General features: G+C 46.9%; 1 protein-coding gene across 13 annotated transcripts; it reads right to left on the minus strand.

The window, feature by feature from the left end:
• Nucleotides 1-15,776: 15,776 nt before the first annotated feature.
• LOC140718645 (transducin-like enhancer protein 3) lies at nt 15,777-98,066 on the minus strand. Of its 13 annotated transcripts, none has more exons than XM_073032654.1 (21): nt 97,159-98,066; nt 96,873-96,970; nt 96,470-96,533; nt 95,918-95,962; nt 77,364-77,426; nt 74,914-74,988; nt 57,387-57,413; nt 52,601-52,802; nt 50,481-50,497; nt 40,764-40,883; nt 39,879-39,929; nt 38,511-38,663; nt 36,027-36,159; nt 32,751-32,923; nt 32,557-32,633; nt 26,893-27,142; nt 24,055-24,302; nt 20,191-20,338; nt 19,471-19,621; nt 18,424-18,500; nt 15,777-16,925 (listed from the first exon to the last, which is right to left on the minus strand). In XM_073032654.1, the coding sequence occupies exons 1-21, from the start codon at nt 97,180-97,182 to the stop codon at nt 16,818-16,820; spliced, it is 2,304 nt and encodes a 767-aa protein (XP_072888755.1). In that variant the 5' UTR covers nt 97,183-98,066; the 3' UTR covers nt 15,777-16,817. The 13 variants fall into 13 exon arrangements, with proteins under 13 accessions (XP_072888755.1, XP_072888753.1, XP_072888749.1 ...); XM_073032652.1 differs by having other exon boundaries at nt 57,387-57,416; XM_073032648.1 differs by having other exon boundaries at nt 74,884-74,988.
• Between the last annotated feature and the right edge of the window lie 46,113 nt (nt 98,067-144,179).

Below are 144,179 nucleotides of genomic sequence, written 5' to 3' on the forward strand. Positions count from 1 at the left end.
CACAAGTGTCACCAAACTTCAGGTGCCAACAAAACACGCCCGCAACTTAATAATCCTCCTCCTTTGGGAGGAGGCGTGAAAGCCGAGCTGCCAGGGGAACATGCAAACTCCACACAGACAGCAATGGAGATCAGGTCTGAGGCTCTGCTAACTGCACCACTAAGCTGGTCAACAAGCTGAAGAGATATTCAGTCTTTAGAGGGAAAACGATCAACAGCTTAACAGCGTAGGGAAACTCCTCTCCATCTCAGCCCTCAGTAGCTGACCAAACAATTAAAGATTAGCTTCATTTGTCACATGTTCATTGAAATATACAGTGTCCTTTGCTTCAACGACCAAGGGTGTGCCGCGGGCAGCCAGCAAGTGTCCACTGATAACACAGCACGCCTACAATTTACTAACCATAACCCACAGGTCTTTGGAACCCAGAGCTCCCAGAGGAAACCCACTTTGTTACAGAGAGAACCTGCAAACTCCACATGGACAGTGTCAGAGGAAATTGAATTACACCCGTATGATTAATTCTATTAACCTCATACATCTTCCGACTGTGGGAGGAAACTCACGCAGACACAAAGATAACACGTACAAACTCCTTACAGACAGTGGCGGGAATTGAACGCCGGTTGTCGGCACACTAAAGCGTTATGCTAGCCGCTGCACCACCATGGCCCATTAAACAGCAATGGAGACCCCCCCCCCCCGACTCGATCCCTCCCTGTTCCTCATGAGCCATGCCTTTAAGAATTTTGCGCATTGCAGTGCGATGTTTGGAAGCCCAGATGAGGGGGTTGCTGCCACTGGAACAGGCTGCCGGCCCTCCCCGTGCTGTCATTGTGAAGCGGGACGTGGAGAGGCAGCAGCTGCAGGCACTTGACGGCAGTATTACCCGCAGCCGACACGCTCCCAGGACAACCAGCCCAGCCTGAAAGGTTGCCAAACAGCCAAGGTTTCGTTAGATCGAAGAAGGAAAACAGAACAAGGGAGCGCTTCCAACCGACACTTGGGGTGGGAATAGCAACACAGTCACATTGTAGTTGCAGCAGGGACGAGGATGTTGGCTTCAGCATGGAAGCTTCCTGTTATCCTGTGCTCAATCCAAACAGGCAACCTCTCATTCATTATAACTTAATTATGGTAATTAAAACTGGTGGGACATAGTAAAAGAACAGATGAACAGGACCCGCGCCAAGGTAATTTACACAGGGAGTCTTCAGACTCTGAAAACAGCAGCTGATGATGCCGCGTTACTCCCACAGCCATCTGCTCCTCGAGGCCATTCTGGAATAACAGGAGAGGGTGCCACAGTCGCTGTGTGGCTGGGAGATGAAGAGGGGAGGCTGCAAACCTCGCTGAGCTGTTGGTGATGAATTAGTAATGTGCAGTACCTTCTGAGGAAAGCCTCACAAAGTGAGAGACTGCAGGATGTGGAAAATATCGTTCCCAGCTACGCGCGGCGAATCTTTCAGAGAGTTTCTCACTTAAGGATCCTGGGTTGTGAAGAAGCTCGCTTTGATCTGGAGACAGCGTGTGCGGTGAAGCGCTTTGAAAGCGGGTCTTCCTGGATTGGTCATGTGACGTCTGGGGGCTGCCAAAGCAACGCTGGCTGCTACCCAAAGCAAAACCCCGTGGACACTGGAAATCTAAAGTCAACCGACACAAGGCTCAGTGTGACCAGACTACCACTTCTCGGCCTTGTGAGGCCTCCTGCGTGGTTGGATCTCAGAGTCTGTGTAGCCTGCAGCCTCCTAATTCCTTTACACTGAGTACAAATCAGGAACTTGATGAAGCAAGATGGTGCCCAGCTGCCGTCTCCACCCAGACAAAGGTCACAGCGCAGAATTAATTTTTATTTTGGTTCGTAGGGATAGTTTTGGGGATAGAAGGGAGAGTTAAGGGTCAGGCTAGGGTTCAGGGACAGGGAGGTGGGGCAATTACAGGTCAGGCCAAAGACAACTCCGCCATTTAGCTTTCGAAGGCCAGTGACGCAGATCTTTTACCTACATCATAGGTTTAAGGTAAAAGATGAAATATTCAAACGTGGATCTTCAGACTTCATTACTCCATAGTGAGGAGTGGATGGCACCTGTAATGAGAAGAGTGCATATCCTGGGTGGTGAGGGTCCTTACTGATGAATGCAACTTCTTCTGACTCCACCTTTTGAAGATGGCAGGGAAGCTGCTCATCCACTTCAAGGTTCAATGTGTTGTGCATTCAGAAATCCTCTTTTGCACACCACTGTTGTAACGTCATTATTTGAGTTAGTCTCCTTCCTGTCAGCCTGAACCAGTCTGACCTTTCTCCTCTGACCTCTCTCATTAACAAGTCACTTTCACCCACAGACCTGCTGCTCACTAGATTTTTGTTTTTGTTTTTCACACTATTCTTTGTAAACTCTAGAGACTGTTGTGCATGAAAATTGCAGGAGATCAGCAGTTTCTGAGATACTCAAACCACCCTGTCTGGCACCAACAGCTGTTCCAGAGTCAAGGTCACTTCGATCACATTTCTTCCCCATTTGATGTTTGGTCTGAACAATAACTGAACATCTTGATCATGTCTGCATGCTTTCACGCACTGAGTTGCTGCCACACGATTGTCTGATTAGATATTTGCAGGTGTATCTAATAAAGTTCCCACTTTTTAGTGCCAATTTCAAAGTTTTTAGTTTTTAATTTTTGTTGCCACTTTAATCAGAATCAAATTTAATATCACTGGCATATGTTGTGAAATTTGTTGTTTTGCAGCAGTAGTACATAATGATAAAAACAGTATATTATAGATACTGTATATATTTAACAAGTTAAATTAAGTAAGTGGTTCAAAAAGGGAAAAATAAAGTGGTGAGGTAGTGTTCATGGGTTCAATGACCATTCAGAAATCTGATACAGGGATGAAGAAGCTGTTCCTGAATCACTGAGTGTGAGCCTTCAGGCTTCTGTACCTCCTCCCTGGTGGTAGCAATGAGAAGAGGGCATGTCCAGGGTGATGGGGGTCCTTGATGATGGATGCTGCCTTTTTGAAGCTGTCCTGGACGCTGGGGAGGTGAGTGCCCATGATGGAGCTGGCTGGGCTCGCAGCCTCCTGCAGCTTATTTCGATCCTGTTCAGTGACCCACCCCCTCCCACATCGGCTGGTGATGCAGCCAGTTAGAAAGCTCTCTCTGCACAGTGCATCTGTAGACATTTGTGAGTGTCTTTGGTGAGATACTTAATCTGCTCAAACTCCTAACAAAATATAGCTGCTGCCCTGCTTTCTTTGTAACTGCATCGATGTGTTGGGACCAGGATAGATCCTCAGAGGTTGTTCACACTTTCCACTTCTGATCCCTCGATGAGGACTGGTGTGTGTTCCCTCATCCTACCCTTTCTGAAGCCCACAGTCAAGTCTTTATTGTCATTTCAACCATATACATATACACCAACAAACAAAACTACATTCTTCTGGACCAAGGAGCTCAACACAGTACATATAACTCATGCCTAATGCATAATGTACATGGACGGGAAAAGGAACAAAGGAACATGCAGGGACCTAGGATTGGCATAGATAGGTGTTGTGGTCAACGTGAACAAATCTGGCTAAAGACCCTATATCCACGCTACAGACGGTATTATAACGTGAATTGTGCAGAAGTTTGTCTACTGTTCAGGGCACCCCACTATAGGGAGGATGTCAAGCCTTTGAAGAGGTTTACCAGGATGCAGCCTAATTAGAGAGCAAGTGCCTTAACGAGAGTTTGGATAAACTTGGGTTGTTTTCTCTGGAGCAGCCAAGGCTGAGGGGAGATCTCTTAGAGTTGATACGATTATGAGAGGAGTAGGTAGACAGTATCTTTTTTCCCAGGGTTAAAATTCCCAATAGCAGAGTGCATGTATTTAAGGTTACAGGGTTAAGTCAAAGGAGATATGAGGGGCAATTATTTTTTTCACAGGGACTGATGGGGGTCTGGAATGCGCTGCCTGGGGTAGAGGCAGATACATCAGGGAATTTTAAGAGATGTTTGGAAAGGCACATGAACATGAGGAAAATGGAAGGACATGGACATTGTGCAGGCAGAGAGATTAGTTAGTTGCCCACTTGATTACTAATTTACCTGGATCAGCACAACATTGTAGGTCTGTTCCTGTGCTGTTCTGTTGTGTGTTCCATGCTGACAGTCCACTGGTCTCGTGGGGATTTTGATAATGATTACAGCAGGCTGGTGCCATTGTCAAACTGAGCAAAGTCTTGCTGGAGACTTGGCACAGACTGTGGAGGGAAAATGTGTGCTGAACTACAGCCTTGGATCTCTGCCTCCTGCTCAGTTAGAGTGTGGGTTGGGGCAGAGACCTGGCTGGTCTGCCTGGTGCTGGCACTGAAGGAATGGTGCACTGCCACAGATGTCTCGAAGGTGTGGCATTAACCGCAGATCCTGCCTCCTCTCCCTGGTAAACAAAAAAAAAATCATGGCACTGGATGGTGGAGTCAATGACCAGCCTCAGAATGGAAGGACATTCCTTTAGAACAGAGATGAGGATGAATTTCTTTGGCCGAGGGTGGTGTATCTGTGGAATTCACTGCCGTGGTCTTTGGGTATATTTAAAGTGGCGGTTGATTGGTTCTTGATTAGAAAGAGTGTCAGAGGTTATGGGGAGAAGGGAGGAGAATGGAATTGAGAGGGATAACAAACCAGAGCAGACTCAATGGGCTGAATGGTCTAATTCTGCTCCTGTGTCTTATGGCCTTTGGATGTTATTGGCAATTTCCTGTGTCCATCTGTGAAACTCGCTTCCCAGGCTCAGAGAAAAAGAACAGCTGAGGTTAAGAATTTGCTTGGCTCTGACTTGAGGGGAAGTGTCCGTACCTCCAGCTGAACTTTGTCTTTTTGCCGTCAGTCTGTGGTTTTGTGTTGTCATGTGCTCTTGTTTGTTTTCATGCCCCATGTGCTCCTGTCCCCGCTCCTGCTCTACTCCGGCCCCTGTATCACTGAGTACTCCGTCTCTCATCTGTTTCTCATTATTACCTGTTTTGCTGCCACCTGTGTCTCATTGTGCTCCACCTATCATCTGCCTCTCTGTTTATTGCTCAGTGTATTTCAGTCCTGTGTTTTCACCTGTTTGTTGCCAGATTGTGCCAGTGAATTTTCCTGAGCCTTTCCAGCATTTGTATCTGTACTCTGTCCATCTGAATATCGACTCTGCCCATTTCCTGATTCTGGTTTTTGGATTTCTCTGGATGTTTTGATCTCTGCCTGAACTTTGACGCTGACTTTGTTTGCACCTCGAGATTTGTTACTCAATATCACTGTGTGCACAGTACTGGGTCTGCAGTTGGATCTCTGCTCCAGTGCCCTGACTGGGAAGCAAGAGGAGATTTAACTTTTATTGACACAAACATAAGCCAAAGTATGCCCTGCCATTCAATTATGGCTGATTTTTTTCTCTCAATCCCTTAACCCCCTGACCAATCAAGAACTTATCAATCATGACCTGGTATACACCAAAGAGTTGGCCTTCACAGACATCTATGGCAATGAATTCCGCAGATTCACCACCCTCTGACTAAAGAAATTCCTCATCTCTAGTCTAGAGGGATGTCCTATTCTGAGGCAGAGTGCTCTGGTCTCAGACTCTCCCACCATAGGAAGAATCTTCTCCAAATCCACTCTGTCAAGGCCTTTCAATATTTGAAAAGTCTCAATGATATTCCACCTAATCTTTTTGATTTCCATTGATGCTGGGATCTGGAGCAACAACAAGCATTCAGAGGGTAAATGGGGTTAGTAGAGATGGCTGGGGCAGTTAGCATGGGCTAAATAAGCAGAATGGCCTGTGCCTCTGACTGTACTCTATCATTCTATAATTCAGTGATAACTGCCAGATTTATCAAGCCTGAGGCAAAGCCAGTGACCTGTCAGAGGATGTTATCGAGCAATATTCCTTTCTTAACCACACCAGCTGGATATTCAGAGGTTTAAGACTGAGGTTAACCAGCCCTCATTTCCCAACCCTTCCCCACACTGGACTGGCAAGCTGTTCACACAGAGTGAGTCACATTTGTAGACCATAATACACAGGAGCAGAATTAGGCCATTTGGCCCATCAAGTCTACTCCACACAAGGGTCAGCAGATACTGGAAACTTGGAGGAACACACGATCTGCTGGATGAACCCAGCAGATCGAATGGCACTTGTAGGAGGTTCAGAATTATCAACATTTTGGGTTAAGACACTGAATCCCAACTAATATGCCTTCACCACCCTGTTCGCCTGTGTCTCCACTTTCAGGGAAATATCTCCCAAGATCTCTGTTCTACAGCACTCCCCAGAGCCCTGCCATTTACTGTATAAGCCCTGCCCTGGTTTTCATTACCAGAACGGAACACCTGGTAATCTCATAGAAACATAGAAAACCTACAGCACAATACAGGCCATTCGGCCCACAAAGTTGTGCCAAATATGTCCCTACCCTAGAAATTACTAGGCTTACCCATAGCCCTCTATTTTACTAAGCTCCATGTACCTATCCAAAAGTCTCTTAAAAGACCCTATCGTATCCGCCTCCACCACCGCCGGCAGCCCATTCCACACACTCACCACTCTCTGTATAAAAAACTTACCCCTGACATCTCCTCTGTACCTACTCCCCAGCACCTTAAACCTGTGCCCTCTTGTGGCAAACACTTCAGCCCTGAGAAAAAGCCTCTGACTATCCACCCGATCAATGCCTCTCATCATCTTATACACCTCTATCAGATCACCTCTCATCCTCCTTCGCTCCAAGGAGAAAAGGCCGAGTTCACTCAACCTATTCTCATAAGCAAGCTCCCCAATCCAGGCAACATCCTTGTAAATCTCCTCTACACCCTTTCTATGGCTTCCACATCCTTCCTGTAGTGAGGCGACCAAAACTGAGCACAGTACTCCAAGTGGGGTCTGACCAAAGTCCTATATAGCTGCAACATTACCTCGCAACTCCTAAATTCAATTCCACAATTGACGAAGGCCAATACACTATATGCCTTCTTAACCAGAGTCAACCTGTGCAGCTGCTTTGAGTGTCCTATGGACTCAGACCCCAAGATCCCTTTGATCCTCCACACTGCCAAGATTCTTACCATTAATACTACATTAATACTATATTAATATCTCATTTAAACTGTATTGGCCATTCCTTGGCCCACTGGCCCAGTTGCTCAAGATCCTGTTGAAATCTTTGATAATTTTCTCTGCTGTCCTTTACCACAAATTTTAGTGTCATCTACAACCTTGCCGATCATCCCATCTACATTCTCATCCAAATCATTAATATCAACAACGTTGGTCGCTGTCACGCACACAACTGGTCACAAACTTCCAGCCTGAGAAATAAACCTTCCATCCTCACCCTTTGTCTCCTACTGTCAAGTCAGTTCTAGATCTCACATGATCTAAACTTCAGGACCAGCTAAGGTGCACGTTCCTCCTGTGACCACATAGGTTTCCTGCAGATGCTCCAGTTTTCCCCACATTCCAAAGAATTACAAACAAGGCTTTAGTGAGTTATGTGCATGCTATGTTGACACTAGAAGCATGGCCGCACTTGCAGGGTGCCAAGCACATCCCCTGATGCAACAACATATTTCACTCTATCATTTGACGTACACATGACAAATAGAACTAATCTTCACTTTACTTTGTAGTACCTTGTCAAAAGCCTTCATAAAGTCCATGTGGACAACATCTACTGCAATGGCCTCATCTATCCTCTCAGTCACAACTTCAAAAAACTCAATCAGTTTTAACTCAGTAGGCCCTGATGAAGGACCTTAGCCTGAAATTTCATCTGTTCATTCATTTCCATAGATACTTCCCGACCTACTGAGTTCCTCTAGCATTTTGTGTCTGTTGCTCTGGATTTCCAGCATCTGCAAAATCTCTTGTGTTACAATCCACTTTAACTAATGTTTCAAAAAGAGAGAAGCAACGCTGAGGAGAGATTCGGGACAGGAAATCTACAGGTAGCGATATCTATCTTTGGGGCAGCAGGCAACTACAAGAGGTCTACAATGGAAGTATAGAGGTTCTAGAGGAGATGACGGAGATAGAGAAGAGTGAATGGAGTTAACAAGGAGGACAACATTATTCTGGGTGCAGATGTGTAAGTACATGTATGTTCATAATTTCTAATGTGTACATGTTGGTAAACTTCCACCTTCCCCATTTGGTAAAATACCATGTTCCCCAGGACATACTGGTGCAATTCTGCACTGCCATCACAGAGAGCATCCTCACATCAGCCATCACTGTCTGGTTTGGTGCAGCATGCTCTCGCAATGTACAAAAACTACAGTCAACTGTCAGGTCAGCAGAAAATATCAATGGCAACAGTCGACCATCACTAAAGGACTTGTATGTGTCCAGAATGAAGGAGTGGGTAGTAAAAGTCATTTCAGACACTATCTACCCTGAAAACTTCCTTTTCCAAAAGCTCCTTTCTAGAAAGCACTATAGGGCTTTTAAAACAAAAACTTCACACCATCTGAAAACTTTCATCCCCCAGGCAGTTCATCTGATTAAACATTCTAGTTAGTCCCCCACCCACCTCCTGTTTATTACCCCTGTCTCACCTTGACCAACACACCACAGCAAATTCCTAATACATGTAAATACATATATCAAATAAAGCTGATTCTTGTTGTCTTTGTGACAACACCCAGCATCCAGGACACCTTCTAAGGGTGATGCCTCAAAAGGGCAGCATCATTCGTTAAAGACCCCCATCACCCAGGACATGCCCTCTTCTCGTTGCTTAAGGAAGTGGTACAGGATCTACAAGGGGCGCACTCAACAGCTTCTTCCCCTTCACCATCAGATTTCTGAATGGACAATGAACTCATGAACACTACCTCAGTATTTTTCCTCTTTTTTGCATAACTTATTTTTTTCATATATATTTATTGTAATTTATAGAGATGCATTGTACTGCTGCCACATAACAACATATGCCAGTGATATTAAACCTGGTACTGATTCTAAATGTTTTCCATTCATTGATCCATAATCCTCATTATGGTTTACTCATTATGTTGGCCACAGCTTGTTGATTCAAAGTTTTGTCTGTCAGCCAGAGTATCTCAAGAACATCTTCAATAAGCGGTGCCTCAAGGATGCAGTTTCTTCACTGAAGATATGCCCCTCTTCTCGTTACCACCGAAGGGGAGGAGGTAAAGGAGACTGTAACATACATTCAATATATTAGGAACAGTTGTTTCCTCTCTCCACGAACACTACCTTGCTATTCACCTTTTGCATTATTTATTTATTATTATTATTATTATTATTATTATTATTATTATTAAGGGATAGAATGCAGTAACAGGCCCAATAAGCCCACACCACCCAATTGCACCAATATGACCAATTAACCTGCCAACTGGTACATATTTGAAGCATATGAGGAAACTGGAGCATCTGGAAGAAACCCACACGGTCACAGGGAGAACATCCAAACTCCTTACAGACAGCGGCAGAATTGAACCCAGGCCCCTGCCACTGTAATAGCATTACGCTGACCGCTAATGCCAGCTTGCCACCCCAGAAATTACCTACAGCAATTTTTGTCTTGCATTGAACTGCTCCGGGGTCCTCCCATATTCCAAAGACATCTGGGTTAGAGTCAGCAAGCTAGAGGCATGTGCTATGCTGGTGCCAGAAGCACAGAGACACTTGTACCCCTCCAACACATCCTTGGGGGACTGGGGCGGTCGTTGAGGCAAAACAACGCATTTCACTGTCTGTTTCAATGCTCCAACACGCATGCGACAAATAAAGATAATCTTTGGTAAAGGTAATCCTTAGATACATTTCCCAAGTGCTCCGGTCTGCAGACTGTATGTGATGGGAAGTTAGGGAGCCTTAACCTGTCATACTCCACTCTGTTAAAGAATCCTGCCATTAACCCTGTACTCTGCCTTCACATTTGACCTTCCAAAGTGAATCACTTCACACTTTTCTAGGCTGAACCCCCTCCGGCACTTCTCAGCATCCTGTCCATGTCCTGTTGTAACCTACGGCAACCGTCCCCACGTCGCTCTGGGTTTCAACTGTGTAGCTTCTTCTCCCCCGCCATCAGATTTCTGAATGGTCCATGAACACTGTCTGTTATTGCTTTCTTAAATCTATTTGTTTTGTAATTTGTAGTAATTTTATGCCTTGCATCATACGCCTGCCTCAAAAGAATAATTCACATTATACCATGCCCAGGAAAGTTCTGGATACAGCCCTTTCGTAGGTAAAGCCCTTCCCACCTTTGAGGATATTTATAAGGAGTGCTGCCACAAGAAAGCAGCATCTATCAAGGACCACCCTCCCCCCCAGCCCCTACCGAGGCTATGCTCTCTTCTCGCTACTACCGTGGGGCAGGAGGTACAGGAACCTTAGGCCCCACACCACCAGGTTCAGGAACAGTTACTACCCCAGAGTTAGGCTCCTGAACCAGTGTGGAAAACTTGACTCGACTCGTGAAATATGTGCAGGAATGCTGGAAGAACTCTGCAGGTCAGGCGGCATCGAAGGAGTCGATGTTTCAGGCCGAGACACTTCATCGGGACTGGAAAGGAAGGGGTCAGAAGCCAGTGTGATGTTCATGAACATCGCTACCATCATTGGGAAGGAGGTACAGGATCCTTAGGCCCCCCCTGTCACCAGGTCTGGAAGTTATTACCCTTCAACCATCAGGCTCCTGAACCAGTGAGGATAACTGCACTCACCTCAACACTGAACTGATTCCACAACCTACACACTCACTTTCAAGGCTCTACAACTCATGTTCTCAGTACTATTTATTCAATTTCCACAATTTGTCTTCTTTTGCACATTGGTTGTTTGTCAATCTTAATGTATAGTTTTCCTAAATTCTATTGCAATTATTTATTTTCCAGGAAATGCCTGAAAGAAAATGAATCTCAGGGTAATATATGGTGACATATATGCACTTTGATAATAGATTGACTTTGTGATAACCAACTGGTTTCTGACGTTCCATTGACTTTGGGCTCGGCGGAGGGCATTTTAGATATTTTCCTATGGCAGACTACACACTGATTCAGAAAGTACAGGCAGAAGTTAGCCAACAATTCAAAACAGGGGTTAGTCATACCACGGATCATGCTGACATTTCAGTGCCTGCGACTTGCAGTGATATCAGCCATTGGCCACATTTGCTGAGAACTGTTTAAAAATATTTGAGTGAATAATTTCCTGAAAACAGGCTCGCAGCGCTCCAGAGTTCTCGCCAGGAAAATGCTCAGTTACATTCATTTTATCACAAGTAAAAGCTTCTAGATATTACATATGTCTTTACTGGGGAAAAGCCTCAAATATGCCAGCTCCCTGCTGCTTCAGGCTCATTACACGCGCTCACATTCCACGAAGACAGCGTAGACGATATAAGCCACAAAGTCTTCCTACAGAAGGAACACGTATATTGGAGCAAGTTTAAATCCATCAGGACTGAACATTATCCATCATAATTCCTCACACTTTTGTGTCCAAAAGATATAGGAGCAGAGTCAGGCCATTTGGCCCATTGAGTCTGCTCCACCGTTTCATCATGATCCATTTCCCTCTTGGCCCCAGTCTCCTGCCTTCTCCCTGTATGCCTTCATGCCCTGACTACTCAAGAATCTATCAACCTCTGCCTCAAATATACCCAATGACTTGGCCTCCACAGCCACCTGTGGCAACGTGTTCCACAGATTCACCATAGAAACTCCTCCAACTTTTACATCGTTGCACATGCGGGCTTCTCCCAGCATCCTCAGACTGCGTTGGTCGCTGACACAGCTGGTGCATTTCCCTGTCTGATTCAATGTACGGACGGCAATTAAGGCTAATCTTTAGTAATGAAACCTGTCAGAATTGAACGCTGAGAGTGGTGGGTGCTCTGAGTTAGCGGGAGAGGCAGATGCATCAGGTACATTAAGAGACTCTTACATAGGCATATGGATGAATGAAAAATGGAGGGCTATGTAGGAGGGAGGGGTAAGGTTAATCTTAGAGGTTAAAACGTTCGCACAACAACGTGGGCCAAATGGTCTGTACTGTTCTATGCCTATATACAAAGTAAGAAACTTTTTCCCCCCACTCTGGCCCCTTACTTCTTTCATTTGTCTATCACCTTCCCCTGTGTCCTCTCCTTCCCTTTCTCCCATGGTCCACTCTCCTCTGCTATCAGATTCCTTCTTCTCCAGCCCTTTACCTTTCCCACCCAGCTGGCTTCACCCATTATATTCTAGCTATCCTCCTTCCCCATGCCGCTCCACTTGTTATTCTGGCACCTTCCTCCTTCCCTTCCAGTCCTGAAGAAGGGTCTAAGCCCGAGACATTGGCTGTTTATTCATTTCTTCAGACGTTGCCCGACTTACTGAGTTCCTCCAGCATTTTGCACGTGTTGCTTTGGATTCCAGCATTTGCAGACCCCTTCCCATCTTTAAAAATTAAACTCTCAGAACAGTTTCTCAGGACCATCTTGGACACTACCTCATCCTGACAGGGAGTGGTGTCATCAAGTGATAAAGGCGCCTATAAACCGAGCTGGGGAACCCTCAGGGCTACGTGGTTCCCAAAAGCAAGGCCCTTTTAACCAGGAGGGGGCCATCGGCAAGAATGGACTTCAAATCTGGCATTCTGCTTACGTACACATTTTACTACAGGGACACAACATTTTTAAATTTCCGCTCTGGACGTGAGAGGCACTGGGCCGAATTTTCGTCTGTCCCCAGTTGTCCACTCAGCTGAAGGATTTCCTGAGGAAATTCAGAGTCAGCTGTTGGCGGTCTGGAGTCGCATACATTCTACCTGGTTAGGACCGCAGATATCCTTCACCTCTGCATTACTTCCTTGCTTTTCCAGTCCAGTCCCGTCAAAATGACCGGTAACGTTGCATTTGCCTTCCTGAAACATAAACTGACCGCTCCCCTCCACAGATGCTGTCTGACCTGCAGAGTTTCTCCAGCTTTTGTACATTTCTCTGGCTTTCAGTATCTGCAGTCGTTTGTGTCTGAGAAAACATCAACCTGGTCAACTTCTCGCAGGCCTCAACCCGAGTGTCTCTTAGTCTTCAAGAAGGGGTCCATCACCAACTGCGGGGAAGCAGCAACACATACTAAATGCTGGAGGAACTCAGCAAATTCCTCCAGCGTTGTGTGTTGCTCAAGATTTCCAGTGCCTGCAGAATCTCTTGCATTTGGAAAAAATGAGTTGTGTTCTATAGAATCCATTTAAGTCCTTTAAACCTAGCCACCCCCCCCCCCCCCCCCCCGATGCAAGGGGTTGAATGAATAGCATGACCGGTACTGTTATGTCTTTCCTAATCTGGATTGTTATTTTATTTCTAATTACTAGATTTCACTGCTTACTTGTGGGTTCGCAGCTGTTGTTGACTGCTCATTATCACATTCTTCAGCAATTAGCCTTCGGCATCAGGTTGGCCATTTTATATTTTTGTACATTTCATTTAGTGTAGTTAAAAGCACTTGTTAGAAGTTGAAGGAATTTCAAACAATATCTGAATCTGCCTTTCATTAGAACCTTGAGAATTTTGGTCTTTTTACATCAGCTCCTTGCGTATGTAAGGTGTTGGGGAATATTAAAACTACCTTCAACTACAGCTACGTCAGGACAGGAGTTATCTGTCTGTCTAAGCTTGAGAAAATGCTGAAAACGCAAGTGAGGGCAGAACACATATTAATCTGAATGCCACAAATCACTGATCCACCTTGTTCACTTCATATAGGCAAATCCTACAAAATCCACAGTGGCCCTCTTCCTCTAAGATAACAATTCTTTTTAAAAAAAAACTTTTATTGAATTATTAACAACTGTACATCATTGTGTGTGATTGCAGTTAAGTTGCTACATGTTTATCTGGTGTCAGGAACCACAAGAACGGATACCTCATGACCCAACGAGTCATTTCAGTACAACTATGATGACCGAGCGATGTTCACCTCTGCTTTGCTGAGAATGCATTTTTCATTAAGGAATGGTTAGCACGACACTATTACAGCTGGGGGTGAAGTTCAGGGTTCAATCCCAATGTCATTGTAAGGGGCCTGTACACGCTCCCCGTGGAATGTGGTGGGTTGATCGGGTGTTCAAGGTGTAGCGGGTAGTAGGTTAGTTAGTCATTGTAAACTGTCCCAAGATTAGGCTAGGGTTAAATCCGGGGTTTCTGGGTGGTGCTGCTTGAAGGGTTTGTTCTATGCTAAATAAAAAAAAGAAAAGAAAATCCAAACCAAATGCCGCCTTTTTTTGAGGGCGAGATGATCTGTGGGTGGAATTTAATCATCAAATCAAGTTGTTAATGCACAGAGAAAATTCAAACCAGAGTGTGGTTAGCCCACAGAATTGGAGAGGGGACAGACTGGGAACGAGATTGATGAAGTGAGAAACAAAACTTGAAAGCAGAGAATTTGTTGCCTAATTATTGGTCTTCTCTGCACACTTGGCCTGAACGTTGCAGACACGTGTTGGGGACTGTGCACACTGCGAGTAGTTTGGTGTCCGTTATACTGACAGAGCGAGGAGTCTGCCTTTACAAGTATCATCTGTGATTCAGTGGGGAGCACTTTGTAGATCAGTTGGGTCCCAATGCCAAATATCTAGTGTGGTATCAAACTTATGCTACTCTCTCTGAGTTGCTACCTTACATAGCAGAGGTGCGGGCTTAATGGCCTATAGTCATGATGCATTACAGCACAGAAACAGGCCCTTTGGCCCATCTAGTCCATGCAAAACCATTATTCTGCTTAGTCCCATTGACCCACACCTTGACCACAGCCCTCCCATCCCTGTAATTACCCAAAATTCTCTCGAATGTTGAGGTCGAACCTGCGTCCACCACGTCTGCTGGCAGCTCGTTCCACTCTCACACCACCCTCTGAGCAAAGAAGTTTCACCTTTCACCCTTAACAAGGGCAGTGAATCTCTGGAATTCGGTGCTGCAGACAGCTTAGGAGGCCAAGTTATTGGTTATTTAAAGCGGAGGTTGATAGGTTCTTGACTAGACAGGGGTTAGGGGAAGAATGGGGATGAAGGGAATTATAAATCAGCCAAGGTGGAATGGCGAAACAGACTCGATGAGCTAATTCTGCTCCTGTGTCTTGTCCAAATAGTGGTATAATCGGGAGGGCAATATGGATACTGGTTGCTCAGTTCTGATAGGCACATAGACTCATAACAACATCACCACCTCAAACCTGACTGCAATATACTGCGTGTCCCCGTTTCATCCGATTCCACAGAACTCCAAAAGTGGCCTCATCTCATTCTGTGGCGAGCTAGTGCTTTTCCTTTGGAGTGGATGACAGATGACTGGATAGAGGTGCACAAGAGACGAGTGGACAGCCAGAGACTTCTGCCCAGGGTGGAAATGGTTAACACTAGGGGTGTAATTTTAAGGTGATTGGAGGAAAGGATAGGGGGGTTTGTCAGAGGTAAGTCCTTTACAGAAATGCCCTGCCAAGGGTGTTGGTAGAGACAGACACATTAGGGGCATTAGGAACTCTTGATGGGCACATGGATGATAGAAAAATGAAGGACTATGTAGGAGGGAAGTTAGATTGATCTTGGAGTAGGTTAAAACGTTGGCACAACATAGTGGGTCAAAGAGCCTGTACTGTGTTGTAATGTTCCATGTAGTTTGTACACGTACGGACAAGCTGGGCCGAAGGGCCTTTCCCTGTGCAGTATAGCTCTCGGATTCAATGAACGCCACTCGTAACCGAACATAGAAAGACACACGGCAATACTTTGTGAGACACTATTGTTATGTACTTTACTCTTACAGCTGAAGTGTTAAAAAGTAAAAATAAATCAAGACTTTTTTTTGCAGGAACTGCAACCACTAGCTATCTGGAATTTGAACATATATACACACATAGAACAGGTCAGACTAAAGCTGACCTGAGAACAATTCAATCACGAAGCAGAGAAACTCGTGTGGGCAGAGGGAATTCTTAAAAAATAAATCTATTCTGAAAAGTCCACATCCTCCATCACCACCTCCAACGAACTTCCCCGTCAATGGTTCGACGCACACAATGGAGGAACAATGAGAAACACTCAAGCCTGTTCTACAGCTTCCCTGAGCAGTGTCTTCAACATCACATCAACGTATCGTCCGGTTCTGTTCCCTCGTGAGAATGTTGGCCTTGAAGCAAGAGTGAAGACCTGAAATCCATAGGTCGGAAGGTATACTCACAATAAGGCCAACTTTTCCACTTTCCACATCCCTTGGGCCATTCCCTCTCAATCTAGAACAACTCTCTTCTAAATTTAAGAACCTTGTTTTTTTTATTTTCCTGGGACACAGTTCAATTCCCCACAGGCTGCACCCCAGAACTTGGTGCCATGTCTCAGGGCACAATGCGGAAGTACCCCCAAAGAGCTGGGCAGAACCCCAACTCCACCCAATATTTACAGCACAGTTCACCAGCGAAGCACCGCTCCACATCGGAGTCCAAAACATCTGTGTGCGCTGTACCGCTCAGTGGTGCTTCCCAAGGTTCGTCGTGGAAAAAGTTCAGAGAAAGGAAGTTCTGGTTGGGCTGCCGGTAAATCTCAAGCATCTCCCATTCAAACAGGGTGCACTCCAAGCCTCCCTCGGCCACAAGGAGAGTCATCAACTCTGACGTAAAGCAAGCCTCGAATACCCCAAAAGCGAGCTTCGTAAACCAGTTCTCTCGTTAGGTTGACTGCAACATACAATAGATTCCTTCTCTGTATGAAAGGTGTATTTCCAGCCAATCCTGAATGCCGCAATCTAAAGTGCTAACGTGGTTTGTCCTCCTTCAGTAGATGACCTCATAGACCGTTGCTTTTTTGTCGCCAGATCCAGTGACGATGTACTTGTCATCAGCCGAGATATCACAACTTAACACAGATGAGGATTCCTTTGACTGGAGGGGGAAGGGCAATAAAAAAAGCAGAATTTTAGATAAAGTTAGACAAATACCCTACAAGCTTGATTGTTTGGGCAAGGAGTACCTTCCCCTTCACTGTTAAACAGAAGCAAATTGTCCCTTCAACCAACCGCCAAGACCTTAATCACTAACGGTTTAGCAACTTCAGTCACCTTGCACTAAAATGGACTTCGTTTTTTTTGGTTCCAATTGTGTCCTTTCTATCAACAGTGGCATGGTACTTAGAGTAACGCCATTACAACGCTAGTGACTAGGGTTCAATTCCCGCTGCCATCTGTAAGAAGTTCGCACCTTCGCCCGGTGACTGTGTGGGTTTCCTCCGGGTGCTCCAGTTTCCTCCCACAGTCCAAAGACGTACAGGTTAGGGTTAGTGAGCAGTGGGCATGCTAGGTTGGTGCTGGAAGCCTGCCCACACTTGCACGCTGCTCCCAGCACATCCTTGGACTGTGCTGGTTGTTGACCCAAATGAAGCATTTCAGTGCATGTTTCGATCTACGGTACTGTGCAAGAGTCTTGGGCACACGTATATCGCTAGGGTGCCTAAGACTTTTGCACAGTACTGTATTTGTCAACATGGAGCAGAGAACAAGTTTGTAAATCTGGCAGGAGTGAAGGGTATTGGGAATGGCGAGGGTGGTGCGCTGTGGAAGAGGGGGCAGAGACAGTACTGGGGTGGGGTGGTGTGGACACACTTGATTCCAAAAAGTTGATTTATTGATCATTACAGGTGCTTCCTGCTCCCTCCCCTTTTCCCAACCATGATTCCCCTCTCCCTGCCCCCTTCCCACTCTCAGTCCACAACAGAGACCCAGATCAGAATCAGATTTATCATCACTCACATGTAAGGATTTTTTTGTGGCAGCAGTACATTAAATCACCACAGTACAAGTCTGGCTATATGTACGTGTGGCCTAAGAATTTTGCACCATATATTAAACTTAAATTCACACAATTTTTGGATAATAAAACAAAAGTCCATTTTAGTGAAGTGCTCAAATTGTTCATAGTTCTGAATGCTGTTGCTTGTTTTTATTGTTTGCACGATTCGTGTTTTTCTCTCTCTGCTCATGGTCTTTTTTTTAAAGAGTTCTTTCAGGATTCATGTTTTGAGGCTGCCTGTAAGGAGACGAATCTCAAGGTTGTACAATTTTTACATATTTGCATAATAACTGTACTTTCAACTTTACTTACAATGTAAACATTATGAAAAGTGGTTTAAAGTGTTTACAGTACGGTGACTGAGGTAATAATAGAGGGGGGTGGGGGATAACTAGAATGGTTGATCAGATTAACTATCCCGGGGGGGAAGAAGCTTTTAACATGGTGTGAAGTTTTTGTTTTAGTAGCCCTATAGTGCTTTCCTGAAGGGAGCTTTTGGAAACTGTAAATATTAATTCAAACTAGAACTTGGAGACCTTTAGATGGCAGAGGAGGAAAGTGACGATCAGAAAAGTTTTGGCAAACTGTCCTTTACCTGAAATATACTGGCACCGTACGGTGTCCTCCAGGCGTTCAGTAGGTTGTCCTTCCCAGTGCTGACAAACCACTTCCCTAGGAAAAAAAAACATACACCTATTCAAAACATTTCCTTTGAAACAAGCAAATGGGCAGATTAGTGATCAATTCACAAAGCTCACAATAGTATTTTCTGTATCTGGTCACATGGCTTCCAACCCCATTTAGAGACCAGGCCTCAGGATGTGGAACCCCAGCTATGGGCCCAGAGTGTGGCCTATCAATATCTCTTTCCAACATTTCTAAATGTCTTTTAATTATGCATAATTGATGAACAACTTTAAAAAATTAAAACAGATTCATTCAACTTAGGTAAATTTTATTTGGCATCAGCGGGTAGGGAGCAAAACCATCAAACAAATTCAAGGTATCCAGCTCCTTAGCTCAGTATGTGTGCAAGAGGCATAGCCAGGGCGGAAATAGCTATGATAATTTTAAATGATTGGAGGGAAGCATGAAGTATGGGGAGAGGGGATGTCAGAGGTAGGTTTTGTACACAGAAACGGTGGGTGCGTGGTACACGCTCCCAGGGTTGGTGGTAGAGGCTGATACAGAGTTATTTAAGGGCATCTTAAATGGATGATAGAAAAATGGAGGGCTATGTAGGAGGAAAGGGTTAAATAGATCTTGGAGATCATGGCTGAAGGGCCTGGGTTGTGCTGTAATGCTCGATGATGTTTCCCCATGGTTTCAGCCATTCACCTATTCTGATCCCCACCGGCAGTGACAATAGAGGCATCTGTCATCAAGTTCCAAAGTTCCTCGAGAACCAGAACCTTACGTGGTGCACCAGATTCTAGCACCTCCGGTTTCCTGATCTCAACTACTAAGGCCTTTGGAAATTGCCAGTGGAGGACAAGTTACTCAATTATGAAGAATGTGTACACGATCTATTGAATCGTGTGATCTATTGAAGGTCACACAGTGTCCTTCATGAACGGGATCAATCGGAGAGGAGGGAGAGCTTGAGGCTTTGCGGAACAAAAGCACCTGCAGATCCACTCACCACAGTAGGCAAACTTGAGCGACAGGACGCAGCTCTCATGCAGGTGAAGCTGATACTTGTCTGGTTTAGTGTGATGCAACACTTCCACATTGCTGCTCTCCATTCCCACTGCTAACCACTCACCCGTGGGGCAGTAACCCAGAGAGAAGATCTGGACAGGAGCAGAAGGCAGTGTTAATTATCAGCTCTCACCCGCTCCTCCCCCACTCCACTTCTCTCTATCCCTCCCCACTTGTCCCTTCCTCTCCCTGTCCCACCCACTCCTCCTCCTCTCTCACTCTCCCCATCTCTCGCTCGCTCTCTCTGCCACTCCCCATCTCTCCCTCTCCCTTCCCGTCTCCCACTCCTAAATCTCTCCTCACTCTCTCCTCTTCCCTTTCTCCTTTATTCCTCTCTCCCTCTCTTCCCCCCCCCCCCCAACCCCTGCTCTCCCTCTCTCCCATCAGGAGAACACATTGGAGAAGGTAGAACGTACATGGGTTCATAACAACATCAATACCAAGTTAATCATTGGGACTCGTTTCTAAAGTGATAGAATTGAAGGGTAAAATGTATAAAATACTAACATGTAAGGCAACATTCTTAGGGGGTGGGTGTTGAAACATTAACTTCAACTGAAACAGAATTAGAGAGGAAGGGTCAGGCCAAAAGAAACCGAAGTCCTGACCTAACCTAGATTTCTGGCTGTGAGGTAAAGACCTGAGCAGGTTAGCCACTCACCTGTGAGGTAAAGTCATGTTGCTGAAGTTGCCGTCCTTCCCTTAAATCCCAGGACCTCACGGTGTTATCCAAACCTCCTGTCCACAGTTTAGTGCCATCATGAGAGATATCTATACAACTGGCACCATCTGTGTGCCCTTGGAACTGCCTGTACAAAACCACAAAGCATTTCTTGTTAATGAGACCCATCAGGACTGGTACCTTCCCCTCCACCCCACGCAATGTCTACACACCATTCAATCTGCCTTAGTTATTGCTCCCCCTTGATTCTCTGACCACACACACAAGACGTGGACTGGGTGTTAACACTCTGAAAGCCTGGAGTCAGGTTACCCAGCGTCAGGCCTAACCATGGTGGGTTCCGGTACTACTGACGTACTGGGAAATGAGATCACACCCAGGGCACGACTGGACAAGCAGAGTTCTGCTGGACGTTAAGCAGGTTCAGTTTTATTTCTCACGCGCACGTCGTTTGCGTTAACGACCGATGCAACGCAAGGCAGTGCTGGGGGTACCCTTTGTGTGCCGCCACACATACCGTGCCCTCAGTGCCCAGCAGAACAACGCAAGCACCAACAGAACAAGCTCCTTAGCAAGGAAGGTCTAAATCAGGGGTTCCCAACCTGGGGTCCACGAACCCCTCGGTTAATGCTGTGGCTCCATGGCGTAACAAAGGTTGTGGAACGCCTGATGTAGACAGAAAGGCCACACTATCTAGGCCTTTCAGTCCTCGACGAGCTTTGATGAGATCTCCTCCCTCATTCCTCTAAACGTTTCTGGTCATCACACTAAAGGAAGAACGTGGTTAAACTAGAGGAGTGCAGAAAAGGTTAACAAGAGGCTCCCTGTACTGGGGGCCTCGAGTTATAAGGAAAGATGGGATAGGCTGGGACTGTTTTAAATTAAACCATTCAACCCATCGAGTCTGTTCTGCCATTTCCTCCTGGCTAATTTATTATCCCTCTCAGTTCCATTTTCCCGCCTTCTCCCCATAACGTTTGTACCCCTGACTAATCAAGAACCTACCAACCTCTGCTTTAAATATACCCAATGCACAGCCACCTGCGGCAATGAATTCCCCAGATTCACCACCCTCTGGCTAACGAAATTCCTCATGTACGTTCCAAATAGAACATCTCTCCTGGCTGAGTCATAAGACTCCCCCAATACAAGAAACATCCTTTCCACATCCACTCTATCCAGGCTTTTGAATATTAGATAGGTTTCAGTAAGATACCCTACATTCTTCTAAACTCCAGTGAATGCAAGCCCAGAACCATCAAATGCTCCTCAAACGTTAACCCTTGCATTTCTGAAATCATTCTCGTGTATCCCCTTCTGGACCTTCTCCAATGCCAGCACATCTTCTCTTAGATAACTGGCCCAAAACTGCTCACAACACTCCGAGTGCAGTCTGACCAATGCTTTTTAAAGCCTCAGCATTACATCCTTGCTTTTATATCCTCGTCTGCTCGAAATGAACATATTTGCCTTCCTTACTAATGAGTTAACCCGCAAATGAACCTACACAAAGACTCCCAAGCCCCTTTGCAGCTCGGATGTTTGCATTCTGTCCCCACGCCTTTATTCCTTCTATCAAACTGCATGACCACACCACACCCTTCCCTGTACTATATTCCATCTCCATTTCCTTGCCCATTCTCCCAATCTGTCGAAGTCCTTCTGCAGACTCATTGCTTCCTCAACACTACCTCACCCTCCACCTATCTTCATATTGGCCACAAAGCCCTCAATTCCATCATCTAAGTCATTGACATTTCGTGAAAAGAAGCAGTCCCAGCAATGACCCCCGCAGAACACCACTAGTCACCAGCAGCCAACCAGAAATGGTCCCCTTTATTCATACTCTTTGCCTCCTGCCAATCAGCCAATCTTCTATCCATGCTAATCTTTCCTGTACTACCACAGGCTTCTATCTTGTTAATAGAAGAGTACAGCACAGGAACAGGTCCTTCAGACCTCAACGTTGTGCCGAGCCAGCAAAAACGCAAACCAAAAACCCCCAAACACTAATCCCTCCTACCAACAACATGTCCATATCCCTCCACCTTCTTCACATCCAAATGTATCCTCCAATGTACTTCCTCAACCACCATACCAGGCAGCACATTCCAGACATCCACCACTCTGAGTACAAAACTTACCCCTCACATCCCCTTTCAACCTACCCTCTCTCACCTTCATTGTATGTCCTCTAGCATTATATATTTCTATCCTGGGAAACAGATGCTCCCTGTCTACTCTACCTGTGCCTCTCGTAATCTTATAAACCTCTATCAGATCTCCCATCAGCCCTCAAGTTTATCCAGCCTCTCATGACAGCACATGCCCTCTAAACCAGACAGCATCCTGGGAACCTCTTCTGCACCCTCAACATCCTTCCTTCTCCCCATAACGTTTGTACACCGTGCGATGGTGCGACCAGAAATGTATACAATACTCCAGATGTGAACTAACAAGAGTTTTATGAAGTTGCTACATAACCTTTCGACTCTGAACTCAATGCCTCGACAAATAACAGCAGGCATTTCATAAGAGTCCTCGTGTCCAGCATCTCGTCAAAGGCTTTCTGAAAATCCAGATAAACAACACCCACTGACTCTCCTTTGTTTATCCAGCCTGTTATTTCCTCAAATAATTCCAACAGATTTGTCAGGCAAATATTTCCCCTCAAGGAAACCATGCTGACTTTGGACTATTTTATCATTTGCTTGCAAATGCCTCGAACTTAATAACAAACTCCAACATCTTCCCAACTACTGAAGTCAGACTAACTGGCCCGTAATTTCCTTTCTCATAATACGGGACTTTTCCCCCAGAACAATGCAGGCTGAGATGACGATCTCATACAGATTTATAAAACTATGAGGAGGCACAGATATGGCAAATAGAACAGCTTTTCTCAGAGTAAGGAAGTCTAGGCGAGAAGGGAAAGATTTAAAGTGGGCCTGTAGAGCAAGTTTATCCATGGGGGGGGGGGGTAGTGTGGGGGTAGTGGATCGAGGTACAATTACACCAGGGTGAAGGGTAACGTAGCAGTCAAACTTTCATTTCTGCTGCTGTTTCTAAGGAGTTTCTATGTTCAACCCATGACCACATGGGCTTCCTCCAGGGGCTCTGGTCCCCTCTCACATTCTCATGAGCTGTGGGCATGCCACGTTGGCACTGGAAGCATGGCAACATTTGCAGGCTGCCCCCAGCACATCCTCAGACTGTGTTGGTCACTGACGCAAAATGATACACTTCACTGTACGTTTTAACGTACATGTGGCACGGGAGTGCGGCTGCTAGTGTAACGCTATTTCAGCAGCAGCTCGATTCCCGCCACTGTCTGTAAGGAGGTTCGGTGCTCTCCCCGTGTCTGTACGGGTTTCCTCTGCGTGCTCCAGTTCCTTCCCAAAGTCCAAAGACGTATGAGTTGGTATTTGTTCACATGGGTGTAATGGGGTTTGTTGGGCTGGAAGGGCCTGTTACAATGCTGCTTCTCTAAATAAATTTATATTGCAAATAAATGTGTTTGGACAAGTCCTCGGATAGAGAAGTATTAGAGGGATATGGGCCAAACACTGGCAAATGGGATTAGTTTACATTGAAAGGCCTGTTGGGCGGAAGGACTATTTCTGTTCAGCTGAAAGGCCTGTTTCTGCTCTATATAGCCCTATGAATCTACGAATTATTTACAAGACAAATAGCCGTCCACTTTTGTTATCTATGATGATGCTGAAGAAACACAGACCCTGAGATCCATTAGAACATGGGTGGAGGACAAAGTTCTCAGCAACAGGCCCTGGCTTCGCAGGATAATGAAGAGATGGCTCAGCACACGTCAGCGAGCAGCCTCACCTGACCAGCGTCTGATTGTGCAGATCCCACACGGCTATGTTCCCGTCACTACAGCAGGAGAAACAGACTTTAGCGTCAGGGCTGATAGCCAGCGCGTAGCAGGCTGGCGCAGAGGACGTGAGCTCGGCCTTGATCCGCGGTGTGGGCGAGGCCAGGTCCCATATCGTCAGCGTGCTCGCCTCCCCTCCAACGATCAGCGTACGTCCATCGGGGAGAAGCTTGCAGGAACGAATGTAGTTATCCCGGTTCTGTTAAGCAAGGAGAAGGGAAAATGGTGGTAAATGTGACATTAATGCAAAGTATAAACTTCTACAGATGCACCGTGGGAAGTACCCTAACTGGTTGCACCAATGGCCTGGCATGGAAACACCAATGCCCAGGAATGGAAAAGGCTATAGAGGAAGATGGACGCAGCCCAGTCCATCACAGGAAAACCCTTCCCCACCATTGAGCACAGCTACAAGGACGCTGCCGCAAGAAAGCGGCCTCCATCATCGAGGACCCTCACCTTCCAGTCTATGCTCTCTTCTCACTGTTGCCATCGGGATGGAGGTACGGGAGCCTTAGGTCAAACACCACCAGGTTCAGGAAGTTATTACCCTACAACCATCTAGTTCCTGAACCAGAGTGGATAATTTCACTCACCCCCAACAACCTATATACTCACTTTCAGGGACTCCGCAACTCACTTTCTCAGTATTAATTAATTAGCAGAATTTGTGTTCTTTTGCACATTGGCTGTTTGCAAGAAAATTAATCTTAAGGTAGTATACGGTGACATGCAGATTTGAGAATAAATTTACTGGTTTTTTAAAAAACTTTTTTTGGAAAACTTTAGCATAATTAGATGGGGTCTGACAGGATCATGGGGGGCATTCATATTCTTGACCTTTCAAGGTGTAAGTCCCCCTCCAATGACTGGCTGCATCATGGCATGATATGGAAACACCAAGCTCCAGGTGGACACTATCCAGAAAATACATCTCTTTCACCGAGATATCTAGCTCAAAAGAGGATTAGCACCAGGCGTTTTCTTCCCAGTTGTCAAAATCACCGAGCAGCAGCAAATTGCCAGGTTCCACTGAGGGTCTGCCCCCAAACGCCGATCATTCCTTTCCCTCCGCAGACGCTGCCTGACCCGCTGAGTTCTTCTACAGAGTACCTTGATTGTTGCTGCAGGCAAATTACTGGCTGTTTCCCAGTTACATCAGTGGGCACCCTTCAGTGAGTACAAAACTCCGTGGGGATGTGGAAGAAACTACAAACATTAACTCCCAAAGACATGTAACTTATAATTGAACAAATATTCAATGGCCAATTATTGTGTCCAATGGGCACAGCCTCCGAATACAAGAACATCCCTTTAGAACAGAGATGAGGAGGAATTTCTTTAGTGAGATAGATACATAGAAAATAGGTGCAGGAGTAGGCCATTCGGCCCTTCGAGCCTGCACCGCCATTCAGTATGATCATGGCTGATCATCCAACTCAGAACCCTGTACCTGCTTTCTCTCCATACCCCCGATCCCTTTAACCACAAGGGCCATATCTAACTTCCTCTTAAATACAGCCAATGAACCGGCCTCAACTGTTTCCTGTGGCAGAGAATTCCACAGATTCACCACTCTCTGTGTGAAGAAGTTTTTCCTCATCTCGATCCCAAAAGGCTTCCCCTTTATCCTTAAACTGTGACCCCTCGTTCTGGACTTCCCCAACATTGGAAACAATCTTCCTGCATCTAGCCTGTCCAATCCCTTTAGAATTTTATACGTTTCAATAAGATCCCCCCTCAATCTTCTAAATTCCAGTGAGTATAAGCCTAGTCAATCCAGTCTTTCTTCATATGAAAGTCCTGCCATCCCAGGAATCAATCTGGTGAACCTTCTCTGCACGCCCTCTATGGCAAGAATGTCTTTCTGCAGATTAGGGGACCAAAACTGCACACAATATTCTAGGTGCAGTCTCACCAAGGCCTTGTACAACTGCAGTAGAACCTCCCTGCTCCTGTACTCAAATCCCCTTGCTATGAATGCCAACATACCATTTGCCTTTTTCACCGCCTGCTGTACCTGTGGATTCCATTGCACAGACTGCTGTGCAGGCCAAGTCACTGGGTATATTTCAGGCAGAGGCTGATAGGTCCTTGATTAGTCAGGGTGTCAAAGGTTACCTGGGTGTCAGGGTGGAGTTACATCTCTACTAAAGGAGGCTCCTTCCCTCCACTAGCCTGCAGGTCACCCTTAGGCAAGGTGTAGCTCCTGCTGAGCCCCCCACCCCAGTCAGGATCACGTGAAGCCATGGGAGCAGGCAATGGATGGTCATGGGAAGCAGCCGGTGCATATCACAAGTCCTGGTAAAGCGACAGACAATCTCTGAAGAGTACTGGTTATGGCTGGGGGTCACCCGTCTCGTATAGACACTGCCCATTTAGCGCACTGTAAACTCTAGTGACTGGTGCGAGTGAAAAATCACAGGAGATCAGCAGTTTCTGAGATACTCAAACCACCCCATCTGGAACCAACAATCATTCCATGGTCAAAGTCACTTTGATCACATTTCTTCCCCATTCTGATGTTTGGTCTGAACAACAACTGAACCTCCTGACCATGTCTGTGTGCTTTTATGCACTGAGTTGCTGCCACATGATTGGCTGATTAGATATTTGCATTAACAAGGTGCCCAGATAGACCCAATAAGGAGGCCACTGAGTATAATTTCACCTTAAATTGTGGGGAAATCAATATCAATGTGATATTTTAAGCAAAGACATGTACCCCCCTTCACCCCGCCCACGTTCAGATCACAGCGTTCTGCTAGCACAGGGCTGGCCACACTTACTAGGCAGTCTAACTGGGAGACGGGGCTCTTGCTGCCGGGCTGGCTGATGTCCCAGATCTTCACGCAGCCCTTGCCTCCGGTGTAGACGTGCCTGGTGGGGTTGCTGATGGTGACGGCGCACACCACCTCGCCGTGATTCAAGGTGTTGATCTGCCGAGCGTGCCGGGGGATTCCGGAGCCGATCAGCGCATCCGGCGGGAAGGGCACCGGCTGCATCTGTCCGTCCGCGCTGACGTGGAAGGAATACGCACTGGCGGGGGGAAGAGAGACAGGGAGAGAAGAGTCAAATAGACTGTGAGAAGATTCTGGAAGGAGGGCAGTTCCCTCACACAGCAATCTCATTAAGTAAACAGGTAAGCTGCAGATACTGGAACCTGGAGCCACACACAGCCTTCCGGCAGAACTCAGTGGGTCAGGCAGCACCTACTGATGGGGAGGGTTGTGCTTGTGAGGTATTTGGCAGAGTGCACTACTCTCCACTGCTCCTTGCATTCCCACACATTCGAATCGCAGTACCGACCACGGCACCAGTCAGGACATCGTGTAATAATCACAAGCACAAGGAAGTTGCAGATGCCAAAAACCCAGAGCAACACACACACACAGAATGCTGGAGGAACTCAGCAGGTCAGACAGCGAGGAATAAGCAATCGATGTTTCAGGCCAAGACACTTCTTCAGGACGAAGATGAAGATCTGAAGAAGGATCTTGACACAAAAAGTTGACTATTTACTCTTTTGCACAGATGCGACCGAGCCTGCTGAGTTCCTCCAGTGTTTCGTGTGTGTTGCATATCATGTCATAATGTACACCTCCCTCCTCCCCTACGCCCAGGACCTCCCCAGCAGAAGGTGTACTTTAATATCCAAAACAACTTGTGGGGAAGATTCAAACAACACACACAAAATGCTGGTGGAACACAGCAGGCGAAGGGTCTCGGCCCGAAACGCCGACTGTGCTTCTCCTTATAGATGCTGCCTGGCCTTCTGTGTTCCACCAGCATTTTGTGTGTGTTGTCTGTATTTCCAGCATCTGCAGATTTCCTTGTGGGGAAGATTATTCAGGCCCATTTTACCAGCTCCATTCATCCTCAGTAAAGACACGATATTAATCCCATCACCAGCTCTGCCACAGCCATGTTGCTATGTGGTCACTAGACAGGGTGTGTAGGTGTGGAGTCCTACTGCCCACACAGGTCCCCTGCAGTTTAGCTGTCTACCTGCACTGAACTTTCTCTGTAAGCGCAACACTATTCTGCATGCTGTGTTCTACTCAAAGTTTCAGGAAAAGCTTCCTTGTTTGAACTGTCTGCCTGTCTATCTATCTAGCTCGCTCTTTATCTATTTATTAAAAGCCTACAGAATGTGTTGGATACAGCCTAGTTCTTGAAGGCAAAGCCCACTGAGCACATCTACAAGGAGCATCCATCATCAAAGACCACAACTACCTAGGCCACGCTCTCCTATTGGGCAGGAGATACAGAATCCTTAGATCCCACACCCACTAGGTTCAGGAACAGTTATTACCTCACAACCATCAGGCTCCTGAACCAACGTGGCTAACTTCACTCAACTAATTTGATTGTAAGACCCACAAAATCACTTTCAAGGACACTTTACAGCTTAGTTCTCAGCAGTATTTTTTATATTTGCACAATGTGTCTTCATCTGCACATTGGATATTTGCCTGTCTTTGAGTTTTTTAAATTTTAAAGTTTTTTGTAAATTCTATTATATTTCATTTTTATTACCCCAAGTGTCTACAAGACAAAGAATCTCAGGGGAGTAAATGATGACAAATACATGGAAATTTACAGCACATTACAGGCCCTTCGGCCCACAATGTTGTGCCGACCATGTAACCTACTCTAGAGACTGCCTAGAATTACCCTAACACATAGCCCTTGATTTGCCTAAGCTCCAGTACCCAGGAGTCTCTTAAAAGACCCTATTGTATCTGCCTCTACCACCATCGCTGGCAGTGCATTCCACGCACCCACCACTCCCTGTATGAAAATCTTACCTCTGATATTCCCCCGGTACCTACTTCCAAGCACCTTAAAACTGTGCCCCCTCATGTTACCATTTCAGCCCTGGGAAAAAGCCTCTGACTATGCACACGATCAATGTGTCATCATCTTATACCCCTCTATCAGGTCACCTCTCATCCTCTGTCGCACCAAGGAGAAAAGGCCAAGTTTACTCAGCCTATTCTCATAAGGCATGCTCTCCAATCCAAGCAACAACTTTAATATACTTATTTTGAACATTTTTATTATTTTCTTTCTTGCATGAATATCATTATGTTTATTTTATTGTTTATTATAGATCATAGAACTTATAACAAATTAAGGTTTTTGTAAATTCTAATGCATTTCTTTTTTATTACCCCAAGTGTTGCAAGACAATGAATCTCAGGGTAGTATGTTGTGCCAAACCTTTAACCTACTCTAAATCAGTTGGTAATTTAGCATCAGGCCCAGCACAGATATGATGGGCTGAATGGCATTCTCCTGCCCGGTTCTAAGTTCTGTGATCTGAAGCAACCCACACAAAATGCTGGAGGAACTCAGCAGGTCAGGCAGCATCTATGGAAATGAACAAGCAGCTGATGTTTCGAGCTGAGACCATTCTTCAAGTACATTTCATAGCTAGCACCAGCAACTGAGGGTAAACAGCCCTTACCCCGGTCTGGCAACTGACCTAAAGAAACTCCGGAGCAGCTCAGCACATCACAGGAACCAGCCTTCCTCTATGGACTCTGTCTATAATTCTCACTGCCTCAGTAAAGCCACCAGCATTATCAAAGACCCCTCTTCTTCACACCCCCCCTCCCACTGGGCAGAAGATATGAAAGCCTAAAATCATGAACGAACAGGCTTAAAGACAGCTTCTACCCCGCGCAATAAGATTATTAAGTAGTTCCCTAGTACCACAGCATGGACTGTTGGCCTCACAATCTACCTCATTATGATCTTGCACTTTACTGATTACCTGCTCGGCCCTTGCTCTGTAGCTGTTACACTTTATCCTGCATCGTCATTGTTTTCCCTTGTTCTACCTCAGTGCACCGTGTAATGATCTGATCTGTAATAACTATTTATACAACACCTTTCATCCTAATGATGTACAGTAGTTCAAGTGCCTTACAACGGGATAAAAGTACAAATATGAAAGATAAAAATAAAAAACAAAAATGTAAATTAAAAAGACAAAGATTTACAAGGACGTTTCCCGGCCTGGAGGATCTGAGTTATAAGGAAAGATTGAATAGGCCAGGACTTTTATTACTTGGAATGTAGAAGGTTGAGAGGAGATTTGATAGAGGTGTAAGTAGGGTAAATGCAAGTAAGCTTTTTCCACCAAGGTTGGGTGGGACTACAACCAGAGGTCATGGGTTAAGGGTGAAAGGTGAAAAGGGGAACATGAAAGGGAAACTTCTTCACTCAGAGGGTTAAGAGAATGTGGAACAGGCTACCAGTGCAAGTGGTGCATGTGAGCTCGATTACAACGTTTAAGCAAGATTTGGACAGGTGCATGATGACAGGGGTATGGAGGGCTGTGGTCCTGGTGCAGGCTGATGGGAGTAGGCAGTTTAAATTGTTTAGCACAGACAAGATGGGCCGAAGGGCCTGCTTCTGTGCTGTACTTTTCTATTTCTCTGTGTTAGTTAAAGGCGAGGCTACATAAATTGATTTTAAACTGGTGTTTAAAAGTGTCAACTGAGTATAGTTTTAGGTATTGAATTCCACAGTTTAGAAGCGTAGCTCAAAAAAGCTGACCTGCCAATTCTCTTTTGAGGGAGATTGTTAAGAGATTGATGGAAGAAGACCTGACAACTTGAGCAAGAGTATAAAGCTTGCACCGGTCCCAGAGCATTGAGAAAGTAACAGAACGTTAAGATCAATTCTCAAGGATACAGGAAGCCAATGCAAAGTAGCTAGTACCAGAGTGATGTGTTCCCTCAGCCTGGCTTTGGTTAAAAGCCTAGTGGTGGGGTTCTGAAGGAGTTAAAGTTTGTCAGTAGACTGTTTAGGAAGGTCAATAAAAACCACATTGCAGTAATCAACACAATTAGTTTTTCCGCATCATGACATGCCAGAAACAAATGTACTATTGCAATATTTCTTAAGTGCAGAAATGCTAATCTGGTCACTTGCTTTACGGGGGATTTGAAATTCAAATCTGAATCGAGAATAACACCCAAGCTAGTTGCTGCTCATCTTACGAGGAGAGACAAGTTCCCAAGTTTATCCAGAAGTTTATCTCTTTTGGCTTTGGGACCAAAAAATTATTTCAGTTTTATCTTTATTTAGTTTTAGGAAATTATTGCTCAACCATCTGTTCATTGCAGCCAGACCAGAAGTCAGAGAAGATAGGGTGTTATCATCATCAGGCTCAACCGAGATGTACAATTGTGTGTCATCTGTACAGCTGTGGAATTCAAGTTTACGCTCTCTAATGTGTCTCCTAAGGGGAGCATGTATAAGGAGAAGAGTAGGGGACCAAGACCAAAACGTACATTGTATCTCTTAGTGATGCACCATCAATAACTCTCGGAGACGTGAGGCGAGATATAGGCTTTTATTGGCTGGAAGAAAGAAGCAGCAATTGACCATCACACAACATCCTGGAGACTGAGACCGGGGCGGTGTCTCTAATCGCCTTTATACCGGGGTCTGTGGGAGGAGCCACAGGAGCAGTCAGCGGGGGGGCGTGCCCAGACAGGTATATGTAGTTCACCACACTTAGAAAACTGGTCTCCAAGACAGACGAAAAATTCTCTCCAAGATACATGAACAAAACCAATCTACCAGAGAGCCAACCCAGTTCTCAAGGCAATCTAGAAGAACACTTTGGCCAATTGTGTTGAAGGCAGCACTTAGTTCAAGAAGAATTCGAACTGAGACTCTGTTGACATCAGTGCTGAGACCAAGCTCGCTGACAATTTTGATAAGGGTAGTCACTGTGTTAAAACCTGAGAAACTTTTCCAGACTACTGTTCTGACTCAAAGTTGTTGAGTTGGTTGAAAATGAATCTAAGGGAAGATTTGATCTGGGCCTGTAGTTAGCTAGTACCGCACGATCAAGGTTTGGCTTTGTAAGTCGGGGCTTTACAGCTGTAGCTTTGAAGGCATCTGGAAAGAGTCCAGTATGAAGGGAAGTGTTAATAATTTTCCGAACGGAATGGAAAACAATCCTTATAAAGTGTGGTAGGGACTGGGCCGAGACGGCGAGTAGACGGTTTACTTTTTGTTACAATCAGAAATACTTGTAAATTTTGACATGGCTGCTTGTCTTTTTACAAGCTTGACTGAGGACGTTATAGGCTGGAGCAGGCTGAACAGTCAGCTCATGGCTCCGAAGGATATTCTTGAATCGCCACTATTCTCCGTAATGGAAAAATGGGCTCTTCTTGCAGAGTGTATAGCAGCATTAAGGAGACTAGTTTTTCCTGGAAAATATTACAATGGACTTCTACTCCAGTTTTCCTGTATGAACAGTATGCGAGACAAGCTTTTCCCTAACTCGGTACATGTGACAATAATAAAACAATTCCAATTACCTCCCCACCCTCCTCCCAGAGTCTGACAGACAGATCTCCAGCTGTTCAGTGTATGGTTGAGGAATTAGCAGATGGTAGAGAGCATGGATTGGAACTTACGGCTTTCCTCCTGGGATCGAGGCCATGCTAGCGGAGAGTCCAGGTGCCCGCATGTGGGAGTGGGGGTCGAAGCCAACCTGGTTGAGGGGAAGGGAGAGAAGGGTTGAGTTTACAGCTCGTGGCAAGAACAGAGCCAGAAGTCGCGCGTTAATTCAAACAATAAATTGGTAAGAAGGAAGGTATAGGTTACGTACACCGCCAAAGCTCACCATGGGGGATCGATAGGCGGCTGCGTTAATCTGCGGTGAGATGTGCAGGCTGGAGTAAGGGCCTGGACTGGTCAGTGCGCCGTTCATGTCGTGGTGGGGCATCATCGCGAAAGGCGCATACGAGCCAGCCAGCGAGATTGGTGCACGAAGGGCTGGTGCTGGAAACAAAGACACAGAACTAGTTGGTTAAAGTGGAATGACAGAGATCATTACAGCTCAAATGCCACTTTCAATGCAGGTATCTCTACCCCACTGTTAGACGACTATGGAACGCTGTCCTTGTATTATAAGGCCTCACAATCCACTTTGCTGTCTGCTTGCTCTGCATGTAGAGGGAAGGGTCCCGCTCACTTGGCACTCCATGCCACTGGACCCTGACCCCAATCTGTCAAGGACCGCGTGGTGACCATCAGCCTTCCCATGTTAAACAAAGCCACGAACAGGCATACCCCATTAAGGGAATAACCTCTAAGGACAGGGGTTCCCAACCTTTTATATGCCATGGACCCCTACCATTAACCAAGGAGTCTGTGGACCCCAGGTTGGAAACCCCTGCCTTAGGAGGACATCAAATTCGACTCGAGTGATCGCACTACTACTGTCACTGCGGGAATGTCGAGGTCACCAGCTCACCGAACTAGTTCCTTTACCCCAAACGCCAAGGAGAGCAGGGATCATAAAAACAAATTAAAGGCCATCGGAGGAAGAAACTTCAATCAAAGTGTTACCTGATCCTCTCTCCGCAGATGCCGCCTGACCTGCAGGGTGTTTCCAGCATTTTCAGCTTTTATTTTAGATTTCCAGCTTCGTTTTATGTTTACTTACTCGGAGAACAGGTCGGTTGGGCCAAACTACCACTATCATTGAAAATCGAGTATTTAAAAGAAAATGCAGTGCTCTCCGTGCTAAAAAACCCTAACCACTTTCCATCCACTTGCAGGGAAGACAAAGTCTCGGCTTAATGTTCAAAGGCTGCCAACAGTGCAACTTCCCCACAATGTGCAGATGGGTAGAACTTGTGTGCTGCCAACAGTACAATATTCCTGGAGGGGCAAACATGCCACCTCCCCAAGCCATAGACAACTCTTGAGAACAGACAGAAGGAGCAGAGTCAGTAAGTCATACCTGCCCTGCCATTTAGTGAGTTGTCAGGTCTCTTATCACAGTGCCATTTCCCATGTCCCCAGTTCCATGAATACTGAGAAATTTATTAAACGTTTCCCCATTAAACACATGACAAAGCCTCCATGACCATTCTGGGTAAAGAAACTGAATCTGATACTGTAACAAGGCCATTTGGCCCATCCGGTCCATGTTGGCCCAAGAGGCGCAATCGCATCAGTTCTATTGTCCCCTCTCCCAGTTTCCCTGTACCCTCTGCAAAGTATTCCCCACTCTCGCATCCGTCAACACCTCTTTGATTGCTCTAAATTTCAAGTTCAAAGTTCACAAACTATAACCGTACAAGAACCTTGAGATTCATCATCTTGCAGACAGCCACAAAACAAGGAAACATCATAGAATCCACACGAGAACCCCCAACGTGCGGGAAAAAAAGAACAAATCATGCAAGCAGCAAAAACACACAAAACGTTAAACCGCGGAGTCCCAAAAAGTGAGTCCACGGCGACAAGGTGAGTAAAGCCAGTCCAGGAGCCACACCCACTGGGTCAGTCAGTTCAGCACAGCCGCAGATCCAGTTCCACGCTGAAGCACCACGATCAAACCACGCAAACAGTAAGGCACGTTCAGCACCGAGAACATTAAACATCCAACGCAGCTGCAAGTGAATCCGAGGTGACTGAACCTTCCGGTGAGGGAGCCTTGCAACTTCCGCTCGCGACCAACCAAACGCAGGCCGACGGCACCGAACACACATTCATTTTCCAAGCTCGTCCTCGTCACGTTCCACCATCAGGAGTCGACGCAGTCTACACTCCCAGCGACGGACATAGCTGCACTCCACACGAACCCCCTCAGGAGTTCACAGAAATGCCAGTTCATTCAGTCAGCCCAACGAAAACATCCTTCAGAAGGAAAATACAAGCTGCAATTGATCCCAGTTCAGAAGGAGTATACTTAGAAGATGTAGAAGAGTATCCAGCAGTTTTGTAGGCTGTCTGCAAGATGTCATCGTTGGTCGCTGGGGCCATCTTGCCGAAAGTTATCTCAAGACCCGGTATTGTACGGGAGAGTAACGGTTCCCGGAATGCTGATACACAGCCAGCAAACCAGGTTCAACCCCCATCACTGTCTGTAAGGAGTTTGTACGTTCTTCCTGCGAGGGCGTGCGTTTCGTTTGGGTGTTCCGGCTTCCTCCTGCAGTCCAAAGGCCAACAGGTGAGGGTTAGTGAGTTGTGGACACGTTATGCTGGTGCTGGAAACGAAACACTTGAGGGCTTTCTCCGCTGGTCGTTGATGCAAACAATACATTTCACTGTGTTTTGATGTACACGTGACAAAGTTAATGTTTATCTTTAAAGGCAAAAATGAATGGATTAAACTACCACCTCCTCGCTCCTGGGTGTGGGAGAAACCAGAGCTACTGCAGGGGACACACAGCAAGAACAGAGGGACTGAACAAGCAGTACCCATGATCGGGTCTGAACCCCGGGGTCACTGGAACTGTGGGACAGCAACACGAACTATCACATTTCAGTCGTTTATTCATCATTAGGAAATTCAGAATGTCACCAAAGACTCTCCCAAATTTCTACCGATGTACCGTGGAAAGCATTCTAACTGGCTGTATCACCGAATGGTATGGGAGGTGCCAGTGCACAAGACTGGAAGAGGCAACAGAAAGCTGTAAACTCAGCCAGCACTAGCCTCCCCACCACCGAGAACATCTTCAACAGGCGATGCCTCAAAAAGGCGGCGTCCATCATTAAGGACCCCCACCACCCAGGACATGCCCTCTCTTCATTGCTACCATCAGGGACGAGGCACAGGAGCCTGAAGACACACTCTCAATGCTTTAGGAACAACTTCTTCCCCCTGCCATCAGATTTCTGAATAGTCCATGAACACAACCTCACCATTTTGCTCTTTTTGCACTGCTTATTTAGTTTTTCTATATAATCCTTACTGTAATTAAAATAATTGTTTTATGTATTGCACTGTACTGCTGTTGCAAAACAGCAAACTTCACAATAACTGTCAGCGATAATAAACCTGATTCTGAACATTCCCACATTGAATACAGTTCCCGGTTGCTGGTCGGGGGTTCCGCAAATGAACGGAAAGGTGTGGCACAGTTACCTAACGAGTCGATGCCAGGGGGCTTTCCCGTGATAGTCCGCAGGCCCGGGGTGGAGCTGGTGCCCGGAGTGGGAGCCTCGTTGCGTGGAGTTGGAGTATTCGACTTCAGGCCAGGGGTCAACGACTTGTCGTTCTGCAAAGCAACGGAGAAATGAGGGAGGCATGGAAGAACCCAAATATTCAGCGAAACACAGAGACCTTTCCACAAGACCATAAGATACAGGAGCAGAGTTAGGCCATTTGGCCCATCAAGTCCGTTCTGCCATTTCATCATGGCTGATCCATTTGTCTCTCGGCCCCAATCTCCTGCTTTCTCCCCGTACCCCTTCATGCCCTGAATCAAGAATCCATCAACCTCTGCCTTAAATATACATAAAGACTTGGCCTCCACAGCTGCCTGTCTGTGAAAACAAATTCCACAGATTCATCACTCTCTGGCTAAAGAACTTCCTCCTCATCTCTGCTCTAAAAGGACGTCCCTCTGTTCTGAGGCTGTGTCCTCTGGTCATAGACTCGCCCACCATAGGAATCATCCTCTCCACAACCAATTTATCAAGGCTTTTCACCATTCGAAAGGTTTCAATGAGGTTACTCCTCATTCTTCTAAATTCCAGTGAATGCAAGCCTGGAGCCATCAAGCTCTCTCCATATGACAAGCCATTCAATCCTGAGCAAACACGAGGAAATCTGCAGATGCTGGAAATTCAAACAACAACACACACACAATGCTGGTGGAACACAGCAGGCCAGGCAGCATCTATAGGGAGAAGCGATGTCGACATTTCCTGATGAAGGGTCTCGGCCCGAAATGTCGACATCGCTTCTCCCTATAGATGCTGCCTAGCCTGCTGTGTTCCACCAGCATTTTATGTGTGTCATTCAATCCTGAAATCATTTTCATGAACCTCCTTTGAACCCTACCCATTTTCAGCACATCCTTTCTAAGATAAGGGGCTCAAGACTGCTCACAATACTCCAAGTGAGGCCTCACCAGAGCTTTAGAAAGTCTCAACATTACATCCTTGCTTTTATATTCTAGTCCTCTCGAAATGAATGCCAACATCGCATTTGGCTTCCTCACCAGACTCAACCTGCAAATTAACATTTAGGGAATCCCGCACAAGGACTCAAGTCTATTTGCACCTCAGTTTTTTGTGTTTTCTCTCCACTCTGAAAACAGTAAACACTTTCCAGTCCTGGTGAAGGGTCTCGGCCAGAAACGTTGACTGCTTACTCCTCTCCATAAATGCTGCCCAACCTGCTGTTGCAATATATTTATTTACGTTGTCATTTATAGCAATTTTATGCCTTAAACTGTGCCTCTGCTGCAAAACAATTTTCAGAATATAGACCACTAATAACAAAGCTCATAATTATCACCTGTTACTCAGTTAAACTCCAGAGATTAACACTCAACTTTGCTGACCTCACCCTCGACAATAGTTCCTTTCTTCCTGGGATCTACTTAGCAAAGCCTCTCTGAGCTGCTTCTAATGCAAGAAAACCCTTCTTAGTAAGACTAATTCTTTACACAGCTCCAGGTGTGGGCTTAACAGTTGCATTAACACTGACGCTCGCTCCTCTTTGCAATGAAGCCTCCGTTTGCCTTTCCCACTGTTTGTTCCGCGTTACCCTTTGGTGTTTGGGGTGGGCAGAGAAGCAGGGCAACTCCTCCATGGCGACTCCGCAGCCCAGGTGTGAAAAGGATAAAGCTTGGGTGTGGGACTGGCAAAGCCATCCCCTAAAAACCAAGGGCTACATAAGCTCCAAACGCCTCCTCCCTGGGAGAGGAAGGACCTTTGACGAAGAGCTACACCTAGGGGCAACTTGAAAGACTGGCCCAGGAAACAGGACTTTGGTGAGCGGCTATCAGCAGCCTATGCTGCAGAATTTTTTTTTTTTTTAATTATTTTGCGATACAACGCGGAGTAGGCCCTTCAAGCCACACTGTCTCAGCAACCCCCGCCCGGCCTACCTGATTAATCCACAGGACAGTTTACAATGACAAATTCACCTACCCTGTACGTCTTTGGACTGTGGGAGGAAACCAGAGGACCCAGAGAAAACCCATGGATTCGACGGGAAGGGCGTACAGAGACTCCTTACAGAGATGCCGGCTTTGAACCCTGGACTCCAGAACATCTTGCGCTGTACTAGCCTCGTGCCAACCACTACACTGCCATGCTGCCCATAGAGGTGATGGGCTTAAAAAAAGCAGATCATGAAGTCATAGAAAGTTCAGCGTAGAAACAGGCCCTTCAGCCCATCTAGTCTGTTCTGAACCATTTAAACTCCCATTGACCTGCACTGGGACCACAGCCCTCCATATCTCTACCATCCATGTACCTACCCAAACTTCTCAAATGCTGAAATCGAGCTCACATGCACCACTTGTACTGGCAGCTGGTTCCACACTCTCACCATCCCCTGAATGAAATTTCCCCTCAATCTTCCGCAGTTCCTCTGACGCAGACCGTTACTCACGTGGCCCATCTCCTTTGTCTTCGACGACGGCGTGCTGCTGGATGAAGCCACAGAGGCGGGACTGTTGGGCGCGTCCTTCTTCATGCCGCGAGCCTTGTCCAGGCCGTTCTCGCGGGGAGAGTGGACAGGGCTGACCCGAGGCGTGGCCGGATCCTGAACATGGCAGAGGGAGGGTATAACTCAGGCCTTTTCTGGTCAACTGGTAGCCCCTGGCCAGTGTTCAACATTACAGAAACTCGTCCTTGTTCCCATTCACAACGGGCCTCCAGTACAAACCAGTTGGTGGCCAGTTGCAGGTGCCCATGAACCCCAACCCCCACCAACCCCACTTCCCATGGCAGACAGACAGACCCCCACCCCAGAGAGAGCGAGTGGGGGGGGGGGGGTTCACATGCATCACAAGCCCTCCCCACACTTCACCGGCTGGGTCTGCTCAGGACTATAGAAGTCACAGTGATGACCACCACTCCCGTCTCTCCCTGCAGGGTGGTAAGCAAGGTACAGACACAGGGTGGTGCAACTCACTTCCCAGGGAACCCGGCCATAGTTGGTCATCTGTCAAGGAGAGGGGGTAAATTCGTGGATGAGGGAGGGAGGGGCAAACAGAAAAGTGAAATTTGCAGGGTTGCAAATTGTGAATTGCTGATAAAATCTCTCTGGTTTCCCCAGTGGATCAGAAAACAGGAATTTTATTTATTTTTCCCCCCACGGATGGAGTGTGGGCTCTGGCTGGCATAGCTAAGCTTTAAAGTTTGCCACTAGTAACCCTCATGATCTTTTAAAAATTTATTGGTATTCACAAGGAGTAGACCCTACGGCCCTTTGAAGTGCACCACCCAGCAACCCCACCCTCCCAGTTAAAATGACCAATTAACAAATGACCAAATGGTATGAGTTTGGACTGTGGGAGGAAACTGGAACACTCACGGGAAACCCACGCGGTCACAAGAACATACAAACTGAACCTGGCACCGTAATGGCGTTACGCTATCCGCTACACAACTACGCCACCCTTCTTTGGGTTTAATCCGAGGCTCCGGTTTAACAAATTCCCCTCTGACAATGACCGACTCCCTTCAACACAGCACTTGCCTGACAGCCTCGTTCCTGAATTGTGGGAGCCTTTTCCACATCCGGAGTAGGTCTTGGGGCTGGGGAAGGTGGCAGCGACTTGGGATGGATGGGAAAGGTAGGCTCCAGAGATCGGAGGTCAGCAAAGACCGGGATCAGTCACTGATCTCAACTGAAACCTCCTTCTCAAGGTGGGTCTCAACGCCAACAGCTGCCAACCCCTCGCCCCCCCCCCCCACCCCCCACAGAAATTATAACCCAGAACTCTGGGTGGAGTGGCAAAGTACCCCATCTCACCTCGTTGGAAACATCCACAACCAAATCATCGCTCTTATCGCCATCGCTGTCCTACAAAGGAGAGGAGTAAGTCAGAGGCCTTTTCAACCAACAGAGCAAACTGTCTCGTGACGGGGCAAGGGCTTAACAAACGTATCACTGCAGAAAGGGGCTGCTGGCCAGACAGTACATTAGCCAACTCAGGCACACTGTCCCAAAACACTGACCCGCTGAGGTGCTACTGGTTTAAAGACAGACACAGGAAAACCAGGGTAACTCCCCTCCACTTCGAAGCGTGATTCTGCCATATTGTCGTGCAGAGAGCACCCAGGCTTAATGTCTTAAAGATTGGCTTTACTTGTCACGTTTACATCCAAACGTACAGTGAAACGCGTCTACAACCCATGCATTAGAGTCGCTGTACTCCTGGTGCCAACATAGCATGTCCACAACTTACCCTAATCCATACATTTTGGGAACGTGGGAGGGAACAGGGGCACTCGGAGCCCATGGGGCCACGGGGAGAACGTACAAACTCCTTACACGCAGCGGCGGGAATCAAACTCCGATCGGTGATCGCTGGCGCTGTACAGCGATTGCGCTAACCGCTACACTAGCACGCCACCCTTTAACCTGAAGAGTAGCACTTCTGACAGCTCGGAACTCCGAGGTTTGGAGTGAGAGCACGCGTCTGGAATATTGGGTTCAATCGGTTAAAGGGCTCAGAACTCTGCGCCTTTGACTGCCAACCCACCTAGCCGAGAGGCCGGTCGGTACCCACCAAGACCACGACTGGTGACTGAAGAATTTCAAGTAGGCTTTTAAATTAGTTCATAGCACGTTACACCAGATAGTCTCCCTTCCAAGACACAACCAGCCAAAGCAATACAAGGGAACAGGGCTTACATATCTGTTCATTGAGTCCTTCTCCTCAACCTTTCGCTTCTTTGCGTCCAGATAGTCAGAGGAACTCCTGTTGTTTCTTTCATTTGGCCGTAGGCTGTCTGAAGGCGAGACTGAGTTATTCTGCAAGAAAAGAGAGGAAGGTGCTCATGGGACAGTCACTGGGAGCAGCTGCTTCACCGCGCCGGGCACCCTAAGTGACACTTTATAAACCCCAAAAGATTCTGCAGAAGCTGGAAATTCACAGCAACGCATACAACCTTTTGGAGGAACTCAGCAGGTCAGGCAGCTTCTATGGAGCAGGATAAACAGTCAACATTTCATCTGGACCAGAAAGAAAGGGGGTAGAAGAGAGGAGAAGGGGAAGGAAGACAAGCCAGTTCTTTACCTCTTCCACCTATCCCCTTCCAGCTTCTCATTGTCCCCCTCCATCACCCACCCACCTTGTCTCACCTATCCCATTCCAGCTTCTCATTTTGTCCCCCTCACCTACCACCTGCCAGGTTGTACTTCCCCTTCCCCCCCCCAACCTTATTCTGGTTTCATTCCCCTTCCTTTCCAGCCCTGAGGAAGGGTCTCAATCGAAATATTGATTGTTTATTCCCTTCCGTGGATGCTGCCTGACCTGCTGAGCTCCTCCAGCATTTTGTCAGAGTTGCCAAGAAACACCTTATTCTACATTCTGTTATTGTTTTCCCTGGTACGACCTCAACACAACAGACCATACAGAAATTATCTGTACGGACAGCGCGCAGAACCTTGCTTTTCACTGTACGACAATAAGCCAACTTATTATTTATTTAGAGATGCAGCACGGTCACGGGCCCTTCCAGCCCAATGAACCCACACCGCCCAGTTACACCCATGTGACCCATACACGTTTGCAGGTAGGAGGAAGCCAGAATACCTGGAGGAAACCCACATGGTCATGGAGAGATCATAAAAACATGTGAACATGGTCTTCAGCCAGAGAGTGGTGAAACTGTGGAATTCCTTTCAGGCAGCTGTGGACGCCAAGTCTTTATGTATATTTGAGGCAGAGGTTGATAGATTCTTGATTAGTCAGGGCACGAAGGGATACGGGGAGAAGACAGATTGGGGCCGAGGGGGAAAATGGATCAGCCATGATGAAATGGGGAGCAGACTCGATGGGCCAAATGGCCTAATTCTGCTCTTGTGTCTTATGTTCTTATAGTCAAGTTATGGTTCAGACCAAATATCAGAATGGGGCAGAAACCTGATCCAAGTGCCTTTGTTCATGGGATTAAAGACAATGGCGGGATACGGACCTGGGTTGCTGGCGCTGGAATAGCGTTATGCTAGCCACTACTGCGCCGCCCGGCAATTCACCCACAGTTCAACCCCGAGCTTCGGCTGTACCAACTCAGATTCCAAGTGCCACTGGAATCTGTCAACCAGAGGCGAGGTGCAGGGGAGAAATGAGTGCACGAGAGGCCGTGAACTGCAGGTCATGTTGGAATGAGGTTGGTATTCTACGCTGCCGTCAGAGAGAGCATCCTCACACAATATACAAAAATTACAGTGAGCTGTCAAGGTCAGCCGAATAGGTCACTGGCTGCAGTCCACCATCACTGCAGAACTTGAGCCTGTCCAGGACAAAGAAGCAGGCAGGAAAAATTACCGGGGGCACTACCCACCCTGTACACTGCCTCTTCCAAAAACTCCCTTCTGGAAAGCACCATAGGGCTATTAAAACAAAAAAAAACTTCACACCACCTTAAAAGGTTATTCCTCTAGGTGGCTAATCTGATCAATCATTCCAGTTAGCCCCCACCCCCTTCTATCTATTACCCCCATCACTGCTGTGTAAACACTTTAAACTGTTTTTATAATACTGTTTACGTTGTAAATGCATGCTGAAATTTCAGCTTTATACACATTTTATTCCATATCTGCCCTTTAAAATCCTTTTAATGCAATTCTTTTATACTTGTTGAATGGTGTTGCATCTCACTCCAACACACCACAGTAAGACCCCAATACATGTACATATACACTCTGTGGCCACTTTATTAGGTACACCTGCTCGTTAATGCAAACATCTAATCAGCCAATCATGTGGCAGCAACTCAATGTACAAAAGCATGCAGACATGGTCAAAAGGTTCAGTTGTTTTTCATCAGAGTGGGGATGCAATGTGATCTAAGTGACCTTGACCGTGGAATGATTGCTGGTGCCAGACGGGGTGGTTTGAGTATCTCAGAAACTGCTGATTTCCTGGTATTTTCCATGCACAACAGTCTCCCGAGCTTACAGAGAGTGGTGCGAGAAGCAAAAAACATCCAGCGAGCAGCAGTTCTGTGGGCAAAATCGTCTTGTTTATGAGAGAGGTCGGAGGAGAATGGCCAGACTGGTTCAAGCTGACAGTGACTCAAATAACCACACGTTACAACAGTGGCGTGCAGAAGAGTGTCTCTGAACGGACAACACGCCAAACCTTGAAGTTCTGGGCTACAGCAGAGAAGACTCAGCGGCCACTTTGTGCATTTAAACAGGCTCCTGAGAAAGTGGTCAGAAGCTGGTGAATTGGACAGCAGTGAACCTCAAGTACAATATTCTCTTGCTGAAATGAGAAAGTACTGCTCCACCCCCGCTCCCCCACCCCCATTGTAAACGGCCAGCGAGCCAGAGATGAAAAGAAAACATCAAACTGCTAACCACGTCCAACACAAGAGCCCTTCTCAAAGCAATTCAGCTCTTTGCCGAGAGTCAGGCCAAGATGTGACGGCCCTTCAGAGCTGAACTCTTCAATTAAAACCAGAGGGGAGAGGGCGAAGGTGGGAGAGGGGAGGAGACGCAGAGAGCAACATGACACGGACTCCATTCATGCCTTCTCTGAAAGCAGCTCCGGCAACTCCACAAAGGAAGAGACTCTAGCCTGGGGCTGAACGCAGGCCAACAGCGTGCAAATCAGTCAGTGCTTTACAGGGAACACGAGCCTGTTTCTTCCCAAGCCGCCGCAGGCACAGAATCAGAGGCTTGGAGGGAAGCTGATGAAAGATTCTCCCAACAGGAACTACTGCTGAAGGTAGAAAAGCGTGCAAAGAATTTGGCAGTGGTGTGAGGGAGTTAAAGAGGTGGGAGTAAGAAAGGTAAAGGGAGGGGGGAAGTGAGACAGAAAGATAAAGGCAGGGGAAGAGGAACAAAAGATATAGTTGTGGGGGGGCAAGGGAGGTAAAGGGGAGGAGTGAGAGAGAAAATGGCGTGGGTGTGAGAAAGATGGGGGAACAAGAGAGGTTAAAGTAGGAGAGGAGAAGCAAAGGATATAGGTGGGAAGCGAGGGGGGAGATAAAGATGTACAGAATGAGGGAGTTAAAGATAGAGGGAGTGAGGGAGAGAACGAGAGGGATAAAGATCAGCGGCAGCGAGAAGGGTAAAGGGGTGGAGTGAGAGGGGTAAAGGAGGAGTGAGAGAGTGATATAAATGTGAGGGAGATAAGGGGGTAAAGGGAGAGTGTGAGAGAGATAAAGGTGGTGGAGAGAGTGGGGGGGAAATCGTCTTCGCCTGCAGGCCCCAGAAAGTCACATCCTGACGTACCAAGCAGAAATAACAGTGGTGTTCTCTAGACAATTTAAACCTGGCGTGGAAGGGCTCAATGGGGGCTGTCCTCTCTTTTTTGTGCCAACTGAGCCAAATGGAACCTTTCTTCCCAGTCAGTGAAGCTGAGAATACCAGAGTGTTATGTCAAGCATCGAGGGGAATCGACCATTCAGCCTTTCCCCCGGGCACACGGCCAACTCACTAAATATTACTGATGGACTCAAGAAATTTCTTTTTCATTTTTATGAATGAATTAAATCGTGCATGGCCTTTTACCGAGGTTTTCCCTTAAACTCTCTTTTAGAAAACTGCCTGAAAGGAATCTTGCTTTCTGAGCAGCCTCGCGACTAAAACAGACTTTGCTTTCAAGTAGCGTGCAGTCGCCGTTCCGAAGGGTTGCTTGTTTCGTTCTGCCCTTCCTAGAGCCTCCCACCCCCACCCCCCCTTCCCCATGTCCCCTCGCTCGGGGCTTTGTCCACAGTGACATGAGGAAATCAATATGAAGCCGGGACACAGCTGACTGGAATGCGAACCTCCCGCCAACAACCCTCAGAAAAACCACACAAAGGCACAGCCCCCAGCAGACAATAGCCAAAATCCTCTCACGCTGACACAACCTTTGTACCAGAGAAAGAGGGAGGGAGAAATGGAAAGATAAGAGCCCTAAAGCATATACATTAACAACTTCTTTCCAGAAAGCAGTTTCCAATTCCCATAAGCAAGTGGGGAATAAAAAGATACCTCAAGATGTTTACCTATCAGATATTGAAAGGCCTAGCTAGAGTAGGTGTAGAGAGGAATGGGAGAGTCGAAGACCAGAGGGGGCACAGCCTCAGGACGTCCCTTTAGAACAGAGATGAGGAGGAATTTCTTGCCACAGACGGCTGTGGAGGCCAAGTTATTGGATATACTTAAAGCAGTTGATAGGTTCTTAATTAGTCAGGAAGTCAAAGGTCACAGGGAGAAGGCACAACAATTTCAGGATGTATATTGTATACGTTTCTCTGACATTAAATGTATCTTTGAAACCTTTGAATGGGGTTGAGAAGGATAATAAATAAGCCATGATGATTCATCATGGAGCAGACTTGATGGGCTGAGTGGCCTAATTCTGGTCCTATTTTTTATGGTCTTAAATCTGGACTCTACTCTAAGGTAAAACTATTCCCACAGCAGACAGATTCCCAGACCCTTTCCTCACAGAGTGTTAAAATGGCTGCAGATCTGGTAGCTGTTCCATTCCACTGATTCATTCAATACTCCACTTCAGTAGCTAGAGGTGACCTCCATTATCACCAGCCCTTTGTCACGTCCACATCCACCCACCACCTCCATGTTGTGTACAATGTTCTCCGAAGTGGCTGGCTATTTGGAGGGACCTCAGGTGGCTGTGGAAACCTATCTGGGGTCCACGTAACGGGAGAACGCCTGTGCGGGACTTTGTTAAATGTGGGGAGGCTGATGTACGGGCAGCCACCACACGGTCCTCGATAATCGGGGTCAGGGTCCAGTGACATGGAATGCAAGATGACTCCTTCCTCTGTCTTCACTGCAGTTTTGATGTGTCATCATCTTCTGCCAGGTCTTGTTGAGAACCTCAGCCTTGTGTCAGATGACTAGACTCCAAGACGGCATCACTCTTGGTACCTCAGAAGCTCACAAGCCTCTCCACTATGAAAAGATAATGATCCTCACAGTAGTCATCACATGTACATCAAAGCATACGGTGAAAAGTATCTTTTGCATTAAGATCAGGGTGGCTTGATAGACCACCTCAAGGGCAATGACGATCACACGTCTGGAGTCACAGGCAGACTGCAACAGGCGGGGTGTCTCCCTGTTTGAACGGACTGGAGCCTCAGAATAACCCAGAAACGGTTCATACTGAGGTTTGACAGGAGCAACACACACAGTACTGGAGGAACTCGCATCCTTCAAACACCTCCGTGCCTTCACAACCACCCCTGCCCCGGATCTGTAACTGACACCACAGCTTGCTCCCATGGATGGAAAGAAAATGGAGGACAATGTGGGAGGGAGGGGGGTTAGATTGATCTTAGAATAGGTGAAAAAGGTCAGCACATCATTGTGGGCTGAAGGGCTGGCATCGTTCTCTTGCAGTCGTCCATTTCTGGCCTCCGTCATCCCCGATTTACATTGACAGCCATACCCCAAGACCTGAAGTTCCCCGGTGATACTGCTCCCCCTTGATGCTAAACTGCATCAAACCCTAACCCTCTAACCAAGCTGCTGAGCCAAATCCAGTTGGCCAGCTGTCAAGTCTCAGGGTTACATGGCACAGACGTCTCCTTCAGCCTAGTAACCCATGACAACCGGCCATACACATCAAACCCATTATTCTTCCCACATTCCCATTAACTCTACCTCTAGGGGGCAATTTAGGGCAGCCAATTAACCTACCATTTGGAAGGGGGAACAGCCCCACTCAAGAGAGCAGTGTGGATGTGGAACGAAATGCCAGAGCAAGTGTGAAATCAGGTTTGTTTGTAACATTTTTAAGAAGTTTGGATAAGTACACGGAGGGGAGGGGTATGGAGAGCTATGGTCCACGTGCAGGTTGATGGGACTAGGCAGAATGACAGTTCGGCATGGACTAGATGGGCCAAAGGGCCTGTTTCTGAGCAGTAGTGTCATAAGACTCTGAAGACCCCAAGGCTCAACGATGCACATCTTTGGGAATTGGAAAGAAGTCAGAACCTGGAGAAAGACAAGGTGAGCTTGCAAACTCCACACAGACAGCAGAGATCAGGACTAAGGCCTCTGCACTCGAGCAATCGCTCTCTCTCTCTCTCTCGATGGTGAGACTGTACATTTCTTGAGTCAGGGGAACTCGAATAAACAACACTCCAGATTGCATCATCGAGACAGCAAGCTGGTGGCCACCCCTCTTGCTACTGCAGGAGTGATATCGAGAGAGAGAGAGAGAGAGATTGTCTGAGACAATAACTTTACTCTTGATCATGGCCTCTGGGGCTTTTGCCAGGGCTTGTGCATGGGGGGGGGGGGGGTGTTGGTGGGTGGGAGTGAATCTTTAAGTTCCAATATTTTCTGACATTCATTCTTTGACTTTTTATTCCTGTTTCGTGGATGTCTGTGAAGAGTAAGGATTTCAGGCTGCACACTGTATACATTCCCTGATATCAAACTGAACCACTGAAACCAGGTTATTAACATTGCTGGCTATAACACGGTGTTTTGTATGTAAAAAATACACTTTATATTATTAAAGATGAAACGTAATTGCGAAGTGTTGGTGAGGCAGTCAGGCCAAGGGGAAAAAAAAAGCATCAACAATCATCGAAAGAAAATATCTCCCCAGGAGTTAAATGTCCACATCACACAGCAATAACGTGGGCCAAAAGCACAGTGTGAACTGCCTCTGGATAATAGCAATGTCTGATCAAGGATAAAATGGCCTCTTAATCACAGGGGGGATTTTCACTCCTTCAGACTTGACTGCATGCATTCACAGAACTCAGTCACTCGAAACACAAACTCACACAGGCTGTACGAGCCAGCTGAATGCTTTAAACCTCTCTAATAAATGGCCTAGGCAGCCAGCAAATGAGCAGGCGAGTATAATTCACCACTTGTATTCATGGGTTAGGCTGAAGACAAGGAATAAGCAAATCTTTGGCCGGTGCTGTCAGGGGGTGGATGGGTTGTGGGGGGGGGGGGGGGGTATTTTCTCTGAGGGAATGAAGGAAGAACTTATCTCCGTATCTGTCACTTCCAATAAGGCAGCTTTAGAGGGCACAAAGGGGTGAGGTAATTGGGAGTCAATGTGGTGAGGAAAGGAAGGAGAATGTAAAAGCACCAACAGTTGAGATAAGAAAGCCAGAGCCATTTCATTTGATTCAAGGCTCCTCCACACATTAGACACTGGAATCTCATTGGCTGGCTTACACACGTTCTCAAAAAGAAGCTTCAAAGCCCTAGAGAGAGTTGACAGCCTCAGAATAGAAGGAAGTCCTTTTAGAAAAGAGATGGGGAGGAATTTCTTTAGCCAGTGGATGGTGTATCTGTGGAATTCATTGCCACAGACGGCCGTGGAGGCCAAGTCCTTGGGTATATTTAAAGTGGAGGCTGCTAGGTTATTGATTACAGGGAGAATGGGTTTGAGAGGGGTAATAAATCAGCCATGACTGAATGGCCCAATTCTGTTCTTGGGTCTTATGGTTTCAATCCAGGAGAAAAGCCCTCAAGGAAACTGTGCCAAAACCTTCTCCGAACAATGGATTCTGCCCAATACTTCACAGGCACATCCCTCCCCGCCATCAGTAGTACCTAAAGAAGGCTTTGAAGGCAACATCCGAAGATCCCCACCACATGGGCCATGCTGTCTTCTCACAGCTCCCACTGGGCAGGAGGTACAGAAGCCTGAAGTCCCATCCCACTAGGTTCAACAATAGCTACTTCCCTTCAACCAGCACCACCGTAATCACTAGTTTTAGCCGCACTAGGACCACTCCAATAATGCAATAAAATGGGCTTTTTTTTTCTGGCTCTATTTGTGCTTTCCTATAAAAGTTGTGAATAATTTATGTTTTTCTTGTGAAAGCTGCTGATCCGATATGCCCATGATGTCGCCGTAAGTAAGCTTTTATTGGTAGCCGTGCATACGTGGCCTTGTGTATACGATAATAATATTAGCTTAGCAATAAAAGCATTTCGGGCAACTCCGCTATGAACAGAGGTGATGTGAAATGAATGGGAGATGGAACACAGAAGAGTATAGCACAGGATTAGGCCATTCAGCCCACAATGTTGTGCTGAACCAGCAAATCAAAAACACCCGAACACTAATCCCTCCGTTTTCCTTAAATCCATGTGCCTGTCCAAATGTCTCTTAAAAGCCTCTAATGTATTTGCCTCTACCACCGTACCAGGCAACAAATTACCACTCTGAGTGAAAAAAAATCTTACCGCTCACATGTGGGAAAGGTCAGCTCACCTTAGGTGGCCCTTAAGGCTGATTTATACTTCTGGGTCAAATGAATGCCGTAGGTACGACACAGCCGTGCAACCTACGCTGTACCCTACGCCATAGCCTGACACGCACCTCTCCAAAGATGTAACTGCGCCTCGCGATGCCCTAGACCGCAACAACTGTGATTGGTTCGCTTGGTAGTATCGCATTTCCTCCTGTCTATAGGCATACTGTCCGTACACTGATGTGAAATAAATGGTTGGAGACGATGAACCAAGTCGTCAAATCTACCTGCCGACATCCGAAAATATTTGAAATGAACTTCCTCGTCCGTGTCTCTCAGTGGCCGGACAAGCACAGAAAATTCACCCTCCTTCTGCCTCAATCTGTTCAATGGTCGTACACACCATCTCCTCCGACGTCTTCTCTCTTTTCTGTGTTGCAGTAATTTCAGTAAAAGTAACCCTTGTTCAACATTTATTAGCTCCAACTCCAACGTGATGTGCTCAGTTGCCATTGTTTGAAGTACACAAAGAAACTCAGTGGCAGAGAAACTCCACCGTCAACTAGCGTTTTGGCGGTGAATTGCAGGGCGACACAGACACACCAACGCACAGGTATAAATACCCACAGCAGTGCAGGCCACCTACAAAGGCTACGACAAAGGCTACGGCATAGGCTACCACACAGAATCATAAATCAGCCTTTACTGCAGACAGGTTTGACCAAAAGAGATAACTCCATCCACTGCTTCCCCCAATAGTAGCCTGACCTCCTGAACGCGAGCTCATTCATTCCCTCTGACTTTTGCCTTTTCGCTCAGTTAAAGGCCTGTGTTGGCCTTAGCCCAGACAGGTCCACAGTAAAATGCAGAGATCCCAGACAAACTCAAAACTCCCAACGAGCCACAGTATTCCCTGCTACACACAAGCCTGCACGTTCCATCTCCACGGGCAGGACGCTACTTCCATGAAAGAGCATCTGTCGCAGTTCATGAAGGCACTCATCAATGTATGACTTGCTCTGGTAAAACCTCCCAAAAGTTGCTGAGTTAGAAATGAAAGCATTTGATAAGTATGTGCGGTGCTTTTCTGGCGACAAGGGCTTTACAGGAACCGGATAGGTATAAGGAGAACCAGGAAAGGGAGTTCTGGGAACACTAAAGGCCGTGCCGACGATGACAGGACTGGAAGTGATTCAACACTTACCACACCGGAGTCCCTCTCTACGAGATCAATTCCACAAGGCAGGATTCGCAGCGTAGCAGTCAGACATTGGCAGGAGAGAAGAGGGGGACAAAAATTCACAGTTAGAATTGTCAAGGAAAATAAAATGTTCAGGGCAACTTCTGCCAGGGGGTTAAAGTTGCCGATTCCAATCGATGTTCACAATCTGCACCACATGACCCGTCAACCCTGTCATTGGCTCCTCTTTCAAATGAACTGGCATCTCTCAGCCAATCAGATAATGAAGGCTGCTATCCAATCAGATGATTATTCATGGGCAGGGAGAATGGCCTTGCATCCTTCTACAACTTCTATGAAAATGAACTGAATGCAAAGATTTCTTTCCTATGTTTTCCTTCTCAAAGTTTTTTCCAGAGTAATTTACAATTCCTAGAAACATCATGGCTGTGGAAACCCTCAACAACAACAGAAAATGTTGGAGGAGCTCAGCTAGCCAGGCAGCGTCTACAGAGAGGAATAAATATCATCTATCTCGTTACGGTCTTTTACTTTTTCAGGGCTGGAAAGAAAGCAGGAAGAAGACAGAATAAGGTGGGGGAGGGGAAGGAAGACAAGCTGGCAGGTGACAGGTGAGACCAGGTGAGGGGGAAGGTGGGCGAAAAGTGGAAGAGGTAAAGGGCTGAAGGAGGGATCTAACAGGAGAGGAGAGTGGGCCATGGGAGAAAGGGGAGGAGGAGGGGCACCAGAGGGAGGTGATGGGCAGGTGAGGAGAAGGGAAAGGGTGAGAGTGAATGGGAATGGAAAAAGAGTGAAAGGGGAGGGGGATCCTCCAGCCTTTTGTGTGTGTTACTCTGTAACTGCAGCATCCCTTCTGCTTATGGAAACCCACAATCTAGCTGAAGGTTAACTAGTCCCAACTATCTCCCTGTAATGCTTCAATTGATTTGCCCACACTACCAGCTCACGGATAGCTTCTACCCCACTGTTATCAGACCCTTGAACAGACCTCCTCTTCAATAAGATAGACTCTCGTTACGATCTTGCACTTCATCCTTGGCCTGCAATGCACTTTTTCAGCAGCTTTGACACATTATTCTGCAATAGTTTACCTCAATGCACTGTGTAATTATCTGACCTGTAGGAACAGTATGCAAGTCAAGCTTTTTACTGTGTTCTGGTATATCTGCCAATAATAAACCCATACCATGGGGGCGATAAGGTAACGTAGTGGTTCAACACAGCAGCAGCGATCCAGATTCAAATCCCGTTGCTGCCTGTAAGGAGTTTGGATGTTCTCCCTGTGACTGCATGGGTTTCCTCTGACAGTCCAAAGACCTGCTGGTTGGTAGGTTAATTGGTCATTATAAACTGTCCTGTGATCAGGCTAGGGTTAAGTCGGGGGTTGCCAACGGCACGGTTCAAAGAGCCAGAAGGACCTGTTCTCAATAAATTAAATAAAACTCGGAATTATTCCCACTGCCCGGCTCCTCCAGAATAACCAGGAAACCAAAACCTCCTCTAGTTCAAGTTCAGCTGTCTTGTCTCTGTTGCTCCCCCACAGCAGCCACTGTGATTGCCGATAGCCAGCAAGCTCAGTTAAATGCTAGGGCTCCACACTTAAAGGCTAACAATTAGCCCTGTCATACATTCATCAAAATGCACAATGACATGCGTCAACAACCAACGGAGTCTGAGGACGTGTTGGGGGCAGCCACACGCGACACTGTGCTTCCGGTGCTAACACGGCATGCCCATACCTCACTAACCCCAATGTGTACGTCTTGTGGAACATGGGAGGAAACCAGAGCACCCGGAGGAAACTCACGTAGGCACGGGGAGAACGTACAAACTCCTGACAGACGGCAAGTCTGGCTGCATCTATGAAGAGGAATGCTTCAGGCCAAGATTCTTCATCGGGACATTGGCTCTTTATTCCTCTCCGTCAATAGTGCCTGACCTGCTCAGTTCCTCCAGCGCCATCTGCAAGATCTCGTGTTTATCCTCACAGGAAATGGACTTCGATTGCTGGCGCTGTAATACGCTACCCGAACCGTAACGCTACCGCCCGACATCCAAGTCCCTTGCCCTCGTCAGCCAGACCGCGCACACCCCCTCGCCCTCTGGCCCGAGGGTCTCCTCACCTCGATGGTCCAGCTCGTGGTGATTCTTCTCGTCCTTCACCGACAGCTGGGCCTGGCTGCCCAGGGCGCTGGAGAGCGCCAGGAGTCCGGAGGTGCTCCCGGTGACGGGGGGGATTCCAGGAGGCTGAAGTCCGGAGGGGTGGGGAGGCATTTGGACGGGAGCATGAGTGTGGGAGAGGTGCTGAGCCTGGAGCTGCTGCTGCTGCGGAGAGACCAATGTGACATGTGATGGAATGAAAATAAAAGGAGAAAGAAAAATTGGGAAAGAAAATCATGGTGAAGGCAAAGCAATAAGAGCGATGGAGGTGAGGGGGGGAGGGAGAGAGAGAACAGGAAAACTGTGAGAAACTTGCAGTGGGCCATTAATGCAGACAGAAACTCGCAGTGGTGCCCTGCTAGAGAAGAGCAAAAATTCCAGAAGGAAAGGTTAATTATTCTGATCAGAATCAAAGATCAACCTTAGAGCTATATTGCAACAGAAATAGTTCACACCAGCACACGATGCTGAAGGTTTAGGCTCCATCCCACCCTCCGGCCGAGGGGGGGCAGTTCCCCTTGTGTTGAGATACCATCTTTCCAAAGGGGAAGGGGCAGGGCAGTGGAGAGGGGGGAAATGGGCAGAAGTCCAGCTAGCTCTGCCCACTGCACAGTGACCAGGACAGAGTAACATTGGCCTTCCCCGCACCCTACTGCCCACCAACCCCCAAAGGCCTTTGGGGTGCAGTGTGTCACCCCTCCCAGCAGCACCTTTCTTCCAAGGAACAGGGCAAACTGACCCTCAACCCAAAGGTCATGAGAAACTTCATAGTTCCTACCCCAGACCCACTATCAGCAGCTTGGCGCAGTACTGATCCTAAACTAAGTTCAGGCATGCACACGGCAGAGAGATGTCTCGGGGGAGAAAGAAAGGCTTGCCGAGTGGACAGTTCAATGATAGAGGTTCGAATGAAACACAGGTTCAGCCCACTCTTCCCGATTTAACCCTGGCGGGTTTGTGCCCGTGTGCCAGCAGGAATATCATGGATGGCAAGGCATCCCACTGGGATTACTGTGGATATCCAAGTGGTTACATCGATTTGGAAACATATTTTGCAAACTTCAGCTTGGTCAATGTAGGTGGCAGTGAACACTGAGAATTCAGAGCCTAGTAGGGGATTCACTTGCAAATCAGCAGGCATGAACTACATCAGAGAGCGGAGAGTGATGGAATACAGAGTCCTTTCTCGTCAATAACTGTGTGTTGGATTAATTTATTATGCAATCAGCAGTCGTTCGTGAGAATGTTCCCGGGAATAAAAGGGTTAACATGTGACGTGTGTATGATGGTCCTGGGCCTGCACTCACCGGAGTTTAGAAGAATGAGGGGGCATCTCATTAAAGTGTATCAAATATTGCAAAGCTTCAATAGAACTGACCTGGAGAGGACTCCTTTCGTGAGGAGTCTAAAAGCAGAGGGCACAGCCTCAGAATACAAGAGGACAGAGACGAGAGGGGAATTTCTTTAGCCGGGGGTGGTGAATGCATTGCCACAGACGGCTGTGGAGGCCAAGTCATTGGGCATATGTAAAGCAGAGATTGACAGGATCTTCTTTAGTCAGGAGATCAAAGGTTATGGGGAGAAGGCAGTAGAATGGTGTTTCATAGGGATAATAAATTGGTCATGATCAAATTGATGGGTAAAATGGCCTCAATCTGCTCCTGTGTTTTATGGCCTAATTACTGAGCACTGGATTCAGCCCATACTGCTTGTAATGAAGGACCCACCTTTCTGCACTGCCCTGGCAACATCACCTCCTTCAGTATTCTCCAACTCACTTTACGAAGATCCTGCTCAACCTGCCCTCTCACGAGGTGGGCCCAGATACTAGAAATCGGTTGCCTGAAACGGCTTTCTTCTGCCAGTCACCTCCAGTCTGTGTTCTCTACAAATTCCTGGCTGAGGGGACCTGCCCGTATGGACCTGGAGAGGTGGTGGCGATCACTGGAGTTCCATCGTGCCCTCGGGGAAAGGATGGCACTGCCCCCACTGGCATCAGGTTCTCAGACCAACCTGAAAAGCCCAACATTACCTCAGACTGGTTATTCTCATCTCCCAAAACTTTCACTAGGGTCACTGTTTTTTTTGTCATGAAAGTGATGTACACGCTAATTTTATTTGTCCTCATATAGTACTGCAGTGCTGTTTCGAAAAGCTAACTTTCACGGCCTGTGTTCGTGTGCCTCGGTCAATGAACTTGGGCTTGGGGAAGACTCACAGGAGCTGCTTTTGCCTTTGGGATTCAGAATTCCTGGTGAAGCGCCATCGTCCCTTCCCAAAGGAGAACGAGCCCGTGCTCCGTGTCTTGAAGGTCAGAGGTGAACTTTAGAAGAGACAGAGCCTTAACCAGAACATCTCATCGTGGGGTGGAGGGAGTTGGATGTCAGTTAATTGAGGCACAGCACAAAACAGGCCCTTTGACTCACGCCACTCAGTGACCCCGATTTAATCCTAGCCTAATCAAGGGACAATTTACAGTGACCAATCTACCTACCAATCAGTTCACCTTTGGGTCGTGAGAGGAATCCGTAGAACGTACAAATTTGTGGGAATGAAACTCGGGTCGTCTGTACTGTAAAATGTTGTGCTTACTGTTACGCTACCGTGACCCCCAAGAGTATAGGATGAATGGCAGGATTCTTAGTGGGGTGGAGGAACAGAGGGAATTTGGGTTCCACGTCCATAGGTTCCTCAAAGATGCTACGCTGGCCCTCACTAGTTGGGGGATTGAGTTCCAAAGCCAGAAGATAATATTGCTGCTCTATAAAACCCTGGTTAGACTGCACTTAGAGAACTGTGCTCAGTTCTGGTCACCTCATTACAGGGAGGATATAGAAGGTTTAGAGAGGGTGCAGAGGAGATTTACCAGGCTGCTGCCTGGATGAAGGCCTGAGTGAACTTGAACATTTTTCTTTGGAGACAAGGATTATGGGTGCATAGATTCATAAGAGGCATCGATAGAGTTGACAGCCAGTGCGGCAATGACTAATACAAGGGGGCATAATTTTAAGGTGATTGGGGGAATGTCAGAGTTAGCGTTTTTTTTAAAACACAGGAAGGTAGGTGTATGGAGTGCCCTGCCAGTGGTGGTGGTAGAAGCAAACACATTTGTGACATTTAAGAGAGTTTTCAGACAGGCACAAGGATGACAGAAAAATGGACGGCTACATGGGAAGGAAGTGCGAGTTTGATCTTGGACTAGGTTAAAAGGTCAGCACAACATAGTGGGCCAAGGGCATGTACTGTTGTGTTATTCCTGGTGTTAGGGACAGTGAATTAGATGTACCGATCACACCAATGATCTCCTGCGTGAAGTGTGTGTGCACCCGACCATTAGTACTAACAATCTTCGAGCTATCGAAGAATCAAAGATTGACAGCCAGATCATCAGCACACAGGTCAAAAACTTAAAGAAAAGTGAGGGGTTTGAACTAAAATGCACTTGTTTTATGTACAAAAGCACACTTGATGGTCAGCTGTTGACCTAGAATATAGCGTGGGTGTTCGGAATGGAGAAGGTCACTCTATGGTCAGGAACGGATCAGGTTTGTTCTTAAAAGCAGCAATTCCCAATAGGAAGTATTCCCACTGCCATGGTGGAGTCAGTCCAGGGACAGTGGGGGATAGAGGCTTGTCAGCACTAAAGGCTCGATTTCATAGCAACAATCTACCAGGACCGCACTTCCAATGTTTGGTGTCAGTGGAGGTGGACTGAAACACATCATCACGACCCACTTACGTCGTGTAGTTAAACCTCCAGAAACCTGGTGGGAATTAGCTAGCTCCATTGGGAACTTGGCTAATGTCTTTGGGAAAGGGGGTAGTATCGGAATGCAGTCAGGTGCAGTCCCATTAGCTGCCAAGCCAACAATGTTTCTTGGACAATGAGATCACATATTGAAGCCCCTCTCCCCAACCCAGTTCAAGGTGAGAGAGCCTACATAAAACACTGCCGATGGAAAGGGACACAAGATGCAGAGGCACGTGAGAGGAGGCAAATCTAGAATCTGACAGGGCCGAGACATCTGAGTTAATGCGACAGGCACCATTGGATCTCTCTCACACACACACAGACTGAAAGTCCCTCAGACACGAGCATGAAAAGCCGAGGAGGCCATCCTGGGTTGAGGACAACTGACGGAGCAGATTCCAGGCCAAGAATTGGAACAGGTGTGGAGAGGGGGAGCCCATGGAAACGTAGCGGTCAGTGCCGCACTACTGCGACTCAGAGCATCAGAGCTCAGAGTTGAGTTCCACTGTTATCTACAAGCTGTTCACACATCCTCCCCATGGAATGCACGGGTTTTCTCTGCGTGTTCCAGTTTCCTCCCATGGTCCATTGGTCACTGTAGATTGTCCCATGATTAGGGTTAAATTGGGGATTGCTGGGCTCGAAAGGATTCCTTCAGAACTCCTCTTTGCTTGTTGGAAACATTGGATCAGTCTAAACCCAACAGGGGTAACTAAGGCAGCCCTCGGGGGCTGGTACTGGGAGGGGCGTGGGCAGGGACTTTCACACGGAGCAGGGCAGGAGCGTTTGCTGAGGGATTCCCCCCCCCGGAAGCCTGTCCTCAGCGGTGAGTGGCGTTCGGACTCTGCTGGCTTCAGCGTAAGCGGTGAAACCTGCGCACATGCACATCTGGCGCACAGAAGCAGTGAATCACATGGGTGGCATGCTGGAGAGACGGCAGAGAAGGAGGATGGGAGACAGAGAGAGAGAGAGAGAGAGATCAGGAGGGAGGGACTAACCATGAGAGGTGGGTAGAAAGCGTGGTGCTGCTGGGAATGAAAAGAGAAAAGATTTCAGACATTACATTATTAGACTTAACTCCCATCTCCATCCCTCTGCCCTCCCAATTAAATAAAATATCGACCCTTTAAACAAAGATAAGCCAGACTCTTACAAAGCCACTGAGAAATCAAACTGTCTAATTTGATTCCTGTGTCTGCCGGAGAGGGGCTTCATCACTCAGTGCTGCAACATGAAAGGAGACACACACAGCTCCCGAGTGTTTTATTCATCAGCCTGCTTCGCCCTCACCTCTGTACCTCCAGCTCCCCCACCCACCCCACTGTCCTCACAGACCTGTTGTTCTGCGTCCAGTGGCCACAAGATGGTCAGTGCAAGCTGAACTCGGGACTGCAACCAGTGGAAACCCTCCCCCCCCAAAGCACCCCCTACAGTCACTCAACTAGCAACCATCTTCAGAGTAGAGACACCGCGTGTCCCCACCACACCCACCCAAAGCACCCCCTACAGTCACTCCTCAACTAGCAACCGTCTTCAGAGTAGAGAAACCGCGTGTCCCCACCACACCCACCCAAAGCACCCCCTACAGTCACTCCTCAACTAGCAACCGTCTTCAGAGTAGAGAAACCGCGTGTCCCCACCACACCCAAAGCACCCCCTACAGTCACTCCTCAACTAGCAACCGTCTTCAGAGTAGAGACACCGCGTGTCCCCACCACACCCACCCAAAGCACCCCCTACAGTCACTCCTCAACTAGCAACCGTCTTCAGAGTAGAGACACCGCGTGTCCCCACCACACCCACCCAAAGCACCCCCTACAGTCACTCCTCAACTAGCAACCGTCTTCAGAGTAGAGAAACCGCGTGTCCCCACCACACCCACCCAAAGCACCCCCTACAGTCACTCCTCAACTAGCAACCGTCTTCAGAGTAGAGACACCGCGTGTCCCCCCCCACACCCACCCAAAGCACCCCCTACAGTCACTCCTCAACTAGCAACCGTCTTCAGAGTAGAGACACCGCGTGCCCCCCCCCCCCCCACCGTCGATGAGGGAGCAACGCACAGGGATATGAATCCATTCTCTAAACACCCAGAGAATCCTTCATGGCTCGGTACGACAACTGCATTGCATGTGACCAGAAGAAATTACAGAGAGTTGCAGGCACAACTCAGCCCTCCCTCCAAAGACTCTACTGCCTCAGTAAAGCAGCCAACATAATCAAAGACCCCAATGACCCCAGACATTCTCTCTTCTCCCCTACTCCCATTGGGTAGAAGATAAAAGCCAGAAAGCACGTACCACCAGGCTGTAGGACTTGAATAACCCTGCAGTTATCAGACTCTTCTACCATGAGATGGGCTCAGTCTATCTAGTCATGATATTGCACTTTGGTTACCTGCTCTACATTTTTTCCAATAGCTTTATTCTGCATTATTGTTTAACCTTGTTCTTCTTTAATACACTGTGTAACAATCAGATCTACAGCAGCAGCAAGCAAGACAGATTTTCTTTGTATCTTGATACATGCCACAATAACAAAGGGAAAAGCAGAGAGCCAGCTGCCTGCGTTTGACCAGTGTCTCTCTCTTGCTGTCCAATGCTGCCAGTCTTGGCCAAGGCTCATTCAGCACAGTATGTAGACTGGACTCTGCAGTTCATGTTATGTGTGGTTTTGTTTATTGCTATTTTGATTAAGGCAGACTAGCTCTGTGGCCTGCAGTCAACGAATGCCGCAGTGCCCAATTGAACTGAACCTTCCTAGACAGCCAATGACACCGCGGTTTGATATCGTGCTTTCCGCTCGCTCTGCGCCGTTTGCGTGATTCGTTCTTTTTTGTGCATTTGGGCATTTGATGCTTTTCTTTGAATGAGCTCCATGGTGCCTCTTTGTTTCATGGCTGTCTACGGAAAGACAAATCCCAGGATAAGGGACGAGAGACACACACCTGACATCTCAGTGTGGGAGAGAACATGGGGAGGTATCACCACAGCTTCACCGCAAAATTTGTTCTTATTTAGAGGTACAGCACAGTAAAAAGGCCCTTCTGGCCCAACGAGCCTGCACTGTGAATTACACCCAACATGACCAATTAATCTACTAAGCCGTATATCTTTGGAATGTGGTATAACCCATAGCACCCAGAAGAAGCCCCCGCAATCAAGGGGAGAACCTTAAAGCAGTGGACTTGAATTCCAGTTGCTGGTGCTGTGGTAGCGTTACACAACTGTACTGGCCTTGGCCTAATTTCTCTGATGCAAAACAACTGTTTACATCCTACTTGAAAAGACACCTGCCTGCAGTGCCCAGTCCTTTCTATCCAACGTTTCCTCGGGACCATCAATACCAATTGCACGAATCACCTTGTCCATTCACATGAACATTTGGATGCCGCCTAGCTTGCCGAGTTCCGCCAGCAGTTTGTGTGCACCGCTACTGGATTTTAGTGACTGCTGTCCGGGCACTTTCAGGTGTACCGAACGGAGAGGCCACTGAGTGTACCCATAGCTCCCTCAATGGAGCCCAGCCTCCGGTGTCGCCAATCTATGCACTACACCCAGATCTGTGTCAGCACAAGGAACTGAGCAAAACAAAGATCCAGCACCTGTGAAATAGAGAGGATCATTGTCCATTCTGCCACGAGTAGTACGTGGCTCACGGCAGCTTCTGCTTCCCATCCACAAATAAAGTCAGATAGACAGCAGAAGGCTGTGACCATCGTTAACCATTTTATTTAGAAGTACAGCGAGGAACTGGCCCTTCCAGCCCAACGAGTGTGTCACACCCCTGCAACCCCCCCCCACTTAACCCTAGCATAACCACAGGACAATTTACAATAAAAAATTAACCAAGTCCTTTGAATGTGGGAGGAAATCAAAGTACGTGGAGGAAACCCGCACGCTCACCAGAAGGCGCACAGACTTCTTACAAAGAACGGTGGAATTGAACTTCGATGCCCCGTGCTGTAATGGCACTGCACTAACCGCTACTCTATGTCCACCTTGTTTTAATCCTCCCCACGCTCTCAGCAACCCTCCAATTCTGCCACACACCTGCAAACCACCAACCCACTCATTTGGGGAGGGAGAGGAAAACCACACAGAGCCAGGAATGAACCTCACAGATGTAGGCATTTTCCACGTGGCCAGACGTGGCTCATGAGAATAATCCCAGGAAACAAAGGGTTAACACGAGGCCTGCACTCGCTGGAGTTTAGAAGAATGGGGTGGGGGAGACCTCACTGAAGCCTACTGAATATTGAAAAACCAAGATGGTGGGGATGAGGAGAGAATGTTTCCAATAGTGGGGAAGTCCAGGACCAGAGGGGAAGCTTCAGGATGTCCCTTTAGAAGGTAGACAAGGATCAGAGGCTGAGAATCTGTGGACTTCATTGCCACTGGTGACTATGGAGGCCCAATCGTCGAGTATAATTATAACGGAGGTTGACAGCTTCCTCATTAGTAACTGTATCAAAGGTTACAGGGATAAGAACGGAGAATGGGGTTGAGGGGTGGGAAGGGTCTGCAGCTTTATATTCTTTGGTGTTATCTCTTCACAGGACCTCTCTGGGCCCAGCACGCGTGCCATTACAAAGAAAGCGTGGCAGTGCCTCTACTTTCTTAGAAGTGTTATGAATGTACCACAGCTCTGAGGGGCCGAAGGGTGCGGGACCAACCCCCTCCTTCCGGAGAATCGCAAGATCTCTATTAATTCGGGTCTTGGACCCAGGAAATGAGAGACAATGCAATGGATTTGACCATTGTTCTTAGAGGCACCTGTGTGAATTGCAACTCTATAGTACGTGCCAGCTATCAGGGACATGGACACCCTCGGGCAATGTGGGGTGGGGATTGTATCACCCTACCTTGATTGACATTTACAAATCTGCCAGTCATGATAAAAAGGAGACTGCAGGAGGCAGTACTCTAGCGACGCACCAGACGGAGACACCATCGCTCATCGCTCCTGTAAGGACGGGAAGCTGTTCGGGAGCCACGTGTGATTCGGTTCCCCTAGCTAGGGAATCGAGTGGCTGATAACCCCGAAAAGGATTCCGAACTGACAACGGGGAACTCACGTTCCCGATTCCACGATTTGAGTCCAACAGGCTGGCAAGTTTATTTTCTCTCTCCAACACGTGAGCCCCAGCGGTCTCCGAAAGGCTAAAAGCCTGCATGAACTTCAGAGACTTTGATATTTCCATCGGACAATAGTTTTACCCCTGGACAAACGATAGAGCTACTTCGTATTGTTGATTATTACTATACCCGCGGTTTAGATTGAGTATTGACGAAGTATATTATCTGAATGTTTGTATTAACCTTACTTTTGTGCCCCTTTATAAATAAAAACGTTTAAAAATGGTACCATCAGACTTCAGCGGACCTTTCTATCTTTGCTGGTAAGTGATCCAGTTATGGGGTTCATAACAGAAGTTTGCAAGATTTGGCATGATGTCTAAAATACTGACGAACTTCTATAGTTATGTGGAGGAGAGTAGATTGACTGGCTGAATCACAGCCTGGTATGGAAACACCAATGCCCTCGAACAGAAAATCCTATAAAATGTACTCTACACAGCCCAGTCCATTACAGGTAAAGACCTCCTCACCACTGACACATCTACACAAAGCACCTGGATCATCAGCTCAAGGCAAAGGGTCAGGGATCAACTGCATTCACTATATACCTGTGCGCGTACTAGGGATTTGCTATCGCGTGTTGGGCACGATATGAAACAATTAATAAAGAGGTTAAAGGACAGATATGGAATAAAATGTGCACAAATCCCAGCCTGTATCTACAATGTAAACAGCAGTAATCCACTTTAAGTGTTTTAACTGCTGTGACAGGGCTAATAGCAAGGGAGGGGCAACTAGAATGCTTGATTAGATTAACTGCCTTAGGGCGAAAACTTTTAGGACAGTGTGAAGTCGTTGTTTCCAGAAGGAAAGTTTCAAGAAGCTGTTCTGAGCCATGAAATGGCAGCTCAAGAGAGACAATGAAGGAGGGAGGAAGAGTCAAAGCTCATGCAGCACGTAACGGGCTTTTCAACTCAACGGGTTCTTGCCAAGCAAGGCTCCCATTTTCCTGCATTTGGCCCATGTTCCTAAAGGCAGTAGGCTAATGTAACGTAACTAGATCACCAGCTAGATCAATTCCCACCAGTCAAAGGTCAAAGAAAGTGTATTATCCAAGGATGTACATTTCACCATACATTATCCTGAGATTCATTTTCAAGAAAATGAGTTAACTGTCACAGGTGTAATTAGGGGGCTCAGGCGCTTTGGACTGGAAAACCTGCCAACGAGCTGCATCCCCAAATAAAAATAAACCCGGAAGCTGACTGCAGGGAGAGTGGGAAATGTCATTGTAAACAAGTCAGAGCCTCTGCTGAACTTTGGCACACAATCATTGAGTAAACTAGCCCACTTGACTCAATGGTAACACATTAGTGAGTGTTGTCATGTGAATTTACCCAAACAATTGGCTCCCTGCAATACATAGTAATAGATTGGGTGGTGGGGTGGAGATACGTCACTACCAAAGGAGGTGTAGCACCTGCTCAGCCCCCCACTCCCTTCCCGATCAGGGTCACGTGAAGCCATGGGAGCAGGTAGTGGATGGTCGTATGAGCAGCTGGTACATATCACAAGTCCTGGTTATGCCACAACTGATGCCAGGCAGACAATCTCTGAGGAGTATTGATAATGGCTGGGGTCACCCGTCCTGTAAAGACACTGCCCAGAAGGCGGCAATGGCAAACCAGTTCTGTAGAAACATTTGCCAAGAACAGTCATGGTCATGACCATGATCATCCATGTCATACGACACAAAATGATGATTAATATAAAAACTATAAATTACAAAATCTCATTCATTTAGTGCAGAGAGCAAAGAACAAAGTGAGGTAGTGTACATGGGTTCAACAAACCTTTTAGAAATGGGAAGCAGCTGTTCCTAAACATTGAGTGTGGGTCTTCGGACTCCTGTACCTCCTCATTGATAAAACAGGAGATTCTGCAGACGCTGGAAATGGGAAGCTGCCACATGATACACAAGACAGGTGAAGGGGAAGGCAAGTGGGTTGGGTGGGTGGGAGAAGCTGTGAGGTGATAGGTGGAGATGGCAGAGGGCTGAAAGAGGAATATGATAGGGGACTATGGAGGAAGGGAAGGAGGGTATACCAGAAGGAGGTGATCCACTGGCAAGAGGGGAACTAGAATGGGAATACCCATCACCAACCCAGTTACTCAGCCATTTGACATCTCTTGCCCTCTGAGGAGCAGGACCTCCATGGGTTCTGGGGCCTTTTAGGGAAGAGTTTTATCAAGGATCAACTGTTTGTTGTGGTGTGTTGCCATGACATACAAGTAATTATTCAGAATAAATTACATAAAAATAATGTTACAGGTCATTACCCTGGTCCCAACCCTTTTCCCTGGATGGTACCCACTAGTTCCAGAATCTGCAGGCAGACGCTGGAGACAGAAGCAACAAACACAATATGCTGGAGGAACTCAACGGGTCAAGCAGCATCTTTGGGAGGAGAGAAAATGGACAATGTTGTGGGTGAAGACATCTGGCTGTTTCAACCTGAAGCATTGACAATTCCCATCCTCCCAGATGCACTTCCATTCCTCCCAGAGTGGGGGTGGAGAGGAGGTTTCCCCATAATGGGGAGTCTAGGACCAGAGCACAGCCTCAGAATAGGAGGACAACCATTTATCTTTCTTTCTTTTATATAACAGATATGGCGTAGATAGGGTCACAGGAAACTTCGAACCCTACTGTCCAGCCATTGCTGACAACCCCAATTTAACCTTAATCACGGGACATCTTTGGGTTTTCTCCAAGTCATCTGCTTTCCTGCCAAAGTGCAAATATTCCACAGGGAGGATGGAGAAATTCCTTACAGAGGACACCAGGATTGAACTCTGACACCCAAAGCTGTAACAGCACTGTACTGAAGTTGTGCTGTCACAGTGCCCAAAAGAACAGATGAGGGGTTTCTAGCGAATCTGGAGGCGAAGCCATTGGGTATATTTAAGGTAAAGGTTGATAGGTTCCTGATTAGTAAGGGCATCAAATGCTACAGGGTGAAGGCAGAAGAACAGGGTTGAACAGGGATAATAAGTCAGCGATGATGGAACAGACTCAAAGGGCCAAATGGCCTACTTCTCCTGTGTCAAGTGGTCTTATGCTGTTTGCCTGGCTAAGCTCCTCCAGCAGACTGAGAGTACTGTGCAGGCATTACGCTCCCAATGGTTGGCTAGTTGAGGTCCACCTATAGCAGAAACCAGTGGAACACAAACACTGACTGGGTCCTGTGCACAACCCAGGAGGAAAGCAATCAGGGACGGATACGAAAGGAGTGTGGCTGTAACGATAATCCCTGCTCAAATCATACCAGCAGCAGAATTCCAAATGGAATAAATAGTTGTTCCTTTCCACGCCTTGCGGTGCATCGGGCGCCGTTTCTTTAGCCTTTGTCTTTTTTTTAAAAAAATACAAGGCCTAGTTGCTAGCTCAACACTCAACCCAGTACAGATGGAAGACATTCAAGGAGCTGACTGGATTCAAACCCAGGACCATTTGCTTCGAAGTCCAGTGCTGATGTCACTAGACCAGCGGCCAGCACAGAGTAAATTACTCAAACACAACTACTGTTCCACACAAGACGAGCTCTCCGCATACATGAATAGTTTAACCTGCTGAGCTGGTTATATGCAGCAACTGTCCCAGGAACCTGCACTAGGGAAGGGGCTGCTCTGGACAAGTATTCCAGAGTGCCATGACAGCATCACAGTTAGCATGACACTACAACTCAGAGTCTGGAGCTCATTTCTGGCATCATCTGTAGGGTGTCTCTGCACGTCCTCCCTGTGGGAGGAGATGCATTTTCCCAAGAGCTCCAGTTTCCTCTCAGTCCAAAGATGCACTGAGTACATCAATTGGTCACTGCAAGTAGTCCCTCGATTAGGTAAAGATTCAAAAAGACATCAATGGATACAACTCCCACAAGCAGCCATGAAACAAAAATGTCATGGAACCCATTCAAGAAAACATCAAACACCCAACGCTCAAAAGAAAACTGTCCGCTTGCTTTTTGCCATTTGCGCAGGGTATCGACATCAAACCAGGAGCATTCAGTTCATTTGCAGAGCCAGTCTTCACAGGGTGCCCCGATCAAATGGTTCAAAAACATCAATAAGAGAAACAAGTGATATGAACCTCAGTCCCTCAAAAATCTGTTCAGAGCCACGAGCCTCACCAATCAATCCTTGCAGCATGGATCCCATAATACTCCACTCTGTTTCACCAAGTCAATAAATAAAGTTATCTAACCCAAATGACAAACGTCTGTGTTTACCCAAGATTTGCAAGCAGGTCTCTACAAATCCAGAGTCTCTGATATTTTGCCTCCCACTTTAACTCTGTACCATTGAATAGCAACTAGTGGGCTCTCAGAAACGTTCAGATGGGAAATGCGCTCTAGGTATCCGACTGCACCCCCGGACAGGGTGTCCAAGCTGACTTGGCCAATTGTGAAGTTGTACAATATATTGGCGAGGCTTTAACTTTAGAATATTGTGTGCAGTTCTGACCAACCTACAGGTAACATGAGTGCAGAGAAAATTTACGAGGATGTTGCCAGGACTTGAGGACCTGAGTTGTAGGGAAAGGTTAAACAGGTTAGGACTTTATCCCCTGGATCACAGGAGAATGAGAGGAGATTTGATAGAGGGGTAATTATTATGAGGGGTATAGATAAGGTGAATGCAGGCAGACCTTTTCCACTGAGTTTGGGAGGAACTAATAGGTCATGGGTTTAGGGTGAAAGGTGAAATATTGAAGTGTAATCTGACTGATTTCTTCACTCGGGTGAGTGGTGCAGGTGTGGAACTGCCAGTGGGAGGGGCATATGCAAGTTCAGTTAAGAGAAGCGCGAATAGGTGCGGAATGGAGGACAATGGTCTGGGTGCAGGTAGATGGGACAAGGCTGAAGGTCAGGACCAAATAGCTCAAAGGGTGCAGTGTTGCGTGACTACGCAGGGAGCAAACTGGCCCAGCAGGAAGCTAGAGTCAAAGGTTAACCCTATGGCCCTGCTTTAAGAACGACGGACAGCATTTCAGTCAGTGTGCCAGAGGCCAAGTCTACCACAAGACCTGGAAATCCAAATCTGCCTCATTAACTCACCAGGGAACAGAAAACTATCGTCAGCTATAAGGATCGCGGAACTTGAGAATCCGACTTATCACTGACGCAAGTAATGAAATTTGTTTTGCGGCAGCAGTACGATAGCTAAAAGTCGGAATAAAATGTCTGAAAAAAAATAAGCAGTGCAGTAAGAGCAAAATGTTGAAGAGGCGTTCACCAACTGCTCAGAAATCTGATGAGGGGAAAAACTGGGCCATAGATTTAAAAAAAACATCCACTTTGCTTCGGGGAGAGAATTTGCCCTCACTGAACGCGTGAGCCCAGGACCAGCAACATACTTGACTTCTCTGTTCAGAGCTTGGAACACAACCTCACTATTCCTCTCTTGCATTTTTTTAATTGTAATATTATAAATTTGTTATGCCTGTCTTGTACTGTTGCCACAAAATAAATTTCACATCTACTCAGTGGCCACTTTATAGGTACACCTGCTCATTGATGCAAATATCAAAATCAGCCAATCATGTGGCAGCAACTCAATGCATAAAAGCATGCAGACATGGTCAAGAGGTCCATTTGTTGTTCAGATCAAACATTAGAACAGGGAAGCAATGTGATCTAAGTGACTTTGACTGGGGAATGATCGTTGGTGCCAGATGGGGTGGTTTGAGTATCTCAAGAAACTGCAGATTTCCTGGGATTTTCATGCATCAGTGTCTCCAGAGAACGGTTTGAAAAGTAAAAAAAAAAAAATACAGTGAGCTGCAAATCTGTGCGCAAAAATGCCTTGTTAACGAGAAAGATCAGAGAATGGCCAGACTGGTTCAAGCTGGTAGGAAGGTGACAGTAACTCAAATTACCACGCGTTACAACAGTGGTGTGCAGAAGAGTATCTCTGAGCACACGCGTCAAGCCTCGAAATGGTATCTGCAGCAATGTTCCCTTTAGTGTATTTGCCGCACACATATCTTTTGCCACTAGTACACAAAGGAACTACACAAAGGATTGCATTATGAGGGTGGGGACTTTAGGACCTGAGGGGAGGGAACTCAGACCACCACATGCAGCTGCTGCTGAATCTTCAGTAATTCTGTTTCATTGACGGATGCTATTAACACATTAACATTAATTTATTAACAATTCTCAAATTGTGTTTATTTTGCTATCAGCAAATTTATGTTTACTCCGACTTACTCCCGACTCCGGACTCGACAGCAGCAGATGCCAGTTCCTGATCCCTCTGGGTCCTAAAGTCCATCACACCTCAGATTCTTTGTGCAATTCCCTTGCGCACAAGTAGCAAAAGGCGTGAGCACATGCACACTTCAGAGAGAACACTGGGCAGATGACCACACTGGGTTCCACGCCTGTACCTAATAAAATGGCCCTTAAATGTAGACCAGATAAAGGGACTCATTCCAAACCCAACAGCAAGGATCCTGAGCTCTGGTACCCTCAAAGGACAGAAGGCCCAATTATAACATGGGACGTGAGGCCACAATGCACAAATGGCAGATAAGACTAGACTCAGAGCCACAGTAGCAAATCCCATCAGCAACACCATTTAAAATACCTCTAGTTTATACTAGAACCACTATTATCAACTATCACATGATAGCCCTACTACAGGGCTATATCTGTGGCATTCAAGACCAGTGACCCAGAACTGTAAAAGAAATCCAGGTACGACCTACAGAAGGCTATTTTAAGAGCAAAAATACAACTCCAACTGAAGCTAGAGACTGAATGGAAAGCACGTCAGCTCGAGATAGGCTTGCAGGCCATTACTTCCTACAAGGTGAAACCCAATATCACATATGGTAGTGATGCTTCACTCGAGAATGAGCTCAACACCTTTGAAAGGGAGAATAAAACTACACCTGTGAGAATCCCTGCTGCATCTGGTGACTCTGATCACTGTCTCAGAGGCGGATGCCAGCACAGCTTTCACGAGGGAGAATTCCCACAAGGCACGAGGTCTTGGTGGGGTACCTGGTAGGGCACTGAAAACCAACCGGCCAGAAATTCAAGATATCTTCAATCTCGCACTGCAGTAGTCAGAGGTTCCCAACTGCTTCAAAAGGGCAATGACTTTACCAGCTTCCAAGAGCAGGACAAGCTGCCTCAATAGCTATCAACCTGTGACACTCACTTAAAGCAATAGACAAGTATTGGCTAGAATCAACTCCCTGTACCCACTGCAATTTGCCTATCGCCGCAACAGGTTTACAGCTGATGCAATCTCACCGGCTCTCCACTCAGCTTTGGATCACCTGGACAATAGTAATACCCACATCAGGCTGTTGTTTATTGACTACAGCTCAGCTTTCAATGCAGTCATACCCTCAGTTCTAATAAACAAGCTCCGAAACCTGGGCCTCGGCAACTGAATCCTCAACTTCCTCATTGGGAGACCACAGCCTGTGCAGATCGAAAATAACATCTCCTCGCTGACAGTCAACACTGGCGCACCTCTAGGATGTGTACTCAACTCTCGCTACACCCTTCTGAAGCACTGTGGGGTGAGGCACAGCTCAAATGCCATCTATAAATTTATCGATGACACAACTGTTGGCAGAATTTCAAGTGGGGACAAGGAGGTGCACAGTAATGCGATAGGGCAGCTGATTGAACAACCTTGTACTCGATGCCAGCAGGACCAAGGAATTGATTGTGAACTTCAGGAAGGGGAAGTCGAAGGAACACACACCAGTCCGAGGAATCAGTATCGGAAAGGGTGAGCAATACCAGGCTCCTTGGTGTCAACATTTCTGAAGATCTATCCTGGACCTAACATATTACAAATAAGGCTCATCAGTGGCTCTATTTAATTAGGAGCATGAGGATACCTGGTATGCCAGCAAAGACAGGCAAATTTCTACGGTGCACCATGAAGAGCACTCCACTGCACGTGATCGGAAAAAGTTGCAGCAAGTTGTAAACCCAGCCAGTTCCATCACAGGCACTAGCCTCCCCAGCACTGAGAACATCTTCAAAAGGCAATGCCTCCAAAATAAAAAAAGCCATCAAGTACCCTCAATCACACAGGACATGCCCTCTTCTCATTAGCACCACCCAGGATGAGGTACAGAAGCCCAAAGACACACAGTTAATGCTTCCAGAACAGCTGCTTCTCCTTTGCGATTAGATTTCTGAATGGATAATAAATCTACGTACAAAACGGCTCTTGCCCTAAGCAAAGAGAATTGGCATGGAACGTGGAAAATTTAGATCCAAATTACAAAAGCTTTAATTACAGCAGCATGAAACCCGGACTTTCCAATGTAGATAAGTCACATCTAAAGACAACACTCTTCCTTTCCCTGATCCTTCCAAACAAATTGTACCGGCACCGTTTTAACTCTGGAAATCCATTTAAAAATAGATCTAAACCTAAACCCTAAGCCAATCATCATCTTTTTGAACTCAATAGGACACTATGTCGATTTATTTATTTATTTATTGTACACAGCCTAATCAAACTTCACAATCAAGTACATCTGATAATTACGAAATACAAGAGGAACACCATCAACATTTAGGTACCAACTTTAAATGTGCCTCAACATTCAAAACCATTTTACCAACCAAGCTGATGTCACATGAGATCTTCAACCGAGCTGAAGACCTAGCCCACAAAGGGGCATCTTAAAGGAAATGAACACATGGTTTGAGAGTTAGAACAAACAATGGAGCTATACAAAAGTATGTTGGGTATAGATAGGGTAAATGCAATGGGAACGGAGGGGGAAACAGCCAAAATGGTGGATGCTGGTTCATTTGAAGAGAGGATTTGATAAATACATTGATAGGAGGAGCATGGAGGTTACGGTCCAGATGTAGGTGCATAAGACTAGGCCAAACAGTACAGCACATACTAGGTGGGCCGAAGGGCATTTCCCCACGCTGTAACACTATGACTATGAAAAGAAAGTGAACAGAGCTGAAGATCATGCCTTCAGTCTCCCCGATATTCAGGCAGCAGAGATGTCTCCTCACCCTGTATTGTGGGCAATCGGGGAAAAAGGCTTGGGCCCCCAGAAGCAATTCAAGTAAATCGCCTTCAGTAACTCCAGTCCCACTGCTGGGTTTAAACCAGGGAGCCATTTTTCCAAACAGTGCAAACACAAATGGGGACAAATAACCTCCTAGGTTTTAAACTTTCCTCCAATTTCTAGGACTTGAAGATAGTCAGTAAAATCACGTCAGGAACAGATAACTAAGGGAACAATGAGATCCATCTGGGAGGTCAACGAGGATCAGCAAGCCTTTGAACTGCAAAATAACAAACAAATCCATCCGCGTGTTCCGCACACACAGAGAGAATTTAAAAAAATCACACCAAGAATCTCAGGTTGAAGATTAAATTTGTGGACTTGTACAATGCACATGAGAACACATCCAGACTGCTTACGTCTGAAACACCAGTACTTATCAGTCTTTTTTTTGCAAAAAAACACAAACTCTGTTGTTCAGTAACATCACAAGAGACACAATACAATTTGGCTTTGTCTGTGAGAGACAAATTTATTGACCTAGAGCCACAATCAGGTCAGAGCTGTTCAAATATTTTATAAAGAAAATTACATCTAAAAAAAGCTTGGCCTTGGAGGCAAAAAGCACAAATACTCACCACAAAATACCTTTTTAAAAAAAAAACAACACAATATATTTTCAAGCACAGCTGTCATACATTTTGAAAGGATTGTCTTGCATGTCAGCCGGATGGTCACAAGGTATGAACCAGATCGGTATGGAAACCAGAGGACTTTGCACGTTCCACACAAGCCTTGGGTTGGAAGACGTGAGCACACACCCATTTAAAAAAAACGACAGGGGAGAGGAGGGATTCGAACATGCAGTGCGTGCTCCCAAATTCACAAGTGACGTGCACAGTGTATAATCGCTCCCTCCCAACCTTTGCTGAACCACCATCGACACTGAACACCGCAGGGAACGTGCCAAAAGGGACGACAACCAGAAATAGATGCAAGGCTACTTAATGCCATCCAACGTGCCTCAAAACGCAAGGTCGAAACTCTCTCAAAACAACTGCTTCGCTGGAGAAAATCTGAGAGCCTCTATCACACCACCCCCCTGGTTATTAGCATCAGAGGGAAGGACAAAGCCCTTCTTACAGGCCAGACTAAGTGGATTGGCATGATTAATGCCAGAGTTTTCAAAAAGGACCACCAGAGGCAGCTTCTGGTGGGGGAGGAAGAGAGTGACCGTGTTATACACCACTCCCCGCCACATCTGAAGCCCTTTTTTTTTTAAAAAAGACAAAAACACTCCGTAAAGCTCAGTCAAGCGCAGTGCCACAGCAGAGGTGCCCCAACCCCCCTCCCACCCGATTGCCTATAATCCCAGCCTTGCAATCGTTTATCAGACAGGCTGATTGAATGGCTGGCGCGGTAATGACAGCCCGGCAATCCTATTCAGGCAGATTTGAGGAAACGATTACCTCTAAAATGGGGGTCACAGGCCTAACTCATTTGCTTTAATTGAATCCCAATATCTCCCTCCAGCTGCTACGAATTGTTGCTTGGCCTATAAACCAGCACATTAAATAAAAGGCTAATCAAATCACAACTTGATTCTTCAGCCTCCTACACATCTTGCTACAACAGGGGAAAGAAGCCTTTAAAAGGCATTAAGAGCTCTCCAGAAAGAGCAGAGGCTATTGATTCTTTATCTTCAGAATCAGAGAAAGAATCTGAGATGGTCGATCAATTTATACTCAGGGCTGACGGCTAACACAAAACACATTTGTCGTTTGGCCTTCGACATGGTCTAAACACATTTGACGCTAACACTGTGCTGCTTAGCAGATAAGCTTCAACTTCCCACCCCCCCATCCCACCAAATTTAAGCTCACTCCACTTGGAGAGGCACAAAAGACCTTGGAAGTCAAATGGCTCCCATTGCAGCCCCGTTACGTTAACATCCGAACTAGACCTGCTCAACAGTAACTTAACCCAGTCAATTTTTACAGAAACTCGCGCCAAAACAGAACATTGGTCGGAGCCAAGCGTGTGCAAGTCACCACTTGAAAGGAGGGCGAGTGGGAAGCTGGTAGGGCCGACCAGTAGAAACTGCAGGGTCTGTAAGGGAGTGACAGAAATGAAAATCAGTGACGTGGGACTCCCCATCCAATGACCCAACGCCGTTGAACTGGGAGGCTACAAAGCCACAGGGGAAGAATTAGGCCATTCAGCCATCGAGTCTGCTCCGCCGTGGCTGATTTATTATTCCTCTATCCTCTTCTCCTGACTTGGATAGATATACAGAGGGGTGGGGCTGAGGGGGACACGGGCCGGACCCAGGAAGGTAGGATTAGCTGGGTGGACAACATGGTGAGCATTTATTTGGGGGCCGCGGTTAGCAGGATGCTATTACAGCCTGAAGCATTCCGTAGTTTGCGAGTTAAATTCTGGTGAGTTTGTGCGTTTTCCTCAGGAGCCGCATGGGTTAACTCCAGGTGCTCTGGTTTCCTCCCAAAGTCCAAAAAGTAGGTAATTAGTCATTGTAAACGGTCTTACAATTAGGCTACTGTTAAATCAGTGGGTTGCTTGTTAGGTGGAATGACCTGCTCTAAACAGGGAGGGCACAAGAGCTGACATTTCAGGCCGATTCTCTTCATCAGTCCTGATGAAGGGCCTCCGCCAAAATATTGGCTCATTTTTCCTTTCCACAGATGCTGCCTGATCTGCTGAGTTCTTCCAGCAGTTTGTGTGTGTTACTCCAGCTGCAGTGCAGGGGAGTAATCTACAGCACTCGACAGTGGGACAATTCACAATACGCATAGCTAAAGGGTTAAAGGGTAAAAAGTAGACTGAGCTGTTACTTGTTAGATAGTTTGAGAGAGGCTTGGCAAGGAATCAAACTACCTCCCTGGGCCCAGTAGCTGGCTCTCATTAGGCTGGTAAGAGGGAGAATTCACGGGGCTGTATCAGCCAGAAGGAAGGGAACCTTTTGCAAATGACACAAGATCAAAGAATTTTTCCATCAGTTTACATGCAGCTTGGTTTCTTAAGGTTGTTATAGCTGGGGGTGGGTAGTAGGGATGAGCTCCCATTGTGTATTAAATGCACCCAATGGCTGGTGTCTCAAATAGCCTCTGACAATCAAGTGAAGGCCTGGGGCTGGACATGTGGATTAGCTAATAGGCCTGGTGGTACCATTTCTACTGACAGGGTACTGGCATCATACAATCAGTCGCGTTGGCAGATTGGGCATGTCAGCCGTGGTTGGCAGCTCATCTAGGAGGAAAACTCTGATCTCGAATCTCTGCTGCCTTGCAGCTATACCCACTCATGGGGAAGGCTTCAGGAGAACACCCCAAGGAAAAAAATCCAGAGCTCCTGCGACTTCACCTGTCATCAGTCTCTGCCGCTCCATGGATTCATCAGCTAGGTGGAGAAGGGGAGCCTACAGTAGGGGCAATAGCTTGCTGTCCACATCGTACCATCCAGGCTTGCAGTAGACAGCTGGTATGCCACATCCATGGTCGAACCCAACCAATGGTGGGCCTATACATGCATTGACAGCAGACTAGAAGCCACTGAGGTCCAAACTCACCCCCCTGTCAACAGGTCTTTCAGCCAGAAGTTATCAGCAACGCCGGAGATTAGAAAAACAAAGGGGAATCTTATTGAAACCTATTAGATATTGAAAGGACAACACACACAAAATGCTGGTAGAACACAGCAGGCCAGGCAGCATCTATAAGGAGAAGCGCTGTCGACGTTTCAGGCCAAGACCCTTCGTCAGAGTCTCCAGTGTGTTGTTGTTTGAATTTCCAGCATCTGCAGATCTCCTCGTGTTTGCTCTTTAGATATTGAAAAGGCCTAGTTTTACGTGGATGTGGTGAGGATGTTTCCTATAATTGGAGGGGGAGGGTGGTCTAGGACCAGAGGGCACAACAACAGATTACAAGGATGTCCCTTTAGAACACAAGGGGAGGAATTTCTTCAGCTGGAGAGTGGTGAATCTGTGGAATTCATTGCCACAGATGGCCGAGGTAAAGCCATTGGGTATACTTAAAGCAGAGGTCGATAGGTTCTTGATAAGTCAAGGTTTCAAAGGTTACAGGGAGAAAGCCTGTAACCTTAGAGGGATAATAAATCAGCCATGATGGAATGCAGAGCAGATTCAATGGGCCAAGTGGCCTAACTCTGCTCATATGATCTTATAATCTGCACTGATATCACTACTGGTCAGTTCCTTAAAGATCACCTCAGCAACGCGTTACCACCCACTGCCATCCTTTCAGAAGCGCGACTGCAACGCTCGCCCCTGCATAGTGTCAAGTAATAAGAAGGTGTACACACTGTGAGAGGCAGATTGGGAACTCCACGTACCCCGATGATCGAATTTAGCTCCGTCATTGTTACTTGCTTGGCACGTTCGACGGCTTGAGCTACTTGTTGCTGGTGCTGCGACAGGACAAGGAGCAGATACAAAGAAAACATTACATTCAATCCATCAAATTGTGTGCAACTTTGCATTTACGTAGCGACTGAAATCCCTTCAAGAATCCTCATTACTCAAGTGGCAGCCTGTAGTCTGGGGGACCACTTTATCGAGTTCCGTCTACTGCAAATGACAATCTCAGTGGCTACCCATCTCAATTCAACTTCCCATTCCCACAGGGCTGTCCACGACCTCTTCTGCATGTGGAGGCCATATCCAAGTTGAAGGAGCAAGTCATTTAATCTAGGTAGCCTCCAACCTGATGGCATGAACACCGACTCCTCTGACATCCAGTAAATTCTAACCCTCCCCCTTCTATTTCCATTCCCAATACTGATTTCCCCACTTCATCCTTTCTCTTCTCACCTGCCCATCACCTCCAGCCGGATCCCCTCCGTTGGGCCAATGTCAGATTCTGCAGCCCCTACCCTCTTCCAACCATCCCCTCCCCGCTTCATCCCTCCCCCACCCCAACAACCCACCTACCTCACCTGCCAGCTTGTGCTCCTCCCCCCCCAACCTTATTCTGCCCCCTTCCTTTCCAGTCCCGATGAAGGATCTCAGCCCAAGACGTCAACTGTATATTCCTCCCCATAGATGCTGACTGACCTCATGAGTTCCTCCGCATTTTGTGTCACACAGAACAATCCTCCTTTACTTTAACAGCTTATGCAGAAGAACCACAACATATAGAACTAAATATAAATGGCTGGGAGATACCCCCCAGTTACTGTGTGTGAGTGGGGTTGAATTTAAACCAACCATTCTACAATCATCACCATCATCCACTCACTGCATTTTGCCGGAGGAACAACCCCGCTTATAGAGGCCAGGTTCTGATGTAGCTACGGTCGCTGTCTGCTCCTAAACCAAGCTGTAACCCCAGCTGAAACTGGGAGCTGGTAATAGTCTCTCTGCCTGTTTATATGGCATAGGGGGACAGATGGGAGGAGAATTAAGGAGGTAATACTGAGGCTTTTTTTAAAGCATTGTTCAGAACACATTCAGTATATTGTGAGCAGTTTCACACCCCTTTATTTAAGAGTGCTGGCATTGCCACGAGTCCAGGGTTTCACGAGAGCGATCCTGGGAATTAAAGGGTGAACATATGAGGAGTGTTTGACGGCTCTGGGCCTGCAGTTAAGAATGAGTGGGACATTATTGCAACCTATCAAAATACTGACTGGCCTAGATAGAGTGGATGTCAAGAGGATGTTTTCCATCATGGGGGGGTCTAGGACAAGAGGACAGCCTCAATAGGAGGGGCATCCTTTTAAGAACAGAGATGAGGGGGAATTTGTTTAGCCAGAGGGTGGTGAATCTATTGAATCCACTGGCACAAACAGCTGTGAAGGCCAAGTCATTGGCTATATTTAAAGTAGAGTTTGGTAGGTTCTTGAACTGTAAAGGTGCCACAGGTTATGATGAGACAGAAGTAAATGGGGTTGAGAAGGATGCTAAAATCAGCCATGAATGAATAGCAGAGTAGATCGATGGGCTGAATGCCGAATTCTGCTCCTGTGCCTCATGGCCTTAAGAGTCCCACCAGCTCTAGATTAAAGAGGGCAGGTGATACATCAATCTCCTCCAAGTTGCAACATGGGGAAGCAGAGAAAGCAGTCCCGCAGGACGAGGACAATAGCATAACCTGGAAGTAACCCAGTGAGATGAAACAGGAACGGGACTTTGGGAGTATTCCTTCCGAGCTCACAGTTCAGCAAGCCACTCAACACCTCCACCCACCAAGGACGAAAGCCAAAGTTGAGATGTTGAGTATTGAAAGGCCTGGACAGTGAAAGTGAAGAGGATGCCCCCATCAGCAGGAAAGTCTAGGATTTAAGGGCACAGCCTCAGAATAGAAGGACATCCCTTTAGAACCAAGGAGAAATCTTCAGAGGGTGGTGAATCGGTGAAAAAAGGGCAAAAATACTCAAATGTGAAATCAAAGCCACTTCCTTTTCTCTCCCCTTCCTCCCCACCCCTCGCCCACAACCTCAAAAGCTTGAAGCAACCCAGAACAGACTCTGGCAAAATGCAGGCGTGATAACGGAAAGTAGTGGACTTGGATTGGACAAGTGGGTACCCGAAGGTGTGACACATTGGCAGGTAGATATCTCACAAAGCAGCAAACAGGCCGAGAGGCTAAAGGGTTTTTTGTTTGGACAAATCTCAACACAACTGCACTGATATGATTAGCCAGAGGCCCCATCACAACCAGAACACAAAACAAGTCAGTCCAAGCATTGAATACTCCTGTTTCAGGCAAAAAAAAAGTCTTAAGCAGCTGCTGTATGGTGTAAAATGTTGATTAAAACAAGAACTACACAGGACCACTCACCTCTTGAGAGAGAAAAGGCATAATCTGTGCCAAGATGGTGTTTAGCCGTTTGGCAATCTCCGTCTGAATGGGAAGGAAACGAAAGGTTGATTAGCATTCCGGGAAAAAGTCTCTTCACACAGGGTTGAGAGAACATGAAACCGAGTCTGAACTGCGAACTCCTGACCGATGCTTCACAAGTAGTCACTTTATGGATGGGGAACGCGATTGCAGTAATTGTAATGACGGGCCCAGTAGAAGGGGTTGACCCCCCCCCCCCCCAGTGGCCTTCTGGTCACGGTTTTTGAAGTCTCACACTTATACAAGGGCGGGCCGTTCGAGTTCAAAAACACAAGCTGCCCAACAGCTGTGTCGCTCAAGATTTCCAATAAACTTTATTCATACAATTACTTTACAAGAATAAATTGTGCAATGCCTTTTCATTCTTACGTTTATAGACTATGCGTTCAGTACTTCATTATAGAGATACAGCATGGTGACAGGCCTGCGCCGCACAATTACGCCCATGTGACCAATTAACCACTAACCCTCACATCTATGGAGCATGGGAAGACCAAGCAGAACCCCAGTCACAGGGAGAACAATCTCCTTACAGACAGCAGCAGAAACTAAAGCCTGGTCATTGCCACTGTAACACCATTACACTAACCGCTACTCTTAAGGTTCCTTGCAGATGTTATAGCCGAGGGTGGTAGTGGGGATCAGTTCCCACTACTTAAATGCTCCCAATGGTGTGCAACTCAAACAGCCTCTGACAACCAGGCCCAGCTCCTGGCCTTCACGTGCGGTTTAGCTACTAAGCCTGGTGGAATCCTTCCTACTGACAGGACATGGAACGAAGTTATTGGGCACCTTAAAACTACTCGCTCCAGGCAGATGGGGCTTGTCAGCCCATCTAGAAGGAAAGTTCTGCCTTGCGGTCACGGGGAAGGGCTTCAGGAGTAAACCCCCTAAGGAAAAATAAATCTGGAACTGGAGACCCCAGGGCAGTCCTACATTGAATTCAACCACTGACTGGCAACCCGTGACACTGCAGTTTGGCACCAGTATCGGTCTCTGCTGTTCATCAGACGCACGGAGAGGGGCAGCTTGCCACACGGGCAAGAGATTTCTCTCCATATTGTACTCCTCTGGCTTACGTATCCAGACAGCTAGGATGCTGACCGACAGAGGCCTCAACAATCACTATGCCACCTCTGTTCTATAGCATTCCTTAAAACCAACAGAACTGTTCTCTCACGTGCCCTCAGTGTGCTACACCACTGCAGTATTTGAGGGGCTCCCTCCCAGCCAGCAGAGGAAGAGCCATACTGTGCTCCCTCCCTACCGAGCGCTTGTAGCACTCCTTCACAGACATCGCTGCGCTGAAAACAAGCTTCAGGCCACCTTTCACCGAGATGACAGTCTGCCAGCAGCACTTGCCCGCACGTGCTCCCTGGGAACAGGCCGCAGAATCAGAGAGCCCTCCGTCCCACAGCTGTACAGGATGAACTGTGACACAAACCCTCGCGTCTTTCTCCACAGCCCCTTCGCAGTCCACAAAGAGGCCTGCCAAATCCGTGTCCTTACAGTCCAGGTTGGTCACTATACCCAGCCACATCTGCTCCGTCCCAGGCAGTGCCCAGTTAACACAGTGATTAAAAGTCAGTCCCACAGCAAGGGGCCAATCTGTGAATGAGCAGGTAGCACTTCCGTTGGGGCAAGAGAATCGAGGATCAACTTCATTCACCATATACATTTACGTGTATTAGAATTTGCTGTGGTGTGTTGGTCAGGATGTGACATGCAGCAAAAAACATTCCCTTATAAGAATAATTATATGGGAAAGTACTGATATGGGATAAAATGTGCATAAATACCAGCATTTATAATGCCAACAGCATTATGAATGATTTAGAGGGCTTACAGTGCACTGAAAGGTAATGGATAGAAGTGGCAGGACCGTTGGATAAGGACAGGTGTATAAAATTGTGAGGAGCAGAGATGGAGGTTGGAGGTTCACTGCACAGTCTCCCCCCACCCCACGGTATTTATTTATTGATATACTGTGCCAAGTAGGCCCTTCGATCCCTACCACCAAGCAACCCCCCCCCGCGGATTTAATCCTAATCTAACCAGGGGACAATTTACAATGACCACTTAACCTACCAACCAGTACAGCTTCGGGCTGTGGGGGGAAACCGAAACACTCGGAGAAAACCCACACGGTCACAGGCAGCGGCCAGAAATCAAGAACGAAGGCATAGGAATGTGAGGGAACCTGTGGGGCCACTTCTCAGCCAGAGGATGGGCAAGAGCTGTCAGGAGGTGGTATTTGCATTGGGTACATTAAGAAAATTGAGATAGGACAGGGGTTTCCAATCTTTTTTTAAAATGCCATGGACCAATACCATGGCACACGGGTCGGGAATCCCGGTTTAAGGAATATGGGCCAAAGGTGGGCAAATGGAACAATGTTAGAAGGGAGTCTTGTTTAGCATGTACCAGTTGGGCAGAAGAGGCCACTTCCCCACTATACAACAGCTTTTCCTAACCCATTTATACACCCACTCTTTTTAAAGCCCTGGAAACTGCCTAGACATCAGACTACCCAAACGGCAGAAAGATCAACAATTTATGACCTATAAGCCTATTGCCATAGTAACAGGCAGCTGAGAACAGGACACAAGGTGAATTATGCATCTCCTGCTCCAAGACAGACCATGTCTAAAGTGGAACTAGGGGAGGAAAAAAACTCCAATACTACAAACCCAATACTGATTTGTTCAATCAATGAGCCTTGAAAAAGGGATTATATTTTTACACAATGAAAAAGAATAGACCTCGTAACACCTTAACTAGGCACAGGAATACCTCCCGAGTATAGTCCCAAGCGTTCCACAAGTCAAAAGGTTCTCTCTTCTGGCTCCGTTTGATTAAACATGCAATTCTCCAAGCAGTCCAATTAAACGCACACATTGTCGTGTAACTACATTACAGGTCACATAATAAAGAGGCTGCATTAAAGATTTATCTCCAGGGGATCTGTGACTCGTAGACGGTAGGCAGTGGGGGGGGGGGAAGGTAGACAGCACTCAGCAGGGCTACGACACATCAGGTTACTCTCGACAATCTGTGAAGATTGCTGAACACCGCTCTCAGAATACCAGATATTTCACAGGCTCGTGTACACGGGAAGGCATAATTATTGCTTCAAAATACTTCAGAAGGCCTATCGGTACATGCTCAGTTTACCCAGGGGGGGGGGAGGAGAGAGATCTCAGCGGTGAAACTGGCGGAAGGTAATGTCACATCACAACAGCAGTGAAGTGTCCCCAGTCGTCTTGCACTCCATGCCACTGAAACTCGACCCCGACCTGTCAAGCACTGTGTGATTGCTCCCCGAGTATCAGCCTCCGCACGTTAAACAAAGTCACGTACAGACGTTCTCCATTAAGGGAATATCCCCTCGGGAGAACATCATACTCGACTCGAGTGATCGCACTGCTGCTCGTGGGGGTACCCATTAAAGTTTCATTACAGCACCACTTCCAAGTCACCTGCTTCCTTCCCTCTTGTCACGGACTGGTGTGCGATCTTTTGATGTTAAGCAGCTGTCAAAATGGCCTTGGCGCCAACTACAACAAATCCAGCAAGCAGCCCTGCACAATTCAGGGCAGCGGGGAGCGCGCCGAGCACATCTGCGACGGTGTACCGTGCGAGCACAACTCTCAGCATAAGCACACGGCGTGGATTTCCACCAGGATGGAACTTGCCAAGGAAAGCTTTAAACCCAAGTTCCGGTTGCAAACATCAAACAACTCCCCCAAGGACAGCAAAACTACATTCTCAAAAATAAGCCTGGCTGTCATGACCAAACACTGCCCTCACTCAAATCAGCAGGCCGATGGATTTTTGTTTTTTTTTTTTAAGAAAATTGAACAACTTAATTCATACTCCAGAATCTACAAGACCTGTCAGGGTGTTGAGAGCTTGGCTGAGGATTGAAGGTACAACATGTTTTCACCACTTCTATGTTCCTGAGCACCTCCAGATTTGACGTCCTTGTTCAGGACTCTCTGCAAAGAGACCTCACCAGATATTCAAAGTTCAAAACAAATTTATCAAAGTGTAATGACATCCATCCCACTGAAGAGATTTCTCCTTAACTCACCGCTAAGTGGCCAATTCTTTGTTCAAAGCAAATTCATTATCAAAGTACGTAACTTACCATGCGCTACCTAGAGGCTCATTTTCTTGCAGGCAAGAAAATACAATAAATACAATGGAATCGACAAAAAAAAAAGACTAAAAAACAACCTGCATGCAAAAGACCAACAAACTGTGCAAAAATACTGCGAACGAGTTGTAAAGAGTCCTTGAAAGAGAGTCTGTGGTTTGTGGAATCAGTTCAGTGTTGAGGTGAGTGAAGTTTTCCACTCTGGTTCAGGAGCCTGATGGTTGAGGGGTAATAACTGTTCCTGAACCCAGTGGTGTGGGGCCTGTGCTCTCGTACCTCCCGGCTGACGGTAGCATCGAGTAGAGAGCGTGGCCTGGTCCTTGATGGGTGCCTCTTTCTTGTGGCAGTGCTCCTGGTAGACGTGAATAGTGGAGGAGAGGGCTTTGTGCTACAGACTAGGCTGCTCCCACCACCTGCCTCAAATTTCCCCCCTCACCTTAAACCTATGCCCTCTAGCATTTGACATTTCCACTCGGGGTGCGGGGGGAAGGATTACTACATCTGAGTTTAGAAACTTCCAGCAGGTCGTTGTTCAGCCTCCGACATTCCAGGAGAGAATCTGTGGAATTCACTGCCACAGACAGCTGTGGAGGCCAAGTCAGCTGGAATATTTCAAGCGGAGGTTGATAAGTTTATATGAATAGGGGATGTCGGTTACGAGGAGAGAGGGGATGAGGGATAATGAAACTGCCTTGGTGCAGACTTAAAAGGGCCAAATAGCCTGATTTTGCTCTTAAGTCTATGGTTTGATATCTTAAGAGTAATGATTGCGAGAGGCGGAGTAAAGTGATGATGATATTAAACGGCGACTCCTTTGCTTGCATCTTCGGAAACAACTCTACTTCCAACTTTACGATCTCTATTTTTCCCTTTCAGGGTTCTTGTGAAGACCCTGACCGGGAGTTACACGCTGACATTCCCCCATCCTTTGCGGGAATGGAACCAGCTCTCAGGGTTTCACAACTGGCCGTTGTTCGGCGTGTGTCAGTGGTCAGTGTCACAGCAGGAGATCAGCGTGACATCGGGGTTGTTGGACTATCAATGGCCGTCTGCCCAGAGACCCAGGATCTTTGGGCACAGGCCTTGAAAAAAAGCGGCATAATGGACTTTTAACATCGTAAACCAGCGAGCTGTTTGTTATGTTCCCCCCTCTGTGAAACAGAGACACCCCTTTCTCCCTTATTAGGGGGGGAGAGCGCCTGTGGTGTGTCGAATACTGGGTGAAACGCCATACCTTTGGGGTAACTGCAAGTCTGTCTTTGCTCACACTCGAGTGCTCGGTGGTGGGTGCCGATGCTTTATTTTGCCAGTGGGGGGGGGTACTGTTGCTTGCTGCCACTTACACATGGGGGGGGTACTTTGGGGTTCTGATGTTTAACTGCTCCCATTCATTCTTTGGGGCACTCCTATGTTTTCGTGGATGGTTGTGAAGAAAAATCATTTCAGGATTATTATGGTATACATAATAATCTGACATTAAATGTACCTTTGAAACTGGATGAACAGTTTTGCAAGACAAGCTTCTCACTATTATTAATCTAGAGATACCGCATGGAATAGGCCCTTCCTGCCCTTTGAGCTGCACCTCCCGATTTAACCCCAGCCTAATCACAAGGCAATTAACCGGTACGCCTTTGGACTGTAGGAGGAAACACAGGTATATTCTAGGTCAGCCAATCTGTCCAATGACCCAAATAGACTCGGACTCTGGGCAACGAGCCCTCCTAATCTAGCATCATCTCCCAGGAAATAGCAGGAAGAGAATTTCTCCAGATCCACCTCCATCTGCCTGGTACGCCAGTCTCTTTAGGGCTGCCCCATTCCCTCAACACCCGAGACGTTCACTCTACATTGGATGGGCATGCACCCGTAACAGTAGCACCGCTGTCAGGATGCATCCCTGCCGTTTTCACAAGTTCAAAACAAGTCGATTAGCATTGTGTACAAAGTGCTGAAGCCCCCAGTGGGACTCTCAGATGCGGACGTGAGCAGCAAACATGAGGATGTTTTCCCTTCCCAGTGCCAAACGACTTAGCCAAAAGATCTTCACTGGCACCACCCTGGGGCATTTGTGTCTCAAATCCTACCAGTGTGTGTTTCATCTTGTGGACAAGTCTTCCTGAATTCCACGCACAACCCTGTCCAATTACACACTCCCTATGTGAATATGGAAGCTCTCGCCCCTGAACAAGAAACAATCACTCGCTTTATTTACTGGTTACTGGGATGGAAATACAATAAAAGCAAAAACCACCAACCTGAAAGTGGGGATATCCCTTGTGCCAAGTTACATATAGAACACCACAGGCCCTTCAGCCCATAATGTTGTGCCAACCCTCTAATCTACTCCATGATCAATCCAACCCTTCCATCCTACATAACCTTCCATTATTCTTTCATCCAAGAGTTTCTGAAATCTCCTCTACCTCGACAGCGTGTTCCACACACTCACCACTCTATGGAAAGAACCTGCCTCTGATACTCTATACTTTCCTCCAATAGCTCCTCGTACGAGCCATTTTCACCCTGGGGGGGAAAGGTCTCTGGATATCCACTCGATCTATGCTCTTATACACAAGAAATTTAAATTTAGTGAATGACAAAAATTAAGAAGCAACATCAGTAAGTGAACACAGATGCTACCAGGTTGTTGACTGACATCCGGCCAGCCTCCCTCACTGTTACGTATACCCACTCGTAACAGGTTCACTCAGTAACATTCAGCTCAAGGGCCTATTAACTTTGCTTGTGGCACCAATATTCCATGAATTACATACAAAAGGCATTTCAAGTCCAATCCATTTGCATTGAAAGATTCAATTATGTGACAGATTTTAACTCAAGGGGTCTTATGACTGTTCCACACTGAATTCAACACAATCTTGCTCACTCTCTGCATAGCCAGTAAACTCAAAGTTCAAAGTAAATATTAAAGTACGTATATGTCACCATATACTACCCTGAGATTCATTTTCTTGCAGACATCACGGTACAAGAAATACAAAAATTAAAGAAAAACTGCACGCACAGTACCTTGTACTCATGCCCAGGGACCCAATCCAACGACACAAGGGTGAATCACCAAGCAAATGTTAATTGTGTGATCTGGTCATCTGATGAAAGTTGGCTACAGCATAGCCCAGAAAACAGATCATAGACATCATCTGACGGCAATTATTCCAGTCCAAGGCATAGATATTTTATTTTTATAAAGTCATACAGCACGGTAACAGGCTCTTATGGCCCAAGTCTGCAGAGCCCAATCACACCCGTGAACCAATTAACCTACTAACCCACACGTCTTTGGAATACAAGGGGGCCCTGCAGCACCCGGAGGAAACCCACACAATCACGGGGAAAACGTACTTTCCAGAATCAGATTTAATGTCATGAAATGTTAACTTAGCAGCAGCAGCACAATGAAATACTTGATAAATATGCAGAAAAACTGCGTTCATTTATGTGTCAATTAAATAGTGAAGTTAAAATAACTAGTGCAAAGCAACAGAAGTAAGAAAGCAGTGAAGCATTTAGGAATCGGATGGAAATGGGAAGAAGCTGTTCCTGAATCACTGAATGTGCGCAGAGGGAACACCTGAAAGACAAACTCCTTACAGACAGTGGCGGGAAATGAACTCGGGCTGCTGGCGCTGTAATAGCGATACGCTAATCGCTATGTTACCGTGCACCCACATCTACATTCTAATATTGATCAGAACTTGACAGATATATTTCCATTTCTATACACTCACACACAATTTGGCAGCAATGCAAACCAAAACAGCCAAGAAGATGAGCTTCATTTGCCACATGTGCATTGGAGCACGGTGAGATGCATCAATGACCACAGTCCAAGGATGTGCTGGGGGCAGCCCGCAAGTGTTACCATGGCTTCCGGCACCAGCCCACAACTCACTCACCCTAACCGCGAGTCTTTGGGATGAGGGAGGTAGCCTGCACAGTCACAGGAAGAGCGTACGAGCTCCTTCCAGAGATGGGTGGAAATTAAACCCAGGTCGCTGGCGCTGTCGTTGTGTTCACTAACCTTGTCACCCCATAATATTGCTCTCCCAGTTAAAAAAGTTTGCCATTGGAAATTAAGAGAGGAAATTAAAATCTGACCAGCACTGCCCCAAAGCCTCACCCAGACCAACGAGGACACGGTCTCACTGGAATCAGACATTACGGATGCACGGATTACAGTGACTGAGCATCCAGGATGAGAATCTGAAGTTCAATCACTGAATCCTGCGTCTGGGAAGTTTGGAAAACGCAATCCAATACTTACCAGGCAAGGAATGCCTGATCGGGAGGGGTGCTGGGATGTGTGGCAACACTTGCCTCCCAGCACACCCTCAGGTGATCAACACTAAAGACATTTCACTGTATGTGGCGATGTACACACAATTAAAGAATCATTTAAATAAAGCTAAACTTGCTTAATCCCCTGCACTGCCCCAATCCCGCCCTTCAGACTCTATCCACTTTTAGGAGTGGGCTAGTACTGCACATGACCTTCAGCTTGTGTTGTCGTCGCAACCTTTTAAACTTACTCCAAAAATCAGTCTAAACCCCTCCCCCCCCAATATTAGCTTTATTTGTCACACGCACATCAAAAGACAGTGACATCTGTCATTTGCATCAAATCAGTAAGGATTGCGCAGGGGGTAGATTTATTTTCCCTTTCAACCAGAATCTCCTGATCTCAACTCGAAACGTCCCCTGTTTATTCCCCTCCTGACCTTCAGGCATTTATACCATAAAACACAAGTGGACAATTAGACCATTCAGCTCATCATGGCTGATACATCTCGAGCCCTTTCTCGTCTACACCTTTATTTTTTCCTCTACTGAAGCGCATGACCAGACACGTCCCTAGACCACACTTGGAATATTGGGTTCGGTTCTGGTCACCTCATTATTGGAGGGATGTGGAAGCTTTAGAGGGCGCAGAGGAGATTCACCAGGATGCTGACTGGATTAGAAAGCACGTCTTGTAAGGAAAGGCTGAGTGAGCCAAGGCTTTCGTTTGGAGTGGAGGACTAGAGGCAACTGCATAGAGGCATTAATGGGAGTGGCAGTCAGACACTTTTTCCACCAGGGCAGAAGTGGCTAATATGAGGGGGCATAAATTTATGATTGGAGGGAAGTATATGGGGAACTGTCAGTGGTAAGCTCTTTAAGCACAGAGTGGTGTGCGTGTGTGGAATATGTTGCCTGTGCTGGTGGTAGAAGCAAATATGTTAGGGACAGTTAACAACTCTTAGATGACAGAAAAATGGAGGGTTAGATTGATCTTAGTGTAGGTAAAATGTCGTCACAACGTTGCAGGCCGAAAGGCTTGTGCCTCTGTGCTAACCCTGAAAGAGCATCCCTACCTGGGCCCCATTTCACGCCAGTCTGGGAAACGACGGGTGCTAGGGAAATGGAGAAGCCAGTAACACTGTGGCATTGTACTCACCTGAGGCAAGTGAGGCATTGCCTCAGACCACAAGTGTTCATCTGAGACTGACCTGGGTTCTCAGAGCAAGCAGAGCTGATCTTTATAAACTCAATGACAATATTCAGTGGCAAAGACAACTCTACATACACTTCAGACTTGAGAATGCCTCAAGAGCCCAGAGGACCTGCCAACAGCACACTCCACAGGCACGTAGAATCCCCCTCTGCGCAATTATCAAAACCTTCTGTGGCAACTCTACACACAGGCTTGATCACGGCAAGTTCAAAGTCATCCAGTGCATGTAAATAACACATTGATCTGACACAACCAAACAACACATTCGGCTGGTGAAATGGGCTGAAATTCAACTGCACCAAAGCAGGTATCGGGAGATTTAACCTCCCCGTCTCCTGATACCACAAAATGCTGAAATATCCATTCTCAAGGAAGTACCACCGGGCATAAAACACGAGCAGAGTTAGGCCATTGAGCCTATCGAGTCTGGTCTGCCATTCCAGCATGGCTGATTTACTGATCCTCCCAACCCCATTCTCCTGCCTTCTCCCCATAACCGTTGACTCCCTATTTCTACAAGGCCACACGAACAAGCCAGCATGATGGACCAGAGCCAGGCCAGGAACTTGCAACATGGATATTAACATCCTGTTTTTGCACAAAAGGTCTTTATATATTCCCCCCCCCACCATTCAAAGATACAACACAGTAACAGGCCCTTCCGGTCTAACGAGCTCATGCCACCCAATTACACCCACGTGACCAATTAGCCTCCTAAACCGTACGTCTTTGGAAAATGGGAGGAAACAGGATCAGCCCGAAGAGACCCATGCGGCCACGGGGAGAACGCGCAACGTGCTTATAGACCGCAGCATTGAACTGGGTCTCCGGTGCCACGTTAGCGCCGTGCTAACCGCTACACTTCCCCATCTTGTTTTCGCCCCGTTGCTTTCTCCGTCGCCATCTTGTATGGCGGTACGGTCGCGCAGAGGGAGCGTAACTTCGTTACAGCACCAGCAATCGAGGTTCCATTCCCATGAGGAGTTTGTACATTCATCCCACAAACACGTGGGTTTCCTCCCACATTCCAAAGATATGCGGGTTAGGACTAGGAAGTGGTGGACATGCGACGTTGGCACCAGAGGCATGGTGACATGTGAAGTCCTCATCACACAGTTGAACTGTTTCCTTTTAACACACCTGGTGCATTTCACAGTATGTTGCGACATTTTGACGCAAATTGGACAAATAGAGGGTAATTTATATTCTGTGCATCGTATCAAGTCGGTACAGATTAGTTTTTCATCATAGCTAACGCTCACTGTATACACGATACTAAAGTCAACTTCAAACCTGAAAAAGCCAAACTCATTTGATCACAAGCACAAAATGTGCAGATGCTGGAAATCCAAAGCAACACACACACAAAAAAATGCTGGAGGAACCCAGCACGTCAGGCAGCATCTCTGGAAAAACAGTAAACAGTCGATATTTGCAGCCGAGACCCTTCAAAGGTAAATCGACTCTTTACTCTTTTCCTGGCCTGCTGAGTTCCTCCAGCATTGGGAGAAATTTATTTGACACCTGCATACATGCAATATTTGCCTACAGAACAGAGTAATGGGAAATGGTGACACATCATACAACCCACCTCAGTCCCAGAACAATTCCACACTCAGGCCCAAGATACATGTACCATCAGTCCTGGGGGCGGTGGGGGGGTGCTGGAGGTTAAGCTGCCATGTACCTGGGAGGGGAGTCAATAGTTTCACAGGAAGAGTAATAAGATGGACATTGGGTTTAGCATCATGTTGTGAAATTTGTTTTCTGGCAGCGGTACAGCGAGATAAATTATTACAAGTTACAAAAAGAAATTCTCAACAATAAGTGCAAAAAGAGCAAAAACTGAGGGTCATTCTGAGGTCTGATGGTGGATGGAGAAAAAGGCTGTTCCTAAAACATTTGGGTCTTCGGGCTTCTGCATCCTCTCCAAGTAATCACGAGAAGAGGGCATGTCCCGGATGCCGGCCTCCGAGGCATCACCTCCTCGATGGTGGGAGGCTCGTGCACAAGGAGCTGGCTGAGGTTACAACCCTCTGCAGTCTTTTCTCATCCTGTGCAGTAGCAGACTCCATACTAGCCAGTATTGCAGTTCCCTGTAGAAATTTGCTCGTCTTTGCTGACAGCCTGCCCTGGGATTGGAGGACCGTACGTTGCTGGATGGGAGGGAGAGAGGAGGCCCGTTTGTCTGCAGTTGTCGTGTTGCTTGTTGTGTCGTTCTGAATATTGATGCACGTACGTGGGGAGACACTTGCGGACTGCCCCCAGCACATCCGTAGGTTGCGTTGGTAGTTAACTCATTTCACTCTTTCAATGCACGTATGGTAACTAAATGTGAACCTCGCCCAGCCGAGACGTCGGCAGGAATTCCCTGGGGTGCTCAGTGACAGGTTGACGCCAGACCGGGCAAGCTCATCAGGGAAAAGTCACTGGTGCGGTTACTAACACACAGCATCAAGCAGCACTCCTGTAAACATGGCGATGCTGTTACACGAGGCAACCCCGAGACCAACTTCGCTCAGTAATTCTGCTCACCAACACCAGATGCGGTGCCCAAGAGGAGTCCGAATACTGTACAACCGCTTGACGTGCAGGAAAAGCCCACACGAGAGCAGCAAGAGAGCCATTGAACCTGCATTGTTTCCTCTCCTACAGGAAGGCTCCCATTGTAATACTTAGAGCATCAAGCGCTCACATTCCACCTCACTACACTAACTTACAAACAAAATCATTAACAAGTATGAACATGGAACAGCAGAGTTACTAATTGCCTGAGTAGGAAGGCAAATTAATACTAACTTCATTCTATTTATAACAACATGCCTTTAAAGTTTCACAACTTCCCAAGGCGTTTCACAAGAGCGTCATAGAAATTTTAAACACTTACACATCACCACGCACACCTTTAAAAGAGGGTGGCAAAGGCCGCACAGATCAGGCGGGATTTGAATAAAACTTCAAAACTCCTTCAAGCCTTGCCTCGCCCCTTGTTCTATTAAACTTGTACAATTGTTACGATCAGTGACAGAGCCAAACGATGTTATATGCAGATCCTGGTGTGCCACCCTCAAGCCCAGACAGACATCTGACACAGATCAGAAAGTTGTGCGTTTCCATAGCATCTGACACATCATCGTTATGTCATACATTGCAGTGAAATGCATCGTTTGATTCAACCACCAACAGTCTGAGGGTATCACCACACTTCCGGCACCAATATAGCACGCCCACAACTTACTACCTCTAACGCCTTTCGCACTCGACCAGTGTCCCAAGTACAGATCGACAGGGTCACGTGTCACACGGCAGTTTGCCCCCGCGAGCATTACCGCAGAATACAGCAACCAGCTTCGCAGACCCACCCGCCCTCGACTTGAAAAGTTGTACGAGGAATGGGTGGAAAACCACTTGCTGCGTTCCATCACTGCGCTCGAAAAGTAACGCCTGCAGCTGATGAATCCTATAAAATTGGGGGTCCAACCCATGACAGGCCAGGGGTCTGGCCCACCATGTTGTGACACCACCATCCCCTTGGCTGGAAATGCACACTGAGCATAATGTTACACGTGGGGGGGTGGGGGGGGGGGCACAGAGACCAAGACACACACACACAACCCCGACAATTAAAACAGCAGAAATTAAGCAGCCAATTCAGCCACTCCAATCAACAGTACAGCAAAAGCACCTCAGTCCACACTGTAACAGAACCCCAAATCAAACCAAATCTCTTCTGCAAAAAAAAACACAAAAATGCTGGAGGTCAGACAGCCAGGGAAATGAATAAACAATCGACATTTCAGGCCGAGACCCTTCTTCGGGACTGGAAAGGTTAGAGGAAGATGCCAGAACAGAAAGTTTGGGGGGGGGGGGCAGGGAGAGGAGGAAGATAGAGAGGGGAAGGCAGGTGGGTGGGAAAGGGCAAGGGCTGGAGAGGAAGTAATATGATGAGAGGAGAGTGGACCATGGGAGAAAGGGAAGGAAGAGGGACACCAGAGTGAGGTGACAGGCAGGTGAGAAGAGGTAAGAATAGAAGTGGTGGTGGGGGGGGAAGGAGGGTAATTTTTTTTTAAACTGGGAGAAATCGATATTGATTCCATCAGGTTGGTTATCCAGACAGAATAGAAGATGGTGTCCCTCCACTCACCTTGGCACCATCTCTTCTGCCTGTGTATGACCCATACCCTCCATTCCCTGTGTAACCCATGCCTATACAACACTATCATATCTGCTTCCATCACCACTAGCTGGCAGCCCAATCCAGACACCTAACACTACAAAAACCAAAAACTGCCTGAAGATCCACCATCACATTTCAGAAGGGTCCACAAACACTACTTGGTTTTGCACTGTTCATTTATATTTAGCTGAAAGGGGGGTGACATTCAGTATTCAGTGCAATTTCCCAGATCCTGATCTGGGTCAAAGGGCCTGTACGATAATGTTCTAGTCTTTTATCCCACACTCTAGGGCAGGCAGGATCTTGCCAGCCTCCGACAGTGGAGAAATGCCACTCTTCTTGCCCAGTCCAGACCCTACACAACAGGTCAGAGTCCAACACCAGCTATGATGAGCAGTCACTGATCAGAAGCCATAGTGTCCAGGTCACTCTGGACGACCAAGGTCCAACTCCTTTCCCTCAACTTGATACAATCTTAACCAATCGGATTGCACGTTCAAGCTCAGCTGACTTCAGATCAGGGTCAAGCAGACTGCAGACAGAGGACGATGTTGAACACCGCATCGCTCAGCCAGTACAAGAGGCTGCCACGTTCATTCGGCAATCCCACGGGTTCAGGTCCCGCACCAGGGAACTCCGAGCAGAAGGAAGTATCGAGATGAAGGGTCTCGGCCCAAAACTGAAGATACAAGAGCTCGAACGGTCAATAGGATGTCTGGAAGCTGAGGCACGGTGGCCATGGCAAGTCAAAGCCCGATGTCTGAATCCACAAGTCCGCTGGCAGCCTGCGTGGCCACGGGGAGGAGGAACAGGACTAGCTTCGCTGTTGTCATGTTGTTGTTTATGTGTTCTGCCATGTTGGCGACACTACTGGCTGCTTCCAGGCCAACCTTCAATGCGAACGATGCATTTCACTCTACGCATCCATGTTAATGTGATGAATAAAGAGGAGTCTGAAGCATCGCGGCCACACACTTCAATTCATTTATACATTGGGGAGACCGTTTCGCCGAACACCGGCACTCGGTCCTCCAGCAGTGGCGGGATCTCCCTGTGGCCACACACTTCAATTCATTTATACATTGGGGAGACCGTTTCGCCGAACACCGGCGCTCGGTCCTCCAGCAGTGGCGGGATCTCCCTGCGGCCACACACTTCAATTCCACAGACCACTCCGACATGTCTGTCCATGGCCTCCTCTACCGTCAAAATGAGGCCGCGTGCAGGTCGATGGAGCAATACCTTATCTCCCGCCTAGGTAGCCTCCTACCTGCCGGCATGAACATCCAACTCACAGACCTCCCTTGATACCCCTGCCCTCCCTTACCCCCATCCCCATCATTTTAGTCTGGTTCTCTTTCTCTCTCTTTCCCCCCCTCACTATAAGCTCCCCCCAAGTCCTACCTTTCTTTCTCTTTTATTTCCCATAATTCTCCACCTTCCCCCTAACCCATTTCCCTCCAGCCTATCACTTCCCAGCTCTCTACTTCATCCCTCCTCCCACTTCTTATCCCCCCTCGACCATCCCATGTTACTTCACTCCTGATGAAGGGTTACGGCCCGAAACGTCGTCACTACCTCCTCCCATAGATGCTGTCTGGCCTGCTGAGTCCTGCCAGCATTTTGTGTTTTTATTTATTTCCAGCATCTGCAGATTTACTCGTGTGCCTCAAGCATCGTCTGCTCATTCCCCTCCACAGATGCTGTCTGACCTGCTGAGTTCCTCCAGCATTTTGTGCGTATTGCTCAGGAAATCCTGCCTGATGCTCGAGAACTAAACCTGGGCGATATGTACCTACGACCGAAGGCCAGGTCTGCACTGGTGGGTGTCACAGTGCGAAGACAGGACTTGTGGCCCACCAGCTGCAGGATGACCATCCAGCTCCCATTTATGCTACTTCCATTTCAACAACAAGAGTCCTGATGAGTGGTCTCACTCCCAAAACGTCGACTTTTTAATCCTCTCCATAGATACTGCCCGACTTGCTGAGTTTCTCCAGCATTTTGTGAGCTGCTGCTGATACAGGTGATAGATTTTTTTTTAAAAAAAACTTAAGATTTATTAACCTGAACTGAAATGCCAAAGCAGCTGTGGAATTTAGACTCTGAATTAATTGAATCAACTCTGGACCGAGACTGGTTACCTCCTTATAGGAAAGACGTGGGCTCTTTAGGGTGCAGAGCAGATTTACCAGGACGCTGCCTGGATTAGAGAGCATGGTTTGAGTTAGGGGTTTCTCTTTGGAGGATGTGAGGTGACTTGACAGAGGTGTACACAGTAAGGGGCAAACTGTAGATAGAGTGAATAACCAAAAACTTTATTTACCAATAGGAAAGGGCATAATTTTAAAGGTGATTGGAGAGAAGTATGGGGGTTGGGAAATGTTAAAGGTAGTCTTTTTTTAAAAAAACACACTGCCTGGGATGGTGGTAGAGGCAGATACATTAGGGTTATTTAAGAAACTCAGACATGTATGAAAGAAAAATGAACAGCAAGGCAGGAGGGAAGGGTTAGATTGACCTTGAAGTTAAAAGGTTAGCACAATATTATGGGCTGAAGGGCCTGTCCAGTGCTGTAATGTTCTATGAACAGCAACAATTGCAAACCCTGAATTTCATCTAAAACATAGAACATGGATACACGAGCTGGCTTGTTGCCCAACACCAGATCGGGGGTGACCTCTTCTCTAGTCAGCCTGTCTACGTATTCAGTCAGGATTTCTTCCTGAACACAGCTAACAAATTCCATCCCATCTAAACCTTTTGCACCAAGGAGGTGCCAGTCAATATTAGAGATGTTGACATCAACCACAACAACCCTGTTACTTCCCACCTTTCCAAAGTGTGCCTCCTGACCTGCTCCTCCATGTTATCTGCTGCTGTTGACAGCATGCTCCCAATAGACTTCCACCCACACTGACTCAGTACACAACCCCTGTGACGTTCTCCCTTTCTGCAGCTGTGATACTCTCCCCTATTAGTAACGTCACTCCCCCAGCTCTTTCACTTCACTCCGTCCCTTTTGAAACTTATAAACCCAGGAACATCCTGCCCTCAAGGGATTAGTGGTAACTGTTCCTGAGACTAGAATAGCATTAAAATGACACACTTCAACCCATCCCACTGATTGCAATTTTGCCCCATCGAGATCACAAGGCATAGAAGCAGAATTAGGCCACTTGGGTCATCTAGTCTTCACCATTTGATCACAACTGATTTACTATCCCATTCCCCCGTAACCTTTCACACCCTGAAAAAACAAGAATCCATCAACCTCTGCTTTAAATACACCCAGTGTCTTGGCCTCCACAGCCGCCTGTGGCTATGGATTCCAGATTCACCAGCCTCTGGCTACAGTAATTCCTCACCTCGGTTCTAAAGAGAAGTCCTTCTATTCTGAGGCTGTGCCCTCTGGTCCAAGACTCATCCACTAAAGGGAACATTCTTTCCATCTAGCTATTCAATAATCGATGGGTCTCAATGAGAAACGCACTCCCCCCCCCCCCCCACCAATTCTTCTAAACTCCAGCAAGTACAGGCCCAGAGCTACTAAACCTATACGTTAACTACAATTCCTCAGACTCCCCATAGTCTTCCTGCACTCCCATACTTTGCCTCATTCTGGCCATTAACATGATGATCTTACAACCATGTATACACTTTACCGGAGCAAGGGATTTCATTACACCTTGGCCCTACTATGACAACAGCCTCAACTGAACTGGTGCCAGTTAGACAGCAGCCATGAAAAACCTGCCAGGGCTGGTGATGCAAGGGTCGAGTACCCATTGTCCGCAGGTTTGTTGCTGGTTTAGCCGCCCTGCGCAGAAGCTAGCCACCCCCTGAGCTCGGCCGGCTCACATCTCACGAAATCATAGACAAGAGCTCCGAGGTTAACACACAAAAAGCCGGAGGAACTCAGCAGGTCGGGCAGCATCTGCGGAAAGGAATAGAGTCGACATTTCGGGCCAATTGCTGTCCGGTGAAACGAGGAGAGAACCCTCCCCCCCCCCACCCCCATTGAAACCCAAGCCAAAACAACTTTGTCTCAAGTCCCCTGCCCTTTCACTCTGTAACCAACACATTCCCCCCCCCCATTGTACTGAAACCTTAGAACAGCCATTAAAATCCACGCCTTCATAAAACACGCACAAGCTATTTTTTTTAAAAAAAGGACAACGAAAATAAAAGCATACTTTTTTGTGTGTTAATTCCGGGAACAACCACTCAATTGTACACGCCTTTCCACCTCCAGGTGATGGTCTGGTAGGGGTGTGTGTGTGTGGGTAGGGGAATATGGGGCAAATCCATACAAAAGTCCGCTTGCAGGAGACAACATAAGGAGCCCTGTCCCTTTAAACTGCTGACATTAGATTACCCAAGTTTCGCATTACGTCTAATTAGTAACATGGGGCTCTCTGGGAATGTGACACCAGCCGATGATTGAACAGGACACAGCCACCGAGGCGAGAACTGGCAGCCCACTCAAAGCTGGAGCAGCAGCGCCAACTAGCGGCACGGCGCGAAACTGCCCCCACCTCCAGCCAACAAACCATACACACAACCACGCCAGGATCTCCAAACCCCAACCTGCAGGGACACCTGGACTTTCACAGCACATCCAGTAAACTCATTCTTACCTGCTTATGCATTTCAATGTTCAGACCATAAGACATCTCGTAATACTGAAACAGAAATCAAATGCGTTTAAGTTAAATTCTGCTGCGTCTCCAATCTCTCTGCCATACCTTCAAACGCGACCAACGCACTTGCCCTCGATGTGCCCCCCGAAACAAGAGCCGTGGCCACGGAAGCCACAAATTGCCAACTCCTGGCCAACATGCATACCCTGCTGAATCCGTGCTTTCTGAAATATTAACCCAAATATATCAGCCCATATCTACATGGGTGCTGAATTTTCGTGACGGTTAACCAGTGACAGGGCCAGGACAAAAATAAACTTATTAGGCGCTACATTGAAACTTAATGCATCTACAAACAAGTACACCAACTTTTAATGACAGTTTGTATACAGAATGTTTTAGAACCTCCTGAAATTCTTCACAGGAGTTGGTGCGTTTGACAATATTTACGACATGCCCATCTCCAACCGACTACTAATGGCAATTCAGTAACTGGAGAATGTAATATGGATTATTAAGAATAACACGAGAGAAAGCACACGCACTCACCATAACATAGTGACGTTGCATCTCCGTTTTTTCATTCGCGAGTTTATCACATTCCATCTTCAAACTGAAAGAGGGGAGGAAAAAAGGTGTCAGATTGCAAAAAAAATAAGGGGGGAGGGGGTCGGGGAACCGAGACTGTGTCAACACATTATCCAAACAATGAGCTTACATCACAGGCTGAATAATTCAAAGACTGTTTACATGGAATGCACTAACCTACACGAGGCAAATTAATGGCTGATTGCTCAATATTATCTCGTTAAATACGCAATCTTATTATCTGAGGCAAGGTGGGGGAGGGGAGGGGGTGAAGAGATGGAGGGAGGAGACAATCTTGGGGCGTCAGGTGCGAGCAGAATCTCCTAATGTAAAGTCCGGCGCCGGGCGGCGTCTCCTTCCCCACCTGTGATACTGCGCTTGCAAGAACTGAAATTCCTCTTTGATCCGGTCGCATGATTCGGCCACGGTGAATTTGAACGGTTGAGAGGGCTGATGCGGGGCCTGAAAGCAGAAGAGGAATTTCAAAACAAAAACCAAAGGGGTGGCAAAACCCTACTTCCCTCACATACACAATAAAACAAATCCGGGCAGTCCCAAAACAAGCCGCTGCTTTGAACACTAAACAAACTCGTGATATTCAAAGTTAAAAAAAAGGTTTGCGGTCGCCAAAAAGATAGATGCACACTTACCGGGTGCCTGCTTTGTGGATACATCTCTTGAACAATGTATCCCTGACCAAGGATACTCTAGGTAGATGGAAGTCGGAGGCTAAACGAGGCAATAACACAAAAACAACACACAAACACACAGCTGTAAAGAAGTCCACCGCCACGCCGCTCAGGATCGGAACCACTCCCAGTGCTACAAGAACAAAGCAATAAGACCTCTCCGGCGGAGGCGAGGTTTTACAAGTCCCTTTGTGCGGGCAAGTAAAGGGGGGCCGACGGCGCTTCACACTCGGGCTCGCAGATCATTTCACAGTCTCGGTCGGCCTCACCGGCCCGGAGATATTTTTTCAAAAAAAAACCGTGGGAGGTTTTTAAAAAAAAAATGAGAATAAAGATATCTCACGTATTGGAGAAATAAAAAGTAGTACAGAAAAGACCAGTTTACTCCCTGCAGAGAGAACCAAAATAAAGATGAAGTGGCGTCCGCTTGGGAAGGCGCGGGTGGAATCCGGAGAACCGGCTCAGGACGTCGATGGTCCGGGGGAAGATTCTGCAATCGAGCGCTCAGCAGCGAGAGCGGGTATCTCCCGGTTCCAAAGGAGCAGCAAACACTCCACACGCAGGCATTCTGGCAGGGACCGCAGCCGGCTCGTTCGCTCCCCGAGAGGGACCACAACAACAACAAAATTGCACTAATCTTCCATTAAGTTCAGCACCAAGGCGATGTTTGCATCAGTGACGAGAACGGCGAGTCCATTTCCTGGCTGGCCGGGCCGGGCCGGGCCGGGTGGAGAGGTGTCCCTGCGAGACGCGGGCGATCACACAGAGAGAGAATGCCACACACAGACACTCCACGCGGCTTCCCCCTTCCCTTGTCTGTTTCTGTTTCGCTCGCCCCCACCGCACTCCGGCTCCGCTCTCTCTCTCTCTCCCCCCTCCCCTCCCGAGCTGCCGCGAGAGCCTGACCATATTTGGGTGGAAAGTAACCAAGGCTCCGCCGGGCCGCCGGGCCAATCGGCGAGCCCGGGCCCCCACGTGGGGCCGGGGAAACGGGGCGGGGCCCGGTCAACGCTAAGCCTCCCGTATGGTGGAAGAAGGCGACCAATAGCGTCCGCCTCGCGTGGCAACTCGGATCGTGGTTGGTCACCGACCCCAGCCTCTGTCAATCACAAAGGCACGGGGGCGGGCTCTCCCCAAACTGTCAATCAGACCCACGAGGGGGGCCTGGCGCGCTGACAAATGCCTTCGATTCTACCTAGTGCTTGCAAATAACCACTGGAATGTAGCTTAATTAGTTTTGAATGTCTTTTGCCGAGCAGCTCAAACAATCTGTCAGTACCATGTGGTAAAAGGATCTGTGTGGAAAAAAAAGAGGGATAAAAGAAGAAAATTCGAAGCAGCCACATATTTTTAAATAAACATTAATAAAAACTGATGATCACATCTCTTCAAATCCCATCAGCTCTGGTGACAGTCCATACTTAGCAAATGTTAATCACAAAATGTCTTTTAAAAGGAGTCGGGCCAATTTAAACACTCGCATAACATGAAGATGTGTATGTGTTTTTTTCTCCCCATGTTAATTCTGTATAAAAATGGATGTCTATTATTTAAATGTAATATTTACACCTTCTCGGTAACTTTAAAACCCTTCCTCAACATCCCGGGTTAACTCTCTCCTTAACGGCAATAAGGAGAACCTTTACATAGAAATTAATGTGCACGTGTTTTCATTAAAACAGGGGGTATCCCAAGTACTTTTTTTCTCTCTAAAGGGATAGTTCGCTTGCAATTTAAAATGTTTTTTTTTCCTCTTTGCGGGTTGCTCCAACTCGTGGAGGATTAGGAAAACCAAAATCGAGCCACTGACAGCAGATGGTCACCAGCAAATCCAGCTGGAATTTCAGAAGACACCTCTTCGCCCAGAGGGAGTACGTGGTGCATTTAAGGAAAGGTTAGTCTAAAAGAGTGGAGAGTTATATTTATCGAGCAACACGAGGAAAGAAAATAGGAGGGAGGCCAGTGCGCTCTGGTTGGGCCGAACGGCCTATTTTGCCTGTAAATCCAGTGTAAAACGGACCCCCCACTATCTCCAGAGATTGTTCATTCCCACTTCTGCCTCCTCTGACATTACAAGTACGTTCTTAAATAAAACAAAGAAAAATATCTTATTTTGTTTGCATCTTGTCGCGATCTGTTTCATCCTATAAATTATGACCTTAGTGTATAAATCTCAAGCGCTTGACAATTATTTTTAAAGTGTTCAATGTCTGTTCGAGTCCTAATTGGATTCGTTTCAACTGTTTATATTACATGAAGTGTCAGGGTCATTTGCTACTGAAAGATTAGTTTTCATTGGCCGGTTAATTGAGAACGCTGGAAACATCCCACGTGGGATTGAAACCGACTGGCAACAGCTTGGCTGAAAAGTGACGGTAGGAGAGAAATCCAGGGATGGAGCCTGAACTTCTGGAGCAGCACCCGTACAGACAGAAACTACATCCGAACCCTGCTCCCGTTACCGGATGATCTGCAGAACCCGAATCATGAGGAAAGGTTGAATCAGTTAGGACTGTATTCCTTGGAACGTAGGAGAGGGGAGATTTAATCGAGACCAACAAAATTGTGAGGGATTTAGATAGGGTGAACGCAAACAGGCGTGTTCCACTGAGGCTGGGTGGGACTGCAATCGGAGGTCATGGGTGAAGGGTGAGAAGTTTAGGGAGAACATGAGGGGAAACTCCTTCACGCAGAAGTTCGTGAGAGTGTGGAGCGAGCTGGATTTCAACGTTTGAGGAAAGTCACAGTAGATACATGGAGTCAGTCAATGCGAGTAGGCAGGTTAAATGGTTCGGCATGGGCTAGATGGGCCGAAGGGCCTATTTCTGTGCTGTACTCTTTTTTTTATGACTCTACGCCTCTCATGCATCGAAGTGCAGTGAAAATCCCCAACACACTGGTGTGATAAAATGGGTGCAGTTACCTTGAGCACAGGGCTGTCACTCCAGAGAAAAGAAATTCCCATTTTACTGAGCTGGGGCTTTTCTCTGTGGAGCGAAGGCAGATGAGAGGTGACTTGCTAGGGGTGTACAGGTTGTTGAGAGGCATAGATAGAGTGGACAGCTAGAGACTTTTTCCCAGGGCAGAAATAGTTAATGCAAGGAGACAAAGTACAGGGGAGGTGTCAGTGGTAGGATGTGGTAGTTACGTGGAATATACTACCACGGGTGGTGACAGACACAGTTACATTAGGGACATTTAAGAAATTTAAAGCCCGTTTATGTTGGAGGGAAGGGCTAAATTAAGCTTAATTAGCTGAAAAGGTCATCACAACCTTGTGGACCAAAAGGCCCGCACTCTGCTGAAAAATACCTCACAATATTTGATCTCTTTTTGCAGTGGAGCAACTCAGCAGGTCAGGCAGCATCTATGGAGGGGAATAAATCGTCAGCGTTTCCGGCGAGTCCTGATGAAAGACCTCGACCCGAAATGTCAACTGCTTAGTCCTCTTCAAATGTCACGACGTACGTCAGTGAAAATGAACCTGGTCCTGACTCTGTGCGGAGCTGAGCCGAGCTGGGGAGTGGTTCCTTTCCTCAGGAGTGGGGACCTTGTGGAACGACGTTCTCTGCACATCAGCAGAGCAGAGGCTGGTGAATCCGGCTGTGGGGGCCAAGTCAATGGGTACGTCTAAGCTGGAGGCTCATAAGTTCTTGATTAGGCAGGGCATCAAAGGTCACACGGAGGAGAGGGTTGAGGAAGATCATCAACCGTGACGGAATGGCGGAGGGGACTCAATGGGTCAAATGGCCTAATTCTGTTTCTGTTTGATATGGTCTTGTGAAGCAGGACCAGGCCATTCAGCCCTTCAGATTCTCTGCTATTCACATAATCTTTTACCACGGCACCACTTCCCTGTCGTTCCATTTCATTAATATCTGAAATAAATCCATCAAGCTCTTCCTTGAACACCCTCCGTGACTGAGCCTCCACGCCCCCGACGTTTTGCTGTGCAAGACAACTCTTCCCATCCCAGCCGTCTATGAAAGGGGTCTCGCGTTTGACTGAACTATTGCGCATTCATTTGGATTTTCAGACAGGGTTCTGCTAAGGCCCGACATAGGAAGCCGGTAGAACGCACGCAGTTGTAGGGTAAAGTGCTGATAAGGCTGAGAACTGACTTTTGGTTGGATGCAAGGAATGGAAGTAAACAGGACCATCTCACTGGTGGGTTGTCACTAGAGATCTGCCACAGACTGCACTCTTCACCAACTATGACAATGGTGGAGAGGAACAGACGTCCTCGAGGATATGCCTGCCTTTGAGGATAATTGTGTGTAGAGGCTGATTGTGGATTTCAGGGAGTCGACGTTAGGAGAACACACACCGGTCCACTGAGGGGTGGAAGGGATGAGCAACTTCAAGTAGTGGTTGGTGCAATGTCTGAGTCTGGAGTTCAATCCCAATGTCCCCCTCACCTCCTCGCCATCTCCTACACTCCAGGGAATAAAATACTAAGCCATTCAACCTCTCACTATTACTCACATCCTGGCACCATCCTTGTCAATATTTTCTATCCTTTCAGTCTTAATTAATGTCTTTCCTGTAGGTAGGTAACTATCACCGTGCACAAAACTCCAAATGTGACCTCACTAATGCCTTATACAACTTCAACATAACGTCCCATCTCCTGTAGTCAATACGTTGATTTATGACGGCCAATCTGCCAATAAAAGAAACAATTTACCAAATTCAAGACCATGTTCGTAGTTCAAAGTAAATTTATTATCAAAGTACATATATGTCACCATATACAACCCTGAGATTCATTGTCTTGTGGGCATACTCAATAAATCTATAGAATAATAACCATAACCGAATCAATGACAAACCACCAACTCGGGCATTCAACCAGAGTACAGAAACAACAAACTACAAATACAAAAATAAATAAATAATAATAGTTAATAAATAAGCAATACATTTTGAGAAAATGAGATGAAGAGTCCTTGAAAGTGAGTCCATTGGTTGTGGAAACATTTCGATGATGGGGAAGTGATGATGAATGAAGTTCTCCCCTCTGGTTCAAAAGCCTGCTGTTTCTGGGGCAATAACTGTTCCTGAACCTGATGGTGAGAATCCTAAAGCTCCTGTACCTCCTTCCTGATGGCAGCAGTGCAAAGAGAGCCTGGCCTGGGTGCAGAAATAAACCAATTTACTGATTTACTTCATGTAGACACTAAATACTGCAGATGCTGGAATTCTGAAATAAAGGAGAAATGCGGTAAACACTCAGCAGATCAGGTAGTAGCCGTGGGGAGAGAAAGAGTTAATGATTCAGATCATTGACCTTTCATCACACTGCAGTCAGTTGATTACATGTTGCATAAGCTGATTTCTCCAAACCACTCTCTCTTGTGTTATTTATGATGGTGACAAAGCAGTGTTTGTTATTGTCACAAGATAGTCCAAAAGAATGTTGCGTTTATGTAGTGGCGCTCAGACCATTCCAAAGTACTTCTGTTGAAGTGTCACTGCTGTTGAGCTGCTGTCTCTTGGCTCCAGAACACCAGGTTCGGTCCTGAGCACCCGTGTCATCGGTGTGGAATTGCACTTTCTCCTGTGATGGTGGGGGCTCACTCTGTGTGCTCACTTTTCCATCCCCTTCTTAATGTGCAGGTTTGGGACGACCACAGTCTGTGCAGATGGTAATAACGTCTCCACCTCGCTGACAATCAACACTGGCTCACCTCAGGGATGTGTGCTTAGCCCACTGATCTACTCTCTCTATATACCCATGACTGGGTGGCTAGGTATCTATAAGTTTGCCAATAATACAAGCATTGTTGGCAGAATCTCAGATGGAGACGAGAGGGCGTACAGGAGCGAGATACACCACCTAGTTGAGTGGTGTCACAGCAACAACACTGCACTCAACGCCAATGAGACCAAAGAGCTCATCGCAGACTTCATAAAGGGTATGATGAGAGAACACAAACCAAACCTCATAAAGTGATCAGATGTGAGCGTTTTCAAGTTCCTGGGTGTCAAAATCTCTAAGGTTCTAACGTGGTCCCAACAGATCAATGCGGCTAAAAAGAAGGCAAGGCAGCAGCTATATTTCATTAGGAGTTTGAGGAGATTTGGTTTGTCACCCAAAACACCCGAAAACTTCTACCGATGTACCATGGAAAGCATTCTGACAGGGTGCATCACTGTCTGCTAGGGGGTGTGTCTACTGCACAGGATGAAAATACGCTACAGAAAGTTGTAAACTCAGTCAGCTCCATCATGAGTACTAGCCTCCATAGTATCCAAGACGTCTTCAAGGAGCAGTGCCTCAGAAAGGTGGTGTCCATGATTAAGGACCCCAATCACCCAGGACATGCCCCCTTCTCATTGTTACCATCGGGAAGGAGGTACAGGAGCCTGAAGGCACACACTCAGTGATTCAGGAACAGCTTCTTCCCCTCTGCCATCAGGGAGGGGGTACAGGAGCCTGAAGGCACACACTCAGTGATTCAGGAACAGCTTCTTCCCCTCTGCCATCCGATTCCTAAATGGTCATTGAACCCATGAACACCACCTCACTTTAAAAAAATTATTTCTGCTTTTGCACTGTTTTTAATGTAACTATTTAGCATACATATATATACCTACTGTAATTGATTTACTTATTTATTTTTTCTATATTATCAGGTAGTGTGTTGTACAGCTGCCACTAAGTTAACAAATGTCATGAAACATATGTCGGTGATATTAAACCTGATTCTGATTCTGAGTCAAAGTGTGCGGTGATCTGCGGACCCTGACATCAATCCCAAGGGTTAATCGGAAGACAAGGCCCGTTGGCCAGAGCCTGACTCTGCGAGTCCACTGGGGACGTCAAAGGCCAGATGTCAGTGAGTCTCAGCCTGAGTCTGAAGGTAGCCGGTCCTGGCGTTGGAGGACCTGTCGGGAGGAAATCACAGAGCCTCGACCCTTACCATCAGCTGTTGACCCAAAGGGGATAGCTTCACTCGCCCCATCACTGAAATGTTCCCACAACCAGTGGACTCACTTCTTTGTGTATTTGCACAGTTTATTGTCTTTTGCACTCTGATTGAATGCCCAAGTTGACATGGTCTGATTCAATTATGGTTGTTATTATTATTATTATTGTTCTATTAAAGAAAATCCTACAAAAAGTAGTGGATACGGCCCAGTCCATCATGGGTAAAACTCCCCTCACCTTTGAGCACATCTACACAGACTGCTGTTGCAGGAAAGCAGCACCCATCATCAGGGACCCCCACCACCCAGGCCATGCTCTCTTCTTGCTTCTGCCATCAGGAAGAATGTACAGGAGCCTCAGGACTCACACCACCAGGCTCAGGAACAGTTATTACTCCTTAACCATCAGGCTCTTGAACCAGTGAGAATAACTTCTCTCAACTTCACTTGTCCCTTCATTGAATTGTTCCTACAAGTTATGGACTCACTTTCAAGAACCCTTCATCTCGTGTTCTTGATATCTATTATTTATTTATTTATTTGTTTGTTTATTGATTGATTATTTCTTCTTTCTGTATTTGCACAGTTGTCTTTTCCTTACCGGTTGAATGCCCAAGTTGGTGCGGTCTTTCATCGACTCCATTATGGTTATTCCATGGATTTATTGAGTATGCCCACAAGAAGATGAGCCTCAGGGTCGAATATGTTGACGTTATGTTACTTTGCTAATACATTTACTTTGAACTTTTATTTTGCTGTTGTTGTTTGCTGTGCTCTGTGTGTTCTGCCGAGCATCGTGTGCATGGCATGTTAGCGTCAGAAAGCACTTGCATGCTGGCTCCTCAGCTGTATTTGTGGTTAATGTTGATTTCACTGCTTCTTTCCATGAACGTGTCATAAATAAATTTGAATTTTGAATCTTGAATCTTGCCCCTAGTGTTTCGTTGAGGGATGGAATCTGTGGGCAGTTAATTGGAACATGCGGAGAACAAAATGGTGTAGGATAAATGTAAAATGGATGCTTGCATGTTGGTGCGGATTTGATGGGCTGAATGGCCTGTTTCCAGGCTGGGCTGCATGTCTCTATGACATCTGGTTGCCAGTTTGCCCATGGCAAGCTCCCTCCAGCAGCAATTCGTTAAAGTCCAGATAACCCATTGATAATGATTGGAGACGAGGGAGGTGAGCTTCTTTCGTCATTGAAACGTCGAAACGTACAGTGAAATGTGTCATTTGCGTCAACGACCAACATAATCTGCAGATTTACTGGGGGCAGCCCATAAGTGGCACCATGCCCCCAGCACCAACATCACATACCCACAACTTACTAACCCTAACTCATATATCTTTGGACTGTGGGAGGAAACCGGAGCACCCGGAGGAAACCCACATGGTCACGGGGAGAACGTACAAACTCCTCACAGACAGGGGTGGAAACTGAACCTGTCACTTGTACTATAAAAGTTACATTAACTGCTACACTTGAGGAATATTTTTTAACTCGGACAAAGCAAGGGCTCTCTTTGAAATAGGGTTGTGGGGTCACCCACAGCCGAAGAATACGGTGGTCAGGTACCATCTGTAATACCACGCCTTTGACAGCGTAGCACTTCCCAGCTGCTGGGTGTGGGAATTTCAAACCAATTTGTGTGACTCAAGGCCTCGGCTGGCTTGAGCCAGAGCTTTTGGACTCAGGACCAAAACAAGGAGGTCTCCACCTCAGCTTTCTGATTTGGGACAAAGCGAGAAGGAGTCTATGTCAGCTTTCCGACGTGGGACCTAAAGAAGAGCTGTTCCCCTTGGAAATAGCTCCTAGGAGGCTCTGAGACTGAGAAATGGGTGTGGACAAGGTTGGCCGTACTACACAGTGTCCATGGCAGACATACGCCAGACATCTGTCTCCACGTATCACAGAATGTACATCTACAACAATTTGGTCAGCGTTCAGTAAGTGGACCAATACTGTAATCAAGAATTCTCTCCTTAAAAGCCTATAAAGTTAGTCTCAGTTTCCATTGATTTTTGGGCATAACTGATTGAAATAAATGCATACACTTCATCATTTATTTATTGGTTACTGCTTTGCTTTGCTTCAGCACTTACAAGTGAATTGAGACCTCCAGGATTTTTCATACACAAAGCCTTGGCAGCTGGTGTTGGGAACAGATATTTTACTCATTTTGGGGGTGGGTGAGTAAACACCCCAGCTAGACAGGTACACCTAATACAGTGGCCACTGAGTGTATGTGCATTGCAGTAACTTTTCCCCAAAGTTGGGCTTTCATTGACTAAGGAAATTGAAGAGATCAGCTTTATTTGTCACGTACGTCGAAACATAGAGTGAAATGCGTCATTTGCGTCAAAACAAATCAGCGAGGATGAGCCGGGGGCAGCCCGCAAGTGTCACCACGCTTCAGGCGCCCACAAGTCACTAAGCCTAACCCGTACATCGTTTTTGGAATGTGGGAGGAAAGGGGCAGCATGGTACTGTAGTGGTTATTTCAACGCTTTACCGTACCAGTGACCAGGGTTCAATTCCCACCCCTGTCTGTAGGGAGTTTGTTCATTCGCCCTGTGACCATGTGACCATGTGACCGGCTGCTCCGGTTTCCTCCCACTGTCTGAAGATGTTTCAGGTGGTAGGCTAAGTAGTCACATGATTAGGATAGGATTAAATCAGTGGGTTGCTAGGCAGTGTGGATCAAAGGGCCAGAATGGCCTACACTGCGCTGCATCTCAACAAATAAAATAAAACCTGGAGCTCCCAGCGGAAACACACACACTCAGGGGGAGAACACGGGCAGACTCCTTACAGACAGCGGTGGGAATTGAAGCCCGATCAGTGAGCGCAGGCATTGTAGAGCAACCGTGTTAACCGCTACCCTACCCTGCCGTCCCAGGTTTGAAAGAGCTAGAGAAACACATATTCCCTCTGGCTCAGCCCGGGGGTGTTGTAGATATGCTTGGGTCTTCTGACCCTTATCTGCTGTCATTATCGCAAGATGAAGATATTCCCGTGGGACACTTCAGCATCCCTGCTGACCCAGGGGATGGGTTCAATCTCTGCTGGGTGCTGGGTTAGCCTACTTAAATCAAAACGAGTGCATGGACCATTCCAGTGGATGTGTTTGTTGCTGGTAAAATGCAAGGCAAGTCAAGCCAGATTTCAAATGCCAAGCTCCAGTGGGAGGGAGGAACGAGGCTTGTTTAGCTGCTGTTCTCTTGTTCCCTGTTGTGTCCTGCATCATTCTGCCAAGCATTGTGAGCATAATATTTTGGCACCAGAATTCATGACCCAACCAGCACCTCCCTAATCAGCAGAGTTTAGCAACACCGCGATGATTTTGACAACTAAAAGTAGGGCGTCACAGTCGTGTAGGGGTTAGTTCGAACTTACTACAGCTCGGGGCATTGGAGTTCAGAGTTCAATTTCGATGTCCTTGCCATGGAATGCGTGGGTTTTCTCCAGGAGCTCCAGTATCCTCCAACGGTCCAAAGGTGTACCAGAAGGCTCGAAAGGCCTGAAGAGCCTATTCAGTTCCATTTCTCAAAATAAATAAAAATGTAGCGCTAGCTGTAAATTGGAGTTCAGTTCCCACCCTTACTCCTTACTCATGTAAGGAGTTCGTACACTCTACCCGTGACTGCGTGGATTTCCTCCAGGTGCTCTGGTTTCCTCCCACATTCCAAAGAGTCTGCTCTGCCATTTCATCATGGCTGATTTATCATTCCTCTCAGCCCCAATCACCTAGCTTCCACCCCCCCCCGTATCCCTTCATGCCCTGACCAATCAAGAAACTATCAACCCCTGCCTTAAATATACATAAGAACTTAGCCTCCACAGTGGCCTGTGGCAAAGAATTCCACAGATTCACCTCTCTCTGGCTAAAGAACCTCCTCCTCATTTCCGTTCTAAAAGGACACCCCTCTATTCTGAGGCTGTGGCCTCTGGTCTTAGACTCTCCCATTATAGGAAGCATCCTCTCCACATCCACTCTATCGAGGCCTTTCACCATTCAATAGGCTTCAATGAGGTCACCTCTCATTCTTCTGAATTCCAGTGAATACAGGCCTCGAGTCATCAAGCGCTCTTCACATGACAAGCCCTTCAGTCTTGGAATCGTGTTCGCGAGCCTCCTTTGAGCCCTCTCCCATGTCAGCACATCCTTTCTCAGATAAGGGGCCCAAAACTGCTCACAATACTCCAAGTGAGGCCTCACCAGTAAGCTGCCGACGTTGGCACTGGAAGCCCGAGGGCTGTCCGAGCGTGTCTTCAGACTGTGTCGGCTGACCGTGCAAACAATGCATTTCACTCTAATATTTGATGTGCACACAATAAATAAACATGAATCTTGAATCTCCATCGAGGGCAACAGGCAATACCTCAAGAAGGTGTCACCACTATTAAGAACCCTTACCATCCAGGACATGTCTGCTTCTCTTTACTACCATCAGGGAGTCGGTACAGGAGCATGGAGACACACACTCAACTGTTTAGGAACCAGTTATTACAAAATGCCATCTGCTTTCTGAATGGCCTATGAATACTACCTCACTATTTTTGTAACCTACAATAATTTTTATGTCTTGCACAGTATTGCTGCCACAAATCAACAAATCACACAAAATACCTTAGTGATCTATATCACTATACTGTATATATACCCAGTGCCTATAAAACGTGTCCACCCACTTTGGGGTAAGAACTTGAGGCAGGTGAAGGCTTTTGTGCTCTCTGGGCCTTGCATATATTCAGGAGGCCAAAGGACTGAATTCCAGGCAGGCCAGACGGTCACTTTTCTTCAGCCATTTTAACTTTGTCTGACCTATCGACTGGGGGCAAAGACTCGAAAACTAGATGCCTTGTCTTGTCAGTTCGACAAACCCGAAGGAGAGGAGCAACCTACCAGCATTTTACCGCAAGCGAAGGTGATGGGGCCAATCTGTTGGGAAATCGATGAGTTTGTTTGCAAGGCCCAGGCACAGGGGGAAACGCCTAAGGGTGGTCCTCTAGCTCAACCGTTTGTCCAAAGCTCCAGTTACTCTAGTGGGGACATTCATCGAGAATGACCGATCACCCAGCAATTGCCAAGATGCTCGAGTTCCTCAAGAGAAGGTATTGGTGGCCCGGAATAGCAAAAGAAGTCCTACATTATGAGGCGTGCACCTGGAACAAGGATCCCTCTACCCAACCTCAAGGGCTCCTCCATCCTCTACCTGTTCCAGGCAGACCTGGGCATACATCTCCATGGACTTTGTCATGGGTTTTCCATCTTCCAGGAGGAAGACTGTCATCATGGTAGTTGTCAATCAATTTTCAAAGGCCTGTAGATTCATTGCCTTGGATAAGATACCATCTGCAGCAGAGATGTCCAAAATTGTCCTGGACCAGAATCCGTGGTTTTCTGGCGGACGTTGTCTCGGAAAGTGGTCCACAATTTGCGTCACATTTCCAGAGGGAATTCTGTAAGCTGATAGGGGCAACAACAAGTCTTTCCTGTGGGCTTCGCCCGCAGTCCAACGGCCAAATGGAGCAGAACCTACCCTAAGATGCCTGGCCTCAGCAAGACCTGAATGGTGTGACCATCTGATGTGAGCAGAGGTCGCCCACAACACCTTACTGCATTTGATGCACAGGATGACACCGTTCAAGTGCCAGTTTGGTTGTCCTCCACCTCTCTTTCTGGAACAGGCGGCCGAGGTTGGGGTCCCTGAAGCTGAAGGTCTCATCTAACATTGAAACAAAAATGGATTAGGGCTTTGCTAACCTCTACCCAGATGACAGAGAACAGCTGAACAGAAGGAGAAGACAGGAATTGCCGAAGGGTCTCAGCCCAAAACGTCGACTGTACTCTTTTCCATAGATGCTGCCTGGCCTGCGGAGTTCCTCCAGCATTTTGTGTGTGTTGCTAGGAGGAGACAGGGACCCGTTTTACAGCCCAAGCTGCGGGTCTGGCAGTCCACTCATGATTTGCCTCTCTGGGTGGAATCTAGAAAGTTGATGCCCAAGTTCATTGGTCCCTCCAAAGTTCTGACAAAAGTAAACCCGATAGCTTACCCCTTGCAGCTCCCTCAGACCCTAAAGACCAATACCACCTTCCACACCTTCAAATTAAAACCTATCTGTACCAGCCCCTTAGACCCACCACCACCCAGGTTTATGAGGGGGAACTGTGAGAAGATTTTTGGACACGTACCGTTCGGGGTGTTTGGCAATACCTTGTGGACTGGGAAGGACTTGGACCTGAGGAGAGATGCTGAGTGCCTGAAAGAGATCTGGCTCTCATCCAGGACTGTCATCACCGCCTCGCCGAGCAGCCAGGTCCGTCAGGTCGTAGGGGAGGGGATCCTGTTACGAGGCTCCCATCTTCCAGGATTTAGTCACTCTAACTCTCCGGAGTAAGGATAGAGGGTGAGGCCCCAGTAAGGGTTCAGGGCAGTTCCACTAATTGGCAGTCACATTTTGGCCACTGAGAACTGAGTATTCAGGGACCACCTGAACTGAGGTTTGGTGTTCAATCATAAGCCTAGCTGGAGATATGATCTAGCATTTTGTTTTTGCTCAGTTCTCACCCCAGCTTGATACCGTGTCTCGATTCCAGCCTCAGATATTCCAGCAGCTGGGTCCAAACCATCCTCGTCAATGTCTCTCACCACAATGTCACCTCGACTGGTGACAAAACATGCGTGGCCTAACCTCCAGCTCATTGAACAAGCCTACAAATAACAAGGTAGTGTTCAGGTGTCTGTGGTTCATTCAGAAAACTGATGGCGGAGGGGAAGAAGCTGTTCCTGAATCATTGAGTGTGTGTCTTCAGGCTCCTGTACCTCCACCCTGATGGTAGCAATGAGAAGTGGGCACGTCCTGGATGATGGACGTCCTTAACGATGGATGCCGCCTTTTTGAGGGGGCAGAAGGGGAATGGGACACTGATGCTAAAATGCTACCTGACGGGAGTTACGGTGAGATGACAGTGAACTGGGCAGACGGTAGAGCTAAGCAAGCAGAGAACCTGTATTAGTGTTAAAGACCACATCAGGACTCTTGAGAACAGCAGTCCACAGCGAAAGAGGTTTCAGTAAACACACCACAGGAAGCGGAACGAGCCTGAGAATTCTGGCCCCACAGGCTTACGGAGCTGGTATGAGTTGCAGAGGTATCTAATCATCTTGAAGCAGATTTGACTGACTGTGAAACTCCCTCCTTAAACATGCAGAAGTAAACTGTCACACAATTACATATTTGAACACGGCTACGTGCCTGGCAGGTTGTCACAGAACCACCCGGTGAAAAATTAGCGGCTGTCTTGACTTGCGTTTGACAACCTCTGTGGGACCAAGATTAATTATTTGACAACAGAATTTCATTAAGGAAAACTAAAATAATCCCTTGCTAGAACACGTACTGGCTGGTGTAATTCAGAACAAGGCCTACTAGGCCACAGATTGTACCTGACAGGAATGGTGGGAGCTCTTCTGTAAGCCTGACTGGAAATGCTCGCCCACTACCTCCCACAATGGGAGGGGGCTTTGGTGCTGCTGTTATTTTGTCCCTGCTGTGGTCTGTTGTTGTTGCTTGTGTTGTTCTGCAGAGCTTTGTGGGTGTGCTATGTCGGCACCGGAATGTGTGGCAACTCTTGTGGGCTGCCCTCAGCACATCCTTCAGTTGTGTTGCTCGTTAACACACTTCGCGCATTTCACTGTGTGATTTAATGTAAAGGTGGTAAATAAATCGGAATCGGAAGTCACGGGCATTCGTTTTGAATTATAACACAGTCACCTATCCAGAGCCCACTCGAAACCCTGAGTGGACCCAGATATTCCCCAATCTAACCATGGATACTGTGTGTTCCTTCTCCAGGATCATATGGGCACAGATGTAACCTCGGAAGAGGGGCAGGTAATCAGCTCAGGCAGAGCGCTCGACTACCCATTTGGCCTGAAATCTGGTTTGGGTTGCTAGGAAACAGTCATTCCTTCTTTTCTTTATGTTGAATCCATTGGTGCCACGGTAGCATGAACCTATAACAGCTCAGGGACTTCTGGAGCTCAGAGTTCAATTCCAGCACCATCTTTAAGGAGTTTGTACGTTCTCCCTGTGACCGCATGGGTTTCCTCTGGGTGCTCCGGTTTCCTCCCGTAAACATGGCAGTTAGTAGGCGAATTGTCATTGTAAATTGTCCTGTATTAAATAAGTGGGCGGCTGGGTGGTGCAGACTCATTGGACCAAATGGGCCTGCTCCACACTGTATTTCTAATTCCATATATCTATTCTGGGGGAAGATTTTGACAGCCTAATTTTATAAAACTCTATCAGGCACCCCCCCCCCCACCCCGAGCCTCGAACACACCAGACAAAACAATGCAAGTTCGTCCAGCCTCTCCTTGTAGCACGTGCCCTCTAAACTCGTCATCACCCTGGTAAGCTTCTACTCCACCCCCTCCAAAAGCCTCCACATGCACCCAGTAATGAGAGGACCAGAACAGGAACCTCCACTCAAAGCATGGCCAAGCTGAAGTTTTATATGACTGTGGAACTTACTGTCATATTGTGGCTATTAAAACCAAACATTTAGAGGGAACCGTGAAGTGTAAGGAACAGCAAGGGCTTTTGAAGGGGTGAGATGGAAGTTTGTCAGGGGTCCAGTATGGGTGTTAAACTCCAGAATAGTCCAGAAGGACTGAATGGCCCATTCCTGTGCTGTACTTTTTTGTAGCTGACAGACAAGTGTAGGAATCAAGTGTGCAGGAACATCAGGGAACTGAGAATCGAAGTTGGGATGTTATGTTTCAGTAGTACGAGACGTTGGTGAACCCAGTGCATGATAGCTAAGTGGATGACCAATTCCCCGTGCTGTGTGAGAGGAGTTTGAACGTTCTCCCCATGACCGCGTGGGTAGTGTGAGAGTAAAGGCTGATTTATACTTGTGCGTCGCACCTACACCATAAGGTAACACGTACCCTACGCCATACCCTACGCCATAAGGTAACGCGTACCCTACACCATACCCTACGCCATAGGGTGAAGTGCACCTATCCGGAAAAGTTACTCACGCGTCGCGGCGACGCAGACAGCAACAACTGTGATTGGTCCGCTTGGTAGCATCGCATTTCCTCCTACGCATTTCCGGTTGCTTCTTCTCCGCCATGTCTGTAGGCTGTGCGTACACCGATGTGAAATAGATGAACCAAATCGTCAAATCTACCTGCCGACATGTGGAATTGTTTGAAATGCATTTCCTCGTCCGTGTCTCTCACGCAGAAACTCAACACAGTGGCATAGAAACCCCACCGCCAACTAGCGTTTTGGCGTACACCAACGCATGCTCGCCACGGCGTAGAGCGAGCAGAAGTGAAAATCAGGGTTACGGTGTAGCCCGTACGCACATGTATAAATCAGCCTTAAGAGAGCTTGAGTATGCTATGTCGGCAGTGGAAGTATTCATCCACCTGAGCATTTCCGGCCAGAACTGCGGGAAGCTTGCACAATCCTCGGAACGTGTTGGTCGCTGATGCAAAAACAAAGCATTTCCCTGTATGTTTGGCTGTTTCGATGTCCATGTGACAAATAAAGCTAATCTTTATCTTGAATATCGTGTTCTGCTTTGGTCACCCTGGTTTAGGAAAGATGGCATCGAGCTGGAAAGAGTGGAGAGAAGACTTACAAGAGCTTTGTCAGGACTCAAGGGATTGTGTTACGGAGAGAGTTGGAGCAGTTTGGGACTATTTTTGTCAAAGTGTAACAGAATGAGTGATGATTGTACCGAGGTGTAGAAAGTTATGAGGGGCAGAGAGAGGGAGAGTGCTCACCATCTTTATTCTGAGGTTAGAACATCAAGAAGCGTATATTTAAGATGAGTGAGGAGAGATTTAATATGAACTTGTGATGCACCTTTTCACCCAGTCAGTGGTTTGTATACCAAATGAGGAAGTGGTTGAGGCAGGTACAGAACTATGTAATTGCTTTAGGCACGTGTGTATATATATATATATGTCTCTGTTGTGGACTGAGAATGGGAAGGGGGCAGAGAGAAATAATAGTATCGTGAGCAGTTTTAAGAAAGGATGCGTGGACATTAGAGATGGTTCAGAGGAGGTGTAAGAGAATGATTTCAAGATAGAAAGGGTTATCATAAGAGCAGTGACTGAAGGGCCTGGGCCCCTGCTTACTGGAATTTAGAAGGGGGGGGGGGAATCTCATTGAAACCTTTCACATGTTGAAAGGCCTAGATTGAGCGGATGTGGAAAGGATGTGTCCTATGGGGAGTCTAGGACCAGAGAGCACGTCCTCAGAATAGAGGGAGGACCATTTAGAACAGGAATGAGGAGGGATTTGTTTAGCTAGAGGATGGTGAATCTGTGGAATTGTTGCCACAGGCGGTTATGAAGGTCAGGTCACTGGATGCATTTAAAGCGTGAGGTTGATAGGTTCTTGATTAGTCAGGACTTGAAGGGTTACAGGAAGTAGGCAAGAGAATGGGGTTGAGTGGGAAATGGATCAGCATGAAGAAACGGAGGAGTCCTGATGGGCCGAATGGACTAATTCTGCTCCTATGTCTTATGGTCTGGAAAAGGTGAAGGGAGGGGGGAGGGAGCAGGAAGCACCAGGAAGACATTCTGTACTAATCAATAAACCAATTGTTCAGAATCAAATGACCTTGTGTGGAGTCTCAGGGCTGGGTGTGTCTGCACCCACGCCACCCCCTTGTTCTGATACTCCTGCTCTACTACGAGTCCCCCACCCCCTCCTGTGGCGCTCCACCATCACCATTCCCAACAACCCGCCAGATCTATAAACTCGATCTCCGCTCCATGTTGACAAATACAGTACTGTGAACAAGTCTTAGGCACCCTAGTTCTATATAGGTGCTAAGGCTTCTGCACAGTTCTGTACATTAACAACATTTAAAAGGTCCTTTTGGTACATGGATGAGAAAGGTTTAGGGGGGAATTGGGCCAACTACGGGCTTCGACGGGAAACTTGGTTGCATAGACCATTGGGCCAAAGGGCCTGCTTCTATGCTGTGTGTCTCTGTGACAGACTGTAAACTCTGGCATGTTCTGTACTCCAGACCTTGCTGGAATCAACAAGTCTCTGACTGCCGGGCTTAATACCGTCTCTGTCTAACAATGCGCTGCCCCAGTCCACAGGCAGGGCTTGATCAGAATCCCTTTACCCACCCCAATATATCGTCCAGTCCCTGAAGAGTCGTTCATTTTAAACTCAAATCCCCAAGGCAACTGTCCTGAACGCATTCCCTACTGGTGATTACTAATAATTAGGGTGCATTTGTCAATCACTTGGGAGCCTTTGGAGGAACAAATACAACTTGTAAAGAGGCAGGATTGAGCATGGATTAAAAATCAACTGGAGAAAAAAAAATTAACAGGATATATTTGTATATTTACTGTATATTTGGGTGCTATCGATCTTTAAGGATCTTTAAGGATCAAGGGCAACTTTATTCATCGTATACATTTACGTGTATTAGGAATTTGCTGTAGTGTGCTTGCTAGGGTGCCATTTGCAACAATAAACAGCAACATTCAACAGCTTTAAAGAATGAAATAGAAATAAAGTTAGAGATTGTTGCCGCAGCAACAACCTGGCACTGAACATCAGTAAGACGAAAGAGCTGATTGTGGACTTCAGGAAGGGTAAGATGAAGGAACACACACCAATCCTCACAGAGGGATCAGAAGTGGAGAGAGTGAGCAGTTTCAAGTTCCTGGGTGTCAAGATCTCTGAGGATCTAACCTGGTTCCAACATATCGATGTAGTTATAAAGAAGGCAAGACAGCACCTATACTTTTATTAGGAGTTTGAAGAGATTTGGCATGTCAACAAATACACTGAAAAATTTCTGTAGCTGTACCGTGGAGAGCATTCTGACAGGCTGCATCACTGTCTAGTATGGAGGGGCTACTGCACAGGACCAAAAGAAGTTGAAGAGGTTTGTAAATCTAGTCAGATCCATCTTGGGTACTAGCCTACAAAGTGCCCAGGACATCTTCAAGGAGCAGTGTCTCAGAAAGGCAGCGTCCATTATTAAAGACCTCCAGCACCCAGGGCATGCCCTTTTCTCACTGTTACTATCAGGTAGGAGGTACAGAAGCCTGAAGGCACACACTCAGCGATTCAGGAACAGCTCCTTCCCCTCTGCCATCGGATTCCTAAATGGACATTGAAGCTTTGGACACTACCTCACTTTTTTTAACATACACTATTTCTGTTTTTGCACATTCTTTTAAATCTATTCAATATACGTAAGTGATTTACTTGTTTATTTATTATTATGTTTTATTTTATTTATTATTTTTTTCTCTCTCTGCTAGATCATGTATTGCATTGAACTGCTGCTCCTAAGTTAACAAATTTCACATCACATGCCGGTGATAATAAACCTGATTCTGATTCTGATTCTGATTCTGATTGAAGATCAGATTTAAAAAAATGTGGTAGCAAGTGAAATCACTCGGGTGACTTCCAATCCTTAAACTGAGAAACTTACCCTCAGTGGCCACTTGATTTAGATGCACCTGTTCACCTGCTCGTTAATGCGAATATCTAATCAGCCAATCACGTGGCAGCATCTCAATGCGTAAAAGCATGCAGACATGGTCAAGAGGTTCAGTTGTTGTTCAGACCAAACATCAGAATGGGGAAGAAATGTGATCGAAGTGACTTTGACCACGGAATGATTGATGGTGCCAGAAGGGGTGGCTTGAGTATCTCAGAAACTGCAGATCTTCATGCACAACAGTCTCTAGAGTTTACAGAGAATGGTGTGAAAAACTAAAATAAAACATCCAATGAGCAGCAGTTCTGCGGGTGAGGTCAGAGCAGGATGGCCAAGCTGACAGGAAGGCAACAGTAACTCAAATAACCACGTTACAACAGTGACGTGCAGAAAAGTATCTCTCAATGCACAACACATTGAACTGTGAAGTGGATGGGCTACAGCAGCAATTAACCATGAACATGCACCCAGTGCCACTTTATTAGGCGCAGGAGGTATGGAGTGTGTCACCGTGCACTATCACGAGATTCAGATACAGATTTATTTATCACACGTGCATCAAAACATACAGCCAATGGTGTGCTGGGAGCAGCCCACAAGTGTTACCACAAACTCCAGAGCCATCGCAGCATGCCCACAATGTTCTGCAAAGCAACACGGCTCAACAGAAATGAGTTTCATTTCCTTGCAGGCGTAAAGAAGTACACAACGGAATTTATTAACAACTATACATAAACAAAGACTAGTAGGGTGGCCACGGAGTGTAGTTCCAGGGCACAAAACATCCCCAGATCAAAGAGGATGGGAATTGGAAGAGATTGTTTGGTCCTTGTGCCTATCTCACCACGTGTCCAGTCAGAGACATTCAGCCCTGAAATGGGATCTTTCACTGGTCCGTGGTGACCACAAGTGCATGAACATGAATGGCTAGAGGTCTCCTACCTTTCTGTGTTCAGTCAAAGCCCACGGGATTTCATTCACCCTTCTCTTCTGGAGCATTACCTCGGTGTGGGTCGTGGCTAAGTGTGAGAGGAGAGAAGGGAGGCAGGAAAAGCTTAAACACCAACACAAAGATGAGGCTGCAATCAGAAGCAGAATAAGTTCTGTTATGTACCCCGTAACTGAGTGTCTGACCAGCAGAGAAAGAAGAATCCGTTGGAGTCTGGTGGTACCAAACTAAAGGTGTTTATTAGTAAACTACACAATACAATATCAAAAATGCAAATATACATATAAAACAAGTTAGCAGTAATAAACCTAAAAGTGCAGGAATAATAATAATCAATAATAAACAAGCTCTATCGATGTCTAGGGGTAAAAGAATTGTCATAGAAAAGTATAAAGTTCAGTTCAGTTCATGTGTGCTGAGGTAATTATGGTTGTTGGGTTGTAATCGTCGGAGAGAGAGAGAGAGAGAGAGCGAGAGATTAAGCAGCTGCAGTCAGCAAACCTTCCTGTTGCCTTTTGATTCCGTTGCACCGTTGTTATGGTGGTCATTCAGCTAGTGACCCCTCTGTCCTTCAACTAGGCCGTTGTTCTGTGGTGGACTCATCACTCTGGCATGAGTGGACACACACAAGTCCCCACCGGCCCTGCTGTAACACTGTGAGCTTTATTGACCGATCTCCTGGTTCGGTCTCCGAAGCCCCCACCTTTCTGTGGGTTCCCAATACTCAGTCAGTGTCCACTGGTGTGTCTAAAGGGTGTCTCTCCAGACCTGTCTTTTATCCCCACTCACGGGGTCTCAGCTATCCATCAACTCTGAATGACTGTGTCCATCAAATCAGGCCACTCCTGCTATCTCCTGAGGAATGTTAACGAGCAAAGTACAGTCCTTGTAGTAGAAAGTAAACAATCCAGGAAGAGTCATAATACAGTACATCAACAGTCTCTCTCCCCCTCTTATCTGTAGCAAATGTTCTTGCCTGGGCTTTATCTCTCTCTCAATAGTAGCATAACAACAGCAATAGTTCGTAGTTCTCGGGGGGGGGGGGTGGTTGGGAATGGTTAACTCTGCACCCCATTGTCCATCAGGTCTATTCATCACTCATAACAGTTCAAAGGATGATTATTGATGCAGGAAATCCTGCAGATGCTGGAAATCTTGAACAGCAAACACAAAATGCTGGAGGACGTCAGCAGGATCAGGTAGCACCTATGGAGGAAAATAAGCAGCCGAAGTTTTGGGCCGACACCCTTCACCTGCGCCCAAAATGTTGAATGCTTGTTCCTTTCCATTGATGCTGCCGGACTTGCTGAGTTCCTCCAGCATTTTGTGTGTGTGTGTTGCTCCAGATTTCCAGCATCTGCAGAATCTCCTGTGTTTATTATTGGCAGTGTGTTTGTTCTAGAAGGCTGACGTCAGTGAGAATCCTGTACCTAAACCATTGATTTTTTAAAAAATATTGATTAATATTCCCCTCCTTCCCCCTCTTCTCCTTTTCCATTCCCCATTCTGGCTCCCCTTTCTCCAATTCTCTTCTCCTCACTTGCCAACCACCTCCCTCTGGTGCCCCTCCTCCTTCCCTTTCTCCCATGGTCCACTCTCCTCTCCTATTTGATTCCTTCTACAGCCCTTTACCTCTTCCATGCATCACCTTCTAGCTTCTTACTTCATCTCCCCTCCCCCCCATCTGGTTTCACCTATCACCTCCCAGTCTGTGCTCCTTCCCCTCTGCAACCACCTTCTTATTCTGGCTCTGCCCCCGTCCCTTCCAGTCCTGACGAAGGAGCTCGGCCTGAAATGCCGACTGTTTAATCCTCTCCTCAGAAGCTGCCCGACTTGCTGAGTTCCTCCAGCACTTTGTGTGTGGTGCTCAAAGGTTTCGACTCTAAAGCTGAGAACAACCTTGAAGAAATCCAACAGCACCTCTAATCGTGGCCTTGTTACCTCTCGGCTGATGCTAAACCCCACACTTTGGAAACACGTCACAAAGGATACGTTGCTCAAAGATCTGCAGATATCGCACTTCGCGTCACGGCTACTTGAGCTTGCGTGCCAGCGAGGCGTTGCAGGAGTCTTCGTGCACTTGGCTTGCAAGCTGTCACAGTTAGAGCTCCCTGCGTTTGCGGTGGATCAGCCACATCATCGATCTCAGGCAGTGATTGGACTCCTGCTGGTGAACTGGGGCTTTGAATTCTCTGTGGCTGTCTCTTGGGAAGTTGCACCAACTTTGGAATGAGAGTCAGAATCAGGTCTATTATCACTGATGTGTCAGCAGTACAGTGCAATACATATAAATTACAATATTTAAAAAATTAAAAAAGTAGTGCAAGAAAAGAGCAAAAATATTGAAGTGGTGTTCATGGGTTCACTGTCTGTTCAGAAATCTACTGGCATAGGGGAAGAAGCTGTTCCTAAAACATTCAAAGCTGAAAGTAAGTTTATTATCGAAGTGTGAATAAGTCATCATATTCTACTGTGAGATTCAGTTTCTTGCAGGTATTTACAGTGGAACAAAGAAACACAATAGAATCAATGAAAGCTGCACGTAGACACAATCGATGTGCAAAAGAAGCTAAACTGTGTAAACACTAAATAAATAAACAAACAAATTAATTAATTAATAGAATTGAGAACATGAGTTGTAAAGAGACCTTGAAGGTGAGTCTGTAGGTTGGGGAATCAGTTCAGTGTTGAGTGAGCGAAGTTATCCACTCTGGTTCAGGAGCCGGATGGTTGAGGGGTAATAACTGTTCCTGAACCCAGTGGTGTGGGAGCTAAGGCTCCTGTAGCTCCTTACTGATGGTGGCAGTGAGAAAAGAGCATGGCCTAGATGGTGGGGACCTTGATGACAGACGCAGCTTTCTAGAGGTCGTGCATCTTGTAGATGTGCTCAGTGGTGGGAAGGGCTTTTCCCGTGATGGACCCAGCTGTATCCCTTTCTGTTTGTAGACTTCTCCATTTTTGGGTAGTATTTCCATACCAGGCTGTGATACAAAATGTTGAATGTGTGTCTTTAGGCTCCTGTTGGTTATAAAGACAAGACAGCATGTCCTGGATGGTAATGATAAGCACCACCATTAAAGGTGTAAAGGAGCTCTTCTAAGACTCGTCTGGGACAACGAAGCTTAAGTGAGGTGACTTTGTACTCATCAGCTGGTTTCCAACATCCAACAGCCACCAAGTTAACCCTAACCTAATCACAGGACAATTTACAATATATATTAACCTACCCAACAGTACACCTTTAAACTGTGGGAGGAAATCAGAACACCCGGAGAAAACCGTGCATTCTGCAGGGAGGATGAAGACTCTTTACAGAGGGCGTCGGAATTGAACTCCAAACTCTGACATCCCGAGCTGTAATAGTGTCGCGCTAACCACTGCCTGTCGTGGTGCCCCAGTCCAAAGATGTACCGGTTGATAGGTTAATTGGTCATTGTAGATTAACTCATGATTAGGCCAGGGTTAAATGCGGGGTTGATGTGCGGCGTGGTACAAAGAGACTGTCCCGCAATGTATCTCATTAATCAAATAAATGTAACACGTGCTGATAAAGTGAACACCTCAGTATAATCTATTATACCTTTACATAATAGAAGAGATAATCTCACTGTGCATTGCCACCGAGTGTTCAACATATAATATCAATATTCCTGTGTACATCAAAATAAACATTGATTTTTAATGTCGCATGGAAACTTGGTTTATCTTACAACAACAAGTTGAAAATCAATTTTGATTGAATAAAGATGCATGCGCTTTGGTTTCAATTGGGCTGTGCTGATATCTATGTTGGGGCGCTTCTGTGGCAGAGCGGTTAGTGTGATATTATTACATCTCAGAGTGTCTGAGTTCAGATTTCAATTCTGTAAGGAGTTTGCGCTTTCTTCCCGTGATCTCGTGGGTTTCCTCTGGGTTGCTCTGGTTTTCTCCTACAGTCCAAAGTTAGGAGGTTAATTGGTCATTATAAATTGTCCAGTGATTGGGCTATGGTTGAATAGGTGGGTTGCTGGGCACTGCAGCTCATTGGGAAAGGAGGGCCAGCTCTGCTCTGTATTCCTAAATTAATTAATTAATTAAAGCTGATTCAGCTCTTTACTTCACCCCACCCCCTCTCCCCATTTCAACTACCACCTTGTACTTCTTCCTCCCCTCCCCCACCTTCTTACTCTGACACTTCTTCCTTTCCCGTCCCGATGAAGGGTCTCGGCCTGAAACGTTGACTGCTTATTGACTTCCATAGAAGCTGCCTGACATGCTGAGTTCCTCCAGCATTTTGTGTGCTTTGCTTTGGATTTCCAGCGCCTGCAGATTTTTAGTGTTTGTAATTAAATTGGTTGCCTCTTTTCTTTAAATGTATGAAGTATCATTCAATTGCAGAGCAAGATGCTACAATAAACACATCGCTGTTAAGTATAAAAACTCCAGCATTTAAATTCAAGTTCAAGTTCAAGTTTATTGTCATTCAACCATACACATGTGCAGCTAAACAAAACACCATATTCAAAGCACAAAGCACAGTATATATAGAAACATCGAAAACCTACAGCACAATATGGGCCCTACGGTCCATAAAGTTGTGCCGAACATGTCCCTACCTTAGAAATTACTAGACTTCCCCATAGCCCTCTATTTTTCTAATCTCCACGTACCTATCCAAAAGTCTCTTAAAAGACCCTATCGTATCCATCTCTACCACCGTCACTGGCAGCCCATTCCATGCACTCACCACTCTCTGCGTAAAAAATTTACCCCTGACATCTCCTCTGTACCTACCCCCCAGAACCTTAAACCTGTGCCCTCTTGTGGCAGCCATTTCAGCCCTGGGAAAAAGCCTCTGACTATCCACACGATCAATGCCTCTCATCATCTTATACATATATAGTCACACACAGCATATATAAAGCACAATACAATAGTATTAAAATAGTGTTAGTCCCTGAGTGGCGTGGCTTGAAGATTGATGGTGGATGGGATGTTGCCCCGGAGCCATGTTTCTACAAGAACAAGCACGCAGCAGTTCCTCATCTCGCTGTGGGTGAGTTACAGGTGAAGGTTTGTTTCCCAGGAAGCGAACACTGGAGAGCAGTATTGACGGAAGAGCTGGCCTGCAGGGTGTTAGCCTCACACAGATTCCTGCGTATTCTCTCGCACCACTTCCGGCACCTCCTCCCCCGGGTGACTGTAACGGATGACACTGTGGTCCATGCAATAACACGAGGCTACCCAGCTGCACCGCTGCCAGTCTCGCCAATGTACCGGACTTACATTATTTTGTATTATTAATGTCCACCGACCGGGGTCTTGTATGAGACAAGTATCAATTTACAACAGTTGGGGTTGGTGGAGGAAGCTCAAGGAATTTAATTTCAGGAAAATATTGAATATCACAAGCACAAGAGATTCTGCAGATGCTGGAAATCCAGAACAACCCAGTTCCTTTCCCGAGACGTTTACCTGACCTGCTGAGCTCCTCCAGCATTTTTCTGTGCGTTGCTCGGTGTTTGGAACTGCGTTTGGCTCATTGTGTGACTGGAAATGTCTTTTATTGCATTGACCCACAGAATCTTCAAAAGATGGGCCTGAGATGATACTAAAAGAGCTTTGTTGCAGCATATGTTTTAGCTTGGGAAACTCAGCGGGCCCTGGAGAAAAGAAAAACAAAAAAAAATCAAGCAAACAGCAAAGAACCCTTTGAAGGCAGCAGGACTGAGGGAACAAAGGCTTTGTCCTGCTCCTAATTTTTTAATCCTGAACTAAACGGCTCCTATAAATCAGCCAGTTTACTTCTTTCTGCTTTGGAGGTTCACGTTCCCTTGCAACAGGGAGATCAAATGTTGCAATGAAACGATTTCCTTACCAGGACGAATATAATTAAGAAACAAAGGATGAATAATTTGAAACTTATAAGACTGCTTTCATGTTTTTGGGTTAACAGTTCAGAAAAGAAAGCATTCGAGCAAACAATTAAGTCTAGTGTTTGACAGAATAGATTGGATGATCTCCAAAGTTTTGGTATAGTCTCTCTTGGCAGTAATCAATGCAGACACAATGAATGGGTCCAAATGCAAGAAAGTGCAGCTCCCCTCCCATCGAGCTCACTAAGCGATACCCACCCCACACCCCCGACCACAGTCTCGCCCCCTCATCACCATGGACCCTGGCACCAACAACCCAGTTGAGCAATTTTATTTTTTGTGCTGAAGAAATTAAGCTAATTAGTGGCGGAACAATCAGCTTCTGCTGCACCAAAGGGTCATTTGAACTCAGGCTCTTCCTTTGCTCGGAGAAGCATTACATCAGCTGGAGAGAGAGAACTGTTCTGGAGTCTACAGGAATTAAAGATTAATTGCCCCAGACATTGTGCACGGGGCAGCACGGTTTTGTAGTGGTTAGTTTATCGCTATTACAGTGCCAGTAACCCGGGGTCAATTCCCAATAGTGTCTGTAAGGAGTTTGTATGTTCTCTCCGTGACCACGTGGGTTTCTTCCAGGTGCTCCGGTTTCCTCCCGCAGTGTGTTTGTTTAAACAATTTTTCCACCGTTTATTTCTCTTGTTCTAATAATATTGGGGGTGGATGTTCAGCAGGGCGGGGGCACTTGGAGATGGGAGGTTTCTTGACAGGACTGTGTTCCTGAACTACAGCCAATAAGAAGGAGCATATGTCACATTCAGCTCTCAAGCAACTCACCCGAAACCCAATTGACATCCCCTCCAGCTCCAGCACCTTGGCTTCAGCCCAGACCCGGTACAGGGATCAGATCAGATTTATTGTCACTGGCATACGTTGTGAACTTTGTTGTCAGCAGTGGCAGCACAGTGCTGTACATGAAAACTACTATAAATTACAATAAGAATTCGTTAAAAATACTAAATTGTGCCAAAAAAAGAGCAAAGTAGTGATCAAGGCTTCCTGGACCGTTCAGAAATCTGATGGCAGAGGGGAAGAAGCTGTTACTAAAATGTTGAGAGTGTGTCTTCAGGCTCCTGTACTTCCTCTCTGATGATAGCAATGAGAAGAGAGCAAATCCTGGTTGATGGGTGTCCTTAATGATGGATACTGCTTTCTTGAGGCATCATCTTTTGAAGACGTGTTCAATGTTGGGGAGGCTAGTGCCCATGATGGGGCTGGCTGGGTCAACAACCATTCCATTGAACCATCTGGTTCTTAAACCAAGCAGAGAAACCCTAATCACTTCCGTTTAGCAACACTATGACCAGGCTGGCCACTTTGCACCAAAATGGACTTTATTCTTCTGATTGTATTCTTTCTTGTAAAAGGAGTATGTCGGTTATACCAGATCTATTGTATGTTTTTCTTGCGAATACTGTTCAGGTGTTGCCATGTGCCTGCGAAGCTGCTGCAAATTTTCCAGTGCACCTGTGCATACATGGAGTTGTTCAGATGACAATAAACCCGACTCGACTTGACTACAAGGTGCATTGCGGCAACTAATCAAGGTTCCTTCAAATCCAAGCCAAAACCCCTTATTCCCTGATTGACTGCAACAGCCATGGCACGAAGGTAGGAGATACAACCTTTCTGAGAAGTTCTTGCGGTCCTTTGGACCACAGGAATGCAGAGAAGGTGCAGAGGCCCTCGAGCATTATCCCCGGAACCAAGTGGGGAGATCGTTGCCGGGTTGACCCAGGCACATGTCTGGTAACTCCAGTGACTGAGGGAGAGAGGGACAGTTTAAGTCATTTCTTTTGTGTGTTTAATGTTTCGGTAATATTTGTGTAATCTTGTCTAGATATTGGTTGATTAAACATTTTTGTTCGTTTAAACTCCTTATAGGTCATATGCAAAAACATGTGAATTACATACGTCACAACACTACCACGTGATATGCGCACACCTGACATAAAGTAAACACAAAGTTAGATTCAAAGATTCAAAGCACATTTATTATCAAAGAATGTATAAATTGAAACTTGTCTGCTCACAAAGTAAGAAACTTGAATAAACCAACTTAGAAAAAGTCCAAAACCCAGAGAGAAAGGGAAAAAAACACACATCATACAAACAACAGAAGCAAGCCAATAGCAACACGAGCCAGACTGAGACCCAATCTGCTCCTGGAGCAGCCGGAGCAGGCCCAAGCCAAGCCTCGGTCCCCAGTTTTCACACTAGAGGGGCAGAAACGCACGGCTGCCAGATCAGTTCCCAGCCTCAGCACCATAGAGAAAGGAGTGAACATTCGCAGGAGAGCGAATGGAATCAGCCCAACCCTCGCCTCCGATCGCGACTCTCAGGCTCCAGTCTAACCCAGCCGGCCTTTAAATTGTCCAAGAACCGAGTAGTGTCACATTCTGGGACCCAGATCCATGCTCTCTGATACACCTGGGTCACCCCACCCGAGACCATCCTCACTCTCACCAAATCGGCTCGGCGGTCAGAACAATCCAACCTCGCACCCGGGTTAGTTGGACGGACATCAAAACTCTTCCTCATCGACTCCTCTCCAAATTGCTCACTTCACTCCCGACAGCGATACAAACCCCGTCTCCGTCTGCAGCTCGAACACGTTGTGCCTCACAATGCCCCAGCATGGTTTATGCTCCGAACCAGCCTCACCTCATCATGAGTCTTGATGAAGGGCCTCGGCTTAAAATATCAACTGTTGACTTTTTTCCATAGATGCTGCCTGACCTGCTGAGTTCCTCCAGAATTGTGTGTGTGTGTGTGTGAGTGTGAGTGTGTGTGTGAGTGTGTGTGTGAGTGTGAGTGTGAGTGTGAGTGTGAGTGTGTGTGTGAGTGTGTGTGTGAGTGTGAGTGTGTGTGTGTGTGTGTGTGTGTGTGTGAGTGAGAGTGTGAGTGTGTGTGTCTGTGTGTGTGGGTGAGTGTGTGTGTGAGTGTGTGTGTGTGAGAGTGTGTGTGAGAGTGTGTGTGTGAGTGTGTGTGTGTGTGTGTGTGTGTGTGTGTGTGTGTGTGTGTGTGTGTGTGTGTGTGTGTGTGTGTGTGTGTTACTTGGATTCCCAGTGCCTGCAGATTTTCTCGTGTTTGTGATTCAATGCTGAAATTGATTTAGGTTCTCTGTTATTTTAATTCATATTTTAAACGTATTTGTTTTCTAGTATTTTAACTGTTTTATTTACTTTTAATTCTTTTTAACAGATTGATTTTAAGATTTGTAGAGCTTAATAGTTTTTCCTAGATGAATATCAATGAAGTTTAAATTCATTCAAAGTTATTTGATAGTTTTGATGGTTGGATGGGTTTGGGCTATTTATTATCATCTATCTATCTATCTGTCTAGCTGTTTATCTGTCTGTCTGTTTATCTGTTTGTCTGTCTGTCCATCTATCTGTCTGTCTGTTTGTCTGTTTGTCTGTCTATCTATCTAGATATCTATATCTTGGAAGGCAAGATATCCCAAACAAGCCCCACTATCCATAAATGTGGCAGTGGAAAGGGTTTCCAGTTTCATGTCTTTGGGGATGAACATTACTGAGGAGCTCTCTTGCTCCATCAGCGGTAGGAAGGCACAACAGCAACTATACTACCTGAGGTGTTTAACATGAGGTAATCTGCCCCAAAACTTGCTGGCTAACTTGTATCGATGTGCAATAGAGAGCATCCTGACATACGGAATGACAGCGTGGGACTCTAGCCGCAGTAAGACAGATCACAAAGCACTCCAACGGGTGATTAGGACAGCTCAGCACATCATTGGGACACAACTACCGGACCCGGAGACCGTCTACAACTCTCATTACCTACAGCACAGTGATAACATCATTAAAGACTCATCCCATCCCATCCCAGACAGTGCCATCTGGTAGGAGATACAGAAACATCTCAACCAAGACAGTAAGACAGCTTCTTCCCGGGGACTGTTGTGCAGCTGAATAATGCGACACCCCAGCTTGTCAATGGCCCTTGAGTGTTTTTATTTATTAAATAGTACTGCATGCATTGTGAATATTTGCTTTACACAGACTGGAGTAGCACTATGATCTCGTTGTCTTCATGACAATGAACTTCCATTTTATTCTAACCTGTCAGCTGGTGCATCTTTGGACTTTGGGAGGAAACTGGAACACCCAGAGGAAACCCTCATGGCCACGCAGAGAAAGTGCAAACTCTTTACAGGTAGTGATGGGAATTGAACCCAGGTTGCTGGTACTGCAATAGCATTATGCTAACCGCTACACTACTGTGTCGCCCTGTGTGTCTGTAGACTCTCTGCCAAGTATTGTTCAAATCAAGGGATTTTCACTAAATCTGTCCCAAATCCACATCTTCCAAAAACACTTGGCATTTTCTCCTTTGTATGTTAGATTTCCAACATCCGTACTTTTCGATTTCCAATTAGGTGTAGGAGTAGTCATCTAGACTAGAAGGGCTTCTGCGTCTCGGAGGAGAGACCTGTAAATTGCTGCAAAACAAGCTGATCTAAAAGCAATAGCGGTGGAGAGGACTTTTCACCCAGCTCCTCTGACAACTCTAATTACAGCAGTATTGTTGTAATGGGAAACCTGCTATGATAGGTTCAAACGTTCCTGGATTATTTCTTTCTCTCTTTCTCATCAGGAGTGGTAAGTAGGAGTGGAAAGCTCTCAGCCCGTCAACAAGTACCGTGGAGAGAGGAGCGTTGCTGCGCTCCCGCGTTGACAGCTGTATCAATCACCCTGTCCTTCCCACAAGAGCCGGGGGATTGTGCAGGGGCAGGAAGAGCGATCTCCCAGTCGGTCCATTACACTGGCTTAATATTTGCAATGCCTCACCCTTTAAAGAGGCCGCTCAGCCCCCTGAGCCTGTCCCACCCATTAAATAGGCCAGGAAATAGACCAGAAGCTCAACACAATTACAGCTCGGGGCAACAGAGTTCAGAGTTCAATCCTGGCATCCTCCGTAAGGACTATCTAGATGTCCTCCCAGTGAAATGCACGGGTTTTCTCCCACAGTCCAAACATACCCGGTAAGTTAATTGGTCATATTAAGTTTTAGGGTGTGGCACAGTAGCGTAGCGGTTAGCACAATGCTTTACAGTACCAGTGACCCGAGTTTAATCCCACCACTGCCTGTGAGGAGTTTGCACGTTCTCCCCGTGACCACATGGGTTTCCTCCGGGTGCTCCGGTTTCCTCCCACAGTCCAAAGACGACGAACAGACCAGTAGGGTAATCGGTCATTGTACATTGCCCTGAGATGAGGCTAAGGCTAAATCGGGGGCTTGCTGGGCAGCGCAGCTCGAAGAGCCAGAAGGGCCTGTTCTGCACCGTGTCTCGATAAAGCAATAAAATAATCGGGGCAGCACGGCAGAGCAATCAATGATCAGGGCTCAATTCCCGTCGCTGTCTGTAAGCTGCCTTCCATACTCAGTCTAGTCAATAGGTAACACCACATAACAATATATTTGATTTCTAGTTGCCTTCTGAAAAGGCCCCAGCACGCCGGGGATAAGTGAAGGTGCATCAACACTTGTCTCATTAACAACAACCACACTCTGTGGCTGAAAATATTATAATGTTCTCTGGAATGAAACTCAAAACCACAGCCTTCAGACCGAGTCAGGTTGCTACCCCAGAGACAAGACTAACTCACAAAATGCTGGAGGAGCTCAGCAGCTTAGGCAGCATTAATGGAAATTAATAAACAGTCAACATTTCGGGCCGAGACCCTTCATCAGGACTGGAAAGGAAGGGGGAATGTGCCAGAATAAAAAAAAGGGTGGGGGAAGGGAAGGAGGACAAGTTAGAAAGTGATAGGTGAAACCAGTTGTGGGGGGGGGGGGTGATGAAGTAAGAAGCAAGGAGGTGATAGGTGGAAGAGGTAAAGGGCTGAAGAAGAAGGAATCTGATAGGTGAGTGGACCATGGGAGATAGGGAAGGGGGGCATCAGAGGGAGGTAATGAGGAGAAGAGGTAGAGGCCAGAGTGGGGAGTAGTAGAGGAGGGAAGGGGGAGGGAAATTGTTTTACTGGAAGGAGAAATTGATATTCATGCCAGCAGGTTGGAGGTTACCCAGAAGGAATATAAGGTGTTAGTCCTCTACCCTAAGGGTGGCCTCATCTTGGCACAAGAGGAGGACATGGACCAATATGTCAAAACGGGAATGGGGATCAGAATTAAAGTCATCCACATGACACAGAAATCCGGGAGGTAACCTGAGTGTAGGCTAATGTGAGACAGACTCGCTGTTGAAGTTAACGAAAAGGAAAAGCGTCTTGCACCTGGAGCAGGAACAGATTGTACCCTGAGTCCTCTGCATCTGCGTTCTCTCGACTGTCAACACCTTCTTCGTGTTGCTTAAGGACGTCACCCACCCCAGCTCTGGTCCAAAGCTGTGAGAAACACAGCACGACAGCAGCCGTCAACATGGTAATTGCCTCGAACGTGCTGATGAAGAATCCCCCGTTCCCTTCCGTCACTCACACTGTTGCTCTTTGCACTCCTTGCATGAAATCGGAAACAGGTTTATCGCCACCGACCTACGTGGCGAAACTCCATGCTTTGTCGCAGCGACTACAAACGATAGATAGTGTGAAAGTGAAATACTGAGGTGGTGTTCCGGGGTTCTTGGACCAGTCAGAAATCTGATAGCAGAGGGAAAGATGGTTTACTGGCAGGTCATAAAGCAAGAAATATAATTCGATACTTTATTAATAACACTGTTTCTGCTAAGGCAAATTGTGGTAAATGATCACCATAAGCTGTGAAGAGGTGACTCGAGGGTCGAGGTGCACAAAGTCAGAGCGAGATCGAGGCACTTTCGAGGAGAAGTGGTCGGAGAGAGGTCGAGATAGAATCGGGGCGTGGAAAGCGGAGAAAAGTCAGGAGTTTCGGAGCCCGTCCACCTAAACCAAGACCAACATCTGATCGATTCTAAGCACTAGGCCAACCTGGAAAGGTCGGGTACAGGCCAAAACATGGTGGCGGGGAGGCCCAGAGCTTTTCGATGCGACAGGACCCAGGTCTTAGAGCGAGGGACAACCTAGTGTTTGGATGATCTAAACACTGGTCTGGCTGAACTGAAAAGGCAAAGAGTCAGGACCAGAGACAAGGGTCAGGCTGGTTCCGCCCACTGCCACATGACATTTACTCCGAGGTCTGGGGTACTGAAGCTCTGGCCTACTCTGTCTGCTCTGGGCTTTGTGTCTGCATGCACCATGAGGAACTGAGGCTGAGGCTGGGGGCCTACTCTGTCTGCTCTGGGCTTTGTGTCTGCATGCACCATGAGGAACTGAGGCTGAGGCTGGGGGCCTACTCTGTCTGCTCCAGGCTTTATGTCTGCAAGCACCATGAGGAACTGAGGCTGAGGCTGGGGGCCTACTCTGTCTGCTCTGGGCTTTGTGTCTGCAAGCACCATGAGGAACTGAGGCTGAGGCTGGGGGCCTACTCTGTCTGCTCTGGGCTTTGTGTCTGCAAGCACCATGAGGAACTGAGGCTGAGGCTGGGGGCCTACTCTGTCTGCTCCAGGCTTTGTGTCTGCAAGCACCATGAGGAACTGAGGCTGAGGCTGGGGGCCTACTCTGTCTGCTCCGGGCTTTGTGTCTGCATGCACCATGAGGAACTGAGGCTGAGGCTGGGGGCCTACTCTGTCTGCTCTGGGCTTTGTGTCTGCATGCACCATGAGGAACTGAGGCTGAGGCTGGGGGCCTACTCTGTCTGCTCCAGGCTTTATGTCTGCAAGCACCATGAGGAACTGAGGCTGAGGCTGGGGGCCTACTCTGTCTGCTCCAGGCTTTGTGTCTGCAAGCACCATGAGGAACTGAGGCTGAGGCTGGGGGCCTACTCTGTCTGCTCTGGGCTTCGTGTCTAAGGACTCACTTTCATTCTGAATGCTGTTGCTTGCTTTTATTCTTTACATTTTTTGTTTTCTCTCTCTCCCTCTCCTCCCCCCCTCCCTCTCCCTCTCCCTTCCTCTTCCCCCCTCCCTCTTCCCCCCCCCCCCCCCCCACATTGGGCATTGGTATATTTAAAGGGTTCTTTCGGGTTTCTCGTTTTGTGGCTGCCTTTTAGGAGACAAATCTCAAGGTTGTATAATTTATACATATTTTAATAATAAATGTACTTTGAACTATTAAAAACAAGAAGGCACAGGTTTAAGGTAAGAAGAAGGAGTTTTTGACACAAAGAGTGGTCACTACCTCAAATGAGATTAGATGGGGCAGTACAGTGGCGTAGCATTTACCGTAACACTTTACAGCAACAGATGTATGTAAGGTTGGGGTTCGATTCCCGCCGTGTCTGTAAGGGGTTCGTACGTTTTCCCCTTGACGGCATGGCTTTCCTCCCACATTCCAAAGACGTATGGGTTACCGTTAGTTAGTTGAGGATATGCTATGTTGGCGCAGGAAGCGTGTCAACACATACGGGCTGCCCCGCCACAATCGTCACTGATTTGACTCGGCACAAATGATGCATTTTGCTGTATGTTTCGATGTTTTGATGTATATGTGACAAATAAAGCTAATTTTTAAATCTTTAAATCTTTACCACATTTAAAAGGCTTTTAGACAGACAGATACACAAGTCATAGATTCATAGAGATAGACAGCTTAGAAACAGGTGCTTTGGCCCAAGATAGTCTGTCTGAGGTAGTCCTGCAGTTAACACGAACTCCGACACCCCGAGCTGAAACTGCGTCATGGCAACCACTACGCTACCTGGTCTATTTAACTCTCTCCTCTCCGTATACCTGTCCTGGTGGACAGACCGAGTGGACGTGGAGGTGACATTTCCAATGATGGAGGGAATCTCAGACTAGGGGGCACAAACTCAGAATAGAAGGGTGTCCCTTTAGAACGGAGAGGAGGAAGAATTGCTTTACTCAGAGAGTGGTGAATCTGTGGAATTCATTGCCACAGATGGCTGTGGATGCCAAGTCATTGGGTACATGTAAAAATTCAATATTGTTTAATGCCATTCCCAGTACACAAGCGTAAAGGAAAACAAAATAATTCTCACTCCGGATCTGATGCTGCACAAAAACACGCAATAAGATGAAGAACACATAATAATAAAAGACACAATCAATATAAATAAAAGAAGGTAGTTTATATACATAGATTGTATGTCCATTAGGCGAAAGTTAACAGGTTCTTGATTAGTCAGGGCATCAAAGGTTATGGGGAGAATGTGGTTGAGAGGGATAATAAATCAGACATAATTGAAAGGCGGAACAGACTCGATGGGCTGAATAGCCTATGTCCGCTCTTATGCTCTTGTAAATAAATTAATCTGAATGCTCTGTTTGGTTGTGATAATTAGCTTCAATCCCTGAGGGTTTCCAGTGTTTCTCACACCTGACCATGTGACTCCCTTCTGAATGACTCTGGGGACTTTGTTTCCACTACTCTGTGTACAAGTGCTCTCCAGTCAATGACGTTGTTGCTCCGGGGATTCGTGGCTGTCGAGGAGAGACTCTTTCACGCAGGGTGTATAATCTCGGCAATCACAGCACAGACATGAGGAGAGGGAGGTGGGAATAACGCACTGTTAATTAGGCTTCTGAAAGACAAACACTGGAAACATAACTGCGGTGTGTTAGGTAGAGGATCACCACACAATTGCACCAGCTGCTAAAAGCACTACAAGCACCCATAATTAGCAGGGAACGTGTTTGGAAGTGGCAAGGTAATTAACAAGCAGATCTCCGCTCATCCAGAGCAGGTGGGAATGTTTCTGGGTATCTGTGTAAAGTTACGTGGAGCAGAACTGAGGAAGGAAAGGGGTGAAGAGGGCACCTATCCCTCATCCCTCAGGCATAGTCGACTGTACTTCCTAAGAAGGTTGGCGTCATTCAATGTCTGTAGTGAGATGCTGAAGATGTTCTATAGGTCAGTTGTGGAGAGCGCCCTCTTCTTTGTGGTGGCGTGTTGGGGAGGAAGCATTAAGAAGAGGGACGCCTCACGTCTTAATAAGCTGGTAAGGAAGGCGGGCTCTGTCGTGGGCAAAGTACTGGAGAGTTTAACATCGGTAGCTGAGCGAAGGGCGCTGAGTAGGCTACGGTCAATTATGGATAACTCTGAACATCCTCTACATAGCACCATCCAGAGACAGAGAAGCAGTTTCAGCGACAGGTTACTATCGATGCAATGCTCCTCAGACAGGATGAAGAGGTCAATACTCCCCAATGCCATTAGGCTTTACAATTCTACCGCCAGGACTTAAGAACTTTTTAAAAGCTATTATTAATGCTTTTTGAGATAGTGATTTAGATGCATATCATATTTTTTTACTGAGTTAAGTATTGTATGTAATTAGTTTTGCTACAACAAGTGTATGGGACATTGGAAAAAAGTTGAATTTCCCCATGGGGATGAATAAAGTATCTATCTATCTATCTATCTATCTAGTCTTGAGAGAGGATGAAGAGGAGCGTTTGATATTTCTGGTCCTGTACTCACTGGAGTTTAGGAGAATGGAGGGGGGGGGGAGTGTGGAATCTAATTGAAACCTATTGAATATTGTAAGGCCTAGGTAGAGAGGATTGGACAGGGTGTTTCCTGTAGTGAGAGTGTCTAGAACCAGAGGGCACAGCCTCAGAATACAAGGACATCTCTTTCAAACTCAGATGAGCAGGAATCTATTTAGCCGGAGGATGGTGAATCTGTGGAATTCATTGCCATGGATGGCTATAGAGGCCAAATCCTTGAGGAGAGGTTGATAGGTTCTTAATTAGCAACAGTGTCACAGATTACAGTGAGAAGGCTGGAGAGTGGGGTTGAGAGGGATAATAAATCAGCCTTGATGGAATGACAGGGCAGACTCAATGGGCTGAATGGCCTGATACCTCTCTTATGCTGTCTGGTCTTATGGCATAAACACAAGAGATTCTGCAGATGCTGGAAATCCAGAGCAACACTAACAAAATGCTGGAGGAACTCAGCAGGTCAGGCAGCATCCAGGGAAATGAATAAACAGTCGACGTTTCAGGCTGAGACCCTTCATTCCAGTCCTGACGGAGGATCTCGGGCTGAAATGACAATTATTTCTTCCTCTCCACAGATGCGGCCTGACCTGCTGAGTTCCTCCAGCACTCTGTGTGCGTATCTCTAATCAAAGTTCAAAGTGAATTTGTTATCAAGGTACGTGAATGTCATATATACTAACCTGAGATTCATTCGCTTGCAGGTATTTACAGGAAAATGAAGAAATACAGTAGAATCCACAGAAAACATACATAAACAGAACCGACAAACAACAAAAGATAAATATTAAGATCTCATACTCAATTCTCTATCGAACAGCCATAACATGTTCGCTGTTGCCTATTCCATGTCAGTCAGTGTGGTGAGGTATACCTCTCGACTCATAACAACAGTCAAATTGTAGAGCTAACAACTTCAACTTACTCAGGAAACTCTCTATTTCAAGATGGAACGGAACAGAAACTTCTAATCTAAGTAGGGTATTTTGATGAGAAGTATGGGAAGTTAGTCATAGACACAAGAACGAATGCAGATGCTCAAAACCCAAAGCAACACACAAAACGCTGGAGGAACTCAGCAGTTCAGGCAGCATCTATGGGAAGAAATAAGCAGTCAAAGTTTTGGGCCGAGACTCTTCTGCTTGAGTCCTGAAGAAGGGTCTCGGCCTGAAACATCAACTCTTTATTCATTTCCATCGATGAGCTGCTGACTTCCTCCAGCATTTTATGTGTGTTGCTATTAAGCTGGGGAGCCTAAGACTCCTTGCACAGTCCTGTAGTAATTTTATATATTGCACTGTACAATTGCTGCAAAAAAAAATCATGTTTCATGGCATAAGTGAATGATGATAAACCAGATTCTATTATGGACTGAGAGTAGGAAGGGGGCAGGGAGAGGAGAACCATGGTTGGGAAAAGGGGAAGGGAGAGGGGAGGGAGCGGGAAGCACCAGTGAGACATTCTGAAATGATCAATAAACCAATTGTTTGGAGTCAAATAAACTTGCCTGGTGTCTCAGGGCTGGTTGTGTCTGCACCTGCGTCACCCCCCCAACCCACCCCACTGCCCCTGATACTCCTCTGTCACCTGTCCCACACCCTCCTCCGACACTCCACCCCCCCCCACTATCCTGAACATCCTTTGCTCCCGTCAGATTTACAAACTCGCTCTCTGTTCCAAGTTGACAAATACAGTACTGTGCTAAAGTCTTATGCACCTTAGCTACATGTGTACCTAAGACTTTTGCACAGTGATGTATGTTATCTGCTTCAAATTAGCCAGAGCTACTTATAGCAATTCAGCCAGAAGGCTTGCTTATGTGCAGAATTACCCAATCAAATTATTTTAAAAAGCACAGATTTGGAATAAAAACAGTTTTTCTAATGATCCTGTTGGACATTGGTAATGTAAAATACTGCAAGTCCAGTTCATTGGTTGATTGGTGTGACCAATGGTGGGGAAGCTGCAATGCTTCGGTTGTAGCAAGGAGTAGGCCTCAAGCCTTGGGCTTGACTGCTGCAGCAGTCCATGAGGGGAGACTCTGGAGGCAGTGTGGTACAGCGTCCATGCTGGGGGTGGGTACTCACCCCTCCTGCTGGTTCTGCCGTCAAGCGTTCTCTCAATGGGAGACCATCTGGAATGGAATGGAGTAGATGGCAAATATATGCACGTTTGTGGACTGCTGAAACCTGATTGTTTTTGCTGACAGCAGGACATGACACTCAGGAACAAGGGCTATATATTTTTGTGTGACTGCGATCCTACTTGTGCTGTGCGTGACTGTCGATACTGTGTTTTGCACCATGGCCCGGGAGGAACGCTGTTTCATTTGGCTGTATTCATGAATATTCATGTATGGTTGAATGAGAATTAAACTTAAACTTGAACTTATGAAGCACTCAGCAAGTCAGGCAATTTCTGTGGGAAGAGGACCTGTTGCCCTTGCAAGTCAATTCTGGCAAAAAGGACCTGGTTCTGAACTGTTAGAGCTTTCTCTTCTCAAGGGAGTAAATTTGTAATTTTAAAATAAATTTACTTTCAGCTTTGAACTTTCAACTTTCAAGAAGGGAGTACCCATCACTAGGGACGCTCAGAATCCATGACATGCCTTTTTCCTATTACTGCTGGAGAATCCCTTCTGTCAAAGATTTAGGAACAACTTTCCCTGCACAATCAGTTTTCTGAGCGGTCCCCGAGAATCATTCCGGTTTACAAGAGTGATCAGGGATGAAAGGGTTAATGTATAAGCTAACATATAAGTTTGCACTCACTGAGTTTAGGGGAAGGAGTGAGTGTCTCATTGAAACCTACCAGATATTGAAAGGTCTTGATAGAGTGGACATTGAGAGGGTGCTTCAAATAGTGGATGAGTCTAGGACTGGAGGGTACAGCCTCTGAATAGAGGGACTCCCTGTAGTACAGAGATAAGAAAGAATTTCTTCAGCCAGGGTGTGGTGGATCTGTGGAATTCGTTACCAGGGACGGCTGTGGAGGCCAAGTCATTTGCTATATTTAAAGCAGAAGTTGATTAGTAAGGACATCAAAGGTTATGGAGAGAAGGCAGGAGAATGGGATTGAGAGGGATGATAACTCAGCCATAACTTGATATAGCAGTCCCAATGGGCTGAATGGCCTTATTCTTCTCCTGTGTCTGATGGTCTTATGAACCCACGAACACTACCCCACTATTCCATTTTTTTTGCACTAGCTTGTGTTGGTTGTTCATACAAATGACACACCTCACTATGCTTCAATGTAAATGTCATAAATAAATCCGAATCTTGTACTGACGTTTATAATAATGTTATATGTTTGTATTATACTGCTAATGCAAAATAACAAATTTCACCTGACTCTGATTCTGGTTCCACTAACGCTGTGTTTCTGGTATATTCGTGTTTTTTTTATTTCGAATCACCCAATCGTGTCTGTTTCTTCAGGTTTCGTTTTAACTGTACACAGTCTGAAAATAAGCAGGACTGATCTTTCATTCACATGTCTGAGTTCTCAGTGAAAACATCAGGAAAGTATTGACTAAGGCACTGAGTGGAGTTGAGCATGTGTGAGGAGACTTAAGGTGGCACAGACGACCTATTTCTCAGGCAGGTCATCCTGCAGATTTACCGTTCCCAAATACTCTCTCCTCCTGCACCACCCCCCTCACCAGCTTTGGTCACCTGATTGGCGCTGACCTTCCCCAGACCAACAATATAGCATAGCGCTCTCGCAGTGTCAGAGTTCGGAGTTCAGTTCCGACATCCTCCCCATAGAATGTGTGATTTTTCGCCGGGTGCTGCCGTTTCGTACAAAAAACATACCAACTAGCAAGTTAATCGCCATCTCCGGCACCCTGCCATTAAGTGAGGATGCATTCCTAGAAACGGAAATTCAAGCTGGAAATTTCAAGTTTCAAACTTCAAATTAGCACTGTCGATGTTTCAGGCCGAGATCCTTCGTCAGGACGAAGTTGAGTCCTGACGCAGGGTCTCGGCCCAAAACGTCGACATCGCTTCTCCCTATAGATGCTGCCTGGCCTGCTGCGTTCCACCAGCATTTTATATGTGTGTTGCTTGAATTTCCAGCATCTGCAGATTTCCTCATGTAACTGTTTCCCTTCTCTATCTCTCCCTGCTCACACAGCTAGTAGGTTAATTGTTCATTGTCATTCAGGGGTTCCCAACCCTCTTTGTGCCATGGGGTCTTACCATTAACCCCATGTGTACCCCAGGTTTACTTGTTGACACTTGGCCAAGTGCTTAAGGCGTTCATCTAGTTATCTGAAGGTCGCTAGATCAAGCTTTGGCTGAGGCTTGCGTGTGTGTCCTTCAGCAAGGCACTTAACCACACATTGCTCTGCGTCGACACCGGTGCCAAGCTGTATGGGTCCTAATGCCCTTCCCTTGGACAACATTGGTGGCGTGGGGAGGGGAGACTTGCAGCTTGGGCAACTGCCGGTCGTCCACGAAAATAAACCTTGCCCAGGCTTGTGCCCTGGAAACTTTCCAAGGTGCAATTCCATGGTCTATCGAGACTAACAGAGGCCTACACTCACACACTACACCCCAGGTTGGGAACCACTGTTGTAAACTATCTTGTGATTAGGCTAAGGCTAATCGGGGGCTGCTGGCCAGCATGGCTCGAAGGGTGGGAAGGGCCTGTTCAGGACTGTATCTCAATAACTAAATAAAATGAATTAGTAAGTGTACAGACCCTTTGTTACCCGACCTTTGACTCTTTATTCCATCAGGATCCGTCAAAACTTCTCACTGTCTCAGTAAAGCAGCCAGCATAATCAAAGACCAGATCTTCCGTCTTCTCCCCTCTCCTATTGAGCAGAAGATACAAAAGTCTGAAAGCATGAACTGTACCACCAAGCTCAAGGACAGCTTCAATCCCACTGTTATAAAATGGATCCCTTTTACGATAATTCGGTCTCTTGATCTCACAATCTACCTTATTGTTCACCTGCACCACACTCTCTCTGACGCTGTTACACGTTGTTCTGCATTCTGTTATTGCCTTACCTTCTTCTACCTTGATCTGATCTGCATGAACAGAACGCAAGACAAGCTTTCCACTGTGACTCGGTACCCGCGACAGTAATAAACCCACACCAAGACCAGCAACACTTTTATAACCAGCAGGCAAAGCCATAATAGAAAAAAGAATGCTTTTTTGTTTTATTCTTGGGGATTATCCGTCACTTTCTGGGGGGCTGCTGTGTAATCCTGGACAGCCCCTTGCTGAAGTCAGAGGTGGGGATTTCCTCACTGAACGGTTTGTCCGCACAGTAGCCGGTCTGAACTTGGCCACAGGAGGGCGACGTTTGGAGACCTGCACGGTTCACTGGTGAGCTAACTCTCCTCAGTGAAAGAATCGATTGGAATCAATTTGTCTCAGGCCCCATGCGCAGTCCGATTTATTGTACAGACTGTAGTTCAATAAATACTGCTCTCTCAGCATCAAGGTGCAGTCCAGCGTTGGAACTTTAAACTCTACAGCGTGTGTGGAGTTTGCACTTTCTCTCTGTGACCACGTGGGATCAAAGTTCAAAGTAAATTGATTATCATGGCCTGGCCTGGATGCTGCTTTCTTGGCACAGTGCTCCTTGTAGATGAGCTCAATGGTAAGGGGGGGATAGTTTGCAGTGAGAGACCGGACTGCGTCCACTATTCACCAGCATTGGTGTTTCCATACCCGGCCGTGATGCAACTGGTCGGGAAACTCTCCACTGTGTTTCTGCAGAAGTTTGCCGAAGTTTTAGATGACATGCTGAATCTGCACAAACTTCTAAAAAGAAACAGAAGCACTGTGTGTCTTCTTTGTGACGGCACTTGCGTGCTGGTCCCAGGACGGATCAGGTGAAGTGATAATGCCGTGGGTGGTCTAGATTCCTCACACATCCCAATGACAGGTGGGTTGTTGGGTAAGCTGGTCATGGTACACTACCCATGGTGCAGGGGTTCCCAACATTTTAAACCATGGACCCCTGCCATTAACTGAGGGGTCTATGGACCCCAGGTTGGGAACCCCTGGACTAGTGGGTGGTAGATACGAACGTGCAGAGATCAGGTTTCAAGGGTAATTAGTAAGGAATACGATTACTCTGTTTTGTAATGTATAGTAATTTTATGTCTTTGAACTGGATGGCTGCCAGAAAACAACAGATTTCACTTCATCTGAGTCAGTGATAATAAATCCGATTTTGATCCCGGAGCAGGACACAAGATGCTAGGGGAACTCGATGGGCCAGGCACCATCTACGGAGGGAAATCTTGGCGCTGGACTGCGTCATGACACCTTGGGGGCTGCCCCGAGCTCACCCTCGGGTGTGTTGGTTGGTTGTTAAAGTAAATGACATTTTTCACTGTATGTTTCAAAGTCATCATCATTATGTGCCGTGTCGTCCGTGGCCCAGGACATTCATGGTCTTCCATCTGTCTTTCCATCTGTTGATCTTATTCCGTTCTGTATCCACAGCCATGATTGTTCTTGGCAAATGTTTCTACAGAAGTGGTTTGTTATTGCCTTCTTCTGGGCAGTGAGTTTACATGATGGGTGACCCCAGCCATTATCAATACTCTTCAGAGCTGGCTTGCCTGGCGTCAGTGGTCGCATAACCAGGGCTTGTGATATGCACCAGCTGCTCGTATGACCATCCACCACCTGCTCCCATGGCTTCACGTGACCCTGATCAGGGTCTAAGCAGGTGCTACACCTTGCCCAAGGGTGACCCGCAGGCTAGGGGAGGGAAGGAGCGCCTTACACCTCCTTTGGTAGAGACGTATCTCCACCCCGCCACCCAAAGTTTCAGTGATCACATGCTAAATAAATGTGAGTGTTGAATCTTAGACAGTCGACGTTTCAGGTCAAGACCCCTCGACCGGAGTCCAGTTGAACAGACCCACTCAGATTCTCTAGCACCTTGTGCGTTTCTCCGCTATAGAACCAGCCCTTTGTTTGAGTGATACTCTCCAACCCGAGGAGCATCTTTGCCTACCCTACCCAGTGCAGGAATGTGGTCGGACAACCAGATTCCGGAGGGAAGTCTAAGCTGGGTTGATGAGCTATTGGGTCAAGTTTTTGAGTAGGTCACAGAGGAACTGAGGAGAAGTTTCCACAGTGAGCTGTGGAAGCCAAGTTGCTCGGTGTACCTAGGGCAGAGATTGATAGATTTTTCACTGGTAAGGTGGAAAGGATTATGTAGAAAAGGCAGGAAAGAGAAAAAATCCCAATGAAGGGTCTTGGCCTGAAAGATAGACTGTGTATTCCTCTCCTCAGATGCTTCATGACCTGCTGACCTCAGCATTTTATGTGAGCTACTCTGGATTTCCAGCCTCTGCAGAATCAGCTGTGATGGAATGGTGGAGCAGACTCCATGGGCCGAATGTTCCAATTCTGCAGCTATATCTTGGGGCCTTAAACAATCGTTGACCACAATTGATAAGTTTGTGGCAAATTCATCCACACCAGGGATTTCCTTCAGCCGCAGATTGCAAGATCTTCGCCATGAACTTAGTTGTTGAATCAGCAGCTGAGATGGATCGAAAGATAAATCAAGAGCGGTAGTTCCCTTCAGTGGAAAAACTGAGTGGTGGGGACCGAGATCCAAAAGCAATGGGCACAGATCCAAAACAACACACACAAAACGCTGGAGGAACTCAGCAGGCCAGGCAGCATCCATGGAAATGAATAAACAGACGATGTTTCGGGCCGAGACCCTTCTTCAGGACTGAAAAGGAAGGGGGAAAGACACCAGAATAAAAAGGTTTCTGTGGGGAGGGATGGAGGATAACTAGAAGGTGACAGGTGAAGCCAAGTTGGCGAGAAAGGTAAAGAGCTGGAGAGGAAGGGATCTGATAGGAGAAAGGGAAGGAGGAGGGGACCCAGGTAAAGGTGATAGGCAGATGAGAAGAGGTAAGAGGCTAGAGTGGGGAATAGAAGAAGAGGGAAGGGGGGGGGGGGGAATTTTTTTTTACCAGAAGGAGAAACCGATATTTTTGCCACCAGGTTGGACACAATATAAGGTGTTGCTCCTCCACCCTGGCTCAAAAAGAGGCCGTGAGCAGAGATCCAACAAGCCCAGCCAGAGTCTGGAGGGGAGGTAACTCAATCGGACGTTATGGAGTGATAGAGCAATACAGTACAGACACAGGAACTTCAGCCCAAGGAGTCCAAGCAGAGCACATTGACCACCTGTGTTTGGCCCACGTCCCTCCAAACCCCATCTCTCCATTACTTATACAAGTGCTTCTTAAATGATACTGTTGTACCTGTCTCAGCCACTTCCTCAGGCAGATCGTTCCATGTAATCATCACCCTCTGTGTGAAGACGTTCCCCCCCCCCTTTTAAACCTTTCTCCTCTCTCCCTAAATGTGCCCCTCAATTTTGGACTCCCCTACCCAGGGAAGGTGCCATCTCGGGCACACTGCCATTAAGTGGGGTAACTGTTTCCCTTCTCTATCTCTCCCTACGCACGTAGCCTATACGTTGTAATACAGGGAACACACAACTGGTCCATGCACAGCACGATCCCACAAAGGGCAATACAGCAGGGGCCAGTCTATCAGATCTTAGTGGGGTTATTCTGGGAATAAATAAAGGCGGGTGAATTTGGGACATGGGTAGGACCCACAGAGAGGGTGCAGTGGTGCTGGAAACCAAGGCTGAACTTGGCCAAATGTGGAAGGTGGGGGTAGAAAGACATTCGGGGGGCAGAGTGGTGACCACCTCCTTCAAAAGGTCAGTCTGACCAAGAGCCCCTTGAGCAGGGTTCACCACGGCAACCTCCCACCCCACGCTCTGCTTCTTAGGGAAGATTAAATGAGACAAAGATTAGCTCTATTTGTCACATGCTCATTGAAACACACAGTGAAACGTGTCAAATCAAATCAACGAGGATCGTGCTGGGCTTTTCGCACCAACATTGCATGCCCACAGCTTACTAAACCTCACCCGTACATCTTCGGACTGCGGGAGGAAACCAGAGCACCCGGAGGAAACCCACAGGGTCACGGGGAGAACACACAGACTCCTTACGGACAGCGGCATGAATCGAACTCCTATCAATAATCCGGGCAGTAAAGCGATCCGCAGAACGCTGCACCAGTGCGCCGGAGTAGTGAGTTTGCAAAGAACACCACAGTCAGCTAGTCGGATGTGGCTGCAGGATACCAGTTACTGCATCAGGGGCGGGGAGTGGGGCTGGTGGGTCAAGTGCTGAAATTGGAGAAGAAATGACCATCACAGCTATTGGGTCTTTGAGTCTCCCTTTCCACACAGAATGAGTCAAGAGCTTCCTATATAACTGTTCCCTAGCTACAGCACTGTCTGCTCTTGACTTCCTCAACCTACCAATTAATCCAATCAGGAGCGGTGCAATCATATCTCCTGACTCAATATTTATTGACATTTCCAGCTAGTTACCCAGATGTTGCCTCTCAGTTTTTATACTAACCAACCACCGCCTCCCCCCACCTCCTCCTCCCTCCTTGCTCAATCCAGCCTTAAACATCTGCTTCATTAAATATTAAAATTTGTGTTTGCTATTAATCTCGCAGCGATAAATATTTTAAAATGTCACTCTTCAATATTTACAGCCTTCATATTGCCTCGTAACAAGTGGGAGAAAGGTGGCTGCGTCTTCGGAAATGAAGGATGGAGGAGGTTAACGTGCGTGGGAGGGTTTGGCTCAGCGGCCTGTTCCTGGGCGTTGCTGAGAGCCAGCTCACGAGACTGAACAGGACCGAGTGCTGGTGAGCGGGCACCCAGCTCACGAGACTGAACAGGACCGAGTGCTGGTGAGCGGGCACCCAGCTCACGAGACTGAACAGGACCGAGTGCTGGTGAGCGGGCACCCAGCTCACGAGACTGAACAGGACCGAGTGCTGGTGAGCGGGCACCCAGCTCACGAGACTGAACAGGACCGAGTGCTGGTGAGTGGGCACCTTGTCAGGGTTGTCATCTCTCCAGGGCTGTGGAGTAGCCTCCAGATTCATAGAGGACAATACAGGCCCTTCAGCCCAAGATGTTGCACCAACCTAAGCCTTCCCTCGCACATAGTCTTCCGCTTTTCTTTCATCCATTCAGACTCAGGTTTATTATCACTGAGCAACATCTTACATTCCATCTTGGTATCCTCCCGTAAACAAATTTCTGCACCCCCCACCCCCATTCCCCACTCTGACCTTCTACTTCGTCT

This window comes from Hemitrygon akajei, chromosome 30, assembly GCF_048418815.1.
Source record: "Hemitrygon akajei chromosome 30, sHemAka1.3, whole genome shotgun sequence".
NCBI classification, from domain to species: domain Eukaryota; kingdom Metazoa; phylum Chordata; class Chondrichthyes; order Myliobatiformes; family Dasyatidae; genus Hemitrygon; species Hemitrygon akajei.

Bases quoted from the DNA above. Each gene is read 5' to 3' on its own strand.
- LOC140718645 (XM_073032647.1), bottom strand. From the start codon at position 97,182: ATGTATCCACAAAGCAGGCACCCG. The intron at 18,501-19,470 runs GTGAGTGGATCT...TTTTTTTCCTAG, and splicing joins GCTCAAGTTTGCCTACTGTG to GGAAGTGGTTTGTCAGCACT. The intron at 16,926-18,423 runs GTAAAGGACAGT...TTCCCCCTCCAG, and splicing joins ACGGTGCCAGTATATTTCAG to TCAAAGGAATCCTCATCTGT.